Genomic DNA, 144,179 nt, shown 5'->3' on the forward strand with positions numbered 1-144,179 from the left:
TCAGGGTTTTACTCCGTCCTGCAGCAAGCAGAATAATCAACACTAAATCACAAACTACGGTGCTGTCCCAAAGCTGACTGACCTGAACAATCCCATCACACTACGCAGGACTCTACAACGCTAGGCGATAGCCCGAGCTGTGCCGATCAACTGTCTACTGCCAAGGGCAAAGTCTACTTTCTAATCCATGAAAATGGAGCTAGCAGAACCCATGACTTTGAAACCAGAAATATCCCTTACTAATACTAGAACAGACTTTAGTCTGTTTCTAAAACTACTCTATTGTGGCAAGAATCAGGCCCTAATAATATAACAGGCCAAAAAACTACCTTCAAGAAAATATACAGTATCTTACAAAAAAAAACTTAAGTTACCATTTACATTTCCTCCACCACCATTCCTATAGTGCAGTATCAATAAATGTTGCATATCCTCAACGCATAAAACCATCTCAGGCCAGCCTTGATAAATAGCAAGAAAACTGAACAGTATATTAAATATAAAAGTTGCATTGAGAAAGATTCATTTAAAAATAGGTAAATATTGTGAAACCTGTGTGCCAATACAAAGAGATAGACACACATAAAACAAGAGCTTAATGGAAATCTGGGATTTCAATTCCATTTCTATTGTTCAGAAGCACAAAAGAGCTGGATAATGACACAGATCTAAATTGAAACTTTTCAGGCTTTTGCCTTATCCATAAGGAATGGAAACTAATTTGTTTTCCATTGATTGCATCTGCTGTCCTTTAAATCAATCAATTAAATCAACTATTTAACTAATAGCAAACAAAATTAAAACAAAACCAAAACAATAAAAAGTGCCATATATTGTAAATCACTCTAATATACTGTTACCCATTTCAAGAAAAACTGGTAACTTACATTTTGTTTAAAAAGATAAAGTCAGTGCTGTATTATATCTTTGTTTTCTATAAATAATGATTCTAGCACAAAAAAGTCCACTTCCCCCAAATAAAAATAATTTTAAAAAGCTGTAAAAGACTCAAATTAAGCTTGGCTTGACAAAAGTATGCTAATCTAGTCAAATGCTCTCAACTTTCTGAAAGTATTGTAATTTCTTGCAAATGATAGGCAAAGACCCAGTTAATAAAACACAAAACAAGGATTAAAAAGTGCTGCATATAAACCCCTGATGCACCAAAAATTATTATCAAAGATCACAGATACATCTATCAAACCAACCTGGAAAAATTTCCAGTTGTGAATATAGTTTTAAAAAAAGGAAACATTAAAAAAAAAGTCAAGTTTGAAGGTAAAAGAATCCCGTGATACTTCCAACGCATGGGGCTATACATACAGATACCATGATACAGGATTTCACATAAAGGGATTACTAGAGAACCTCCTTGCTGAGAAGGAGATCACAAATGCTACTGTAGCAAACCTCCCTCAGCATCTGAGCTGAACAAACAATGACTGAACACCACGAAGATGCGTCATTGCTCAATAACCCAGCTGTGATTTCTCCACTAAAATAGCTGCAGCAAGTTGCTGAGCATCAGTCATGTGTGGGTTTCTTTTCATGACAACTCTCACAAGGTCAGATGGGAAAATGTTGCACAGGTTGATGTACACCTTTTCTCGGCTGTCCTGGTATCTCGGAGCATCTTGTGGCAGGCCACAGAAAGGTACCCGCCATGTCTGGTCCTGCTGCTCAGGTAAGCTTTGGAAAGTAAATGGCTCATAGCACGGCTGGGTGGCGTTATCAGGCAACGAGTATGTCTGCCGGTAGCCATATGCATCAATGCCATAATTCTGCCTCTCCCAGCTTCCCAGCCCCTCTTGGCGGGAATAAGGCTTTCTTTGTCTAGAAGGAGAATTTTCATAGAGCCGAGAATCTGAAATGCTGTCTATCCTTGTGGACACTAAAGATCTCCCCAGGTGTAGTGTCTTAGAGTGTGCTGAATTCTGAGGAGAGGGATAATCGCCAGGGCAACTGGACCGAGCCCCCACAGCTGGATGCTGCAAATGCACAGCCATGTATGGAATTGGAGGCTTAGGATGATGCTTTGGTTCTTCATGACTGTAACTTTGCACTCTACTTAAGGGATCATGGAAACTTTGTAGAAAGGGCTGGGAATTAAGGCGGCTGTGTGGGTGCATGTGTTGACACTTTAAGTTCTCGTCCAGTTGTGGGTCAGGAGAACTAACATATGATCTGTCATTGTACCCCACATAGGAATCACTGCTCCCACAACTCATGCTCCCTTCACTACTGCAGTCAGAGGCTACAGAACTGATTCTGTAATCGGTGTCTAAAGAGAAACGCCTTTCAGGACTCCTGGGGCCAGAGACACTAAGATTTGAGTATGCATTCAACATGGAATAATATCCAATGTCAACAGGTGAATCACATTTTGGATACTGTTCATAAGGCATTGGCGTTCCATGATTTTTGGTTGCCATCATCATTGGAGGATACTGACCCTGGGGTCTTTGATCCTGAGGTGGGAAATGAACTCCAGACGGAAGGCCATTGCTTAAAGGTGTAGTACTTTGGGGTTTTGCAGCAGAGGAAGATGGTATACTAACTAAAGAAGGAACAGACCTGGTTTCCAATTTGTTTTTGGTGGGAAGCTTTTCCTCTAAGTCTTGGTAGACTTGAGTTCTTATGCTAGGATCTGATTGCCTCTTTGGAGTAGCACGCTTGACATCAGAAGTGCTATCAGTTTTAGTGCTACAAGGAACACTGTTGCTTTTCACTAATCCTCCTTCATTTGCAGTTTTAGCTGCTGTATTTCTAGACATGGCACGAAGTTCATCAGCTACTGATCTCTGTGGCTGACTTCCCCTTTCAGGATGGTAGTATTTGCACTTGTGTCCATAGGTGCATTTCTTTCCTAGGAAAAGCAAAACAAAATGAACTAGGAAGCATAAAAAGGGCCTTTAAAATCCAAATGAACATTCAACTTTAATAAGAGAGACATAAAGAAAGGAAATTTGATACATATTAGCAAACATCCTCTTTCCTCTGGAGAGAAATCACCACTGAACTCACACATCATTCTTCTCGGTCAGGAAGGCTGGTTTGAGTAGATGGTTCAAACACTTCTACAGCGCTCAGCTATGATACTACAATCCTATCTCACAACACATTGTTTCTTTTCCCCTAAGGTTTTACATCAGGCAGAAACTACCACTCTGTAATGTGATAATCATGTTCACTTGAGTTGTACTTTGGCATAAATGCAAGTTTTTAGGAGGGGAAAAAAAAAGCTACTGGGTGAAAACTAATCCCATGTGGAACACATCTTTGACTTTTGGAACCACATGTTAATTCAGGCAAATTTCTTCATGACTAACCATGTTAATAAATAGGTAGTTGGCAAGTAAAAACCTTTTCTTCTTCCAGAGATCAACTCAATGGGAGGCTGAGCCAAGACACCAAAGTATTTTAAATTCTCATCGCAACAAAAAAGACTATGTACTATTCTAAGTTATACTTAATAAAAAATAATGATCAACAATTACATAGTCAATGAAATGCAAGTGTACATAATGCAAGTTACCATAGGGACATGGCTGTTTCTTATGTTCTGGAACAATAGGCTTTTTCCTTAGAAAGTTGTCCAAGCTTGGGCCATGCCGGCCAAGAGGATCATCAGGGGGCATGAACCTAGAACATACAGGATAAAGAATTTCAAATTAACAAAGAAGTGGATATACTAATTCCAATGCACCTGTTTTGTATAATAACTCAGTCACTGTATGGTATTTTAATTATAGATTTAATCTAAGGAATTTTGCTTAAAATTTTACAAAGCAAATATTTAGTAATTGAAGCCCAGTTTTCATTTGCAAACCAAACTTAGGTCCTCAAGATGTACATAAGTTTGGTTTGCTCCAAATAGTATTTGAGATATAAGATCTTCCAATTACTCACTGCTTCCTTCCTCTTAGTTCCTCTGATGTTTTGTAAACATACAACTGAAGAATATCTTGGCTCAGAATAATGTGTTTTGGCACAATGCTTAATTTCATAAGAATGTTCCTATATGAATGAATATAGTGAACTTACACTCCCATCTGTCTTTAGAAGAATGTGCATGTTTTTTAAAAAGATCTTTATAAATATTAACATTGTGAAATATATAACTGGCAAGTATAAACTCCCTTTTCCAGACAAAGAAAATGATGTAGAGACCAACTCAATGAGTTACTGATCCACAAAGAGACCTTAGGATTACTAAATTACAGTCAAGAGACTAGTACTAAAGAGTGGAAGGAAATTTATTTGAGTAAATTCCTGGAAATACTAAGCAGACTGTGGATAAAATCAAAAAAGTTTGAACACATTAAAATATTTTGTCTAAATTGATCAAGAAACAGTTAAAAATTGGGCCCCAAATTAGATTGTTTCTCTTGTCTTGCTCCTGTACCCCCTGCTATCCCAATTCAAGGACATGCTAAGATAGGGAAAAATGTTTTAATGTCTCCCTTGGCAAACCCTCAAAAAAGAGGGGCAGTGTGACTCTTTAACCTGCATAATCAAATGAAAATTAGGACTCAGTTCTAATTCTAGCTTTGTCACTGTTCGACCTAAGGACAAGGCAAATCATTTTACAATGCTTCAATTTCTTCAACCCTAAAATGGGAAAATCTGTTAAAAATAGACCTCACCACGGGGTGGGCAGGAGTGTTTATCTAATTTAATAAGTACAAAACTTAGTAAGTACAATGTTAATTGAAATGTTTTTTAAGAGGGCTTTGACATCCTTAAAGTTGGCCCTGATCTTGAGGCAATGAGGGACAAATTAGACACTGAATTTAACTGTTTTTTGTTTTCATTAGCTTAATTTTAAAACTTCAAAACAATTCAGATCTCTAATAAATTAGCAACGTTTCAGCACGGCTTTTTGTTTTTGTTCATAAAGTTCAAAATCCCATTACTTACTTGTCATTAACAAAGGAATACATCAGCAATCGCTCATCTATAAACTTCTTCCATTCTGGCTTTTCATTAGCCAGATCCCTGTAGTTATCATTGGACACAATGATACCATCACTCTCAAAAGCCAATTTTACAATGAATCTGTCATCATAACATACTACTCTTCTTCCCTGAACACGTCGGGATGGAGTGAACACCAGAATTTTCTCCTTCTCCAACTTGCGCAAAATTTCTTGATCTGGAAACAAAAGGCAAGCAAAATTTCAGTAACAGGGGGGCGACATACATACACACACACAAACATATATGCATATCATATATTACATATATGCACTTACATATGCATGCGTGTATAAACACACATATATGTATGTAAAAGATATTCGCCAGTGTACACATCAGCAGTAGGATCTTTTTAAACAATCCTTTCTGATTGACAAATCAGATTTATCAAGCCACACTTTAAAAAAATCTTTTCTGCAAGATTATATAATTTAAACTATGTAAAATGAAACAAATAAAAACACAACTTTGAATTTTAATTACTACTCTCCTAGGAACAAATAGGTGATCATTTGGAAGAGTGATCTGACAAAACTGTAAGTTGAGAGAGAAAAACATTATCATTATTTTGGAAGAACCACTGCCATCTTCTTTGAGAACCTAGAGTCAGGATTATTTTTCTTGCATGAATTTGCCTATTTTTTTAACTAATGGGGAATCAATGAAGGAAGAGAAGTGACAGGAAAGAAATGTCTCAAAAGACAATGGAAGATGGGCTTCCTCATATCTATCTTAGCAGTATGATAATCAAGGCTCAAGGAGAGAGGCAGAAGTAGAGCTGCAGGTATGCAGGTACATAGGCCTGCTTACCCTTAAAGAGTGGGCCTGGCAACGCAATTTTCCTTCACAATCTTCATCTTTGTTTGTGACTCAGTGAATGTAGGACAAGAGGAAATTATAACAAGTGAAACTGAGTGGGCAGGGGAGAAAAAATGAAAAGCCAGACCAAGAAGTGCTTACAGTGACACTTTTCTTCAGCATTACTTCTCTGCTACCGATAGCCAATTGTTCCCAAGATTATTAAATCTCTGGACTGCCCCGGATCAAACAGAAAATCTTCTTTTTGGCATTTAAGAGCCCTTCACAAATGTGGTCCCTTCCTACCTCTGCAGTATTCTTATACTGTATTCCCCTTCAATCACTCTATGATCACACTACACTGGCCGTCCCCCATGCCTGGAACGTTCTCTCTCCTCTTTTCTACCTCCTAGCTTCCCAGGTCAATTCTTTCTGCTACCAGTGCCTTCTGAGATCACGTTCTTCTTATATGGTCTAAATCTAATTACTTATATTACCACATCGTAGTGATTTGTGTCCTCTTTCCCCCATTAAAATGTGAGCTCCTTGAGGGCAGGAACTGTATTTTTCTTTTTTTGTATCTCAGCACTTACAATAGTGCTTAGTACTGAATAAATGCTCATTTACTGAACTGACTGTGCTCCATAGTGGTGTATAGGGTGTTATCGGTGTGTGTTCTGCTTATACAATGTATAGCAGCTGTGGCTCTCGAATAGACTCAACAAACCAGTCAGTGGCAAAAGAACCAGGTTTCCTAACTCTAAGGCTAGTTCTCAGGTGCTGTTACCTACTTCCCACATGTTAAAGGTTGAAGAGGAATCTTACAGAATTAGTCAAAAGGTTCTACAATGAAGTGATATTTACTTCTCTAGTTAACAGAGGAAAGAAGTCCTGAACCAAGGTCTTCCTGACTCCCAAGACTGACCCTCTAGAGCTTTCACTTAAATTCCAGTAGAGTAGGATGGACCTTTTCTTGTCATGTACTGGGTAAATTACTATCTGGCTGCTATGTTTTATTTGATGAAAAAAAATCAGTCTGCACTTGGCGGGTGTGTGATTGTGTTTGCTTGACCAATGGCAAGTTACTTAACCTCTCAGTGGCCCAAGCAACACTGTTCATGGCAGATCGGCATCAATGAAGGGAGTTTCCAAACCATGAGTTCATTACCCAGATGAAATCACAGGGCCAGACCAATCTATCCTACTCCAGAGCTTACCTGTGATGAGAGCATCAGGTCTTGACTGCTCTTTTCTCCAGGCAGGAACAAACACTGTAATATCTTTGTGGCCTCTTTCCAAAAACCAATCAACAGCCAATTTTATTCCACGGCAGGAAAATACTTCTTTGTTCCCATGGCTGAAAGATATTATTTCAGAATACTTGAAACATTAAAGTCAACAAAATTTAAAGTTCTTACTAAATTTAAGTCACTTTGCCAGGCTGTGAGGGCTAAGTAAAATAGCCTGTGCCCTCAAGGATCACACAGTCTAACAGAAGAGAATAATAAATGCACAAATAAAAAGTACATTAAAGGCACAAGTAAACTACAACACAAGTCCACCGCAGGGAGGGAATACTTCTAGGTGAAGGACACAGGGAAGGCTTACTTAGAAGAGGTAGCATTTGACAGGTCTTCAAGGAAGAACAAGATTTTCAGTAGAATGTAAGCTCTTCGAGGACAGAAAAGTGTTTTTCTTTTTTCCCCTTCGTTTCTCTAGAACCTAATACGATAGTGCTTGATAAATGCTTGCTGAACCGAATTTCAATTGGTGGCAATGGGGATGGGAATTGGCATTAAAGGACACAAGAGTATAAATGAAGAGGGAGGAAAGTGTGTTAGAATGGTGAATAACCAGATTTAGCTGGAATATAGGGCTCAGGAAGGAAAGTCACTTCTTGCCTGGCTCTACCCCCAACTCTCTACTCTTCTGTCCAACTCCTGGTTTAACTCTGCTCCAGCAGGCTTCACATCCTGGAGATGCCTCTGCCCCTTTGTCTTCCTCCTTGGATTGTTGAATTTTTGCCAGGTCTGCCATTTGAAGAAGTGCCCAGACCAGTCATGTTCACTTCTCTCCCAGCTCTGCTCCAGAATCCCCAAACTTTGCTCCTGTAGAGGGTACCCCACCCCTCCACCTCCTCTATAGCCCTGCTCTCTTTTCCATGTTGTTCTCTGGCATTGGAGGGCAGGGACTGGCTTTCTTTTTTCTTGTATTGTATTCCCAATGCTTAGCACACTGTTCTTGGCATAATAAATGCTTCATCCAGCTACAATAAGGCTTTAAACAAAATAAAGTATTTTTATATAGTCCATCTCTCTGCCTCCAGAAGTCCTTTCCTTATTTGAAGGCTCTATTCTGGTGCCATATCCTCCATGACCTCTACTCCTTTCCCCCCACCCAGCTAGAGCAAAATCCTTCCTTCTTCTTGCTTTTTGTTTGACCCCTCATATGTACTTAAAAGTTGGCAAACAGGACAAGCTGGGAAAGACCAAAAAAGGGGGAACTTTTTACAAGAAGGGAAAGAGATAATTTAATTATAGCTTTCAACCTCAGAAAGGGCATTCTCCAGAGAAAGACAAACTTTTCTCCATTGTCATTCAAGACACAACCACAGAAAATGGGGTTAAATTGCAACATAAAGAATTTAGGTTTGCTCTAAGTAAGATAATCTTCCCTTGGTAAAAAAAAAAATGCCAAATAATGGAATGGAATACCAAGAAAAGCCGTGGAATATTTCATTTGTGGGAATTTTCATTTTCATCTTAAGGTACCCTGGAGTCCATGATAAGGCACCCTATGAGTCCATGATTAATGTCAACAAGTGTGGAAATGCACCACACAGAATTACTAAGAGACAGGTTCTTTCTCTTGTGGAGTTAAATTACTTAAAAGAAACATACTTTCAGCTGTCCCTTAATGAACACACTTGGTTTCTGTTCGGTGATGTAATTTTAGATGAAGATCACTAACAACAAAAGAATATCCTGTATTGTACTGACACTCCAGGTAGCAAAAAAGAAAATGCTTTGATCAAAGAATGATCAGCACAAATTACAGACTTTCAGAGCTGGAAGGGCCCCCAAAAAGATCACATAGTCCAACCTGTACCTGAATGAGAATCCCCTCTATAATATACCTACTTAATGGTTATTCAGGGAAAAGCTACCACTCGAAGCTGCCCGTATTCCTTTTGGAAACAGTGCTAATTATTAGGAAGTTTCTCCTTGCATCAAGTCTAAATTACTTCTTTCCAGCTTCTAATCGTTGTTCTTAGTCCTCCCTGTCCAGGGCCAACTAGCAGATGTGATACACATATGCATTTCGAAAAGCATTTCTTTAGCACTATAAGCTACGAATTACTAAGATTAAGAAAAAGCCTTTTCCTCTGATCAAAAGTTGGAAAGATAAAAGGGTGTAATACTTTTCAAATCAAAGACTCTTGTTTGGTGTGTAATGATTCAGTCACTATCTTAAGAGTTTAATGTACCATTAGAGACCATTCTGGTAATGTTCTAACTGTAATGCACTCTATGGGAGAACACCTGAACTTTCTAGTGAAAAGCCAACCAAATCTATAAGAGGCTAGCCAGCTAACAGGCTACATGGGGTCACTGAGCACTGAGTGACTATAGGTATAAACACAGAGCTGAAAGGTCCCCTGAACCATTCTAAAGATCCAGGGCAAGGTCAGCTGTTATTGCCAAGGTTTCACAGTCACTCTGGGAGGAGCGTGTGCTGAGGGCAGTGAATGGAGAGCTCACAGTGCCTCCATCTAACGTCCAAGGGTACAGTTAGTATTTACAGAATCCTCTGGAAAACAGAGTAGAACCAGGCTGCTGCTGCTGGAAGAGAGCTGGGAGCTACTGCAGCGGAAGGGGCTCTATCCAGAGGGAGGGCCTGGGTCTGCCGCTGACTACTTGTGGCTTTGGATAAATTATGCCATATCCCCGCACCTCAGTTCTTCCATCTGTAAAACAGGGGGAGGGATTTCGATCACAGGACTTCTAAAGTCCATTACCGCTCCACAATATATGACCATTTTACAGAGAAGGACACTAAAGAACAGGTGAAATAATCTGTCTGAGGTCACAAGGTCATTCAGTGGCAAAGTGGAAGCTAATGCAAGGTCTCCTGACTCCCTGGAGTTCAGGGCTCTTTACACCGCGTCTGCTAATCTGTTACTGTTCTTTTGCCAGAATGTCGAAGCAAGAATGATCAAGCGTTTTAACGAGAAGAGACCACTCACAGGTGAGCCAGATATCCCCCTACACAACACACGAACTCTCTGAATGTTGGTAAGGGAGAGCACCTACTGTCCAGTACTCAGTAGCTGTGTGCAATGATGACTTCTGGGAATCTGTTTCCTCATCTGCAAAGTGGGCACATAAAATCTGCAGCACTCTTCATAAACATGAAAGCCTATGCTTTTTAATGTGCTATGTAAAATAAAGCACTGTACTTAATGAGCAGTTAAGTGCCTTTCCACCCCATAAAAAGTAGGGAGTCAAGGAGACACTAATTTAATACTCATCATTTATATTCATATACACAAACTCCTTGAATAATAAATGTAGATTTACTTTAATTCCCAGCGATTTTGATGGGGTCTGATGCATATATTTAAACATCAGGATATATTTACACGTGGAGGCACATCTTCCCTGCCTTTAGTAGTGTGCCTCTCATCCTAAGATTACTAACATATAATACGATCTTCTGGAGAGAAAAATTAACTTGCCAAAAACTCCCAACATGCAGATCAAGAGTAGGACACCGAAATCCAGTTTGGTGTGTAGGGGTTTGGGAAGGAGGCAGTCAATTATTTAACTGGGATTTCTGTGGGGAGAAGGGGAGAAAACAGAGGCTTGGTTGTGCGGTTTCATTCCTGTGGGGAACTCCCCATGCTGAAATTTTGACAGACAGGTAGCACAGTAGATACAGCACTGCACCCGGAGTCAAGAAGACCCGAGTTCAAATCTAGCCTCAGACACTTAACTGGCTGTGTGACCTGGGCAAGTCACTTAACCTCTGTTTGCCTCAGTTTCCTCAAGTGTAAAATAGTGAGTGATAAATGAGATATTTGTCTAAAAAAAGGCTTATCACAGTTGCTTGTGCATTACCGTCTACCAATGTGCAACAATCCGGTAATGTGAACACTGTAACTTACAGACAAGGTTGCCTGGGGCATTAGGTAACTTGACATGCTCACACAGAGGAAGCCTTGAATGTAAGTTTTTCTGATTCATACCACAGAAGGGATCTGAAAAAATTTATGTGGGCGGTGACTCTGGGAGTCCCACTCTCCATGTTTGTTGGCCAGGGAATAAATGAATGAATGGGTTTTACTGCTGTATACAAGACTGTTACTCTCTCCCTCTACTCTGCTGTCAACAGGACACAGTAACAAAAGTCATCATTTGGTGATCATGAAGTTATTAGGCACCGTAAACTGCAAATAACTGAAATGGGAGGGGAGGGGTGGTAGTGATTGTCAGACCCGGCTTAAGTCGGAAAGGATCTGAAATAATTTATGTAAGCAGTGACTAATGACCTAAGGCTCTTGACCAAAATCTAGGCTAACTGATGCCACGAATGGTACGTTAAGATTGAACCCCAGGTCAAATTCTATTTGGAGTCAGAGGAAGTGGGGTGACCAGGGTCATTATCACACAGACGGTTAGCCTATCTGTCTGGGCCACATTTTAATCATCTATAAAATGAAGGGCTGATGATTTTGAATACTCTTTTTTCCTTATTTGGCTCATTAGGGGCTGGGGGAAGGGAGGAGAGAATGAGAGGTAGAAGAAGAGAAAGAAAGGAGAAGAGATTGGCCTCATATAATGACTTCAAGTCAGCAAAGGTGAGAATCCAAATCCCACCTCTGCTCCTCTTTAGGAGTTTTATCAGATTTGGTCTCTTTGCCTGTGAAATAGGGATGATAAAACCTGCAGTATTTACCTCTAAGTATTAATGTCCAATGAACTTTATAAAGCAAGCACTTAATAATAACAGCTGACATTCACACACAGCTCCTTAAGGTTTATAACAAATTATTATCGTTATAGACTGTTTTGATCTACGGATGACTATGAATTTGGAGCTAGCTTAGCTTTAGGCCTCAAAATGACAGTGTCAGGAATGGTAAACACGTACTCCTATCAAGCCTAATGAATACATTTCTACGGTCTTTCAACAATCTTAAATCATCCTAAAAATTCACTCTGACTCAAGTGAAGTGGACAAAATTAACTCAAACCACTACAGCTGCAGTTACCAGCCTATCTTATTTTGTAGTTAGAAATGTTAGATGTATATGAGATCTTGATTTCTGTTTTATTAGTAGCTACTGACAGCCAAATTTTGAAAACAGTTCTGATAATTACATGAGTAATTATGCTATATATTAGGATGCTATCTATATGCTCTAACATGCATCAGGAGAATGAAAGTTAATTTTATAATAAAAACTGTTTAGTTTGTTAATTTACTATGAGATTAAGAGCCCTATGAAGGGCACAAGACAGGGCTCATATTTTGGTACCATTTTCAAAAGAGATAGTTGGATCATTTGCATCTCATGTTGAAATGGCCATATTTTTCAATACAACTACTTCCAAGAAAAAAAAAAACACCATGCAATATTACAGGCGAGCCTTTCTTTCAGTTATACACTGTCCTTGTCCTATAATGGGAAGTACTATTTCAAAATTATCACCTATTCACTTCCCTGTGGTAGTTAAAGATTACTGATTGAAAAACAATTTGAGAAACCCAGGCAAAAAATTCAGTAAAAGCATCCTTAATCAGACTATTATAGAGAATGAAGGAATCTGTTAATGAGAGGATTATCAAGGTCTCTAATATTCCTCTTTGATTTTTTTTTACAATTTGATTTTGCCACAGATACTGGAATATCTGCTCCAAATTTAATATGTTGCTTGTGGTATTCTAAGAGAGTTTAGCTGAAACCCAATCACAAATATCATATACAATGACTTTTGAAACCAACACAATCCAATAAGCATTTACTTGACTGCCTACTACATGCCTCAAAGAACTGTGCTAAGAATTACGGAGCAAAGGAAAAATGAAAAATGATTCCTGACCTCAATGAGCTTACATTCTATTAGAGGAATACAACATGTAAGGAGAGAAGTCTATACATGATAATTTGAGACAGAAAACAACATTGAGGGATAAAGAGCAGGCAGAGGTGAAGGAGTGCATTTCAGGCACTGGCAACAGCCTATGCAAAAATGGAACATCAAGTTCTGGTAATAGCGCTTGTCAGTTTGGTTGAAATGTAGATGATGTAAAGGGAATGGACATGAAATAAGTCTGGAAATATAAGACAGATCATTTAGGGCTTTAAATGCCAAGCTGAGGAATTGTTATTTTATCCTAGAAGGAATGGAGAAGCGCTGACAATTCTTGAGCAAGTAAATATGATTCTGGGGGCTGCTGCAATTGTCCAAGCGAATGGAAACAAGTGCCTGAACTACTGGGGTAGCTGCATAAGTGCAAACAGAATGGAAAGGTTAGACAACTTGAATAGCTATTGGTAGGTGACGGTGAGGAAAGATGCCAGCATGACTTTTTCAACATGGGTAAGTAGTCCCCTGCTAGGTCTATATCCCAAAAAGATAAAAAATAAAAAAGGAAAAGGACCTATATATAAAAATATTTATAGTAGCTCTTTCTATGGTGGCAAAAAATTGGAGATTGAGGGGATGCCCAACAATTTGTATATGATTTTGATGTAATACTAATGTGCCATAAGAAATGACAAGGAGGATGCTTTCAGAAAAACTTCACTTACACGAACTGATGCAAAGTGAAGCGAGTAGAACCAGGAGAACATTGTAAACAATAACAGCAATAGTGTACAATGATCAACTGTGAATGACTTAGCTATTCTCAGAAATGCAATGTTCTAAGACAATTCCAAAAGATATATGATGAAAAATGCTATTTACCCCCATGGAAAGAACTGAATGAGTCTGAATGCAGACTGATGCACTTTTTCCCTTATTTTTTCCTATGGGAGGGGTTTAGAGGGGTCTGTGTTTTCTTTCACAACGTGACTAATATGGAATTATGTTTCCCATGACTGCCTATGTATAGCCTATATTAAATTGTTTGCCTTCCCAATGATGAGGGAAGGAAGGGAGCAAGAGAATTTGAGAATCAAAATTTTAAAAAACTGAATGTACAAAATTGTTTCTACGTGTAATTGGAAAAAAAATGCAAAAAAAGCTCCAAGAGTTCATAAACTTATAGACTACTCAGAAGCCATATGCCTACATATCATGAATATTTTCTTCAAAGAAGAGAACTTGAGGTTGCTGGATATAGCAAACACTATAAAATATCACAAGACCGAAAGAAAGGAAATGACTAATTATTAATGTGGGAGTTTATTAAAATAAGGCCATTAATTAATTAGAATGAAGGCCAAAATCAACATTAAATAAAAATTATAAGAAGACTAGGCAAATGTTTGCAACATTTTAACATGACTTATTTAAATAAGTTGCTGACCCTATAATGGGAAATGGGAAAAGAAAAAATATGACTGCAGTCATCGTCATTTTCTATACAAGCTTAACCCATGAAAAGCAGTCACCATAATAAGAGACAACTACAAACATTCCATCTTTCTGCAAAGCAGAGATACATGGCAGCCAAGGGGAATAATACTGGTTCAAAATACAAACTCATTTGCAAAACTCCATGTAGAAGGTTGGTGAAAGATTGTAAGCAGTTTTGCCACATAAGCAACAAAAATCAGAAGTAACAGAAACAAATCTACACAAATTTGGTGTAAGACCCAACTGGGCTACAACATCCCAAGAACATTCACAAAAGATATGGAAATAGGACAACACATTTATCCATGTTTACATAATGGTATCTTTTTTTTAATCCAAAGGGACAGGTGAACTACCATATTTAGACTCTAATACTTTAGCCCCAGGGTGAAAGGCGAAGTCAAGGAAGAACTGCTGATGCCAGATCAAGCACACCCCAAGGTGCTAAAGGCAACATAATCACTTGGGAGCTATTTTACAAAATATCTCAGGGAGAAGTAAAATACCAAAAGCCTCAGATAACCTCTGCACAAAAAAGACAATGGAAAGAAATTCAGTAAATATGGATACATGTCTACTTCCTCAGCTTTTATGAACAGTATCTGCACATCTATGAGTATGCCCTTAATGAATATACAGGAAGAGAACAGGCAGACTCACCTATGATTCTTTAGAGTTAAGTACACAATTGACTGAAAGGTGCAGGGGACTACCATTGTTTTTATTGCTATCAGAAAAAAAAGATGGATTCTGTGGAACACAGTTTTAAAGGAATCTCTCATGAATTTGTTAAACATCTTTAAGATTCCTTGAGATATACATTTTTTTGCTAAAGGTATTTTCGTCAGTGATGTCAAATACCAGATAAAAATGGAAGATGGATTCCTTATGTAAGGTGAGGTCCTCCAGATGCGTGTTAGTGGGTTATGCTGTGCTGATTATATCAAGACTCAGACCATGATTGGGCTTTATTTTATAAGATAAATGATTAACCAAAAGATCATCAGAAGAATCCACAGGAGAAAAAGTAAATGGATGACAAATGACACTTGTTCAGACATGCATGTCCAACACATGGTTGACTGGCTGGTCAGCTGAGTTAATACATCTGGAACAAGTATGGCAGATGAACAAATGAGTTGGGCCCAGAACTGAATGGGAAGAAGAGAGGGGTTAGACTGCATTAGGTAAATTGTGCAGTGTTTTGAACAATCTCAAGCTGCTTCCCAGCACAAAAACTTGCTTTTTAAATGCAAATATTCTTCTGGCAATGATACACGGTTATGAATTCTGGAATACTATTTTTCCAATGAATCAAAGGCAACTGACCCAAAAGGCAAAGCAGTGACTGACATATAGCAAATGAAGGTAAGCTTCGGCACATTTTCAATGAGGACCTACAGGAAAGAGGTAGTATAAAGGACATCTCTGAAAAAAATGTATGAGTGGATGTAGAGGTGTGCCCTGTCATGTGGCAAAAAGGTGTGAAAACAGATGGACTTCTCTGTTAAAAAAAATGTAAAGCAAACAACATGCTGATTGAGGCCTCAATAGATGAGAGAAGACCCTGGACAGAACTGTGTAGGATGAGAATGTATTGATGGATTGTGATCTGTTGCAGTGACACACTGTGCACCTACATTGCTACAATACCCAGAGTTACGTTGAAGTACTGAAGCTTTGACAAAACACATTTTCTGCTGGTAGAGGGGAACAAAAAGCCCATACTTTCTACCTTCTTTGCGTGTTAAAAATTAGGCTGGCTTCCTCTATTAGCTGGTGGAGGAGAAACCTTTTTCTTTGTTCATAGTTATCTGAGAAAATGCTACTGGATGCAATGCCTATTATTGTGCATCTATTTTTTTAAACTAAAACTATCCAAATCCATTGCTACATCAAAAGATTGCTGTGGATAGTATATAAAATGGTTCTGGATCAAGAGGTATGGGCAAAGATTATGGTTTGATATGAATTTTCAATAATCCTAGTAACAGCTACGTTAATTTAAAATTGGGGTGGCCAGTGGCATCTGAATGACAGCTACCCCTGAAAATGCATTTCCATGGACTAATTTAGAGTTCCCCACATTGCTACTTGGTAGTTCACTGGCCACTAAACTTTTGTCCACCAGTAATCTCAGGCCAAGAAATTTCTTAATTTTTCCTGACCATCTAAATTAAAAAATATACACCAGAGAACAAAATATTCTCACATCTGCATAACACCTCTCAATTAACTAAGAACATTTGAATAACTTCACTGTGGGAAGCAAACTCATCTAAAATTAACAATTCAAAGAATAATTCACAAAATTAAGCCATCAAAATACTAATGCCTTTTCACTGGTGGCTTACCCAGTTAGTGTTCCTAGCACTTATTCAGCTTTTCCAGTTCCCAAAGATGCTATTCCTTAACTGTAGTTCTTAAGATGGATTAGGAAACCAAAAATAGTTGCAACTTCTCCTCATATAAAGGAAAGTATCTAATTTATCTTCCAAGAATTGGGGTTTCCCCAGTAGTTATTAGTTCTCATACAGAAATAGGTAGCTGATTCCATATGTTGTTACATAGTCTCACAAAATTTTCACTTCTAGCATATCAGTGATTAAAACTGATATCCTTAAAGTATGTGTACCAATAAAGGAAAATAAGTAAAAACTGGTGGCAAATCTGAGAATGTATTTGATGTTAGGAGCAAAGTAAGGAAAAAGAGTTTAAATAAGTAGTAAGTGAGCTTGTTCTGGATCAAGAGGAATGGAGAGAGAACTTAAATCATCTTGCTATGATTATGTAAAGGGTCACAAAACAAGAAATCACTTTGGCAACAGTGAGTGAAGAAAGATTTCCTACGTACCTCATTGCCACATTGCTGCCATCAATAACTACCGGTCTCAGATTCTCACCGTCGTCTGGCACCATCTCCTGAAGTGGGGAGTCCGATCTCTGGGATTCTAGGGAAGATGTTTCTCTAATTGTGCTACTGTTAACTGTACTAACAGTTGGATCAGTTTCACTTTTGTTTCCGAGTTTGACCAGTTCTCCTAAGATATCATTGATTAAAGCATCAGTACCAAGTTTGTTTAGCACGAGCTGAACCTGCTCTTCAGAATAACCTAACTTAAGTGCAAACTCCAGTTTGGCTTGGTATTCTTTCACCACATCAGGGGGCTTCTTCGCTTCCTTAGGCATTGTCTGTGTCTCCTCTGCTTTTAGTTCTTGTAAGATTTCATTGCATTTGAAGATGTGAGGCTCTAAACAGGGAGACCTACATAGCTGTCTATGAGTCTTGGTTAACAAGCACGGCTCTACTGCAATGCTACCCAACTGTTCTGAATCATTATCAGAATTTGTGTTTTCTTCTGAGTCACAACTGGAGCTTCCGGTATCTTCAGACACCACCTTTTCTGCATCTTCCTTCCTAGAGTTAACTTTATCCATTGTTGGTTTCTCCACCATGGACCAAGGTACAACAGCACTTATGTGTGTGTCAGTGCTCTCCACGTAAAGGTGGCCTAGGTCATGCCCCAAGTGATCTTTCAAGCCCATGAAGCTGCTGCATGTACTTGACTCCACTTTGCTGTTTTTTCTGTGTTCTTGGAGATAACCTGCCCTGTATTCCTAGAAAAAAAAAACCAAACCAAATTGAGATATTAGGCAACTACCTTCACATACCTAAAATTTCACATAAAAATGCAGTTTAACTTCAATCGAGATAACTGAAAGGCAGATGGTCATTCACATACGTAAAAATTTTGTCTAGAGTTGACATGCAGAATATTCAAAACAAAAAAAAATCTTAGGCACCATATTAATTGTGTTTTGATATTAAACTAGTGAAAACTATCTCCCATTTTCTCCAATATAGTTTATAAAAGCTTTAACTACAGAAAGACTATTTTTATTGTTTAATCAATTGAAGACACATTTCTTAAGAGTTTACTATGTACCAGGTGCTGGGAAGCCACAGGCAAAATGAAGCAGTCCCTGCTCTCAAGGAGATTACATTCCATCAGAGAATGAAACATATATACATACGAGTAAAACCAAAGTAAATTTTTTAGTTGAGGAAGAAGAGGCACTAGTAGTTGGGTGGATTAGGAAAGGTCTAATAAAGGAAGGAGAATTTCAGCTGAGCCTTGAAGGAATCTTCAAGTTCTGAGACGAAGAGGTAAAGGAGTTTATTCTGGGTATGTGACAATTTATACAAAGCCACTAAGGTGGGAATACTGAGTCAGGAATAATAAGAAGGCCCATTCAGCTGAACCATTCAGTGAATGAAGAAGAGTAATATACAGTAAGGTTGGAAAGTAAGCTGTAGCCACTCTATGAAAGGTTTGAAAAGCCAAAAGTTTGTATTTTATCCTAGAAGTAATAAATTTCTTTGACTTTTTTTTGTGAATGCTCTTCTTTTTATTTAATATTTTTAGTTTTCAGCACTGATTTTCACAAGAGTTTGAAACACAAATTTTCTCCCCACTTCTACCCTCCCCCACTCCAAGATGGCATATATTCTGATTACCCCATTCCCCAGTCAGCCCTCCCTTCTGTCACCCCACTCCCCCCATCACTTTTTCCCTTACTTTCTTGCAGGGCAAGATAGATTTCTAAGCCCCACTGCCTGTATATCTTATTTCCTAGTTGCATGCAAAAACAGCTTTTTTTGAACATCTGCTTTTAAAACTTTGAGTTCCAAATTCCCCTCTTCCCTCCCTACCCACCCTCCCTAAAAAGGCAAGCAATTCAACATAGGCCACACGCGTATCATTATGTAAAACTCATGTCGTGAAAGACTAACTATATTTTGCTCCTTCCTATCCTATCTCCCTTTGTTCAATTTTCTACCTTGACCCTGTCCCTTTTCAAAAGTATTTGCTTTTGATTACCTCCTCCCACTATCTGCCCTCCCTTCTATTACCCCTCCTTTTTATCCCCTTCCTCCTTCTTTCCTGTGGGGGAAGATACTCAATTGAGCGTGTATGTTATTTCCTCCTCAAGTGAAATCCGATGAGAGCAAGATTCACTCATTTCCCCTCACCTGCCCCCTCTTCCCTTCTACAGAACTGCTTTTTCTTGCCACTTTTATGTGAGATAATTTACCTCACTCTCCCTCCCTTTCTCCCTCTCTCAATATATTCCTCTCTCATCCCTTAATGTGATTTTCTTTTGATATCATCCCTTCATATTCAACTCACCCTGTGCCCTCTGTATACACACACACACACACACACACACACATATATATACACACACAAATATATATATACAAATACACACACACAAACACATATGTATGTGTACATTCCCTGCAGCTACCCTAATACTGAGGTCTCATGAATTACACACATCATCTTTCCATGTAGGAATGTAAACAAAACAGTTCAACTATAGTAAGTCTCTTATGATTTCTCTTTCTTGTTTACCTTTTCATGCTTCTCTTGATTCTTGTGTTTGAAAGTCAAATTTTCTATTCAGCTCTGGTCTTTTCACTGAGAAAGCTTGAAAGTCCTCTATTTTATTGAAAGTTTTGCCTTGGAGCATGATACTCACTTTTGCTTGTTAGGTGATTCTTGGTTTTAATCCTAGCTCCACTGACCTCTGGAATATCATATTCCAAGCCCTTCCATCCCTTAATGTAGAAGCTGCTAGATCTTGGGTTATCCTGATTGTGTTTCTACAATACTCAAATTGTTTCTTTCTGGCTGCTTGGAGTATTTTCTCCTTGATCTGGGAGATCTGGAATTTGGCAACAATGTTCCTAGGAGTTTTCTTTTTGGGATCTTTTTCAGGAGGCGATGGGTGGATTCTTTCAATTTCTTTTTTACCCTCTGGCTGTAGAATATCAGGGCAGTTCTCCTTGATAATTTCTTGAAAGATGATATCTAGGCTCTTTTTTTGATCATGGCTTTCAAGTAGTCCAATAATTTTTAAATTCTCTCTCCTGGATCTATTTTCCAGGTCAGTGGTTTTTCCAATGAGATATTTCACATTGTCTTCTACTTTTTCATTCTTTTGGTTCTGTTTTATAATATCCTGATTTCTCATCAAGTCACTGGCTTCCATTTGCTCCAGTCTAATTTTTAAGGTAGTATTTTCTTCAGTGGTCTTTTGGAACTCCTTCTCCATTTGGCTAATTCTGCCTTTCAAGGCATTCTTCTCATTGGTTTTTGGAATTCTTTTGCCATTTGAGTTAATCTATTTTTTAAGGTGCTATTTTCTTCAGTATTTTTTTGGGTCTCCTTTAGCAAGTCATTGACTTGTTTTCCATGGTTTTCCCGCATCACTCTCATTTCTCTTCCCAATTTTTCCTCTGCTTCTCTAACTTGCTTTTCCAAATCCTTTTTGAGCTCTTCTATGGCCTGAGACCAGTTCATGTTTTTCTTGGAGGCTTTTATTGTAGGCTCTTTGACTTTGTTGACTTTTTCTGGCTGTATGTTTTGGTCTTCTTTGTTACCAAAGAAAGATTCCAAAGTCTGAGTCTGAATCTGAGACCATTTTCACTGCCTGGCCATGTTCCCAGCCAACTACTTGACCCTTGAGTTTTTCGTGGGGGTATGACTGCTTATAGAGTAGAGAGTACTTTGTCCCAAGCTTGAGGGGCTGTGCTGGTGTTTTCAGAGCTTTTTCTACACAGCAAGCTCTGCCACACCAGCGCTCCCCCCCCCCCCCCAAGAACTGCCTACCCAGGCTGCAACTCAGATCTGAGCAGGCTCTGCACTCCAGCTCGGATCCATCACTTAATTCCTCCCACAGGGCGGGCCTGGGGCCGGAAGCAACCTCAGCTGTAGTTCTGTAGCTGCACCACCTCTGCTGCCCCTGGGGCGGTAGCTGAATGGCGAACTCCTTTCACTCTGTCCCCGCAGTTTTTCCCAGTAACCTTCTCTGTTGTCTTTGGTGTATGTTGGTTGAGAAGTCTGGTTAACTGCCACAGGTCACTGATTCAGGGCTCTAGGGCCTGTTCTGCCCAGCTCCCGGTCTGGTCGGTCCAGGTGCAGCCCATGCTGGGCTCTGCTCCACTCCACTCCCAGCTCTGTGCGATAGACCTTACCCCGCGACCATCCAGGCTGTCCTGGGCTGGAGCCCTGCTTCCCTCTGCTATTTCATAGGTTCTGCAGTTCTAGAATTTGTTCAGAGCCATTTTTATAGGTGTTTGGAGGGTCCTGGGGGAGAGATTTAGGCCAGTCCTTGCTTTCCAGCCGCCATCTTGGCTCTGCCCCAGTTTCTTTGACTTTAAGAATGAATCACCTGGTGTCCAACACCCTCCAAATCTAGCTTGGAAGACACATGAAATCTTTAAGTGTCTTTCCATCTTGCTAGGACTCAAAGCACATCCTTCACTAGCACGTACTTCAAGAAGTAGAGCTACTACTTATAAATGCTGAAACCCATGCACAGCAAGACGAGTTAACAAAATAGGACTTAGTGAAGAGGCTATGACTGCCACTGGCAGAGGGAGTGCACACATGACTAGATTCTTAAATAATTAAAGTGTAAGGAATAATAACTCACTTTAAGATTTACAAAATAGATTGTGCACAATAACCCAAAACCTTGTTTAAAAAGGAAAGTTAAATATTAATCAACAAAGATAAAATGACAAAAGGTCCACACTGTTTGCACTACTTTTTAACTGCATGAGTATTCCTGATCATTAGCTGACATGAAACTTTAAAGTTTACATTTTACCGATGAGGAAACTAAGGCTCATGGAGGTGAAATAATTTGTCCACATTCCAACAAATACAAAGGGTCAGAGGCAGGGTAGAAGCTCACACCTTTCCAAATGCTAAATCCAGCATTTTCCCAATATATGACAGTGCTTACTGTACTACACAAAGAACTTGGGTATTCCTACGAAAAACTACAGGTTAAAAATAAATTACCAGAAATTAATTTCAAGACAAATTATATTATACTTGAAGATCACCACCCCCACAAATGAGAATTTCATGAACAATGTAACACAGAAACAAGATAGGATTTAAAAAAGCTTCACAACACAAAACTTTAAAAAATTTTCACTTACGTCAGTCATATGAACAAAACAATATGTATAATAAACATTAATTAGTCTGGGGGGTGGTGAGGACATGGAAAGGAGGACGCAGAAATGCTCTATTGGTAAGGGGAGAGTTCATGACCAACCAAGTGACAGAAGGGATCACAGAAAATAAAAGGGACAATTTGATTACACAAAATTCACAAGTTTCTGCACAAACAAATATGGCTAAGAGTTAAATGAGAAAAATTCATCCAGCAAATTTATCTGATAAAGGTCTCATTCCCAAGATTCACAGAGAACAAATTAATAAAAATAAGAGCCATTCCCTAACGGATAAATGGTTTAAAGATATAAACAGGTAGTCTCAAGGGAAGAAACTCAAGCTAGCTACAGTCATATGAAAAAACGCTCCAAATCACAGATAACTGAAGAAATGCAAATTAAAGCAATTCTGAGATCCTACCTCACACTCATCAGATTGGCAAAGCTGACTAAAAAAAATGATAAATGGAGGGGCTCTGGGAAAACAGGCATATCTGTGTGCTTCTAATGGCGCTGTGATTGGCCCAATCATTCTGAAAATAATTTGTAATTATGCACAAAAAGTTAGTAAATAGTGCATGTCTGTTATTAGGCCAACACCCCAAAGATATGAAAAAAGAAAGGAAAAGGAATGGTCTTATGTGTACAAAAATACTCATAGTAGCTGTTTTCATAGTGGCAAAAGACAGACAAACCCAGAAGCTAAAGGGGGTACCCATCAACTGGGGAATAGTTGAACAAATTGTGGCATATAAAGGAACACTACTGTGCTATCAAACATGAGGGAAACATGGTTTTAAGGAGCCATGAAAAGGCTTGTATGAATTAATGTAGAGCGAAGTGAATTCAATCAGAAGAATAATTTATATAATAACACCAGTATTATAAAAAGAAAAAATTTAGAAATACTTAAAAACTCTTTTCAATTAAATGATCAACTGTGATTCCAGAAGACTAAGAATATTGCCTAAGTCATAAAAGAAAAGAAGATGGACTAATAGGCAGAAAAAATGCATTTCTGGACATGACTAATATTGGAATTTGTTTTACTTGATTGTGCTTATTGATACATTGGTTATGTGGGAAAAAATGAATGCTTGATAAGTGAATTTTTCTTTAAAGAAGGAAGAGTCTTCAAGGTATGGAGGTGGGGGTTGGAAGGCTGGAGCAGGGGAAGAGGTCAATGCAAAGACATTTGAGTTTCCTGTGTGAGAAAGAACAAGTAGGCCTGTGCAGCTGGATTGTAGACTACATGAAAAGAACTCTAAAGACTGGAAAGGTGGGAAGGGGCCAGGTTGTGAAGAGCTTTAAATGCTAATGAAAGGATTTTACATTTGATCCTAGAGGTAACAAGAAACCACTGATGTTTATTGAGTAGGGGGATGACATGGTCAGAGCTACACTTTAGGAAAATCACTGGTATACCTAAAAGAGTAGTGGATTTGGAGTTCAAGGGCCTGGGTTCAAACCCAGCTTAACACCTGTGAGACCTTGGGAAAATCTTACCTCTTCTGGGCTTCAGTTTTCTTGACTATGAAACAAGAGTGCTAAGAGTAGATGTTCTTTGAGGTCCCTTCTCGTTCAAAAACTTATGATCTGAGATTGAGCCTATGAGAAAGATAAATACCATGCATTCTATACTTAGTTGAATTTTGTAGCAGAAAGAGATTGATCCTATATGGAGAAAATTAATCCCTGTAATATTCACAGGAGTTCATAATTTCTTCTATTCTTTCCCCAATGTAATTTTTTTTGCTTTAAAACATTTAAAAGTCATGTGTTTTGTTCATTTTTTCCACTTCCAGCCTCTTGGAAATTTTATTTCTTCTCAAAATCTGTTTTTGAAGTGAAATTACTTTCTCATGCATCTCATTGTAACAAGGTGTTCTAGCTCTGCTATTAAGGTAATTACTGTGTTGTACATCAGAACGAAATGAGTGAGGCAGTGGGTTTAGGTGAAAAATGTCAGCCAAGTATGTGTAGGATGTTAGAAGACTGCAGCTTCATTTGAGATAGTCACAGGACAGTGACTCAAATATTCTTTCAAAGAAAAGCACAGTGTCAAAATTTTAATATCTCTTATTTAAAGAAGTTATGTATCATCTTTGTAATTGGTTACAATAAATTGCTGCACCTTATTTTTTGAAAAATCAGTCATCTATATCTTTGTGAACCTTCTGTTTACCGAATATGGTTAAGAGTTTCTTCATACATGTAATGGTTCATGCTAACTCACACAGATGCAGATAAAAAATGCAATTGTTAGTTTAATTTTAAAAATACTTAAAATTCTTTAAGCACAAATTTTTTCTGTGCTTTTATATAGTTTTATATAGAATCTTGTTTTACTTGGTAACTTGCCATTCTTTAGTTCAAAGGGAATAGCAAATTGTTCCTGACACTTGTTCTGTGTCTAAAATAAATAATAAGGTGGAGGTGTGTGTGTATTCATACATCCACATATATACATATGCAGTTGACCATAAACACATCCATTTAATTTTCTTAATTTAATATGGGAACATAAGTGTAATAATTTAGATTTAATGCAAAGAAATTTAAAAAGCAAATCTTTATACTCAGTGATTTATTAACTACTGTAATATACTGACAGCATAGTGCCAGTAACAATTCACAACAGCATCCTAATAAAGGGTTACAGTTAAAAAGGAAAACCTGCCCTGTGGCCTTCACAGAGCTCCCACCAAAAGTATCTTAAACAAGAAAAACCTATTGGAAGCTAGGCTGCCTAGCAACCAGTCTCTTGTTGCTAGGATGCACTCCTTTAACATGCCATCATGAATGCTAGCACAGTGAAAGTATAATTTGGTATGAACAAAAGCCTATGAAAGAGACTGGGACTTAAGTGCGTCTGGTTTACCCTCTGAGAACAATGCAGCTGCCAAACCAATCTGGAAGCTCCGACATCATTGTTCTGTAAACCCCACAATCTGCTCTGACTGGAGGAAGTATATTTAATAGGCAATATTTTCGATCTCCCCAGAAAAGTTTGGGTTGATACACGCACTACTATAGCAGGATACTTCAAAATAATCATTGCCCCAATCCATGTATTATACTGTGAAATGCCATTCTTATACTAAACTACAGTGTTTTTCTTTGAAGCTATATCAGAGCATGAAAAAAGTACTAAAAAGGTAGTTGCTGAGAAAGCACTGTTAGCAAGATATCAAATTATATTAAATTTGTGCATTTAATTGAAATGTCCCTAAAAATTGCTAAAATACAGAAAATACCATATTTACTAGTAACCTTTGAAATGATATTCATCAGGAGAATATATCAATAGTGAAATTAACAAAATCTGATATTACAACAAATTAATTTCTCCATCTTAAAGACAAAATATGAAGAAATTTGGAATTTACAATACAATTAAACTACAGTAATGTATCATTTGTAATAATGTGTAATACTGCCCCATGACTTGGGATTTTGATGCTACCAATATTTATTTACCAAAGTCTGTTAATAAATTACATTTTTGTATGAACATCTCTTTTCTAATGTATAATTCCTGGCTTTTCATAGCTTATTTTATCGTATGTACAGGACTTTGCAATCAATAAAATTAAATTTTCTAAAATAAACTATAATTTGTATTATTCACTAATTTTATATGTTTTCTTTCCTTTCTGTAGTCTAAATTATTTAAGCTTTATGGTGTAACTCTCAGAGATCTGTGCAAAGACGAGCATCATAATTTATTAAACCTGACCTTGTAATTCTCATGAGTTTTAGAACTAGGAAAAGGATAAGCCATTACAACAAACAGGCCACACACGGGAAACCAGGTCAAATTATCAGGAAAATGCATTACATATATGTTTTACATCAAGTTAAAGAAATTTTAATCTAGTTTTTCAGGAGGCAGTACTTAAGATAAATGGCAAGGGACTTTCTTTTTCAGTGTCTTAAAACTTTAGTTTTTTAGCATGCCATAAAGCTTAATGATGTAACAGATGTAAACGTAATGTATTTTAAAACCAGGACAGCCTCCTCCAAAAAACACATGCTTCTGAGAATACATTTCTTGAAAACATTCAGTAAAAAAGGAAATTGGCAGTCATTTAAAGTTTACTACGAAAGTATATTTTTATAATAATGAAAAGAACCTGTTGCTAATAAAGACATTAGCAAAGTAGTTCTAAAAATAACTAATCAGGGACTTTGAGAAGTTTGTATGACCACAATTCATGTTTAAACAATTGAAAATGAGTAATCAATTTAGAAGGGAAAAAAAGCTGACTAGAAAAAAGGCTGATTAGAAAAAATAACTAGATTCTTGGTTCTTACAGTGGGGAGGAGATAAACTTTTTAAAATCCTGAAGCTGAATACATTTCTATGAATACTTTTAGACAACTACAAAACTATTTTATGCAATATTAGTTACCTTTAAAATAACGGCTTAACAATCAGTCCTATTTGTTTGGCAATGTAGAAATATCACCTCCACCACTATTTCTTTAAGAAGTGTTCATTTTTCAATTCTCAAACATAAAACAGGTCCATGCTTAAACACTCTAATGTGTGGAACACACAATACATGTGTACATATGCACACACTCATCTCAAAAGACATACAGATTTTTAACCTTAATTTCTAGGGTTCATTTTGGCTTTGATAGATTATTCTCTAAGAAACAAATTCCTTAGCAACAGAATTTAGAGATATAAGGGACCTTAGATTAAATATAAGTATTAGTATATATATTGCTTCTCTATTACATCATGTTTCCTCAGATATAGTACTTCATATTAAAAATTTTTAATGAGCTTTTCAAAGTAGTTAAATGAGTATTAGAAATCACCCTTCTTTGTAGAGTTCCAATCCTGCCTCTGACATTTACTAGCTGTATAATTCTAGGTAAGCCATTTAACTGCTGTCTGCCTCAGTTTCCTTGTCTGCTAAATAGGGTTAATAATAGTATCCTTCTCCCAGGGTTATTGGGAGGATAACACATGTAAAGTGATATATAAATGCTAGCTATTATTATTGCTGTTGCTGTTATGAATAGCTAAATGGTTAAGTTAAAGGGGAAAAATCTATCTTTATAAACTGACCTTTATTAAGAAACTTTTGAAATGTTAACTGAGTGGTTCTGACATATTCAATAACTGGAGGAAAATTTCTTGTATGGTTCTAAAATTTCTCATCAATGAATAAACCACACTTTCTAAAAACTGCTTATTAAACTATAACCTGTATAATGTCAAATCAAACTACAGTCAAATGATTTTTAAATAGTATTCACATTATAAACAAAATATGAATCAATGCTATATAGTCTTATTAAAACAATACATTTGTTTTAACATAAAACTATGCCATAAAAGTAGGTACTGGCTAGTGACCCAAACGGTAATGGTAAGAGGACAATACAGAAAAATAATGAATATGTAATAAATACCTACTGCTGTAGTTTCTATGTATTTAATTACCTTTGTGTTTCAGTGAGTGCTGTTGTCTGCATCCCCCTAGCTAACAAAGGGAGGATGTCCCATTGAACAGATTGGTTAATGCTCTGGGGCAACAGATGTCTACTGGAACTGCAGGAGACCAGCAACTGGTGGCCTGCCCATCTTCGGAAAACTTTCAATAGACTTATGCATATGTTCACACAATAGGGCATGTGGTAGAAATGAAAACCCCCTTTTAACCCTTTATGTCCTCTCCCTCCCGAATGATATATTAAAGTCTTTGAGTTTTTCCCCCCATCCTTGAGAAGGTTCTTGAAGACACTGGTTCATGGAGAATTACTTTGGAAATTCTTCAACCTAATAGTTGAACTAACGAAAGGAGAAAAAAACCCTACATATGATTTCACACTAGAATGACTATTACAAAGCAGTTTCTGAAGTCGCCAGAAGTGCTAGAAGATAGTTTGTTACCACCTGACACTATTTAAAGTCAATTAATTGAGCCACAACAACAACAAATTGCCAGTTTTGCCTAAATCAATCCAGGTCCTAGCCTGGACTCTTCTAAACTATGAGGGGGGAAAATATTCCAAGAAATCTTATCAGAATTTGTGTGGCACCCAGAGGTGATATAGACACTCAAAAGGGTTATCGAAGTCTGTGCAAGATGGTCTTATTTAAAAATTCATAGCTTGTCATTGAAATATAAAAAGATCTTTTAAAAAGTTTTCTAATTTTGATCACCTGCCACTTCTAAAGCACTGCAGAATATCACATCATAAAGTGTAATATCACTCTAGAAAACATAATCCAAAAGACAGATGCTTGATATTTTAGAGGCATGCAATTTGGGGCATTTTGGAGATGTGTGTATATTTCTGTATATATGATATATATTTATGTGTATATGCATATTTGTATACACACATAACAGTCTAAGAATGTAAACACTGATATGAAAAATCTTTAGACTTTTCATTAGTAGTGCTTACCATTCTCTCCAGACTTCAAAATGATATTCTGAAGAGTTAGCAAAGTTTAATTTAAAAGATAGTCGGTAATCCAAATACTCACGTTAGCAGGAAAACACAAAGACATTGGTTTCTGTATCAGCTTCAACAGTAACTCCTTAACCCAATTTTAGCTGCAGACTTCCAGGCAGGCAAGAAGAACAATGAATGGCTGAACAGATGGAATGGCAATGTCTTTGCTTAACCTATTACTGAGTGGAAGAGCAGCCAATCGTAGGCCAGAAAGCTCACAATTAGTTGGCTAGGCAGATGCAAGGCAACCTCAGCACCCTGCGTCAGGTTTGTAGGTTTCTAAGATAAGCAAGTTGATGTCATTCTCAGGGTCTGCCCGGGGCAGCATGTGTATTAACGAGGGGTGTGTAGCAACAATAGGCCATACAAAGAGGACTAGCAGGCAGCTGCTGTATGAGAGCCAGAGTCATTAGGGAGCAGGCTGCCAACAAGAAACACCTGGCTTGGGCAGACTTCAGCTTTCTCTCATTGTTTCTAATTCATGAAACAAAGAAAAGGAATTATTTTTTATAATAGTAAAAGTTGCTCGTTTCAAAAAAAGTTTAGGCTATACTGTTATTAAAAACTTCACATCTATTGCAAGAAATAAAGGAAAATGTGTATCACAAAAGCAATTAGCTGCACTCCCTCTGCTTTAAAGATATATAAATAAATCACTGATACAATAAGACAGGATGCTACCATTAAAAAAAGGAGCCTATCACAATAAAAATGTTTACTTTATAAAAATGCTAAGAAATCTAAAATGTCTTTTCTTGCCTCATATCTAACACCACATTAAATAAACCTGATGCACAAAATATGATTCAATAAAATTAAGAATAAAAGAACCATCAGAAAAAACCAATTAGCCCACTAGAAACCCAACAAATGTAGCCCTTAATATGTGAAAACTATTTAAACTTAGCATTAAAATTTGGGATATCCCTCTTCAGAAATGACAAAACTATTTAAAAGTTTAATTAAAATCAGCATTAACCTTTTCTTCTATTTTAAATGGCAATGTAAAATTATGTTATTAAGTTTTATAAACTTTTAAAAGGGGGTTAAAAAGAATATCTTCAAGACATGTTATGGTACAATTTTATGAGAGTGTTAAGTCTGCAAAAGCTTTCACATTTCCTTAATCATATGCCAGATTCAATAGGAGTTCACACAGGAAATACAAGATGTCTTTATTAAAGGTAAAAAAAACCCATAATAATAATGATTATTCTTTAAGTGCTGGAAGGTGCAAAAATAAGATGCCTCTTGTGTAGAGACTATTTTTCATTTAAAAAAGTTTTAAAGTTCCCAAATGAATAACATTTCTGATCTCTACTAATTCTGACAAGAATTAGTTCCTTCAGGAATTTTTTCTTAATCATCAACAATAGTACTAGAAAAAAATGCAGTAAGAATTCAAACATTAAAACAAAATTTTCCAAAATAGGCTTTCTCTAAAGAAAAAAAAATCCTCATTTCCTTTTCCTTCTGTTCCAGTAGAATGAATGTTCCTTGAAGGCAAGTGTTATTTTTTGCTTTTGTCTTTGTATGCCCAGTGGACAGCTCACTGCTTTGCACATAACAGGTGCTTAATAAAATGCTCCTTAGAATGAACTGAACCAACACCAAAATAAAAAAAAAACAGAAAATTAAAGAAATAAAAAACCAAACAATCCCTATTAATTCTAATGTGAATTAAATAGAGGAAGGCTCAGAAGTCCTAAAACACAATTTCCTGACAAGGGCTGGTTTATAGTCCAAGCCTTTACACATTTTTATTTTAAAAATTGTGTTTTATGCACTACAAATTGGAGAAACAATTTTAAAAAAAGATTAGTTCATTTGTACTAGTACCAAAAAAAAGCAGGCTAGTTCGGGACCCATCATGATATTTTTGTTGTAGCAGGGAAATAAATGCAATGAATTTTCCTTTTTTTATAAAAAGAATTTCTGTACTATTTCAAAGTTTTCAGTTACCTGATCCTTTAAATAAAGTATTCATGATTTCTCATTTTCTAAACAATTCTAGACACCAATCAGTATTTCCAAAGAGAAGAGAAAAGTAAAATAGAATTTTTGAGTTAGATTTAAGTATTATAATAGCTTAATTATTTTATGGAGCTGAGCCCCTCTACTCCAAGAGTATAACACATTGCTCTAAAATAGTTTAAATAACTAAAAATCAGTCAAAAAGTTTTCTAAAATGCTTTATTGCCCTAAATAGTTGTAAAGACCCCCTCAAGATAAAGTCAACTAATTTATATAAACAATAAAACTTTCAATGAATTAAAAAAGCATTAACTGCAAAGCACTGTGCCAAGGGTCAACTAGATGAAGTAGATAGAGTGGCAGGTTTCCTGGAGTCAGGAAGATTCATCTTCTTGAGTTCAAGTGTGACCTCAGGCACTTACTAGCTGTGTGATCCTAGGCAAGTCATCTGACTCTGTTTGCCTCAGTTCCTCATCTGCAGAATGAGCTGGAGAAGGAAATGGGAAAAACTCTCCAGCACCTTTGCCAAGAAAATTCCAAATGGGGTCATAAAGAATTGGACACAACTGAACACTGTGCTAAGATCTACATATTATAAAAATAGAAAAGTCGGACAATCCCTGCTCTCAGTGAATTCACATCCTCATGAAGGAGACAATATAGATGAGATTTCTGCTGCGAGTCAGATGGATAATCTGCCTAGTCCTTACAGGTACGTAGCAGCGGAGTTGATGAAAACAAGTGGAAATAAGTGACACAGACACAGAACTATCAAGTTAATGCCAAATCTACTTTCACAGAAATTTAAGATTCATAAAGTTTACATGAGATGTGACTTCTTAAATTTTATTTAATTTTCAAGTTAGCTAACAGGTTTTTCAATTTCATGTCTTGCAAATAGGCCTATGAAGAAAAGAGGAGTTATAGAAGAAGACCTTAGTCTTTTTTTGATGGTCAAGAAAACATGGTTAGCATTTCCAACCAAAAGATCGAACAATGAAGGGACCATTTTTAGGGATGGCAAATTTAATTATACTAAAATTTAAGCTCCATGAGGAGAGAGAGATTATGTCTGATTTAAACCTTTTATCACCTCAGAAGCTTGGCACAGTAGCACACTTCACACAGTAAGTAGACGTTCAATCAAGGTTTGCTGAATTAATCAATGTTACATATAAATTAGAATTTAAAGAGTTAAAAATGGCGAACACACCGTAAATCTTTTTACGGTAGTTGGGTTTAATGGCATCTGTTCTTAACACAAAACATAAATTATAAGTGAGGTTAATATTTTTAATTGATTACATATGTACATTTTTGATGATTTAAAAACATTTTGTGGTATATATGTGTCATTTAAAACAGACAAAAAGGAAACTTCTCAGAAGGAGTTGTCTCTACTTTCTCATTCAGCTTTCTTTTCACTTTCATGTGCAGCTACTATAGTTACTACTTTAAAACTTTTAATTCAGAAGGAGGAGGAATCTTCTCACTAATTCCTGCCACTGTGAACACAATGAATGAGAGAAAGCGACCCAAGAGCCCAGCAGGAAGCCTGATCTTCAGCAGTGGATTAAGCTTCTTTGCAAAGAGCAAATAAAGGCAGTGATCTGAAAAAGCTAATCAGATCCTGCTGTGGTATTTAGACTACCTCAGTTGCTAGTATTGGATAATGTTAAGCACATTAAAGCATCTGGAGGAGAAACAGGGCAGCAGTCTGGTATACTGAGTCACACAGCCCTTGACCTATTCTCACTGCAACATGAACGATAACTCTAAGCAGCAGCATCTTGTTACTATTATTGTAATAAAAGTTATAACAGGTTCAATCTCTTTTAATGAAATAATGAAGGTTTATTTTAGAATATAATGATAATATGCAGTCATAATGAGGTCCAATTTTAGCAGTATTCCAAGGAAGGAACTGCAAATGTAATACAGGCTTATTTTACTTTTTAAAGATTCAAAGCATTAAAATTTTCATTATTTTTACAAGTAGAAAATTTCCCAAAGTTTATTCACTTGGAATGTGTATAGTTGTTGAACGGAAGGAGAAGAGTAGAGAAAAATCAATGGAACTAGTTCTTAATAATAATTTTTATTGTGCATACACATAAGGAACCATATACAATATGCAAAAGGTGATACCCCTAACCACGAAGTCTCTATATTAATAAGGCAAGACTATTTGAAGTGGCTGCTGCTCCTTGATACAAATTACTCGAAAAATTTATCAGACTAACTTTTAAACTACCTTCAAGTGATGCTAAGGATACAAGGTTCAACAGATTCCACTTAGAATGAAAAGATCACATAAATGGGGTGGGATCTAAGAAAAATAAGTGCGTCCCTGATCCTTCCTCCAACTAAGCAGAACCTGACAAACACCATAAGGAAGGTACTGGCCCCTTCAGTTCATACATTGCTTATTTTGCTCCTTCTCCATTCAAAGTACTTTCAACCTCCAGTTACCTAGTTATACAGTTATACAGGCCCCTCCAGGGCCTGAGAGCATACTGAAAATTTGATAGCACAGTAGCCTACATGTAGACCCCATCCTAAACAGAGACTACCTTCAGAAAAAAAGCACACTAGAAAAAACAACTTACATTAAAAATGAAACTTGCATCATATTCATTGTAATTATGTATAACCACTATGTTAATAACTTTGCTTACATCTTCCTTAAGAACTTGAGTTATTCTTTAAATGAGTCATCAACATTTTATTAAATCATGTTCATGCGGAGAGAAAAGTATTCGTGTTAAAGTTTTAACAAGTACTCTAGATTTCCTACTGGGAACAAGAGGGGCAACAAAAACCTTAGTCAGAAACAATGTGGATCCCTTGTCACATTTGTGAAAGGCTTTAAGAGCATGAACAGACTATGCAGTGCACAGGAACAAAGCTCTAGACACTTCTGATAGTAAACCTTCATCCAACAAGATGGCTAGCATAGCTATCTCTATCACTCACAATACTGAAATACAAATCAGGAAAAGCCAACACAATAGCTATAATAAAGAAATGGCTTCTAAATGATATAGAAGAGAAATCATGCCATTTTGATACAGAAATGATATAGAAGAGAAATGATACAGAAGAGGAATAAAGTTATTTCTTGCTCTCCCTAAGATTTTGAAATTTTGCCTTAGATCATATCACTGAATATTAAATTTCCTGTATCACTTTGGCTTTCAAATGGACTGGGCATAGAGCTAAGACATTACAAGACTAAGTCAAGGCAAAAAGAGGATTTTCAATAGAACACAACGATGAGAACTAGAATACATTTGAATGAGTATAGAATTAGTACAAATAAATAAGAATAGCTTAGAAAGCAAAAAAATTCGAAATAGTCAAGCAAAGAATGAATAAAAAGGCTGGGCAAATGTCAAGGGCGTCAAGGACGATGATCATCACAATATGAAAATACTGACTAGAGTTAATCTTCCATATTTATGAAAAAAGTTTCAATGTCATCTACTTTCCTCCTAAACAAAGGTAAGATTGAATCCTATATTACCCTCTATTCTAATCACCCTTTCTATTTTTATAAAAATTATCTTCTTTCCTCCTAAACAGCCATTAGTTCCAGAAAGGCCTTCACTCTTCTATTTCACAGCCATCACAAATAATCATCAGGCAGGTCCTTATCCTCCAAACATTTTCTCTAGTATCCTTCTTAGCCTTCTGCAAGATTGACTATTTGTGATCTGTAGATCCTATGCATGTGCTAAATAAATATGTACACAGATAGCTATGTGGAACGTGTAGGGTTCCTTGGTCAATCAAGCACTTTAATATACTGTATCTCAAATGAATAAAATAGGAACTAAAGAGAACATTCATTTTTGAACAAAAGGTATGGAATTCCCCAGAGTCAATATCCCAAGACTTTAAGACACCCTGGTTTTGGCAATGTTTGTGGTATGATGCCATTATAGAAATAGCAGTTACTCACTTTTAGGATCCCAAGGCAAAAAAAAAAAAGTGGCTGCAAAAACCGGAAGGTTAAATTCTATCACAAGTCAAAATGTCTCATTACCATGCGGTACAACTATTGATCAACATCAGTCATATTCAGAGAAGTGGGGCACTACCACGGAGAAACATTTTTTGGTCTGTTTAGTTACATATTTTAAAAAAACGTATTAAATGAAAGTCAGTCTAAGACAGATGATAGCCTTATATTCTTATAAAAATGTTCATTCATTTGAGAATAAGTAATATTAGATAAGCTAAAAGAACTATTACCATTTCACATTTCTTAAAAAATGAGAGAACACTTCTGGGAAAACAGATGATTTATATATATATATATATATATGTATATATGTGCATACACACATATATAGGTATGTGTGTATATATATGTATTTATGTACATGTATGTATGTGTATAGGCACTTAGGAGCACCGATGTTCAAACAGTAAAATCATAGCAAGTCAGGGCTGAGAGGGAATTTGGAAATTATTTAATTGCACTCCTATTTTTTATAGATGGGGTAACTGAGCCCAAAGTGACTTGCCTAAGATCACTTGGCTAATGACAGAACTAGGGCTAGAACACTGTGATCCTGGCTCCTCCTTATCCAGGGCTGTTTCTAAGCTGGCAACTACTCTAAGTATAACTTAAATGATAAAACTTGTACAAAAATTTCACAATTATACAAAACAACCTATCTGAAATTTTCCCCCTGGATCATAAAATAAATTTACAATAAATTATGATACCATGGAGGTATTACCACACTGAGTAATGTTGCCTATTACTAGACCTGTTTTACAAACATCTTTATCAGTGACCTAGGGGAGAGTAAAAACAGAATGTTAAAGACATATAGATAATATATATTTTAATATATGTATGTGTGTGTGCGCATCACACATACACAAATATAATTAGTACAGATGCAAAAATGGTAACACAAAGATCCTCACAGAGTTTTTAACCTAAAGAAAGAGGTAATAATAGAAGATTCCCTGTAGGAAAAATCAATGTACATAATACCTGGTATATGTGTGTGTGTGTGTGTATAAAAGAACCCAGAAAGTACAGAAAGAAATCCTTTAAGTTCCATCTCCCTTCCCCTCAAACCTGACAATTTCTGAATGGAAAGAAATTAAGTAGAGCACATATAATTATATTAAATTCTTGTAAGAAAGAATAATGTAATATTTGGGTTACCAACCTCACTATCACTCATTTTAGATAACCTAAGAAAGTGTTGTTATTTATTTTAAAACCTTAGCTGGAATTTCATCATTCCTAATTCAACTCAACAAACGTATTATGTGTAAAACACTATAAACATAAGAAATAACCTAGTCCCAAGAAGTTTACAATGTAATAATGAGGACATGACAGACACAAATAGTATGATTTAAAGTACAATGTGACAGAGGCAAAGAAAAGAGTATGACAAATTACTGTTAAGAAAATTGAAAGAGATCACTTTTAGGTAAGGGGAATCCAGAAACACTTGATGAAGCTGCTGCCTGGGCTGGGCCTTTAAGAGAAAGGATTTAATAGCTGAGGCAGAGAGTGCTTTCTAGATAATAGTAGATGGCAGAGAGCAAAGCAAGACTGAGAAATGGCTGGAATGTGGGCAGATTTGTAGGAGAGTATAAAATATGGCTAGAAAGGAAGGAGTCAGATTATGAAGGGCCTTAAATACCAGGCTAAATAGTTTGTAATTTTCCTTTGGACAATGGTGAACCATCTGGTTGTTGTGAAGGGAGTGGCTTGGCCAGCCAAAGTTCACCACAATGTTTTTCATACAATCATAGTTGTCATAGCTGAAAGGGAGCTCAGATAACATTATTTCAGAGCTTTCCAAAAGGCCTTAAGAAGCCATCTAGTATATCCCCAAACTAAGCATTAATCCTCTCTACCATACAAGTGGTTATCCAGCTTTTGTTTGAAGACTTTCACTAGAAGGGAACCTTTTAGCTAACTCTAATTGTTAAAGGTTTTAATTTAAATCCAGCCTAATTTTCCCCCTTTTTGCAACTCCCAAACATTGCTTCTAGATCTGCCCACTAAAGCCAAGTAGAACAAGTCTACTTCTTCCTCCATGTTAATACAACTCTTCAAGTATCTAAAGGCAACTATAATGTTATAATATTCCCCTCCTCCCCAATGTCTGCCTCTCCCCGCCCCCAAATATCCTCTCCTTCAGACTCTCTCCTTCTTGCTAGAGATATTTTAATTTTATGAATGCAATTTAAGTTAGAACTAGCTATCCTAGGAAATCACATCACACTCATATTAATCCCTAGGGCAGGGGTGGGGAACCTACAGCCTTGAGGCCACATGTGGCCCTCTAGGTCCTCAAGTGCAGCCCTTTGACTGAATCCAAATTTCACAGAACGAATCCTTTTACTAAGGGGTCTTCTCACATCAACTGCTTTCTAGTTATGCCTCCTCTATCCTATACTTACAAAGTTGATCTTGTAAACTCCAGTGTGAGATTTAAGCCTATTAAATTTCATACTTTTAGGAGGTTCACCTCCCTTGGTCTCCTTGTTTCCAATCTTTGTCCAATCCAATGCACCCAGTACACCACTACTAGTACACATAATTCCTGTACTCAAGTACTTTCAGTGGCTTCCCACTGCACACAGGACAAAATCCAGACTCTGCATTCCCTCCATAATCTGGTCCTTAACATTCTGACTTGGTCTCACTATTTGGCTCTGGAGTTAGAAGCCCTAAGTTCAGATTTTGTCTCTAACATTTACTGCCTGTGTGACATGGGTCAAGTCCTTGGTATTTAGGTTCTTCATCTGCAAAATGAGAAGTGTGGACTACAAAGTCAACGAGGTCCCTTTCAGATCTAAAACTATGATACTACGGGCCTATGGATTTTTCACTCCAGCCAAACTAGTTTGCTCACTCTACCTTACAGATGTCTGAACTTTTCCCCTCTCAACTCAATGACCTAGGTTCATGATTGCCTTTTCAGATAACCCCAACCTGAAGTGATCCTCCTCTGAAGTCTTATAAGAGCAGCTGTACCATTTGTTAGGCGATGTAGCACATGTATTCCCTTTTCACATCATTTCAATTATCATTCCAGACTGTCATTTAAATATCTTTTGGAGGAACCAAACCATATTATATTGCTATTCCTATTGTAAACAAAACCAGAAGCTATAAAGAAGAGGCAGTTAAATGGAAGGATGGCCTACAGGTTATACTTATAAAGGAAAATAAAATGGGCTTAGCAAATAGAGTTAGTTTCACAACATAACCAAAGGCACTAGGAAATATCACTTCATGAGACACCTGATCACCTTGCTTTGTAGTCCCCCAAAATAAAAGAGGAATAATAAAAATGCAGTATGATCTTCTACTTCAAACTTGGTGATTTAAGTGCAAAAGTAGGATTAGGGAAGGAAAGTGAAAAATATGTTGGAAAATATGGTTTAGGATTAAGAAATTAAAGAAGTCGAAGGCATGGAGAAGATTACACAGAAGCCTCATGCTGGAACGGCATGAATACTTTTTTCAAAGAAGAAAAGTGTAAGATGTAATAAGACATGACAACCGCTGAACAATGTCACAAAAAATGAAACTGACTATATCTTAACAGACAGGAAAAGGAAGTGATTATTATTTACTAATGTGGGAGTCATTTCACAATATTTTGGGTGTAGTTAGAACATCAATTTGTTAGTATAAAGATCAAAATCAATACTTAATTAGAAGGATAAAGATGAAAACTATGGCGTGCAATTGTAACAGTTCCAATAGTCTCATTCAAATAAGCAACTGATGTTGAAAATGATAGGAAGAGGAAAAGACATCAAACATCAACATTTCCTGTAGAAATATAACCTAAATAAAGCAACTGCCACCATGAAGATACCGAGAGAGTCTAGAAATAGAGCAAGAAAATAGAGGATCATCCCATTGTGCTTATTTTTTGTGCCTTAATCAGCAAATACTTGATCTTGCCAAACATACAGATAGACATGGCAGCCAAGGACAATACAGATTTAGGATGCAAATTATTTTCCCAAACCCTATATACCTAGTTGATAGTAAAGGTCTCCAGATGTCTGCAAATGACTGTGTTGACTGCATCAAGCCAGAGAATAGTATATTCAAACATTCAAATGAATCATAAGGCACCATTTGATCACCATCAGAAAATTTAGAATGCATGTCCTTGGGTAATTAGTATTGTCCTCACATACAAATTATCATACAATAGCTTTAAAGTAATAGATTAATCTTTAATGTTAACATAAACAGTACTTCAAAGAGATTAATTCTAGACAGTAATATGAACTCTGTATATGTTTTTCTTTTAATAATTTTCCCCAATTAAATGTAAAAACAATTTTAACACATTTTTTAAAATTTTGAGTTCCAAATTCTCTCCCTCTTTCTCCTACCCTCTCCTTGAGAAGCCAAGCAATTTGCTATAGGTTATTTTATGTGTTTTTAAACTGAATTGTTGATACTTTTTTTACCTCCTTTATCTTAATGATACTATTTTATCTATCTTATTTTGCTCTTACTGGAAGAAATAATAACCTATATCAATTCCTAACCAAGCAATAATAACAATTTTTATTGGGTACCTACTGCATGTAAAGTAGGCACTACCTAAGCTTTTTCAACTAATATCAAAACGGATGTAATAGTGACTATATAAGGTATACACAGTCAAGTATCAGCTTTTTAGTCTAGAAATCTTTTCATAACTACCAGCAAGTCATACCACAACTCTCCCCATTTCTTAATATTTCTAATGCAGGGGGATATAGCAGTAAGGCCAAACACTTCACCATAACATGAAATGCACACTTCCTGAATGTAAAAGATAGAGTCTCTGGTGGGTGAACAAAAGGGGAAATCCAATATCAAGATATCATTAAAATAGCTCTTCAGAGACAAATGGTAAACCATTGATGTCATCAATGAGTCTGAGTAGTTAATGAAAATGGTTGAAAAATCATGAGAATATCCTTAAAATAATTTTTCATTTAAAATTAATCAAAAGGTTAAGAAATAAGGTTTCCCCCCTATAAATAGCATATATTTCATTTCCCCACAAATTATCATTTAATCACAATCTTTAAAAAAAAACCAACTGGCATTTAAAAAATACATACCTAATTATTTGAAGAAAAACAAAATTTGTCACAAGCCTGACAGGGAAGGCTGATATAGAGGAGATAAAATGAGGATCTCAAAGATCACAGGAACAGAGACTAAAGCTGAGAATTCACTGACAGAAGTAATTCTCCAAAGAGGAAACTCCCTCTAGTAATGCAGGCTAGAACCTTTTCAACAGCTTGGCCTTAGAAAGTTACATAGAGTACATAGAGAGGTTAAAAGACTTGCCCCCTGGGTCTTTCTTGTTTCTATCATGTTGCCTTAAGACAAGATGATAATAGGCTAGAAAAGGGCTAAATTTATTTATAGGGGAAAATGTAAAGAACCATGGTTGTTAAAAAAAATAAATTTAATGAGTACAGGATAGAAGAGATAGAGCTGGACAAAAAGATCTGTGTAATGGCCTTCAAGTTTTAGGAGACTGTGAATGCAGTCAATTAGGGAGCCAAAAAACTTAATGTGATAATAAATGTATAGTGACCAGAATAAGGAAAACAATAGTCTCATTGTAATCTTCTCTGGTCACAAAACATGTGTGTACTGTTTAACTTTAGTGACACTTAGGGCCAGGCATTGCTGAATCACAGAGAAAGACAACCAGGAGGTAAGAGGACCTGAAATAATACCATATGAAGAACTAGCTTAATGAACTAAGGTTGAATGGCTCAAAGAGAAGACTTAGGGGAGATATGAACACCCTCTTAAAGTATCTGGAAGGTCTTCATATGGATAAGAGATTTTACTCGAAAGAAGACTGAGAGGGCAGGTGCTAAGACTAGAGGTGTTACTTAGCAGTCTCTAATTATTATTTTTAAATTATGGTGTTAAATCTCTGTAACTATTTCAACACTTTTTTTAAAAAATGAAAAACATTTATTTTTCCATTATTTAATGTACAAAAATCTCACATTTTATTGTTGAAGGGTTTAAAGTTACCAAAAATATCCCATAAGGAGCAAGGAAAGGGAATATTCCCTTCTGTATATCCTTGCAATTTTCTCCTATTCTTGGCATTTGGCATTTTAAAGGGTCTATCCATTCTCTACTTAACCAGATTTGAGAGGACCTTAGTGGGAAGTCATTCCAGTGCTTTTGCTAACTCTGGACTCTGGAGTAAAGTGGGGGCTGAGGAAGGAATTATTCTTTTCCTCATTTTTTTTGCCCAAGAATTTCAGGTCCAAAGCTCCATTTGACAAGGGACTCAGCAACTTGGCAACCTTTATTTTGACATCCAGTTAATTCAGAAATACAGAAGCAGGAAGATAGGGATTTGAATCCTGCCTGTTGATGCTTATTAGTTATGTGACCGTGGACAAGCAATTTAGTTTCCCTGGACCTCAGTTTTTCTACCTATAAAATAAACATAATAGCACCTACCTTATTGTGATGAGTTTAAAGTGCATTGTAAACTTAATGAGTTTTTATGAATGTCAGCTATTATTATCTGCAACAGATTAGACTTCTTGTCAGGCAACAGTGGGTAGAACTAGAATAGAAGGAGGGAAGCAGATTTTAGCTAAACATAAAGGAAGAACTTCATAATAATTATAACTATCCAACAATGGAATGTGGTATTTCTGGGGATTCCACAAAAATAACAATATTCATTAAGCCTCTATTATAAGCAAAAGCAGTGTGTAAGAGCCTGAGCATATTTGATATTTCCATGGATCTATAAATGAATAAATGAAAAATGCATTAATAAGCATTATGTACAAAGCACTATGCTAAGTGCTGGAGATACAAATAAAAAAGCAAAGGAGTCCTTTCTCTCAAGAAATTCACATTCTAAACAAGAGGAAACAGCATACTGAGAATCGTCACAGGTGTTGCTTTCCTGGTCTGGGGGCAGGTAGCAGGGGGTTGAGGGAGTAGCGTTGTTTCATGGCTCTTAGATGAAGGGTCCTAGGGTGCATGTACCTAGATCTGAGGAGAAGTGGTGGCTATCCTTTGGTCTGTCTGGCAAATGCAGCCTGGCCTTGCCTGAATTGGCATATAATATGGTCAATATGGCAGGTCTATCTCCAATAAGGTTACTCCCAGGAATAATGGCTGCAGGGCCTGGGCTAGAAGGAAGGACCAGTGACCTGGAACGAGCAGTGCTTTTCCCAGGGCTCTTGGGAACTAGGTCATAAGCTGCCTCTCCTGGGTCTGAAGGGTCTGTGGTTTCAGTATGAATGTTCACTCCAATGATACAGATTGTAACCCACTGACACGCTCTCATCCTGGGTGACTCTTGCCTCAGCAGAGAATCCACCCAATGTGATGAGGGGCCTTCCTTAAGGCATCTTGAAATTCCATGAATCCTACTGAACATTGGTATAGCTCCAGCTATACCCATCTCCTTCTTCCATTACATCTCTGTGATTTCTTACATAATATATTTGTAATAGGATACAACCTCTTTATGTCTATTGTGCCTTTCACCATTGCCCTTCGTGTGGGCACAGCTTTAATCCCTTATAGACTGTTGTGTTACATTACGCAGTCATGCAGCATCCCTGGATATATATGTCAAAAAAAAGCCTTTGCTTTGGCAAGAAGCTTGGAGTCATTAAAAGTAATGCGCAATTCCCAAAGGCAAACAAACTCATTCTGTTTCTCCTGTCCAATACTGGATCCAACTATACAAGATATTTGGTCCATATTAACGGACCACTTCTATGACCTGTCCGTATAACTATATACATCACAGTCTGGAGAATAAGAATTCTTCATCCACTTGTTTTTTCTCCTTTGTAGATAGTTAAGCTAAACTCTAAGTGATTATGGAATTCATTCAGAAGCCTTAGTAATATTCTAGGGCAAGACCAAATCAGAGCAATTCTTCAAATTCATCACCCCTTACTGCACAGAAATATTCCATTTACATTCATACATAATAATTTGTTCAGCCATTCCCCAATCATTGAGGATATTTTCCTCTATATCTTTTTGTTATAATAAATAATACTATGAATAATTTTATGTGTATAGGTCTTTTCTTACTATCAATAACATCCCTGGGCTATAGTAACAGAAGTAGAAATTTCCAAGTCAAAAGATATGAAAAATTTAATAACTTGTTTGCATAATTCCAAATTGTTTTCCAAACAGTAAATTAAAATACTTATTACATGGTTATCTTTCTCCTACAAATGAAGATATATGTGTGTATATATACATATATATGTATCATGTGCACAATTCATATAAAAATATATATATATACATACAACACACACATAAGTATGTTTACTGAACAGTGAGAAGGAAAACATAAATTAGGTAAATTGTTTCCCAAAATAACCTTCTTTTAGTTCAGAGATTTTATGAGTTTCATTTTTTTTCCCTTAGGACACTTTGAATCACCTTTCTATTAAGCTATCAGATTATTTAAATGATCAAATGTTGTTTAAAAACTTGGAAGGACACAAGGGTAAACCCTCTACTTGTTCAAGTGATCCCATTCCAGACCGCACCCCCCCCCCCCCACCCTGGCATCTCCAATCTTTCACTTATTTTCAATCTCTTCCTGTCTAGTGGTTCCTTTCCTACTGCCTATAAACATGTCTGTCTTCCCTAGCCTGAAAAATACTCACTTGATCCTTCCTCTTCCACCCTTTCTAGCTAAACTCATCAAAAAGGCCATCTCCAATAGGTGCCTCCATTTTCTCTTCTCACTACAAACCAGCTTGCTCCCTTATTCTACAAGAACATCTTCTATCCAAAGTTATCATCTCTTAGCTGCCAAATCCAGGGGCCTTTTCTCAGTCCTATTCTCCTTGATCTCTCTGCAGCCTTTGACACTGTTATTACTTTCTCCCCTTTGATACTCCCTTCTCATTAGGTCTTTAGGACGCCACTCTTTTCTGGTTCTCCTCCTATTTTTGACTGCTCCTTCTCTGTCTCCTTTGCTGGATCCTCCTCCAGATCATACCCTCTAAAACCATAGGTGTCCCCCAGGGTTCTGTCCTAGGTGTGCTTCTCTCTTCCCTCTATACTATTGTTCCCATGGATTTAATTACCATCTCTATGCTGATGATTTTTAAATTTACCTATCCTGCCCAAACTCTCTGTTGACTTCCAATCGCATATCTCCAACTGCCTTCCAGATATATCAAACTGGATGTCCAGTAGACATCTTAAACTCAGTATGTTCAACATGGAACTCATCAACTTTCTCCTAAGCTCTCCCCTCCTACTACCTTCCCTATTACTGTAAAGGGAACACCATCCTCCCAGTCTCTGAAGCTCATAACCTAGGAACCATCCTGGATTCCTCACTGTCTCTCAACCTGCCCCCCCACCCCATCCTCATCTCACAATATCCAATCTGTTGCCCAGATCTGTAGATTTCACCTTTGTAACATCTCTTATATATATGCCCCCTTCTCTCCTGACACTGCCACCATGCTGGTGCAGGCCTTTATCATCTCACACCTGCACTACTGCAACAGCATGCTGGTGGGTCTGCCTGTCTCAAGTCTTTGCCCACTCCGACTTCAATCCAGCCTCTGTTCAGTCACTAAAGTGATTTTCCTAAAGCACAGGTGTGATCCTGTCACCCCCTTACTCAATAAATTCCAGTGTCTTCCTGTCAGGAGCCTCCAGGATCAAATACAAAATGTTCTGTCTGGCATATTCAAAACCCTTCGTAACCTAGCACCCTGCTACCTTTCCAGTCTTCTCATATCCTACTCCCCCACACATATTCTTCAATACAATGACATTGGCTTCTTGGCTGCTTCACAAACAAGATACTCCCTTTCTCAGCTACAGGCATTTTTTTTTTCTGGCTGCCCTCCATGCCCAGAACGCTCTCCCTCCTCTGCTCCAACTACTGACCTCCCTAGTTTTCCTTTAAGTCCTAACTAAAAATCGTATCTTCTACAGGAAGCTTTCCCCAACCCTTCTTAATTCCAGTGCCTTCCATCTGTTAATGATTTCCCACTCATCCTGCATATAGCTTGCTTTGAATATATTTGTTTGTATGTTGTCTCCCCATGAGCCATAGGGCAGGGACTGTCTTTTACCTCTTTTTATATCTCCAGTGAGCACAGAGGGGCACAGAGTAATAATAATAATTTAATAATAATTCATACAAATTATTTGGTAATAATTTATTATTACTTAATAAATGTTTAGTGATTAACTGATTGAAATCTTCAAAGCCATCTGTGAAAAGGCAGGGAGATCAGTTTTGTGAACTGTCATGGATAATAGGATTATAGATTTGGGGCTGGAAGGAACCTTGGCTGCCACTTCATTTTACAGAAGAGGAAACTGAGGACAAGAGAAGTTAAGTGACCTGCCCAAGATCATACTACTTAAGTATCAGAGCCAAAATTTGAACCCTGGTCCTCTGACTCCAAACCTGTGGTGAGAAAAGGGAGATGATCCAAATATATTAAATCAAATCAAATCAACATGAGGCACTGAACTTAGTATATAATTAAACTACTTAAATACTAATTCTCCAAAGAAATGGGTTTTTTGACCTAATAAAATTAATTGGTTTTCTACACTGCATTAATTTATAGGGTGACTACTTTTTGCTTCATTCTTTACTAAATAAACATTTGTTAAGGACCTAATACGTGAAACAAACCGCTAGGTACTAAGAAAATAAGTCAGAATCCCTGTTGTAAAACATTTTATAATTCAGTAAACATGGCCAAAGAGAGGTAGAATCAAATGCTAGCAGCAGAGGTGTATCTTCTACCTCAGGTCCTTTAGACCAATGAATTCCAATTTTATGTCTACATAATTGGTATATAATTAAACTTTATATATATGTTTTTCCATTCATAAATTTTTTAACATTGGATTGGGAGTCAGGCAGTCCCTGGCTCTGCCACTAACTAGCTCTGTGACCTTGGAAAAATTACTTAAAAACTTATGGTTATTAGTGTCTTCATTTATTAAAAGATGCAGACTAACCTAGATGATTTCTAAGATCTCTTCCAGCTCAAAATCAGATTATCATCTTTTATATAGAGCAATTTTTTACTCATTATACATGCTCAATAAATCTATTATTCCTACTATGCAAATATGTCCGGGTCCAATTCCATCTGTCTAGTATAAATCTTACTAATGTGCTCTCTCTACCCTTCAAAAAAATGCAGATTTTCCTGCAATCTCCATAGCGCCATCTTTTGGCCATGAGAATTATCACATAAGCAACCCATATTTGGTATGTTTTATGTCCTTTGAAAAACTGAAGTGTAAAGCATTTCACAGAATCACTTATTAAAAAATAAGTTTAACACCAGTCAGCACTTCTTTATAGGCCCAGCATAGTACTATATATTGTAATGATGGAAAGAGGAGAGTCTCCAGGTCAAATTTAGTTAAAAACTGGGCTATCACTCCACGCCTCCCCACCCCCATCACATTTTGTCCTGATTATCATCTCAGTCTCTCACTATCCCCCATCTCCTTCAGCCTTCCATTGTCTGGATCCCCAGGAATTTAGAAAAGCAAGAAAGGAAGAAAATTTTTTCAAATGGCAGAGATTTTCAGTGGCATACTAGTTACCACCAGGAACATGAGAAAATCTGCTAAGCAGGAAGTCTTTGTTCTTCATCTCCCTTTTGAGATTCCTCCTCCAGCTCATACTGTGGCAGAAGAACGACGACTGACTCGACAATCAAATGACCTGTTCTCAGCCAGACGCCTATGACAAGTGCACACAAATGAGGACAAGGTCACTTATTCTCCCTGGACCTCAGTTTTCCTATCTGTAAAATGGAAAGGAAGGACTAGCTAGCCTCTGAGGTTCTGCAGGTCTTGATCATGACCCTATGTTACCTTCTTAGTCTCTAGAAATTCAGTGCTCTTCTACAGCCCTCTAGTTGTCTATTATCACACTCTGTACAACTTGGCAAATTTAAAACTTTTCCTCTATCACCTCAATCCAAATCAAAACACTTATTCTAGTCACTTAGGCAATGATTTGATTAATTTTACACTAAGACATATTCTACGTGGTGCAGTGGATAGAGTGTGGGCCCTGGGGACAGGACGACCCGAGTTCAAATCCAGTCTCGGACACTTACTAGCTGTGTGATCCTGGGCAAGTCGCTTAACTCTACTTCAGTTCCTCATCTGTAAAAAATGAGCTAGAGAAGGAAATAGCAAACCACTCCAGTATCTTTGAAGAGAAAACCCTAAATGGGGTCACAAAGAGTCAGACACGACTGAAATGACTCAAAGAAATTTCAGAAGAAACTGTGGACCCAAATCAATGTCTTATTTAAGGAATTATAGACTTTAGAACTGAAAGAAATTTTAAAAATTATCTAGCCCAATTTCCTTACTTTATAGATGAGAAAACTGAAGCCCTGATTGGTGAAGTGGGATTTTTGGACAGGGGGCTTTAAACGTTCTTTGCCACCTTTAACATGAGTCTGGCTGTGAAGAGAGTCTGTGGAATCAACAATGTAGATGTATGCCATCCACTGGATTCCATCACACCAACCTCCTAATCTTTGACACCACTAAACTATACAAAAATATTTATATAGCAGCTCTTTTTGTTGTAGCAAAGAACTCAATCTGGGAAGGACTGAACAAATGATGGTGCATGAATTGAGCTGTAAAGAAATTATGAAATTGGTGGTTTTAGAGAAACCTAGGAAGATTTGTTCGAACTGATGAGGTGAACAGAACCAGAACACTGTAAAATTTAAAAAAATCCTAGAAAGACTTAAAAATCATCATCAATGCAATAACCAACCATGATTACTGAGGATTATGAAGGATGTTACCCACATCCTAACAGAGGGTTGAAGAATTCAAGGTATAGAACGAAGCATGCATTTTTGATTGTCAACTGTATGGGTTTCTCTTGTTAGAATATGCTTATTGTTACAAGCATTGTGGTTTTCTTTTGGGGAGGGCTTAGGGCTAATGAGAGTGCTGCCAAAACAAAGAAGAAAAGAAGAGGACTTAAGCATTTAAAAAAAAGCATAGAAGAGGGGGGAGGTGGAGCCAAGATGGAACCCCTCCAAATATCTTTAAAAAATGACTAAACAAATTCTAGACCAGCAGAACCCACAAAAAGATGGAGTAAGACAAATTTACAATCCAAGCAACTTGGAAAGGTCTGTGTCTAGGGTGAGAGAGGAGCGCAGTCCAGTACAGGCTGTGCCAGTGCAGAATGGGCCCCAGCAAGCCTGGGACAGGTCTCAGGGCGACTGAATCAGTGGCAGCACCGGCAGTTTCCAGACCTCTCAGCCCACGGACACTAAGAAGGGCAGCAGGAAAGGTTTATCGCATCTGGGTAAGAGTGGAACAAAGTTCGGTGCAAGCTGTGTCAGCACAGACCCAAACACAGCAAACCAAGAACAAGCCTCGGGAGTGACTGAATCAGCAGTGGTAGAAGCTGCTTCTGGAGCTCTTGGCCCACAGATGGTAAAGAAGGAGATTACGGGGGACTCTTTGCTGACACTGAGGCAGGACTCTGTTGCTTTGCATGCCATACTTAGATCTGATGGCAGTCTCAGGGTGAGGAAGAGCACTAACACACTAGAGCTTGTGGCAGCAGTGGAGGGGGGACCCTCTTCACAATTCCAGGGCGAAAGAGTGCTTGTGGTCACTCACAGACCAGAGCACAGGTCAGGAGAGGAGTAAACACCTCTCCTTGGATCATACCACTTCGGAAGAACTGAAAACTTACGGGTTCTTAGAATATCTCTGAAAACAGCTGCATAAAACCCCTAAAGCTTGGGACAATGGGCCCTCCACCCTGGAAGCAGAGCCCTACTTTAACAAAGAGTTAAAAGTCAACTAACAGGCTGGGAAAATGAGCAAATAACAGAAAAAAAAACCCAAAACTCTGACTATTAAAAGTTACTATGGTGACAAGGAAGATCATAACACACTCAGAAGAAGACAACAAAGTCAAAGCTCCTACATCCAAAGCCTCCAAGAAAAATATGAATTTGTCTCAGCCATGGAAGAACTCAAAAAGGATTGTGAAAATCAAGTAAGAGAAGTAGAAGAAAAACTGGGAAAAGAAACGAGAGTGATGCAAGAAAATCATGAAAAATGAGTCAACAGCTTGCTGAAGGAGACAGACAGACAGACAGACACAAACACACACACACACACACACACACAATCCTGAAGAAAATAACACCTTAAAAAACAGACCAGGCCAAATAGTAAAAGAAGTCCAAAAAGCAAATGAGGAAAAGAATGCCTTAAAAAGCAGAACTGGAGGGAGAAGCTGAAATTACATTGATTTGAAATACTGGAAATGGATAGAAAAAGGCTTCTGCAATGCAGACTAAGTAGTGTGTTGTTGTGGATGATGTGCCATTGGTAAGACATGTCTTCTGATTTCATATACAACAAATAAATTTCCATCTGAATATGTACCAATGGTAATTGACAGCTATGTAGTCATGGTTATGACTGGTGGAGAGCCATATACTCTTGGACTGTTTGATATTGTAGGACAGGAAGATTATGATAGATTACTACCCCTCAATTATCCACAGACAGATGTGTTTCTTGTCTGTTTTCAAATGGTATCCCCAACCTCACCTAAAAATGTGAAAGTGGGGCAGCTAAGTGGCACAGTGAGCAGAACACCGGCCCTGGAGTCAGGAGTACCTGAGTTCAAATCTGGCCTCAGACACTTGACACACTTACTAGCTGTGTGACCTTGGGCAAGTCACTTAACTCCAATTGCCCTGCCTTCCCCCCCTCCAAAAAAATGTGAAAGAAAAGTGGGTACCAGAGATTATTCACCACTGTCCAAAGACTCCTTTTTTGCTTGTTGTGACCCAAGTTAATCTCAGAGATGACCCTTCTACTATTGAGAAACTTGCCAAGAACAAACAGAAGCCCATCACTATAGAGACTGCTGAAAAGCTGGCCCAAGACCTGAAGGCCATCAGATACATGGAGTGTTCTGCGCTCACACAGAAAGACTTAAAGAATGTATTTGATGAGGTAATACTGGCTGGCCTGGAGCCTCCAGAACTGAAGAAGAACTGCAGGTGTGTGCTACTATGAACATCTTTCCAAAACCCTCTCTGCAAAGCTGGTGTTGGCATCATACTAAAAGCAATGTTAAATCAAACTAAAGAGAAATTAAAATTTGTTTTTGCAATAATGAAAAAAAAAGCAGAATTGGCCAAATGGAAAAGGAAGTCCAAAAGCTCATTGAAGAAAATAATTTCTTAAAACTCAGAATGGCACAAATGGAAGTTAATGACTTTATGAGAAATCAAGAAACAATAAAACAAACCCAAAAGAAAGAACAACTAGAAGATAATGTGAAATATCTCAATGGAAAAACAACTGATCTGGAAAACAGATCCAGGAGTGATCATTTAAAAATTACTGGACTAACTGAAAGCCATGATAAAAAAAGAGCCTAGATACCATCTTTCAAGAAATTATCAAAGAAAACTGCCCTGATACTCTAGAACCATAGGGGAAAAGATTTAGCTTTCATTGGATTCGGCTTAAGGAGGGAATAACATACACACTCAATTGGGTATGGAAATCTATCTTACCCTACAGGAAAGTAGGAGAAAGAGGATAAGGAGGGGAGGATGATAGAACGGAAGGCAAATGGGAGGAGGGGGTAATCAGAAGCAAACACTTTTGAGGAGGGACAGGGTTAAAGGAGAGAATTGAATAAACGGGAGGGTAGGATAGGATGGAAGGAAATAGTTAGCCTTTCACAACATAACTGTTATGGAAGTGTTTTGCATGACTATACATGCATAGCCTATATAGAATTGTTTGCTTTCTTGGTGGGTGACTCAATGAGGCATTGTTTTTTTACTTTATTTTTCTTGAGTTTTTTTCTTGTCCACATTTTCCTTCACAACATGACTATTATGGCTATGTTTTTTTTTGCATGACTACATAAGTATAACCTATATCTATCTAATTACTTGCCTTTTCAATGAAGGGGATTGGGGAGAGGAGGAAGGGAGAGAAGGTGGAACTCAAAGTTTTAAATGCAAATGTTAAAGTTGTTTTTACATGTAATTGAGAAATAAGATATGCAGGCAATGGGGTAGAGAAATCTATCTTGCCCTACGGGAAAATAGAAGGGAAGGGGATAAGGGGTGTGTATTAGAAGGGAGGGCAGACTGGGGGAAGGGGTAATCAGAATACACATTGTCTTAGGGTGGGGGAGGGGAGACATGGAGAGAAAATTTGGAACTCAAAATCTTATGGAAGTGACTGTTGTAAACTAAAAATAAATTAATAAAAAAAAGGAAAAAAAGGAATTACTAAGGAAAATTGCCCTGATATTCTAGAATCAGAGGATAAAACAGAAATTGAAAGAATCCATTGATCACTTCCTGAAAGAGATACCCAAATGAAAACTGCCAGGAATATTATAGCCAAATTCCAGAATTCCTAGGTCAATGAGAAAATATTGCAAGCAGCCAGAAAGAAAAATTCAAGTATCCTGGAGCCACAGTCAGGCTAACATAAGATTTAGCAGCTTCTATATTAAAGGATTGGAGGGCTTGGGATATGACATTCCAGAGGGCAAAGGAGCTAGAATTATAACCAAGAATCATCCAGCAAAACTGAGTATAATCCTTCAGGGACAAAAAGGACATTCAATGAGACACCTTTCAAGCATTCTTGATGAAAAAACCAGAGCTGAATAAAAAGTTGACTTGCAAACACAAGACTCAAGAGATGCATAAAAAGGTAAACAGGAAAGGGAAATCATAAGGAAGGTAATAAGTTTAAACTGTTTACATTCCTATGTAGGAAGATGATATTTGTAACTCATAAGACCTTTCTCACTATTAGGGTAGTTAGAAGGAGCATACATAGACAAAGGGCACAGTTATGAGTTGAATATGAAGGGATGATATCTAAAAAGTAAAATTAAGAGGTAAGAGAGGAATGTATTGGGAGAAAGAGAGAGGGGTAGAATGGGATAAATTATTTTACATAAAAGAGGCAAGAAAAAGCTTTTACAGTGGAGAGGAAGAGGGGGAAGTAAGGGGAAGTGAGTGAACCTTGCTTTCATCAGAATGGCTCAAAGAGGGAATAACACGACACTCAAATGGGTACAGAAATCTATCTTACTCTATAGGAAAGTAGGAGGAGAAGGGTATAAGAGAAGGGAGGGGGTAATAGAAGGGAGGACCGAATGGAAGAGGAAGTAGTCAGAAGTAAAACATATTTGAGGGGGAAAAGAGTGAAAGGAGAGACAGAACAGAATAAATGATGGGGGAGAGGATGGAGGGAAATACTGTTAGCAATAGTAATTGTGAAAAAAAAATTTTGAAGCAAGTTTCTCTGATAAAGGCCTCATTTCTCAAACATAAAGAGAACTGAGTCAAACTTATAAAAATAAGAGCCATTCCCCAATTGATAAATGATCAAAATATATGACCACTTTTCAGACAAAGTAATCAAAGCTATCTATAGCTATATGAAAAAATACTCAACTCACTATTGATTGGAGAAATGCAAATTAAAACAATTCTGGGGTACTACCTCACACCTATTAGATTGGCTAATAGGAAAGAAAAGGTAAACAAATGTTGGAGGGGATGTGGGAAAAGTGGGGCATTAATGCACTGTTGGTGGAGTTGTGAACTGATTCAACCACTCTGCAGAGCAATTTGGAACTACGTCCAAAGGGCTATAAAAAACATACATACCCTTTGACCTAGCAAAGCCACTACTAGGTCTACATCCTAAAAGAGATTAAAAAAAGGAAAAGACCTATATGTACAAAAATATTTATAGCAGCTCTTTTCTGGGGGTAAAGAATTAGAAGTCGAGGGGATGTCCATCAATTGGGGAATGGCTGAACAAGCTGTGGTAAGTGATTATGATGGAATACTATTGTACTATAAGAAATGATGAACAAGATGCTCTCAGAAAAACCTGGAAAGACTTGCATGGGCTGATGTAAAGTGAAATGTACTGTGTACAAAGTAACAGCAATATTGTAAGATGATCAGCTATGAATGACTTAGCCATTGTCAGCAATACCATGACCCAAGACAACTCTGAAGAACCTATGATAAAAGTGCTATCCATCCCCAGGGAAAGAACTGATGGTGTCTGAATACATACTGAAGCATTTTTTTACTTTATTTTTCTTGAGTTTTTTTTTTCTTGTCTACGCTTTCTTTCACAACATGACTATTACGGTGATTTTTTTTTGCATGACTATACAAGTATAACCTATATCTATCTAATTGCTTGCCTTTTCAAGGAAGGGGAGTGGGGAGAGGAGGAAGGGAGAGAATTTGGAACTCAATGTTTTAAAAACAAATGTTAAAATTCTTTTTACATATAATTGGGGGAAAATAAAATAGTGAATAAAATTTTTTTAAAGCATAGAAGAGGACAAATGGAGTTCAGGGGGAAATAGACAAGAAGGAAAGCTTTTAAAGTAACATGTTAAATTTATTACATACTCAAAAAAGCAGGTTTCATATAACAGAAAATCAAGATTTCACATATAATCTTTTTTCCATTGTTATTTCTTGGTGTTTGCTAAATTAAGAATAAAAAATACGTATTTTTTTAAAAGGTGAAGGTTTAATTCTCTTCACACCCATCAATGCTTTTTTAGTGATAAACTAACAAAAATAAACATTGCACTGGGAGGCAGCCTTGTTTGGCAGAATCAACCACTATAAATGACATGAAAGAATACAATTAGAAACTGAAATCCTATATTAATCATTGTTAAAAAACTAAAATGTTTCTTGGGGAGAAATACAGGACCCTCCTGTTTATGTAATTATATCTTCTGAGAAAAGAAATCAAAAAAACTAAGTCATAGAGTAATGATATAAGTTATGCAGTATATGTGAAAAGATTGTACATATCAGAATTATGAGATAAAACTAGTATATAATTCTTTTTATGTAAATCCACTTAAATATACTTTTGCATATTTGTCCTATCATGTTTAGAAGGTCCTTTCTACTTCTAATTAGTACAGTATATCAAATAGATAATTTACAAAAACATACTTAACAAAGATGTTTAACACATGTTAACAAGGCAGCAGACATATAATTAAGGCTTCAGAATCATTATAATTACATAAATCTTTGCTACGCTTGACATGAGGGACCACCTTCTCCTGTTAATTTTTTTTTTTTTACTAGACCGGGTCTCCCAATCTTGGCTAGGTTGGAAATGCAGGAGCTACTCATGGCCTACTCTGATCAGCAAGAGAGCTTTGACTTGTTCCATTTTCAACATGGGAAGGTTTACCTCTTCTCAGCCAAACCAGTGCCCCCCTGCTCCTCCCTGCCCCATAATGCTGAGCTCAGTACAGATACCCAGTAGCCTTAGTCCTGTGCTGATCAGAGCTGCCAAGCTCCAGAGATCCAGTAGCCTCTCCCTCCCAAGTAGCAGGGTTTCAAGGTGAGCACTCTAACCCAGCTATCCCCTCCTTTCTGAAGTACTCTTTCCTGTTTTATCTTCTTTACTAGTTCTTACTTCCTCCTCCTACCCCATTAATCTCTTCTCAGAATTCTAACCTCAGGATTGTTCTCTTCTTTCTATACTCTCTCCCTTAATAACATCAATCGATTCCTATGGCTTCAAGCATAACTTCTATACACGTGATTAACAAATCTTTATCTTTAGCCCCAAATTGAACTTCAGTCTCACATTTCCCACTGAATACTAGGCAAAAAGCATATTAGACAATAAATAAGCATTTATTAAGGACCTACAATAGGCCAGGCACTATGCTAATGGTGATATAAATACAAAAACAAATCAGCTTATGTTCTGTAGGGAGGGACAACACGGACACACATAGGGATATATAAAATACATACAAAATAAATACGTGGCAATGGGGAGGGGGCACTGTCACCTGGGGAATCAGGAAAGTCTTCATGTAGGAAGTGCTATGTGAGCTGAATCTTGAAGGCAACTAGGGATTCTTAGAGGTGAGCAGAGAGGGCATTCTAGGTATGGGGGACAAAGGCATGGAGACAGGAAGTGGAATGTCCTGTGTGAGGAACAAGCAAGAAAGCTGGCTTGGTAAAACTGAAGAGTCAAATAACTGATTTCTGGAACCTCAAAAAATCAGTATGTCCTAAATTCATCAGCTTTCCCTCCAAACCTAGTCTCTCCTGATTTTTTCCTATCTATTAATGCTACTAGCAGATTCCCTACCACTGAGGTTCTAAACCTTGGCATACTCTTTGATTCCTCCCTCTCACTAATCAGCCTTCTTCACATCCATTCTACCATTAACTATGGCTAGAGCCATCTTTGTTTCTCTTGTATCCATTCCTGCCACAACTCTAAATGCTATCCTTGTGTCTAATCTTGCTCTGCTCCAATCCATTCCTCAGCATTGCAGCCAGATTAATCTTTACAGAATCACAAAATATTAGTATTTTAAGGGACCTCAGAAGTCATCTGGTCCATTCCCTATCTAAATTCCCCAAGGTCACAAACAAGTGTCTCCCCCATGAGATTTATCTCCATTTTACCCTATCCATATTTTTTGTACAGTTTGTTTGCAGGTAGTGTCCCCCAACAGACCATGAGCTTCTTAATATATCCATGTCAAACTGACTCAGTCACTTACCATCCACTTGAAGACCTCCAGTGATCGGGAGCTTATTACCCCTGCAACAGCCACTCCACTTTTGAACAGCAATTAGTGTTCATTTTCCTTATACTGAACTCAAATTTACTTCTACTTCTGCAAGTAGAAGTACAGCTTTCTAAAGCACAGCTCCAATCATATTATCACTACTGAAAAACCTCAAAGATACCCTATTTCCTACCAAACAGTCTGAACTACTTACCCTGGAGTTTATTTAAGATCCTTTATGACTTGGTCTCAGCTCTTCTTTCCTTCTTTGTCTTTCAGGAATCTGGACCATCCCTGTTTTCCTCCCCTTTTATACACACTAGATGTCTAAGCACCTTTCATTCACTCAACTCTCTTTAGTTATTTTTGTTTAATTTACTTTAAGGTAATATTGTTTCTATCTTCTCTCATCTCCTCACCTTCAGCCCCTTTTTCCTCCCTCATTTGTGATCTTTTTCTCTTGTTTTGGAGTTTTGCTTCATTTATTAGTTACTTTTTATTCTTTCCTTCTATCTAGTTTTCTAATTCTTCCCGTATTTTTTTCCTAGGTAAGTAGTCAAGCAAAATCCCCATTCCCCTCTTCCTCATCAGCCTGTTCATTTAATTTTCTGTGTCTTTTTCTAAAAATGATTTCTTGGTCTTGTTTTCTTTATTATTTCTCTTTCCTTTATGTCTACTCTAGACTTTATCCTTTGACTCAAGGCCTTATACTTCTTCCTTCTTCAGTCTCTATTCCTCATAGAGTTAAAGCTTCTAATATACCTATTTTGAGTTCCCTTGTAGCTCTTCTCTCCCCTGTACCTTTTTCTGTTATCTTACTCTTAGAAATACCAGTTTCTGCAGGAGACAGAAAAGGCAGAATTATTGCCTCATGGTAGGATTTTCCTATGTCTGTAATGGGGCAGTTCATAACTATTCCTTATGATCATTCTCCCCCACCCCCAGTTTGCCATGGCATCTCTTTGGGTCCATGCCCTTCCACTTGGCTGGGTGTTACCTGCCCCCAGGAGCTCTGAATCCTCTTCTGATGAAGGATGCTATGTCCATAGAGGCACAACACTTGGAGGTGTAGTGATCTCCTAACTACTAAATCCTTGATGATTTTATCCATCCTATGATGTCTGTCTCCCTTTACAGAATTTCTTTCTTTCCTTTTTTAGGAGCATTCTCTAATGGGAGCCCCTCCTACCAGTGAATCAAGATTTTCCCTTGTCTTTCTCCTTGTTTAAATCCCTTCCTTTGGCACCACATGTGTTCCTGGAAGACTTAAGTTATTAAACTCTTGTCATTAACTTCATCACATATTTCCCATATTCCTTTTTTATCTTCTTTCTTCCAACTTTCCTTTTATAGACCTCCTATTCTGAAGGTTAGTCCCACAAAAAAATTGATTTACCTGTAGTTGAGTTATTGTTAATGTTTGATCCCAGATGTTTCAGGTCCATTCCTCCACTATCATTTTTGTTTGATTTCTACTTTCATCTTAGTCTCCTTTTTTCTGCTTTTAATAATAGTTAACATTTATATAGCGCCATACCATGTGCCAGGCACTTTATAAATAATAATTCATTTCAATCTCACGTTCTCACTACTTGGGAGGTAGATACTACTATTATCTGCATTTTACAGATAATGAAGCTGAGGCAAACACAAGTGAATTGACTTGCTCAGGATCACACAGCTTTTAAATGTCTGAGGCTGGATTTGAACTCAGGTTTTCCTGACTCAAGGCCCAGTGCTTTTTCCATTGAGCCATACATAATAACCTTGTGTTATTTCAGTCTCCTTTTTTCCTTTTCAATTGAAAGTCTTTCTCCTGGTCACTTGCAGAATTTGTCATTTAAATTGCTGAAATCAAATACTGTCTTAGAGTTTGCAGCACTAGGTTTTGTTTTGTTTTTTGCTTTATCCCTAGAAGCAATTTGTGAATTTTTTCCACTGGCACACTGTTTTCTGTGGTCAGAAGTTCTGAGCAGTTTTGTGCTATTTGTTGCATTATAGAGTTCAGATTTTTGACTTGTCATGTTCTGGGAAATTGGGTGTTTTTTGAGTTTTTGATTAACGGGGCCATCCCTTGATTAACTTCTATTCACTGAAAGGGCATTACCTCACTCAATATGAGAACCTGAAAAGACCTTGGCCTGAAAGGGCCAGGGTCTCCCAATGTATCCTGGGCCATCTCCAGTCATTCTGGTGAATATCAGGCCACTGGACCCAGATGGCTCTGGAGGAGAAACTGAGGCTGGTGACCTTACACATCCCTCCCTCACTCAAATCAAAGTCAACTGCAAGTCACGTCATTTCCCTGATGTCATGGTCCTCTTTGAGAATGAAGGGCAAACACAACACTTAAAGTACCTGAGACTTGATCAACCCTATTCCTCTTCTGTACAGGATTCACTTCCTTCCATATGCTTTGGTCCAGTTAACTCCTACTTCTCTCCAAGCCAGAGGACAAAGGCCACCTACTTGATGAAGACTTTTCCTGACGGTCAGGAAGCATTTCTCTTCTTTCTGGGAACTCTCAGGGCAATTTCTCTATTATTATTAGTGAACTAGTCTATTATTGTACTTTCATATCCATAACTTTAGGGCATGTGATAGGAACTAAGCTCTGGAAGAGCAAGAACTGTTTCGTATTCATCTCTGTGATTTGCTAAGCACAATGCTGGTACGCAGTAGGTGGTCAGCAAATCTGAACGAATATATGGAATTAAAGTGAACATTCCCAGCCTAGGTGATTGCTTTATTCTGACTTTTCATTTTTTCTTGGATAAACTGTACTTCTCTAAGAAAAGAAAAGGATGATGGGATGAAAAATATCAGAAAGCTAGATGAGAACTAAGGAAACCATAGAATGCAGCGCAGGAAGAAGGGGGAAACCTCCTTGGGACAGACCACGCTAATAGTCAGGCAAAATCACGTCAGCACAGGGTAAGGAAAAATCAGTTATAACAGAATCTTAGAGCCGAAAGACCATCTTGATCACTTAGTACACCCCCCTCATTTTACACAAGATGAAACATGCCCCAAGGGGTGAAACTGACTGGACCAAAGTTACAGAGCAAATTTGAGGCAGAGCCAAGAGTCAAACCTCCATTCCCTAAATCCCTTTACACAAGTGGTGTCAAATTCAAATAGAAATGTGGGCCACATGTTGACTTAGAGAACCATAAATTGACATTATCTATATTCTACTGTATTTGTATTTAGTTAAGCATTTCCCAATTACATTTCAATTGGATCCAGCTACATGCAGAAGTTTTGTGGTTGCCCACCTGCAGCAAGTTTGACAGCTCTGCTTTACACCAAGCTATCTTCTTCAAGTAAGTCCTCTGAAGCTTAAGCTAACAAATAGAGAAGCACAAGAAGAGAAAGGTCAAGTGATGGAAGGGTAATGATCAGTGTGTAAGCAATCAATCCTATACGAATGGAATAGTACATAATGGTATATATATATGTGTAGTATATACATAGACACAGATATGCGCATATATACATATACACACACACAGATAGGTTGTCTTTATTTGCTCACTCCCATAACCAGAAACAGCGAGATATTTTGCATCTAATTTTAAAGGTGTTACAACCTACAATATTCTTGGGTCTCTTGACCTAAGTGACATAAATCTGAGGCAAGCCCCAAGAATCAGTACCTGTTTAGGTAAGTCCACGCTAAAATACATTTTCATATTGAACAGAACAACCACTTCATAATAATGAAATTATTACAGTACAATGTATATATGTATAATGTACATATATGATATATAATGTAAATGTAATATAATATATAATAATATAGCATATATTATTTATAATTATATATTATATACTATATATCATCTGTAACATATATAACATAGTACATAGTATAATAATGAAATAATATAGGAGATAGGAAGAAGACAAGCTATTCAGATAAAGTAAGAAAGCCTGAAGCAACCTAATTCAGAAAGAAGGTCCTCAGCAACCAGGTAAATTACAGTAGAATTAGTCCAAACTCTTGATCACCACGATTAATATATAATTTAAACTTATCCTCATCCAAACTCACCCTAAAGGTTAGGCAAATGGGGACTACAAAGACCATACGACAATAATAAGACAATGAAGCTAACTGCCCTAGGAAATCGTCTCCTAACTTAGACCCCTTCAGTGCCCCTGGCCTCTGGAGCCCCTCACTGCCTCAGATGGGACAGGACAGAATGTGGACACTGGGGAGCTCCTCCCAGATTCTCTCTTTAAATAGGGTAGCCAGCTCATGATTTCCCACCTGGCTACAGGTACCTCTCCATCTCCACCTTTTTCAGCTTCTTTTTATGTGTTGTGTACCCCTTTTAGACTGGGAGCTCCTTGAAGGCAGGGATTGTTCTTTTGCCTTTCTTTGTAACCACAGTGCCTGGCACACAGTAGACTTTTAACTGACATTAGCACCTTTCAACCTCCCACACATACTTTTCACCACTCTTCATTGGTATGATTCGATTAATATAATTCAATTAAAACAGAATTTGGTGTGACTTTTTAATGTTCTAGACCAAGATAATTTACAAAAAGAATTTCTGTGATGGTTACATTAACTACCCAGCACTCTCAAAATTCATACAATTTATCTTTCTTTAAAAACATTGGTCAGAGTTTACAGAATTGCATTATGCTTCATTTAATCTAAATATTTAGAAAGAACTCATTGATTTTATGTGTTTCCTTAACACAGAGCACAGACTTTTTTTTAAGCCAGGTTTCCCCCAAAAAGTACATTAAAGAATTCTCACTCGTGTTTATTTAGGTAGTCATCCTCAAACATACTTCTTACTAATTCAACTCTATTCAGAGATCAATACAGGCAAAAACAACTTAGTTAACACCTAACTTCTCAGAAGGAGCGCTGCAAACGGCTGAAGAACCATGTCCGCTCAGGGCAGTATGTTCTAGTTGGAATAGAACCTTAAATGGGAGTTAGAAAAGTTGCAAAGTCCTAGGTTCAGGTAACATTATGTAACTGAGGACAAATCACTACACCTTTCTGTTCCCATCCTTAACTGGAGTCAAAGACTGTTGAAAAGAGAATGAGATCTGTTTTGGACATGCTGAATTTGAGATGTCCAAGTGGCAGTTGATGGTGTGGGGCTGGCTGGAGCTCTGAAGAAAGACTACAACTGAATTAAATAAATATGAGAAGCATCTATGTCGAGATGGATGATAATTGAACCCTTGGGAGCTGAAAGAATATAGATCCAAACAAGAAAACATCTAGGAAGAGAAGGTGGCAACAGTGCTAAATGCTGCAGAGGTCAAGAAGATGAGAAATGAAAAGGCCATTTTAATAGTATTTAAAGATCACTGGTAACTTTGGAGACTGTAGTTTCAGCTGAGTGCCAGATGGCAGAGGATTTAGAAGGGAAGAGGAGAGGAAATGGAGACGTCTAGTCTGTATGCAGCTTTGTCAAGAGTATTTAGAAGGGGAGGAGAGATTTGAGACATCTGGGGAGAGATATGGGCCATCTCATCTTCAGAGACTGAAGTGAAGCAGGAGAAGGGGGAGACCATATCAGAGGGATGTGAGGAGAGCTCTTGAAAGATGGCTTCCCCTTGGTCAGTAAAGTATGAGGTAAGACCATCAGCTAAGAGGAGAGTGAAAGGTTGGTGTGAGAGGTTTGAGAAGAGGTTCGGAACAAGCAGTGTGGTGAGTGGGCTAAGAAGTCAATGAAACAGGGATAATATAAATTCCTTGTGGCTATGAGGGCCCAGATGAAATCAGTAAAATTGTTCAACTGACCCAATAAGCAGGGTTTTGTGATTTCCTCCAGCTCAGTTCCGTTCAACAGCACGAGTAGGCATGAAGGAGGCAATGGGGGGAAGTGTTTGTTATGGCACTGTGCTTCCTACAAATGACAAGAACCCCCGTGTAGTAGAGTGATGCCTAATGGTTACTTTGCAAAGAGTTTTCTAAAATCATTTGTCTGCAAAAATTCTGCTTAGACTGTATCAGTTGTACCTGTTCTCTTCCTACTGTCTCTTCTCCTCCCTCCACATTTCAATAAATAAATAAATCTGCCTAAATTCATTTAGGAACCTTTACTGACCACAAAAAGGAAGAGAGAAAGAAGGCAGTAAGGAACCCACCAAACTCAAGGATACTCCATCACACTCTACTACAGCAAGATGAGAAAGGCAAATCAAGAAGCTGGAACATCACTGTGGTTCAGTGGAAAGAACTCTAGCTCTGGAGTCATTGCACGTGGATTCAAAGCCCACTTGTGCCACTTACTACCTGTATCACCTCAGTTTGCTCATTTATGAAATGGGGAGGGGTAGATTTGATGGCATCTGAGATCCTTTCCAGTTCTAGGTGTTTGCTTCTATGAGATCATCACTTACATGTAACCATGCCAATACTTCCTGATTCTAAACTGTCAGGTAAAGGAAATTTTTCCTCAATTCTACTCTACTAGCTCCTCCGGCTTTAGCCTCACCTCATTTCCTATGTAACAGAGGTTAACTATACCTCTGGCTTAATACATTTCATTCCCTCACATCCACCACGGGAAGCCAATGGAGTATTTCTAATTTAAAAATATTTTGAATGAGTTATGAACTACCATGTTATAGTTAGGAACACTATCCTTTCAAATATGAACCTGATTACCACTTTTGTACTCTTCTTGAAATGTAAAAATCCAATTACACTCACATAATTTTATCAATGTGTATGTTAATAGAAGTAAAAAAGGTAGATCAGACTCAACATATAAGTACAGGAAAAACTTAGGTAACTTGAAACCCCAAAGTGGCAACATGCTATGGTCTAAAGAGCAAGGGAACGCCAGGGTCAGCAAACTACCGCCAATGGCCAAATCCGTCTCACTGTTTTGTTTTCAAACAGACCCAGAACCAAGAAAAATTTTAAATGTAAAAACCATTCTTAGTTTGCCCACCATAGAGAAACAAGTGGGCAAAGCCATAGTTTGCTGGCTCCAGGAATTTAGTGAAGAGACCTGCCCTAAAATCTGGGCTCTGACATTTATTATCTATGTAAGCACAGGCAAGTTACTTACGGACTCAGTTTCCTCATTTGTAAAATGGGGATAATACTTGCACGACCTACCTCACAAAAATTTGTGGTAAGGATTAAATGAGATAATGTATTTGTACCTTTGAAGTGCTATACAAACCAAAGCTATCACCATTATTATTAACTCTTTTTGTAAGGATGGAAATCACAAAACTAACTGACCCACAATCCTAAAATTCTCCATTCGAAAGTTATTCCTCTGAAATCTTCAAGCAAGAAAGTTTCAAAAATTACCATAAAAACCACACGGATGTTTATAACAGTCGTGTGGAGCCAGAAGGTCTGAAATTTCACATTTTGTTAGGAAACCTCTAATCATAAATCTAATTTCTATTCCAAGAGAAAGTGAAGCATCTAATCAAGACGGGAGAAAAAAATGACTCCCATCACTACACCCTTTGATTCCTAGCCAAAAAAAAAAAAAAAATTGGTGTACATGTCTATGTGTCCATCTCTCTTTGTTCCTATGGCTCTGTGAATGTGTGTGTATGTGTAATTTTAACATACCAATGAAGCCTTTTAACATACCAATGTAAACTATGCTGTATGACCAGTGGAAACAAAAAAAATCTCATTTCATCTTTAGCTGGGAAAAAGTAACCTCACTGGTGTCCTTCTCTATCTCCCCTTCCTCCCATAAATACCCAAGTTATGGATATCCTGATATATTTTGAAAATGTAACTTTTTCTGTTTTTAAAGGATAAAATATTCTATTTTATTATATTTAAGTACCAGGAGACCTATCTTAGTGTTACAAACACAGTTGTCACAGTTCTCTTTCCTCATTTTCAAGTAAAAAAAGTCTAAACTTTCTATTCTAGAAAGCATTTATGTAGGATTTCATTTAGTAGCTTGTCTGACAGGTCTAATTTCATGCAGAAAAAAATCTTGTGGACTTAAGATTTCATTACTAAAGATCAATTTTACCATACTGCACTTGATAAACTATAGGCATATTTTAAATGATTAGTTCCCATCAAATCAGTGGATTCATTTCCTGAATATGGTGACTGAATTGTACCATAGTAAACACATCTGGAAAAGTGTTAATCATGCTTAGAATATTATAGCTAAAAAGTTTTTGAAAACAAGAATGCTTTATATAAATTTTTATCAATTAAATTTTTACTTAATCCTAAGGATGGATAATTTCTCCCTTGGAGGTAGGGTATCTCGTGTGTGTGTGTGTGTGTGTGTGTGTGTGTGTGTGTGTGTGTGTGTGTGTGTAAGCTTACATATACAGCCTAAATATATATTTATATTAAATTTTTACCATCTAAAGATGGTAAAGCATATAAATATACTGGAATATTCTAGTAGCATATTTTAATTAATATTATTGATACACTTATAATACTCATCAACATACTCAAACTTTCAAAATCAGGCACTGTTGTGAACACATTACCTGTTATTTCACAATTTATGTACCCCTTATGGCAGCTAGGTGGTACTATATTCAAGTAAGCTTCTAAACAGCTATTAAACAGGTCTAAGAACTGTTTTGTTAAGCTGTATGAACCTTAAATTGAAACAACAGTAGAGGCTACCATTTCAATGAGCTTGTACAATGTTTTACCTCTGAACAGAGAAGCGGGCAACTGCTTAAATGCATAGCTAATATAACAACCACTAATAGAAATAAGTTAATGTTAGAAAAAAGGGGCTTCTCTTTGTATTCCACCAGAGAGGATTGCTTTTATAAAAAAAGGCTTTTTAGGGCTTAACTACAGGATATGCAAACTGGTATTCTGTTACTATATTCCTTGGAAAATGCCCAGTTCCCAATTTTCCTAAGCATAAATCTGGAAAACATTAAGAAAAAAAAAATACTCCAGCAGATTTCAGCTGCTATAAGAGGAAAAAAAAGAAATATGTTCTTTAGTTTAACTGAGATCAGGAGTAAGGCTCTAATATTAGGGTCAACCTACATATGAGAAGTGAATTAAAATCAGCACAGCTTGGTTTTACCAGAGTCCCATTCCTGTATGGGAAAAGAGAAGCACCAATTTCAACAGATCATAGGACCATAGTTTGTGAATGAGAAGAAATATTAGATCATTAGTTTATTTTATGGTTAAGGAAATGAAATGACTTGCCCAGAGTCACATGGCTAGTGACAGTCAGATTTGCCCTGGCTACCATGTCGGAAGTGAGATCTAAATCAAAGTCTTTTCTGCAATACTCTTTTCATGACATTTCACTGCCCAAAACTTACAATCTAGCATTTTGTTTCAAGAAGGCAGACTAAATTACCAATTGATCCCAAAGTACATCTTATTATCCCTTTGTAACGGATCAAACGTTGTCAAAATGAGTTATTCTTTTAAAGTGATGATTTAAAAAACTGCAATAAATCTAAAATATTGCTACTAAAACTTACATACTCAAAATATTAAACTGGATATAAAGTCCCTTCTAGCCTTGAGATTTATTAACACTTTGGGCAGCTAGGTGGCACACTGAATAGAGCACCAGCCCTGGAGTCAGGAGGACCTGAGTTCAAATCCAGCTTCAGACACTTGACACATTTACTAGCTGTGTGACCTTGGGCTAGTCACTTAACCCCAATTACCCTCCCTTCCCCCCCTCAAAAAACAAAACAAAAAAAGATTTATTAACACTCTACTATTTATCTGGGGAATAAAAAGCAAAATTATTTGAGATGAAGAGAACATAAGCACCTTGAGGGTAGGGCCTGCTTTGTTTTTTTATCTTTAATCCCTAGCACAGTACATTGTACAGGAAGTGCATAATATTTGCTGACTTGAAATCAGTTTTATTATTTGAGTGTTTTGGTGAGAGTAATAGATCTTTATGTTAGAAAATATTTTCCCACTTAACACTACATATTTTTTCCTTTCCATGTCACAGCTAAATTAATTTCAACATATTCTATGCCTATGATCCTTATGTTATGTAAGCACTTTTTCATCTAAGTAAAAACAGGGGCAGTAAACCTAGTTTTTTTTTTAATATAAAAATGGAACAAATTAATTATGTGTTTGAAGCCTTTTAAACCTGTACTAAACTTACAAAACTATTGAATTTTTTTTAATTAACTGGTAGTCACATAAGCCAATGGGGCAACGGTAATGCAGAAAGTGATGGCTAGTTTTAAAGTAAAGGAATGAATTCCTCATCTAGTGGGAGGCTCGGGGTATAGCACGAGTTAGGAATGGAAGCTCTCAGACAGATAACCACAATTACTCTCAGCTTTTGAGGCCCCAAGCCATAATTTAAAAAACTATGGTTTTTTTTCCAAAATAAAGATATACTAAAATGAAATGGAACATTAGAAGTAAGAACTTAATACTGTTCTTCATTTAACTGTACTCCTCACCTCTAAAAAAAATGTACTCATTACTAAGTAAAATCTAGTTTTTAGATTATGCCACAGTTGCTTTACAGCCATACCATTTTGGTGATAATTTTTTACTGCTAAATTTGAGGGTCCTTCGAGCTTGGAGACAAAATCTATCTCTTGATTCTGGGCATTTTCAATGGCTGTCCCCCAAACCTAGAAATGTTCTCTCTTTTCTCCAGGCTTCTGTGGATTCCTTCAAGTCCCAGCTAAAATCCCACTTTCTACAGGAAGCCTATCCCAATTCCTCTTAATTCTAGGGCCTTTCCTCTGTTGATTACTTCCTATTTATCTTCTAGCTTTTCTTTACATGGAATTTACATGTTGTCTCCCCTACTAGGCTGAGAGCTCCCTGACAGCAGGCATTATCTTTTACTTTTCCTTGTATCCCTATCACTTAGCACAATGCCAGGCACACAGTAGGTGTTTAATAAATGTTTACTGACTGACAAAATGACTTTTCTGTCCAACTCCTACCCTCATTAGAAGATCGGATATTTCTCACAATCAAGGCCAAAAGCACAGAGTAATTTAAGGAATAAAAATGAAAGCCAAGATATGACACAGATTGATAGTCACAGAATAAAGATAGAATCAGCCCACATTATTGTGAATAGGAAATTAGTGAGATTAACTGAGGACAGGGAACGCAAAGAATTTTATCATCTACCTCAGCAAACAGGACATAATGGAGATGAAAGCTCTCTGAAAATGAGAAAAGGGCTATGAAAACACAAGGTATTAGTGACAGGAAAGCAATAATATCTCACTTAACTGGAGGCCATACATCTAGAAATCTCCACATAATAAAACACTAGGAAAAAAGCCAAAAAAGGTCTCTCAGCTGTCAAAATAGATGTGACAGAATGCATCCCATAAAGGCTCAGGCATCATATTGTAGGAGTCCCACAGATTCTTCACACAGAGTCTATTCTTGTCTTAGACACCTAATATGTTAGGTTATCTATTTTCTGAACCTACATGAAACACAGCAGAAAGGAATCACACAAGGCACACACACACACATATATACACACACATGACAACAATGATGAGAAAGAAAAACTATAAAAAAAAAGAAAAAAAGCATGGTAGTATGGGACCATTTCATATAGGGACAAATACACCAACATGTCTCAGCAATTACTGGGCATATTGCTGTATCACAGCACAAAATAATAACTGATGCTGGGATGGACAGCCCAGTAAAGAAACTGAGGGGAAAGCTGAATGGGTTCACTGTCCATAAAATATCTGAGGTGTTATCAATTGGAAGATAGATTTAGATGTGTTCTGGCTTGAGCCCAGAGAAAAGAACTAGGACCAAGGTTGGGAGGGGGTGGTGGGGAGAAGAAGGGGTGAGAAGAGAGAGACTGAGATTGATTTGGTTCAATATAAACAAAGAATACGTGTGTATACATACATACATAAACATATGTGTACATATCTCTCTGCATAGAGAGATACAGACACTCCCTAAATGGAGTTGTCAAAAAATGGAATGGGATGCCTTGTAAGATGAGTTCTTCATTAAAGGAGGTATTCAAGCAAAGGCTGAACAGTCACTTATTGAAGAATACTGCAGAGGAAATTTATGCTTCACGCAGGCAGAGTTGAATCAAATGACCTTTAAGGCACATTAAAATGCTTTAAAAGTTGATTGTAATAATTCTGGAAAGGTTGAATTATAATGCAATATTACTTAAGGAGGGAAGTATATGCCCAATACATTTTAGAAAGAATTCAATTAAAAATGGTTTTTATAGAATTTTGTTAAACTTCTGTTACTTGTAAAAGTCAGATGTGTGGAATAATTCATTCCCTGATAATACTGAATAAGGTGTTATCACACTCTCATCACCAGAAAGACAGAGGTATGGTCCTTCAAAATCATTACTATAATCGCAATACATTCTAAGACAAATATGTAAAAGATTTTTTAAACATTTTACTCACTGGCTCAAGATGGTTATTACAACAGTCTTCTAAACCATCTTCCTCCTGTGAACCACTTTACACCGGAATAATTTTCCTAAAACATCATTATAGCCAGCATACTGGTACTAACCTATGGAACAATATAAAATACAAAATGGCATTCCATATTGGGAGATCACTTTGGCTTTTGCAGTGACAGTAGCGCCAAGTGGAAGAAAAGGAGGCAGAACGCATAAAGAATTATGTATTAGTGAAAGTATTAATTTAGATATTTGGTACTCTAAACATAAGATTACTATCCCAATGGCCAATAAGTAGATCAATGGAACCAAACAATATCAAGCCTGATGTTCTCATTATAAATGAAATGGGAAAACAAAGAGAAAATTCAATTAAACAGAAGAATGTTTGCTTCTCCAAGAAGAGAACCTGTGAACCAAAGGAACTCATGAATTTGGTGTTATCAGGCACCCAAAGGCAACAAGAAATGTTTTATGAGATACTTGGTTAATCAATCAACAATATTTTATTAAGCACCTGCTATTACCCACACACTGTTAGGTGCTGAGGATTCAAATACAAAAGTGAATTAGTTCCTGCTCTCACAGAGCTTACATCCTACCATCAGATACAATAATTAGAGATTAAATGCAAAATACATCCATAATGATGGGGAGGGGACACTAACAGCTGGGAGAAATCAGAAAAGGTCTCTTGAAGGAAGTGTTGCTTGAGTTAACCTCTGAAGGAAGCTAGGATCCTAAGAAGCAGAGGTGAGAGGGGAGCACAATCGAGACAGGAGACAGGTTGTGCAAAAGCAGTAAGTTTACCAATGGACTATAAGGTGGCAGAAAGAGCAGAAAGGCCAGTACAGTCGGACTTCACGGCGCATGAAGGAGAGTAATATGTAATAAGCTTGGAAATATAAGGTACGGCCAGATTATGAAGGTTTTAAAGTGCCAAATAGTTTATGTATAGGGCAACAGGGAGCCATTGGAGCTTATGGATCAAGGTAGTGATATGGTCAGGTCTGTGCTTCAGGAAAATCACTTTAGCAGCCATTTGGAGATGGAGAGACAAGGTAGAAAGGCAATTAGGAGGGTACAGCAATAGTCCATTTTAGAGATGCGCACAGTCTGAACTGAGGTGGCGGCTATTTGAGTTGAGGCAAGAAATCAACAGATATAATGAGTCTGATGACATCAGGCTGGAATGATACTCAATGTCACAAAAAACAAAATATGGGAGTCTATATACACTCAGACCATCAACTTGTTACAGAATACCTCAAAATCAATACCAGATTAGAACAAAAAAAGAAACATATGTTATTGAAGCATTTTATACTGAGGCAGCTCCAACTCAACCTCAACGAGCTACTCAAAACAAAACAGAATAGAAAAAAAGAACAGGCACTAGTGACAGCTATCACAATATCCGACAGAAATGTAATCCACATAAATTAATCCACAAAGAGAGAACGAGAAAACCTAGAAACTACCTCGGCCAGCAAACAATTTCCTTTCAAAGCACAGAGATACAGCAGCTGAGAGTAACACTAGTTTAAAATATAAATTTGTTTGCAAAACCTTATAGAGCAAGATGACGGAAGAACCTTTGGTGAGAAAGTGTAGCATGCAGTTCAAGTAAGATTATTCTGAGGGCATTTATGGATGGAAGTGGAAGGAGGATGACAAACAAAGAAAAGATCCCTGTGACTTGTTCTTTCATCAATGACCATACATCAACCACACTGGGATTCTAACAAAGTTTCCAATGTGCCACATCAAGACACTAAAATAGCACTTCACTATCTGTTTATTTTTTGGTTAAGAAAAGACTTGGTAGGGCAAAATGAAGACTTAGAGGCTCTCCTCAAATAAGCTATATACCTCATGTTAAGGCCATACAAAATCTCCAAACAGGTGAGACTAGAGATATAATTTTCTTTTTAAAAAATCTAACGAGTATCAACATCAAGCAACAAAAAATAGAGATATTTAAGTTCACCAAGTGCTCACTAGTGTTATGGAACATATCCTATTCGAAGTCCAAAGAGGGAGATTACCAACTGATGAAAAAGTTCTGCTGATGTTCATATTTGCAGGGATCATTATTCTACTGACCTCAGGCCCTCTGGATAAAGGGCCTTCTGAATAAAGGTCCGCTGTACTTAAGAGTTCAGTGTAACTTTCCACATATAAAAAACAAAGTAGCTAAAGAATACAGATTGCTCAGATTATGACATGCAGATAAATGTTAGTCTATTGAGTACATACATACATCTTCGACAGGCACTACAAGTGGCTGGGCCCAGAAGTAAAGGGCAGATCAAGCTATACTTCAAATGGAAAGATGTAGAGCATTTTAATAATCTCTATGTGTTCCCTGAAACACAAGTCTTATCTTTTTAACACCAATGTTTTTCCACTGATACAGAGTAATGGAAAGATACACAGCTGATTTAAGCAGGTTGCTCAAGGCCATAAGAAAAGAAGGTGGGACAGTCATTTAGTAAGAATTTGGTATAAAAAACAAAACAGGCAGCCCAAGTGTTGCACTGGAATTCACAAAATATTAACAGAACCAGAAAGGAAGGCCTCCAGCAGAGTGAGCAGCTCCTCTAAGATGAAATTATACAAAAATATGGATGAGGACCACATAGCATAAAAAGTCACTGATGAGTTACAAACTGCACCAATCATGGGTACCTGCAATGAGATTACAGATCTTCTGAAGCACTGAACATAGTACTTATATTATTATGTGTGTGTATGTCTATATATGCAAATACACATACATCTACATACATACACACATATGTATATAGTTTATCTTCCAAACTATAAACTCCTTGAAGTCAAGTTTCAGAAGGGGCTGCTTCCCTTCACTTTCCTCAGCCCATCACAATTCCTCTCTAGGCACTGCTCCCAATTTCCTATACAGTTACATGCAAAGCTGAAGGGAAGGACCTCTCAGTAGGAATCATTAAAAGTTCTGGCATTAGGCAGAGAGGTAAATCAACTATCAGAGTCTTGGTAGATGGGCCATAAACCTGTTCAATCTGAGTTTGTGATTGTCTATCTTAACTCCTGAGTCTAAAATTCACTTAATATCAAGTTTATTTGTTTAGAATACGATCTCTGGCGTTGGAGTTTCTGGTCCATTCTGTTTCCTTAAAGTTTAAACCTATTTTGTCACCTGACCTTACCATCAGAGTCTTTTTACCTTGTCTATTTAGTCTTCAGATCCACTGGCGATTGATACCCATACAAACACTCCACTCTTGGCTACTAATCTGATACCCAGCTGTCGCACTTTCACCTTTACCACCAGTTTTCAGGTCTGTTCTTGGGTCTAATCCACTTCTGCATCTATTCCGCAATGCTACACTGTTAGTCTAGGTGCAGGGATTGGGAACCGGTGGCCTCGAGGCCACATGTGGCCCACTAGGTCCTCAGGTGTGGCCCTTTGACCGAGTTTACACTTCCCCAGAACAAAACCCCTTAATAAAAAGATTTGCTCTGTAAAACTTGAACTCAGTCAAAAGGCCACACCCAAGGATCTAGAAAGCCACATGTGGCCTCGTGGCCGCAGGTTCCCCACCCCATAGGGTCTACTCAACTCGTCCCAGTTCATCCTGTGTCCATGGCACTCATTTGACAACTTACTGATTATCAATATCCCTGCTCCCTTTCATTACAATTATAATGTAGAGGGGACTATAGGAAGAAAGGAAAGAATAAATGTTTACACAGCAACTTCTATGTGCCAGGTACTGTGCTAAGCACTTCTACAAATGTTATCTTATTTTATCTTCATAACAACCCGTTGAAGCAGGTGCATTACTATCCCCATTTACAACTGAGAAAACTGAGGCAAACAGAGGTTAAGGGCCAGATCTGACTCCAGGCCCAGGGCTTTGCACAATCAGCTGCTTCCAATGAGGCCTATATAACAAACCACAGAGATTGAAATCATCAAAGAACTTTTAAGAGGAAAGCCTACTATGTTGTTCTCGTTTCTATTGTTTAGTACTAACACAATATACAAAACAATAAAGAAGAAAGGAGGAAAACCATTTTTAAAAACCACACATTGGCAAAATTTCTCAGTTACACTTGAAACTTCCATTCAAATGAAACACAACTAGCATAAATGGCTTAGAAAACTGTGTTTCTAGATGATTCTTATGCAGTGTTCTTTCCTATGTGGGCCAGTTCCTGGAACAATTACATACTTTTAAAAATTCCTTCTCAAGCAGTTACGTATTTTAATTGTGATCTCAATTGAATATTCAGCAAGTTAGTACAGATCTTATTTTTTTAAGATTATGGTTTGATGTAAAAAAAGAGCAATTTCTAGTTTTAATATTAGTAATTAACAGATTTTAACAAAAATGAAATGTTTTAGCAATCTCAAAAGTCATTTCATCATGTACCACATGAAGCAAGGGAGTGAATTTTTTTGATTGCACTGTTATTACAAGAAAATATCCTCAACTCCTTTAAATTCTTCTCTATTTCAAATACTATAAAACTGTCTGGGTTTAAGAGGGTGAAAAGTAGGTCTCATTTAACGTTTGAGTTACATAACCTTTTTAAAAGAATATACTATTTCCACACTGTTAATGGAATAAAGGATTGAAGTTACTTTTTGAAAGTAGATGGGCTTTTAATAAATAAGAATCTTAAAATTTAAAGTAAACAACTCACTACTGCATAAGGTATGTAGCTCATTCTACTTCAAGACGGCTCAGCTCGTTCAAGCCCTTCCTCACATAAAATGTTTCTGTCTATGTCAAGTGTACTCCCTGGTCCTTGTCTGTTTCCTATTTTAGAATAAAGTAATAGCCTCTTAAAATGGTGCCTAGAACTAAACATAATATTCCAGATATGGTCTGACCTAACCAGAATAGTGATTATCACTTGCCTGGTTTAGGACCCTTTATTTCTACTGATATAATTTGACACGCCAAGGTCTTTTTCACACGTACTAGGGTCAAATCAGATTTGTCTCCATCCTATAATTGCACGTTGTAATTTTGAACCTAAAATACATTATGTTACATATACTCCCATTATGTTTTCTAAAAATATCTTTTAAAGACTTTTTTCCTTACACTATCATATCCTGGGGAGAATACTTTCCCCTTCTTTCATATTAAATCCTCCCTTGTGAGCAAAATAAAATAAAATAAAATCATCGAAAACATCCAAAACAGTGATCCCACTCAACGTTATATATGAGATTCTGTTCTCATAGTTCCCCACCTCTTTGTTGAGAGAAGGGATATGTTTCATTATTTGTTCTCCATGATCTTCAATGGTTTTTCTCTTACTCAAAGTTCAACTTCCTTTTAGTGAACACTCAAATCAACAAGCAAGTAATAAGTGTTTTTTTATGCACCACGCCTTATTGTGTGGTGCATGTTAATTCTTTTGGGGGGCATATTTCACTTTGCATCAGGTCATAAAAAAGTTGCCAGGACTCTCTGAATTGCTCATGTTCTACCATTTCTTACTGTACAATAATAATTTATTGGAATTTTTTCAGCCATTCCCCAGTTAATGGGCACCTAACTTTTTTCGGATCTTTGATACCATAAAGAATGCTGCTATGAATATGTTAGTATGCAGTAACTTTTCTTTCCATCTTTTTTTTAACTTCCCTTAGAGTGTATGATCAATAATGTGATCACTGGATCAATGGGTAAGAAGAGTTTCATTACTTTTCTAGCACAATATCAAGTTATTATCCAGAATGGTTGGGCCAATTAATAGTTTAACCAACAACTTCCAATAATCCTCCAACAGTGACTATTCCTATTTGCCAATTTGTAGGGTGTGAGATAAAACCTCAGGATTGGTTTAATTTTCATTTTCTCTTACCATCAGTGATTTGCAATATTTATAGTTTGGAACTCTTTTGAAAACTTCCTATTTTTTGAACGCTTGCTACTGGGAAATGGGTCATGGTACTGTATACTTGTATCAACCCACTATACATATACATACATACACACACACACACACACACACACACACACACACACAGAGCTTGGATATTAGATTTTTTTCAATGGCAATGGATACTGTCAACTACATTTCATTAGTTTCAGCCCACTGTTTGGTCTGTTGAGGCTCTTTTGAATTATACTTCTGGAATATTAACTAATCCTACCAGTTTAGTGTCATCAAAACATTTTAGTATATCTTGTATCTCTTCCTCTAAATATCCAATTAAAAAAAGATGATCAAAACGGTGCCAAAACACAGGGCTCTATTTCTAGAAATACTTCTCCCTTCGTAACTTCATTATTCTGTATATTTATGCTCATCCGTTAATCAAGATGTGAGATATTCATTCTACCAGCTACAAATCCGTCTAACTTTACAGTATCATTGTCCAACCTACATATTTCTCCATCTCACCCACAAAGATTTCATGAGGGATTTTACCAAATGCCTTTCTGAAATACAGATACAGCATTCTCCTAACATGTAAAAGTAGAAACCCCATCAAAAAGAGTTAGTGAAATTAGTTTAGCATTACTTATTCTTAGTGAACTTAGGTTAGCTCCTAGTACTCAGTGTTTCCCTAACTACTCACAAATAATTATCTGTAACAAACACATTCACTATTTAAATAAAAATTGCTATTAAAATAGTGCTTAACAGGGTTAGTCTTCACTTTTAAGTGAACTTTAGTATCTTCCTGATTTATAGTACGATAATGGAAATTTATTTAGCAAATGCCACCATCCAACTTTTTAAAAGGTCAAGTTCAGCAAAACATAACTAAGGTATTGCAGAACATCCAGAGAGCTGGTCTATCTGCACATACATCTTGGATTAAGTGTAGTGTGAATTAATCATTCCCTTGACCTCATCACCATTCAAGTCTTCCACAGCCAAACTTCAAGAATAAGCAGTCTACATTACATTTACTCACCTCCCACTCATTTCTCAACTACTTACAATCGAGTTTCTGGCCCCACCATTCAAGCTGCTCTCTCGTCCTGGATCCCTTTCATTCTCTATATCCTCTCTCAATCATTTCACTACATCCCACAGGTCCAATTCTCATATCTATGCAGATGACTGAAACCTGAATAGCTAGTCCTCTTCTTTTTCCTGAGAACCAGTATTGTGCTACCAACTCCTTGGTAGACATTTCCACCTGTATGCTTGTGGTGTTAATGTGATTAAAGATCTTCCCTACCCATTAATCCCATTAAAAGGTCTCAGGTGGAGCTAATTAAGGGAAGCTTGATTAGAGGAGGCTTATTTGTAGGAAGGCCCATATGCTTTAGCTAATTAGGTCATGAGGGTTGTGAAGCCTTTGGGCTCTAAAAAGGGTATATATACTCTGAGGGTAGCTGTTAAACTTTCTCTCAGAACTGCAGGAGGAGAGGAAGCAGACAAGCAGACAACTAGGATTTGTGAGGGAGTGTTTAGGGGAAGGCCCTAGCAGAGAGAAAGGTTATGGAATGGCTTGGCTTCCTGCTGTGATATAGTGTTTTAAGTTCTTTGCTGTTATGATAAAGTGGGTTTACTGGTTTTGGGAGCTGGTTGCTGCTTGGATGGGCTGGACTTATTGGTTATGGGATTTGGTCCTCTGGTATCTGAATAAATGTTTTACTTCTGCCTTCTATATTGAGAATCTTTTATATTCTGCGGTACAGAACTATACTGGCACATTCATGGTCACCATCGATATTGTGACACTTGCCTTACTGATCCAATGCCCCAAAGACCACTCAAACTCAATCTATCCAAAATGGAATTCATTACCTTTCCCCCAAACCTATCCCTCTTTCCAATGTCCTTATCTCTGCCTATAGCACCATATTCCCTTCAGTCAGCCAGGTTTGCAATTCTGACTTTGTCCCTGACTCCTCACTCTTTCCATCACACCCCTACCCACCCCCCCCATATTCAATCAGTTGCCAAGGTTTACTGAGAAGGTAGAACTGACATCTCACATTTCCCCCCTCTTAATTCCGTTAACCTAACCACCACTCTAGTTCCTCCCCTAGACTCTTATAATAGCCTCCTAATTGGCAACACATATTTCTCAGCACAGGGATGATTGTGTCACTCTCCTACTCAGGAATATTCTGTGGCTTCCCACCATCATTTAAAATCCTCCTTTAATCTGGCTCCAGCCTGTCCTTCTAGGAAGAGTTCACATTTTTTGTCTCCCTCTCAGGCCCATCCTCACACACTACATCTGAGCCAAACCAATGGACCCTATCTATAGCACTCCACCCTTATTCCTCGTAAAATCGGTGTCTTCCTAGAATGCTCTCCCTCCCTCCCTCCTTCAGCCTTTCAGAATGCCTGGCTCCCTTCAAGACTCAGATCAAAGTTGCACCTTCTACACTAGGCCCTTGTTGATCCTCCCAGATGTGAGTGCAGCCCTTTACATCTGTTACTTTCTACTTTGTGCTTACTTATCTGTGTACCTAGCATCCCCCCAGTAGAATATAAGCTTCTTGAGGGTAGACATTTTTGTTTTTGTCTTCATTTCTCCAGAGCCTAGCACAGAGTAAGCACTTAATTCACAAGCAATCAAATTAGTATCTTAAAAGAAAGAGGTCAATATTCTTTCATCGCCATCCTCCCACTTTTTCCCCCAATAACTTATTTACATCCTTCAAAAAAAAATCAGAATAATTTCCCAAAATGTACCTATATCATATACACACATATCCATATAACATGTTTCATGTGCACAGTGATGGATACTTTTTGGAGGGAGAGAGGATTCTTTAAAAAAAGTAAACAATGGGGGCAGCTAGGTGGCGAAGTGAGTACAGCACTGGCCCTGAAGTCAGGAGGACCTCAGTTCAAATCCAGCCTCAGATGCCTGACACACCTACTAGCGATGTGACCTTGGGCAAGTCACTTAACCCCAATTGCCCTGCCTTCCCCCCCCCCCCCCCGCAAAAAAAAATATTAAAAAAAAGGCAAACAATGACAGCATCGAGTAGTACATGAACACCAGAGTTCAAATTCCATATCTGACACTGAATAATTATAAGTCACTTAATGGCTCTGAAGGTCAGTTTCTTAATCTATAAAACTGGGAGTACAGTAAGACCTGCAGTACTTACCTCACTGGGCTACTGGAAAGTTCTGGTAAAATAATGCATGTAGAATCCTTTAGAAACTTTCAAGTGCTATGCCAGCTATTATTTTAAGAATCAGTGCTTTAGAATGTATGCATCTGATACTTGAAAGTCAGTTTGCCAAATAAACCAAATTTTTATAAATACTCCAGCTTAAGATATAGCACATCCACATCCCATTCTTGGCTGTCAGTGGGATTTACCCAAGGGCGTGGTTCCTGGAGACTATTCAAGACATTGTTTTACCTCTGCCTTAATAAGAAATTGTCTGATATGTATTATTCCCAGGTGTTAGGAGTGTTAGTTCCCCCTCCTACTTACTCTGCCAAACATTGTAAAGTGCTTTCTTAGGCCCAGAATCCACTCTGGAAATAGGAGGCTGGATACTTGGCACCATTATTACAAATTACTGAGAAAATATGTGTCATGGGATGCAATGGAATCTAAGAGAAAAAAATGCATTCCTAAATATACATAATTTTCCCTGTTTACAGTGACGAATTTTGAGATTGTTCAAATTCTGGTGCCACTAAAGCCTGAGACACAAGAAATGAAATACTATTGGAAACTCATTGGTCATTCCTCTCCCCCTCAAAGACACATCATAAAGGAAGTCTTTTTTAAAAGTCCAGACTCCTAGGGAATGGCTAGAAAAATTGTGGTATCTGAACGTAATGGAATACTATTGTGCTATAAGAAATGACGAGCAGGCAGACTTCAGAAAAACCTGGAAAGACTTGTATGAACTGATGCTGAGTGAAATGACCAGAACTAGGAGAACACTGTACACAATAACAGCCACACTGTTCGATGACTGACTTTGACAGACCTATTACCTCCTCAGCAGCGCAAGGATCTAAGACAACTCCAAAAGACTCATGATGGAAAATGCTATCCACATCCAGAGAAAGAACTTTGGAGTCTGAGTGCAGATGGAAACATACTACTTACTCTCCTTTTGTTTTGTTTCTTCTCTCTTGTGGTTCTTCCTATTAGTTCTAATTCTTCTTTTCATCACAACTAATGTGAAAATGTATTTAATACGAATGTATAAGTAGAGCCTATATGGGATTTCACACTGTCATGGGGATGGAGGAGGAGTGGAAGGGGGAGAAAACTTAAAACTAAGAATCTTATGGAAATGAATGTTGAAAACTAAAAATAAATAAATTAATTATTAAAAAAGTCCAGACTCCAAGAACTACCCCTGAGTTTTGGGGGTTTACAAACCTTGAGTTTATAAACTCTTGTTTCTTTTCTGAACATTAATGCTTTTAGGTATACTTCTGGCTCACCACGTAGTTTCTGAGTTTGATGGAACTTAAGAAAACTTCTAGTCCAACTTCTTTGTTTTTATAGATAAGGAAAAAGAGGCCCAGAAAGATGAATTCTTGTCCAAAGCGCTATGAACTCAGGTCTTGAGATGCCCAGCCCAAGACCAGCATGCTTTCTTTATGCTATTTGGTATAAACATACTCATCACCCAATTTATTACACAGTTCTCCAGGAATAATCTCCTAAGTAGAACAGCTGGCCAAAGTACTTCATAGTGAGATTTTGCTCTAAGGAATATTTATGACATTACTGCAAAATGACATTAGTTGGGGCGATGTCGCCTAGGCCCACTTGTATTTTTCCAATTATTAAAAACTTCATACCTGACCACTGATTTCCAGCTTTATGTTTTACTATTCCCACATATGCATCCTTCATTCCAGGTAACCCAAATAGCATGCCATTCCACGAACATGCTCCACACATATTCTTATTTCTCTCTCTTTCCATCAGGCCATTAATGATGAGGAACTACAACTCAGGGATGAAATGACAGCTGGAAATAGAGACCTGAATCATCTGTAAAGAACTGACCATGGGAATGAATGAGACTGAGGGAGAGAATATATCTAGAGAAAAAAGAGAAGCGGGTCCAAAAAAATGCTTTGAAAGATACCCATACTTTGGAAGCCAGAGAGGGAAGATGAAGAATAAGAAGGTATGCTGAGAGGGAGAAGGACAAGAAGCCAAAAGTCTTGGGAGACAGCAAAGAGAAGGTTACCAATATAAGCAAATGCTGCAGAAAAGCTAAAGAAGAAAAGACCCTGTGATCTGGCAATTGAGAGGTCAATTGGACTTCTGAGAAAAGTTCCAATAGTGTGGTGGGAATGAAAGCAAAAGTATAACAGGTTGATGGTCAGATGATGGAGGCAGAAAATGTGGACTATTCTTTCTAGAAGGTTGGTAGTGAAAGGTAAATGGGAAGGATTGTGGGAGATCTGAACATACATTTGGCTAGAGAGCTGGTAATGCAGGAAGATTTCAATATGAAAAAGAAAAGAAGGAACTTAAAAGGTCCTAGAGAGTATGGGAGGGGATCAAGTAGTGAGGCCAGTCTTCACTGGTGAGGAAAGCAAGGAAGGCCCTCACCCTCTGTTTGGTGGGGGAGGGGAAGATGGAGGAAGTTTTAAGAAGCAGGGCAAGAGTTCACTGACCCCTTATGCTGCTCTGCTTTATGGTTGTGTACTCACTCTGTATGTTCTTTCTTCCTATTAGGTTATGAGCTACTTGAGAAAAGAGCCTATATCCTATGAACTTTTGAGTCCCTTGCTATAAACATGTATAGTCCTTTAGAAATAATGGGTGGAGAGGAGGATTCTGGGAAGATGGCAGAGTAGGTCAGAAAATTCCAAGCTCTCAAGATTTCCCCCACAAAAGAGTTTAAAAATAGCACCTTAGGACGAACAAAGTGAGGTGGAGACAAAGAAGAATAGTGGCACAACCAGGATCTTCCAGGGACAGTCTCAGAAGATCTGAAGAACCCCAGGATTGGGTTTGGTCAGGGGGAGGAGTAAACACCTCCAGGCTAGGTTCCGTTTTAACAACAAGCCGCAAGCGTGGGGTTAGCTGGTTTGAGAGGCTGCCTCGGGCCCAGCCAATGGAACTTTTTACCCCAGGATAGTGAGGGGAGTCGTGCCTTTGAGCCCAGGAAGATTTTGGGAACCTCTCCTGATGAGGAACGCCAGACCCAGCTGCGTTGTGAAGAGCTGTGGGGGCGAGAGTGCAGAAGCAGTGGGGTAGAAAGCCCCTGGCTGTGGGTACTTTACAGGGGGGCTGGAGGTTTAGCTTTGGTTCCAGTCTAGAGGGAACTGAAGATCAGGGGCAAGAGGCACCCATTTCCCATACCCCAGGGCTAGAGGTGATTATAAAAAATCAATTTATTACCACAAAAAAAGTGCATAGGCAAAGGAGAAAGAATCCAACCATAGAAACCTATTACGTAAGGGAATAGAAATGACTGGGGTTCATCTTCAGAGGAGGACAATGAAGTAAAGAAATCCCCAAAGAGTAATGCCAAATGGTCACTTGCCCAAAAAGAATTTATAGAAGATCTTAAAAAAGACTTTAAAAATCAAATGACCAAGATGGAGGAAAAACTAAAAAAAATAAAAATAATCCAAGAAAAACAAGAAAGTTATGAAAGGAAAATCAACCAATTAGAAAAGGAGATCCAGAATCTCAAGGAGGAAAATGACACCTTGAAAATCTGAATTGGGCAAAGTGAAGCTGCTGAAATTATAAGAGATCAAGAAATAATTAAACAAAACATGAATAATGAAAAATAGAAGAGAAGGTGAAACATCTTACGAGAAAAACAACAGATTTGGAGAATAGATCAAGAAGAGAAAATATAAAAATAATTGGAGTAACTGAAAGTCATGATCAAAAAAAGAATCTTGATACAATGATACAAGAAATAATTAAAGAAAATTGTCCTGAAGCATTAGAACAAGGTGGGGAAGTAGAAATAGAAAAAATCCATCCAACACCACTTAAAAGAGGTCCTATGAGAAAAACTCATAGGAATAACATAGTCAAATTCTGAAATCCCCAGATCAAGGATAAAATAATAAAAGCAACAAGATTAAAACAATTCAAACATGATGGTTCCACAATTAGAATTACACAAGACCTAGCAGCAGAGACATTAAAGGACTGCAGGTCTTGGAACACAATACATCAAAGAGCAAAAGACCTGGGGCTCTGACCGAAAATATCACACCTTTCAAACTTCAGTATTATTTTGAATGAAAAAAAAATGGACATTTGACAAACCCCCAGACTTTTAAGACTTTGTTAAAAAAAATACTCAACTTAATAGAAGATTCAACATACAAGGACTAAGAGACACATAAGGTACATACCAAAGACTGACTATAAGGCATTGACAAGAACAGACTGCTTACTACCTACCCTTTACATAACATAAAATGTAAAACGTATGCCTAACATTCTTATTAATGACTGTTGAGCTTATAAGAAAGAGGGGGATAAACCTATCATATGAATTTAAAAAGTAAAACCATTTAGAAACAGCTAAAGAGAGTAACTATTTTATACAAAAGAGGTGCAAGAAGAAGAAAGGATGCAGAAGATTAAGATGGGGGAGGAGGCTGGTAGTTCTGGTAACCTACTTTCATCAGGAACGGGTTTAAGAGGGAACATTACATATATATTTAGAAGAGTATAAAAGTGTTCTAAATTTAGGAGAAATAAAATGGTAGGGGTTTAGTGAGGGGGTAGAGGACAAGGGAGGGATTTTTAGAGGGGAGAATGAGGGAATAGGTAAAGAGTGTTTAGATCAATGGGAATGGGGGGATAGGGGAGGGATCCTTAGAGGGGGGAAGGCAACTAATAGGAGGGCAGGGTGTTTGCTGGAGGCAAGTAATAGGAAGGCAATGCAGTGGGTAGAAGTAAAGTAGAGGAGGCAGGAAGGATAGGAAACGAAAGATATGCACAAACATAAAAAAACCAAAGATCAGGAGTAGATTATGTTTGGGAAAGTATATGTCTATATACATATGTATATATGTATAAGTGTATGTATATATCTGTATGTGTATATATACATCAAGAAATATCTAAATTATATTGTAGACTTATGGGCGGGTGGGGGGAGGGAAAAAACAAAGTTAAAAAGTGCACAGCAGAGAACAAAAGAAAATACAAGGAATCAAAGATGGACAATTCTCAACACAAGGTGTATTATTTATCATACAGGCTTTCTTGAAGTGAAAATTTATTGTTAAATATTTTGAATCCTCTCCTATGTTCTGCTATGCACATGCTTTTTTTCTTTTTTACTTTATACTTAAGTTTCAATATTTAAGTTTATGATATGTTTTTGTTTCTTTTCTCTATTTTGTATTTGTGCTCTGGTAAAATAAAATTCAATTAAAAAAAGTAATAGTGGGTGGAAACTGTATCATAAAGCAGCAGCCATCAAAACTACTTGGTACTGGCTAAGAAATAGTGGTGGATCAGTGGAATAGGTTAGGTACTCAAGATGCAGTAGTCAATGACTATATAGCAACCTACTCTTTGATAAATCTAAAGGTTCCAGCTTCTGGGATAAGAACTATTTCACAAAAACTGCTGGGAAAACTGGAAAACGGTGTGGCAGAAACTGGGCATAGACCAATATTGTACTCCGTATACCAAAATAAAGTCAAAATGTGTTCACGATTTAGGTATAAAGGCCGATACTATAAGCAATTTGGGAGAGCAAGGAATAGCTTACATGTCATATTTATGAAGAAGGGAAGAATTTATGACCAAATGAGATAGAGAGCGTTACAAAATGCAAAATGGATAATTCTGATTATGTTAAATTGAAAAGTTTTGCACAAAGCCAATGCAACCAAGATTGGGAGGAAAGCAGAAAATTGGGAAGGAATTTTTACAATAAGAATACAAGTCATTCCCCAGTTGACAAACGGTCAAAAGATATGAACAGGCAGTTTTCAGAGGAAGAAATTAAAGATATCTATAGTCATATGAAAAAAATGCTCTAAATCACTATTGATTAGAGAAATGCAAATCTTAAGTACCACATCTCTTCTGTCAGATTGGCTAACATGACAGAATAAGAAAATTATAAATGCTGGAGAGGATTTGGGAAAATTCGAACGCTACTGCATTGTTGGTGGAGTTGTGAACTGATTCAGCCATTTTGGAGAACAATTTGGAACTATGCCCAAAGGGCTGTAAAAATGTGCATATCCTTTGACCCAGCAATACCATTTCTAGGGCTGTATCCCAAAGAGATCATACAAGTGGGGAAATGACACGTGTGTACAAAAATATTTATAGCAGCTCTTTTTGTGGTGGCAAGGAATTAGAAATCAAGGGGATGCCCATCATTTGGGGAATGGCTATACAAGTTGTGGTATATGAATATAATAGAATACTACTGTGCTATAAGAAATGAGAAGCAGACAGACTTCAAAGTAACCTGGAAAGGCTTACATGAGCTGATGCTGAGTGAGGGGAGCAGAACCAGGAGAACATTATACACAATTACAGAACACAGTACCTGTGATGACTAACTTTGATAGACTTGGCTCCTCTCAGCAATGCAAGGTTCTAAGAGAGCTCCAAAAGCCTCATGATGGAAAAAGCTGTCCACATCCAGAGAAAGAATTATGAGTTTGAATGTAGATTGAAGCAAACTATTTGCTCTTTTTTCCTTTTTTTTTCCTTTTTCGGTTTTGTTTTTTTTTCTTTCTCATGGTTCATTCCATCGCTTATAATTCTTCTTTACAACTTGACTATTGTGAAAATAAGTTTAATGTGAAGGTATATGTAGAACCTACATTGGACTACATGCTATTTTGTGGTGGGAGGTGGAGGGAGAGGGAGGGGGGACAAATTTGGAGCTCCAAAACTTGTAGAACTGAGTGTTGTAAACTAAAAAGAAAAAGATAAAAAAGAAATAATAGATGTTCTAAAAACATATGGTAAATGAATAATTTAGAAACAGTAGTAGAATTTATTCAAATAATGATAGCAAACACAATACTCACTCTAATATTCTATGCCTTTGCAAAAGGATAAGGAATTTCCAAAGAGGGAAAAAAATCCTGAATAAATAATCCTTTATGCTCAATTAATTTGACCCTAGAGGAATATTCTCTCAAAAAAATATCGGGATAGTATAGTAGTCTCTTGAATCTATGAGTACAAAATCAATGAAGAATTAAAATAGACAAGAGTTTTAAAGGAACTATTTATTGAATCAACTAAAATGAGTATGAATATCATTGAAGTCCACTAAAGTGAAGATAAGGTAACCAAGTAGAGAAGAATACTTTAGACATCCATTTTCTATTAAACAACTGCTTTTGCATCCAATTTTGCATTTTTTCCCATGAATTATCTACCTCTAAAGAAGCCAACTACCTAATTAATCTGGACATTTTAAACTCTGGATATACCTCTAGTAAAAAGTTAATAAATAATAGAAATGCCACAAATTTTTCTCTTTTCCTAGTGTAAATGATTTTCATTAACACAGAATGTATAACTAAGCCCTAGATAACAAAAATATGAAAATAAGACTAGCAGCTTGGCATTATTTTATTAAAGGTATTTAAATACCTTTGTGGGTTACCAGATGCTAAAAGCACCTAGCTAGTCTAGTCTGATTTTAAAATTATTTTCAAAGAAAAAAATCCATCAAAGGAAGTTTCTTCAGTCTCATCTGAAAAATAATTTCACAATTATATGGTGCTGGTAACACCAAATTAATTTTCCCTATAAAAAGACAAGAGAAAAGACGACAAAACCCTAAAGCTAGTCCCCAGCATGCATTTTTCTAGGCATTACTATGTCTCTTGTAACACTACAGCTTTCCTAATCTTGGCTGAGATTTTCTCCCCATTTTAATTTCAGAAAACAACGTACAGTATTTACTTGCCAAGAAATGCAACCTCGAGTTATGAAAAAGGTGACTTATATACATGGCCCAAAGATGTAAACGGAACGCATTCCCTGAGCTCTAACATTTTAGATATTTTACTGCCTCGACATTTTCAAGCGTTGCTCCAAAACCCTATAAACGCTTCTTCCCTTTGCTGTACTATTTGCCACTAACAGAAGACACTGGATGAAAATGCACAAAACAGGTGAATGTCCCACAGCACTAGCTAGAGAAAGACAACCCACGGCAACTTTCACAGATTTCCAAACCCAAGGTCCTTGAGCCCCTGTCCTTTGCGTGGCCAGATGTGAATCTGTGACAAGGGACCCTTGAAGAGCTGGGGGGCTCCCCCCCAAAACCTCCAACGCTGCCCCGGGACCCCCGCCCCGGCATCCCAGGATGCTGGTCTGCCCATGAAGAAAAGCCAAATTAAAATCACCCCGGCGGGGAGGTGGGGAGAGGCTGCGGGCGGGACTTTTAAAGGGGCTAGCGGGCTGGTGTCCGGGGCCGCAGCCTTGACCTCTCCCGGGGGTTTGGGGCAGGGCGGCCACGCTGACCGTTTGGTGACAAGGAAGGATGGGGTCAGGACACGGCAGGATGGGCCGAGCCGGGGCCGGCGACCGTTTGGGGATTGAGAGTCCGGGCGGCGGGCTTGGGGTCAGCGGGTGTGGTCCCTTCGGCCCCTGCCCAGGAGAGGAGGCGGGGGCGGAGGGCAGGGGGAGAGATGCGGCGGTGTCCGCCCGCCGTCTGTCAGTTCTCAGCCCCTCGGACACCGGGCCGGCCCCGGTCGCCTCCATGTTGGCCGCCCCTCCCCGGGATGGAGCTTGCCGGCGTCTCACCTTCCTCGGGGTCTCCGCGGCTGGTGGGGGGAAGCGAGGACCCGGGCAGCCGGGCTTTCCGCTCCGCTCCGGGGCCGCGGCCTCCCGTCTCCAGCTCTCACCAACTCGACCTCCGGGGAGCCCTGACCCTCCGGGGCCTGGAAAGGGGCAGCAGCGGTGACCAGCGGGCCGGGCCGGCAGCCGCTTCCTTCTCCTGGGAACCCCCGGGCGCGCCCCCGCCGCCGCCGCTCCGGGCCCGGCCCCAGCTCCGGCGTACTCCCAGCACGCACGCCCGCCCCGGCCTCCCAGGGAGCGGCCCCGCCCAGCCCCGCCGCCGGCCCCTTCCCCGAGGGTAGGACTATCCCTGGCGGGAACGGCCGAGACCGGCGGCCGCAGCGCCTCCCCGCTCCGGCTTTTACAAACACACACCAACACACACACACATACACATACACACACATTCACATACATAAACACACAAACACAAGGATCTGAGTCTCAACCTACTTGCAGCCAACAGCACGTCCGGCCGGCCCGGCTGGTCCAGCTGCGGCCGCTCTCCCCGCGCCCTGCCTCCGCCGCTGCTCGGCCTTCGCGCCGCTGCGCTGGGCTCCGCTCGGCCGGCGCCTCTCCCTCACATCCTCCCCGGCCGCCGCCGCCGCCGCCCAGCTCTGCTCTCAGCAGGGTCCCCGGGTTTCCGCCCGCACCCCTCTCCGGCCCCCTGGCTCCCGGGCACGCCAAGCAGGGCGGGGGTTTCTTCCCCGCTGCTCTCTCTCCCTCCCCTTCTCTCTCTCTCTCTCTTTTTCTCTCTCTCTCTCTTCCTCCCCGCAGCGGCAGCCGCCGCTGTTTCCTCCTCCTCCTCTTCCCCTTCTCTCCTTTCCTCGTCCTCCTCCTCTTCCTCGAAGCGGGAGGCTTGGCAAACCAGCACCTGCTGCTGGAGATCACCAAGAACTGAAACAGGAAACCCTGAGCCAAGGGGGAAAACCTGGGAGGCGTGGAGAGCCGGAGAGGGGGAGCTGCTTTAACCTGTTCTGCTCGGCCCGGGCGCTACCCAAACGTCCCAGGTGTAGATAGCTGGGGAGGGCCCTTCGGGGCTGCATGCCCCGGCTTCTCTGCCCCCTCCTTTGGTCTCGCTGGGTCTATCCCAGGAAGATGCGGGGGCTGCTGGCTTGGACTGGGATGCCCCACTAAGGGCTGCTAACCCGGGGAAGCTTCCACTAGCTGAAGTCAAGCGTTCTTCCCCGAGGCAATAATCTGGCTCCTCCCTGAGCTAAGAGAAAAAGGAGAGACTCCTTCCAAGGCCGGTTTCACTAGATCATTTGCCTATTTCTCGGTAGTGTAGTGTAGTGTAGTGGTAGAGAGCCCCGAGACAGTCATGAGACCCGAATTCAAAAGCACAGCCCTGGTGTTTCCTGCCTGTGGAACTAGAGGCAAGCCTCGAATACCCTTGAGTCCATTTCAAGCTTCAGATTATTCTTCCAAGTCACCACATACCCAGAAATTGAAAATACTTCTTCCATACTGTATAGAATACTCTAAAATACCATGTGTGTTAATACTTCATGTGTTGTATATAACGTTGAAATACCACATATGTTAATGCTTCATCTATACTATATATAATCTAAAACGCCGTATATGTTAATACTTAATCCATATTATATATGATACTCTACAATACCATATATGCTAATACTTCATACTATATGGCTAATACTGTATGCTAAGACTTCATGTATGTATCTTAAGAATCATAAATATGGAATGGCACTCATTTAATAATAAGAAAAGACAATAATAAACAGCAAAATTATTAAGGGACCATAGCATAGGGAAAGAAATTCATTCAAGAAACTGGGCTTTACAGAGAGTAAGCAATAATATTAGAATTTAGGTCAAGTTCTAGGTGAATCCTGGTATCTTTCCTTGGTTAACTCCTAGTTAAAGTAACTGACAAGGTTTGGCACCTAAGGTTCTCACAGTGAAAGGCACTCAGAACAAGCCTTTCTATTTTTGTGTATTGTACAGCACCCAACACAATCTAGGTCAACCTTGCAGAAAGCTTCAAATCATCTTATCCATCTGACAAAGTCTTTGCCTGGCTGCAGATTTTCACCTGGTTTTCCTATCTTTTCTAAAGTCCTAGGCATGAGATATCTGTGATCAGGAATTCTTGGAGAATAAAGACATAGTTCACGACCAATGCTATGGGCCATGTTTTCCATTTTTATTAAAAATCATTGCTTGCCTTGAGCCAGATGCTTTTTCAATTGGGCCAAATTTAGTTCAGCTCTGGATCTGTTTGTCCCCTTTTAATTTACTTGGCTGCCCTAAGTATATTTTAATTATTGGTGATATTTATGAAAGCCATGAGAGTTCAGAATTTACGGTTTCTAGGTTTTTGGTAGCTACAACAATTTTGTCTTTGTGACTGATTGTTTGAACAATACAACCTTCTATGTATTCTGACAGATTTCCAGTCATCTTTGGCCAGTCCCTGTTGCCCATCAGCTATTACTGATAGACAAGGGGACCATGCTAAGAGCAGCAGACTGGTGCCCTTGGGCTTGCTAACTCTGCCTAGTAGGTGACAGGTGGAGAGTCCTATTGGGAATACAGCCTACTTGCTATTCCAGCATTGTTTCTGGGCCTCAACAATAATACACAGGACAGAAAAGCTCTTCTCTTGGTTCACAATTCTGGTAACATCTTCTAGGTATCCCTACAAAGAAGCAGCCAGTATTTGATATGCAGTACTGATGATCATTTAGTAAGGGGGGGAGGGAGAGAGGGGGAAAGGGGGAGCAGAGGAGGGTGGTGGTGAGTGGGGATCTGAAGAACAAGACCAGGAACATCAGCAGAGCAGAAACTCTTTGAGAGAGGGGTTCAAGAAAAGGGGCAAGAATTTGATAGTTGGCTGGTTCATTTGACAGTCTGTTTTACACACAGAAATATCCTTATGTGTACACAGATTGGGAAAGACACATATCTTAGCCTCCTGTGCCTCCAGTACTTTTTCCACTGGCTAGCTTATACCTGAAGTTTGAAAATACCTTCTGAGAAGTAGCACATTAAGTTCTAGCATTCAGTTACTCCTTGGTGTGAATTAGTTTATTAGATTTTTTTTTCATTGATAGGTTTTGATGGGGGAAGGGGAAAGAGAATATGAGGAAAATATATATCCAAGGGAAAAAAAGGGAAATGGAGCCTCTCAAAGACTGATTTCATCTAAGATCTTCAAAATTTGTGTAGGACAGGCCATGCTCTGGGGACTGTGATAATAATAATAAAATGGAATGTAAATTCCTTTGAAGGCAGGGACTGTCTTACTTTTGTGCTTGTATGCCCAGTACCTGGCACATAGTGCTTAATAAATGCTGTTGACTGATTGTTCGGAATAGATTGAAAATCATTCACACACTTTAAATATTAGTCAGTTGTATGTCCAATACTGAGACACAGTCTCTGTCCTCAAAAACCTTGCAATCTAGTTGGAGAAATGATGTATGGACTTGAAAAGAGAGTGATAATGCTTAAGTAATACATGATAACTACCAAATATGTGGTTATAGGCAGGAGAGGAAAGAAATTATTTGGGATTTGAACAGTCTGGGAAGGAAGAAGAGATTTAAGCTGGATCTTAAAATCATGTAACTAGGATTTTAATGGGGAAAAAGATAAGAGGAGGTCATTCAAGATTGGGAGATGGTGTAGACAAAAATAGGAACTAAGGTAGGAAAACACAATGCCTTATTCAGGTAATAGTGGTTCTTCCTAGTCTGAAGTAGAAGGTTCATGTAGATGAGTAGTAAGGGAAAGAAAGACTAGAATGGGGCCAGATTATAGAAGACCTTGAAGATCAGACTGATGTGGTACTTGATGTGGCAGGGTTTTGAGCCGAGAAGATGACATAGGGAAAGAGGTGCTTTAGGGAAAATCAGTCTAGCATTAGGGTCAGGCTCTAAGCAGATTTGCAATATCTCCAGAGATTAGAAGTAGAAGATACCAGAACTAGAGAGACCACTTAAAGACTGCACTTCTGTAGGCCAAATGTGAAATGATAACTGAAGTAAGGATCTGGCCTTGGGAAAGGGCAAGAAAGATTTGAGAAACATGGTAAAGGAAGAATGGACTTATAAGGGTTTGATTATAGAGGTTGGTTTGAGGGACGAGTCAAAGATTATTTTACGTGGTCATAGAATTTTGACATGGAAGGGAACTTAGAGATTATCTCATCCTATTCTCTCATTTTTTATAGATGATGAAACTGAGACTAAGAGGTAAAATGATTTACCCAAGGGGCATGCAGCTCACAAGTAACATAGATAGACCCTAAACCCAAATCTCCTGTCTTCTGGTCAAATATTCTTTCTAATCCATCAAGTTTTGAGTCTAGGTGATTGACTGAAATAGGGAAGATGGGAGTAGAAGAGGTCGGTTAGGAGTGGATGGGAGATGATTAGTTTGGTTTCAGATACATTAAGTTTGAAGGATAGCCAGATAGAAATGTTCAGCAGCGTTATCTAAAAGTAGTTTAAGTAAATGAGGTCCTTATTTGTTACAGAAAGAGTAAAAGAGTAGGAAAAAAGATGACAACAATGACATAGATTTGAAAGAAAATATCTAAAATTCATGACATATTTATGTGTTATATTTTATGCTGTAAATGAGTTGTAAGAAATGCTAATTACATTCTCTTTCCCTTTCCCCAAACACCATTTAACACAAAAGAAAAGAGACTACCCAGGGGAAGGATTTTCATAGCATCACAGTATTTTAGGGTTGGAAAGAACTAAACCCTTCATTGCACAGATATAGAAACTTAAGCCAAGATTTTGTCTATAACATAATTGAAGAGCTTTTAAGATAGCATTTAGAGAAGCATAGTAATGATGTTATTACCAATTCATAGTACATCAACTCATTTCTGATAAAAAAATTAGGCTTGACCTTGAACTGACCATAGTTGAACTAGCCCTCACTTGCCATTTCTAACCAGTTACCAAATCACAGGATCATAGCGTAATAGGATTTAGAAGTAGAATGGACCTTAGGATTAGTTGAACATGATTATTTTATTTTTTAATGATTTTTTTTATTTCCCTAAATATTTCTCAATTTTATGTAAAAATGTTTTAAACAATCATTTAAAAAATTTTGAGTTCCAAATTCTCTTCCTCCTTTCCATGCCACCCCCTTGAGAAGGCAAGTAATTTGATTTCAATTATACATGTGAAGTCATGCAAAATATACTTCCCTATTATCTATGTTGCAAAAGAAAACACAAACCAAACAATAAAAATAAAGTTAAAAAATTATGCTTCAGTATGCATTCAGAGTTCATCAGTTTTCTCTCTGAAAATGGAGAGCATTTTTCATCATGTATCCTTTGGAATTGTCTTACCTCATTGTCTTGATCAGAATAGCCATGTTTTTAAAAGTTGGTCATTCTTATAAAATTGCCATTACTGTTTAAGGTGTTCTTCTGGTTCTGCTCAATTTACTTTTCATCAGTTCATATAAGTCTTCCTAGGTTTTTCTGAAACCATCCTACTCATCATTTCTTATAGCACATATAGCTCACATTTCTTATAGTATTCTGTCACAATCACATACCACAACTTGTTCAACCATTTCCCAAATGGTAGGCATCCCCTCATTTTCTAATTCTTTGCCACCATAAAAAAGAGCTGCTGTAAAAATTTTTGTACAAATAGGTCCTTTTCCTTTTTCTTTGATCTCTTTGGGATACAGACCTGGTAGTGGTATTGTTAGATCAAAGGGTATATGCATAGTTTTATAGCCTTTTAGGTGTAATTCCAAAATTATTCTCCAGCATGGTTGAATCAGTTCACAACTCTACCAACAGTATATTAGTGTTCCAATTTTTTTTACATCCCCTCCAGCATTTATTTTCCTTTTCTTTTGTGTTTGTCAGTCTGATAAGTGTGATATCTCAGAGTTGTTTTGTGTTTTGTGTTACCTGCTGCTATTAAAATGTCAGAAATAGTTCATGGAAAAAAAAGTATGAGGATGAAATTAATAAAATCTCTATATCAAATGGTAATGTTTCCAAAAGAATTTCCGAAATTAGTAACAAACAATTCCAGCCACTTATTACCAGGCTTAAGGGCAGTCCAAAGTTTGTAATTCAGTTAGATAAAACCACTGATAATTCTAACACGGCACAATTGTTACTTTATGTAAAATATGTTTATGAAGGAAGCATACATGATGAATTATTGTTTTGTCACCCTTTGGAAGGGCCCAATGAGAGAGAAAGATATATACCTTAAAGTCTATGAATTTTTCACAAATGAAGGTTTATAGTGGAAAAATGGTGCTGGATCAAGGATGAACAAGAATGTTGGATTTGTAGCGAAAGTTAAAGCTGGTGGCAATGAACATATCACTTTTACTCACTCCATGATCCATCAGAAGGCACTTGTAGTGAAAAAAAAACATCACCAGAGTTAGATGTTGTGCTTTTCAATACTATCAAAATCATTAACTTCATTAAAAAGCCATGCCCTTAACAGCTGTTTGTTTTCAAACCTTTGGAAAGACATGGATTCCAAGTACAAAAGCTTATTACTACATGCAGAGGTAAGGTGGCTCTCAAGAGGGTGAAGTTTAGACAGATTATTGAAACTGAAAGATGAAGTTGTTATATTTTTGACTGAGCAGAAATCCAATTTCGTTAATTTTTTTCATAATGACTTATGGTTTTCAAAACTGTGTTATTTGTAGGGTATTTTCAAAAAAAACTCAATGATTTAAACATGTTGCTTCAAGGAGAAAAATTGTACCATATTTATGTTAAAAGATAAAATTGAAAGTTTTACTAAAAAAGTTAACATATGGAAGAATAGGGTGAAAAATGTTTCTTTAGAAATGTTTACAGCTACAGATGATTTTATAATTGAAAATAATCTTCCCAAAGATTTAATTGTAAGAGTTATAATTCATCATCCAAAATACTTGGAGACACAGTTTCAAAAATACTTCCCTTCAAATTTTGATTCTAAAATACTAAGTTAGGTTCATAAAACATACTCAATTGAAATAGAAAAAAATCAGTAATCTGCCATTAAAACTTCAAGAAGAATTTGCTGAGTTGTCGAGCAACACAGGTTTAAAATTTGAGTTTTCTTAAAAAAAATGTTAAATGAATTTTGGCTTGGGATTAGGACAGAGTTTCCAACAATTTCTGAAATGGCCTAAAAAATACTTCTGCCATTTTGTACTATGTGTTTATGTGAAGCATCCTGCAGTATCAAATATTCTGCCAAGATTTAATTCTTTATGTAAAAATAAACAAGAACATCCATCTCATTAGTAAGCAAATTTGCTTTCATCTTTAATAAATGGTAAAATTATATGTATACCAAAGAATTGTTTTAAAATAAATTTCTTTCTGATTTATTATCAGTAAATGTTTGATTTGTATACCTATTTTGTGTACCTATATACCCAGGGTTGTGAGTGGAAAAAGTTTAAGAAGCCCTGTGCTATCTCATGTACCAAAAATTCATATATCACCAGGCCCAGATGAGCTTTGTTGGAGAGTACTGAGAAGATTAGAAGTTGGGATTGCTATGCCACTGTAAGTAATTTTTGAAGGACATGGAGAATAGGAGCAGTACTGCAGTATTAGAAAAGGAAAAGTGTTGTTTCAATTTTCAAAAAAGGAAAGAGTAATGTAGTCTACAAGCTGTAGATCAATAAGCTTGCTTAAAATTTTTGCAAAATTTGGGGGGGCAGAGCCAAGATGGCGGCTGGAAAGAAGGGACTAGCGTGAGCTCCCTGCTGAGTCCTTCCAAAAACATATAAAAAATGGCTCTGAACCAATTCTAGAACTGCAGAACCCACAAAACAGCAGAGGGAAGCAGGGCTCCAGCCCAGGACAGCCTGAATGGTCTCTGGGTGAGGTCTATCCCACATGGAGCTGGGAGCTGGGAGCGGAGCAGAGCAGAGCCCAGTGTGAGCTGCTCAGACCAACCAGACCAGGAGCCGGGAGGAATGTGCCCTACCACCCTGAATCAGTGAGCTGCGGCAATTACCAGACTTCTCAACCCACAAACACCAAAGACAGCGGAGAAGGTTAGTGGGAAAAGCTGCGGGAGTGGAAGGAATTTGAGGTTCGGCCACCGCCCCTGGGGCAGCGGAGGTGGGGCAGCTACAGCTGCAATTGCTTCCGGCCCCAGGCCCACCAGGTGGGAGGAATTAAGTGGCGGATCAGAGCAGGAGTGCACAGCCTGCTGAAGATCTAAGCCCAGTCCGGGCTGGGGGTTCTTGGGGAAGGAGGAGTGCTGGCTGGTGCATCCCCCCCAAACGTGGAACATAGAACTCTTTAGTCTATGAGCAGTCATACCCCGCTGAAAAACTCAAGGGTCAAGTTAGTTGGTTGTGAATATGGCCAGATAGCGAAAACTCACCCAGATTCAGTCTCAGACTTTGGATTCTTTCTTTGGTGACAAAGAAGACCAAAACATACAGCCTAAAGAAGTCAATAAAGTGCAAGAGCCTACCAAAAGCCTCCAAGAAAAACAAGAACTGGTCCCAGGCCATGGAAGAGCTCAAAAAGGATTTGGAAAAGCAAGTTAGAGAAGTAGAGGAAAAATTGGGAAGAGAAATGAGAAGGATGCGAGAAAACCATGAAAAACAAGTCAATGACTTGCTAAAGGAGACCCCAAAAAATACTGAAAAATACACTGAAGAAAACAACACCTTAAAAAATAGACTAACTCAAATGGCAAAAGAGCTCCAAAAAGCTGATAGGGAGAAGAATGCCTTGAAAGGCAGAATTAGCCAGATGGAAAAGGAGGTCCAACGGACCACTGAAGAAAATACTACCTTAAAAATCAGACTGGAGCAAGTGGAAGCTAGTGACTTGATGAGAAATCAAGATATTATAAAACAGAACCAAAGGAATGAAAAAATGGAAGACAATGTGAAATATCTCATTGGAAAAACCACTGACCTGGAAAATAGATCCAGGAGAGAGAATTTAAAAATTATTGGACTACCTGAAAGCCATGAACAAAAAAAGAGCCTAGATATCATCTTTCAAGAAATTATCAAGGAGAACCGCCCTGATATTCTAGAGCCACAGGGCAAAATAGAAATTGAAAGAATTCATCGATCGACTCCTCAAATAGATCCCAAAAAGAAATCTCCTAGGAATATTGTCACCAAATTCCAGAGCTCCCAGATCAAGGAGAAAATATTGCAAGCAGCCAGAAAGAAACAATTTGAGTAGTGTGGAAACATAATTAGAATAACCCAAGATCTGGCAGCTTCTACGTTAAGAGATCCAATGGTTTGGAATATGATATTCCGGAGGTTAATGGAGCTAGGATTAAAACCTAGAATCACCTACCCAGCAAAACTGAGTATCATGCTCCAAGGCAAAATATGGATTTTCAATAAAATAGAGGACTTTCAAGCTTTCTCAGTGAAAAGACCAGAGCTGAATAGAAAATTTGACTTTCAAACACAAGAATCAAGAGAAGCATGAAAAGGTAATCAAGAAAAAGAACAAGAAAAAGAAATTGCAAGGGACTTACTAAAGTTGAACTATTTTGTTTACATTCCTACATGGAAAGATGACATGTATGATTCATGAGACCTCAGTATTAGGGTAGCTGAAGGGAATATGCATATATATATATGTTTATGTATATATATATATATATACACATATATATATATATAAAAGTGAATGTGTATGTATGAATATATGTATGTATATACATATATATACACATATATATACATATTTATATATATATATATATATATATATATAAAGAGAGAGAGAGAGAGAGGGGACACAGGGTGAGTTGAAGATGAAGGGAAGATATCTAAAAGAAATAAAATCAAATTAAGGGATGAGAGAGGGAGATAGGGAGAGATAGAATGGGGTGGATTATCTTGCATAAAGGTGGCAAGACGAAGCAATTCTGTGGGAGGAGGGGAGAGGGCAGGTGAGGGGGGAATGAGTGAGTCTTGCTCTCATCAAATCTGGCCTGAGGAGTGAATACCATACGTACTCAATTGGGTATCTTTCCCCGCAGGAAGGAAGAGGGAAGAAGATAAAAAAGGGGGGGATGATGGAGGGGAGGGCAGATGGGGGTGGAGGTAATCAAAAACAAACACTTTGGAAAAGGGACAGAGTCAAGGGAGAAAATTCAATAAAGGGGGATGGGTTGAGAAGGAGCAAAATATAGTTAGTCTTTCACAACATGAGTATTGTGGAAGGGTTATACATAATGATACACATGTGGCCTATGTTGAATTGCTTGACTTCTTAGCAGGGTGGGTGGGAAGGGAAAAGGGGAGAGAATTTGGAACTCAAAGTTTTAGAAACAGATGTTCGAAAACCAAAAAAAAATTTTTTTGCATGCAACTAGAAAATAAGATACACAGGCAATGGGGCGTAGAAATTTATCTTGCCCTATAAGAAATGAAGGGAAAAGGGGATGGGAGGGGAGTGGGCTGACAGAAGGGAGGGCTGACTGGGGAACAGGGCAACCAGAATATATGCCATCTTGGAGTGGGGGGGAGGGTAGAAATGGGGAGAAAATTTGTAATTCAAACTATTGTGAAAATCAATGCTGAAAACTAAATATGTTAAATAAATTTAAAAGGAGAAAATGAAAAAAAAAGAAAAAAGAGAATAAGGCTATTTTCATAGAAAATGCTATGTTAACATGTAATCGGTGTATTATTGACATTTTAAGTGAATTAAATATTTGAAGATTTTATTGATTTAAAAAATTTTTTTTGCAAAATTCTAAAATTTATTTTTAAAGGGATGGTTACTAAACATTCAGAAAATGAAACAGTAATCACAAAGAATTAGCATGGCTTCATAAAGAAGAGGTCATATCAAACTATTAACCTCATTTTCTTTTTTCTCCTTTTTTTTGGACAGACTCAGAGGAATTTTTTCCTAAACTTAAGGAATTATTCTTGGATTCACAGAGGCTGGAATGCTGTGCCCACATCCTTGTGTGGTTGTGGTTGTGGCTGTGATTTGTGTTTTATTCTAGAAGAGGACCATGACATCAGGGAGATGATCACATGACTTGGCGTTTGACTTTGATTTGAGTGAGGGAAGGCTGTGCAAAGCACCAGCCTCACTTTTTCCTCCAGAGCCATCTGAGTCCAGTGGCCTGATATCAATCAAGACGACTGGAGATGGCCCAGGATGCAGTGGGAGACCTTGGCCCTTTTAAGGTAAGGATGAGCTGAATTGCCCAACTGGAACTGGCCAGCTAGGACCCCATTCAGACCTAGGCATACAATTTGGTCCTGTTCATTCCTGGGAAGTCTAGTCTTTCATGAATGAACAGGCCCTTCATTCTCATACTTGTCAGTAGTTAAACCCAGATCCTGGCACCCCTGAGAATGAGTGTTCTTAAAACTTAGGTTATGGCTCATATCTAGGTCTTCCCCAACAACTGGAAGTTAAAAGCTACTCAGTGTATAATATGAATCAGGTAATTTATTGCTATACACAAATACAAAACACAAAATCACAGAATACATTAACAAAATGGTTTAAAGCAGGATTCAGATATTTAACTTATAAGTACCATTACAGTTGGGAGACTGACACTTAAACTTAATCAGTACATTAATTAGTTTTCAAAACTGCTAATTAGTCATATTACTTTTCATCTTGACTCTGCACTATCCAAATAACTCCTGGCTTGTGTTTCCTTGTAAAATGGCCAGTCTTGGGTCACCCATCTTGTCAGAAGCTATCTGTTTCAAGAGCACTAGAGTATTCCTTCCTGGAGTCTCCTCACCTGCCTTCATTCAACTCTGACCTGATGGGAATCAAGACTATCATGTTTCTAAAACTAATAAGGTTGCCTCCATGTCTAGACACATCCATCTTCAGATGTCTGTCTTGTTCACTGGAGATCAAGAAAGAATAAACACAAAATTGTCATCCCAAATTCATGTTCAGACTTGCCTCGGCAGCACATGTGCTTTAGATGCCATGTCATTACAAACAAATGGAAGCCAAGGCATGAATAGAACAAGCTGCCTCTCACTCTTTTCTTAAGTCTTTACAATCTGGTTTCCAAACTTATCATTCCACTGAAACTGCTTTCTGCAAAGTTGCCAAATCCAAAGACCTTTTCTCAATCCCTAATTCTCCTGTTGAGTTCTCTGCAGTCTTTGACACTCTGATACTTTCTTCTTTCTAGGTTTTCAAGATACCACTCTCTCCTGGTTCTCCTCCTAGCTCTCTGACCAGTCTTTCTTTGTCTCTTTTCCTGAATCCTCCTCCAGATCATATACTTCAACTGTAGGTGTCCCTCAGGGTTCTGTCCTGGGTCCCCCTCTCCTTCTATACTACTTCATTTGTTGATTTTATCAGCTCCCATAGATTTAATTACCATCTCTATGCTAATGATTCTCAAATCTACTTATCTTGTTGCAATATCTCTGTTGACCCACAATCTTTCATCTCCAAATGCCTTTCAGACATATTAAATCAGACATCCAAAAGACATCTTAAACTCTATATGTCCAAAATGGAACTCATTATCTTTCCCCAAAATCCCCTCCCCTCTTGTATCTTCCCTATTACTACTACTACGTTAACACCATCTTCCCAGTCTCTCAGGCTCACAGCCTAGCAGTCATCCTGGACTCCTCACCATCTCACTCTCTATATCTAATCTATTGCTAAAGCCTGCTGATTTCACCTTTGTAGCATCTCTCAAGTAAGTCCCCTTCTCTCCTCTGACACTAATCATCTTATAACTGAACTACTGCAATAACCTGATGAGGGATCTGCCTGCCTCAGGTCTCTCCCCATTCCAACTCCAGTCTATTTTCCATTCGGTCACTAAATTGATTTTCCTTAAGCACAGGTCTGACCATGTCACACACACATCTTTCCCCCCTGCCCCACCACCACCACACACACACACACACACACACACACACTCACTCCACTCTATAAACTACAGTGGCTTCCTATTGCCAAATACAAAATGCTAAAGCCCTTCATAACCTATCCTCCTCCTACCTTTCCAGTCTTCTTATACCTTCTTACCTCAACATGTACTCTGATCCAGTGACACTGGCCTCCTGGCTATTTCTCAAACAAGACACTATCTCTTGGCTCTCCCCCATGCCTGGAACAATCTTCTTCTTCTGCTCCAACTATTGACTTCTCTTGGCTTCCTTTAAGTCCCAACTAAAATCCCACCTTCTACAGAAAGTCTCCCCCAACCCTTTGATTCTAGTGCCTATGCTCTGTGAATCATTTCCTATTTATCTTGCATATACTTACTCCATATATGTTTGTTTATATGTTGTCTCCTCCATTAGATTGTAAGAACCTTAGGGCAGGGACAATCTTTTGTCTCTTTTTTGTTTCCCCAGTGCCTGGCGCTTAGTAGGCACTTCACAAATGTTTATTGATTGATTCTCAAGATAATTATTAACGCCAGTCTTGTTCAAGCCACCTGCCCTAAGATAGCTATTGCATCCCAAGGTTACTGGAAGTGTGTCATTCTTCAGCTACTTAGGAAAAACTGCATATTATAGGCCTATACTCCAGGTAAGAGCCACCTATTTATGAGGCCACTGAGGATGTTGAATGTAAGCCAGTACAAATCAAGAGTTAAGAAAAGCCTTTAATCATGAATAATCTGGCCAACTAGTGCTCTCTCAAGCCTTCTAGGGAAGATCATGACAGGAGACCTTACTGATAAGCGACACCAAAATTACCTTTTTCTCTATATAGGGATAAGGATGGGACCTGTGATTATACTGGAATAGACAGGGGTGTACCGATAAATCTTTAACAACAGCTTTCTGGGGGAAAAATCTATCCATGACACATTTTAAAGTTTAATCTTCATTGTTTACATTTTTCCATCACTTTCTTAAGTCTACAGTCAACAAAACAATAAACGGAGCTCTGATTTATAGCACTTGCCAATTTCTGAAGTGTAAATGCTCACAAGAAAACTCTAACAATCTGCATCTCCCCAGCCAGTTCAAGCTGGCTCCAGCACACCCCTGGATAGAGAGAACTCCAATGGCAACTTCTGCTAATTAAGGTTGGGCAGCTTCTCTGCAACTTAGAGTCTTAAAGACTTTCCTAGAAACCTGAGAAATTAAGCCACTTGCCTGGGTTACTCTTGAACTTACGTCTTTCTGACTACTATGCACTGATTATAAAATCTCTTTCAAGCTTCAAATTGTATTGCTGTCAAAGATTTATCTTGTGATCCTCACATAATTGTTGGTATAAGTAATATGTAACAGCTGGTAGAAGAGCAGAAACTCTACAGGCCTGGATTTCTCATCCTTTTGTTGGAAGTATTTGAGGGGGCTTGGTCCCACTGACATTCCTTGTACTTGATGTCCAGTCGAGACTTGGCTGGCTATAACAGGATAAACACCATTGGAATATATTCAAGTTGTGCATTGGATTTTTCTTTCTTATCAATTTAGAGATAATTTCCTGTTAAATGTTTTGAGAATGGACAGGAGAAGCTGAACATGACTCTCAACCTCATAATTAGGCCCTTAAACCTAACATAAAGTGATAACTCCACTGGGCTTTGCCCTAGCAAAACCACAGCTGGAGTATTATGTGCATTTCTGGTCACCTCACTTTGGGAAAGATGAATGATATTCAGAGGAAGACGACTATATGGGGAAAGCCCTTGAATTTATGCCATATGAAGATTAAGTATAAGAAACTAGGGATGTTTAGTCTTGTGTTCAAGTATTTGAAGGGCTAAAATTTGGAACTAGACTTGTTCTATTTCCCTATCACTAGAATGGGGGAAGAAAGACCTTGAATTTATGCCATATGAAGATCAGGTTTAAGGAAATGGGGATGTTTAGTCTGAGGAAGAAGATTTTTTTATGGGGGACATGATGTCTTTCTTCAAATATTTGAAGGGCTAAAATTTGGAGGAAGGATTAGATTTGTTCCATTTAGTCCCAGAGGGCAAAACTAGGAGCAATAGGTGGAAGTCCATAAGAGGCAAATTTAGGTTTGAGGTGAAGAAAAACTCTTATATAATTAGAAATTATCTAACAATGTAATGGGTTCCTTCTGAAACTTGTAGGCTCCCCTTCAATGGAGGTCCTCAGTTAAAGAGTGGGTTATGCAGCAGAAGAAATTATTATTATTATTAGAGGGTAGTTAGTATCTAATATGCTCAAGTTCCCTGAGGAGTTGGAAGTAGTTTCTAGTGCTCTTGTTCATGAGCTTCCATGTAGTGTGCCTTCCCAACTGATTATCAATTGGTCAGCCAGAGTTAATTATCTTTTACTAATTTTGTAAGAAAAATTGGCACAGAAACATCCCCCTAGAAGTCGGGGTCATACACAAAGTCCCTGAGGAGAGTGGGATTAAGCTTAGAGAATATGTGTAACCAAGGTACAACTTATGGCTCCTGTTTCCTAGAAATCTTTCTCTCTTTGTGGAGACCTCATGAAGCTCCACCTTGGTATCTATAGCTCTCTGCTGGGCTCCAAGAATCAGCATTGTTATCTGTCCTAAGACTGCCTTTCAGTTCTGGGTCTGGTTTGTCCTGAGCTCTGGGTATAGATGCTACATTTAGCCTTCTATTCCCAGGGACACCACTGCTAACTCCTATGGGAAGCATCCTACCTTTTGAAATTCACAAGATCACCTTTGGGTCAAGGGGTAAGGTAGGAGATGGAGACTCTATCTTTTTCCTTCTCACTGCCAAGTCATTCTATCTCAAGGGCTTGGCTAGAGTTGTTCTACCATTAGACCAGCCTGCTGTTGAAATGCAGGATTCCTATCTGGCTTGCTATTTAAAGGGCTGGCCGACTCTCTTCAACCAAACATATGAAATTTCCCAGTGTGGCCAATTATCAGTACTGACTTTCCAATTTTGGTGGATTCAATAGAGATGTTTTTGAATTGTTCACACCTGGTTTGCAACTTAGATTGCTCTTTCTCCAACCCAAATAGACTTTCTCACCGGATAAAGGTATCAGGGAAAAGAGTATCTTGTTAATTACAATAATTGCAGTTAAAGGGTATGTTTTGTCCCTCTTAATTCTATGCTGCACTATAGTTATTTTTAGTTATTGTATATTATATAGTATTGCATATCCGCATATGGTATCTCCTCTGCCAAAACTATAGCTTCCGTGAAGGTTGGGAGTATGTCTCAATTATCCTTATATCTCTCCCAGCACCTTGTGCAATCTTTTATACATAATAGTTGTTTAATGAATCAGTTTTGAAGAATGAATGAAGTTATTATTATTAAGCAGCAGATGAAGATGTAGGAGAGTATCACTACATCATAATGTAAGTGCTCTGAGAAGGACAGGCCTAGGAGGCCTGCAGATTTTGAAGGACAATTCTTTTTTCAGTGCTAAGCTTGTCCCACTTCTAGATTTTCACACACAGGGTTTCTCCAAAAGCCATTCAATTCATTTAACAAACATTTATTGAGCACAGACTATGTATATATCAGTGGGGCTGGATAGGAGTGAGATATAAATTAAATTGTAAATTCTTTGAGGTGAAGGACTGTCTTGTGCCTCTCTTTCTATCTGTAGTGCTTAGCACAGTGCCTGACACATTACAGAGGCTTAATAAATGTTTATTGATTGATTGATACAAAGTTAAAAAAGTTAAGATCCTTGATCTCATGGAGTTTACAATTTGGTAGGCCAATACTTTTCATGCCTTCCCCCCAAATGCTGTAATGGCTACCAGTGATATTTGCTTCTAGTTTGTACTAAGCAGCAACTTTGGGTTCCATTGAGAGAAACCTTCCAATGGTGCCTTCATTGGCAGACCTCATCTAGGATTTCTTTAGGTACAACTCAAATTCAGCTGCCACTGTCAGCTCCTGTGTCTTCTTTTGAGAGATTTCTGTTTTTCTCTCAGAGTCCTCGAAGGAACATGTTTTAAAGGAATTTATCATTATAGTTATATTAATGCCTTTTATTTTTGCATCAGTCATTTCTAGATATCTTTCCTACTCCCAGTCCCTGTCTAGAAGTCTTATTTCAAATAAAGACAGTTATGCAAAACAATGAATAAGGTGACTCAATTTGACATTATGTGTAGCCTTTGCAACTTTTCTCTCCCATGCTGACCCCCTCCTACCTCCATCTCTCTGTTGAGGGAAGGGAGATAGGTTTATTACTTTTTTTTCTTTGGGAACAAAATTGGTCAACTTTCTAAGATATCATTTTCCTCTTAATGTTCTTTTTATTTACATTATGGTAGCATTGTATATACTGTTCTTAATGTTCTGATTATTTTACTCTGTATCAGTTCACCTATGTTTTCCCATGCATTTTTCTGAATTCTTCATTTCTTACCAAACAACACAATCACATTCTGTTTCATTCATATACCTCAATTTGCTTAGTCATTTCCCATGCTTTATTTTTAGTTCTTTGCCACCACAAAGAGTTCTGCCATGTATATTTGAGGATATTTGGGTCTTAAAAGATAAATCTTAAAGGCAAAGCAGAGTTATTATGGTTTGAGGAGCAAGAGAACCATCTTTTGTATGTACTATGCCTGTCAGCGCACAAAACTGAAGCCAGCAGACTCTCAATTGCTACTTCACTTCTAACTCTTCAGCTATTAAATGATTTCCTCTGGTTGTGGGATTTTGCACCCATGGCTCTCTGGAGTTATAACAATATTTCCTAGAATGACTTTACATCTACTGTCTACCTTAGATTATTTAAAGAATAATATTGAATGATTCTGATATTCTAAGAAATGTGAGGGATTTGAGATTATTTCCCTCTATGACAAGTATTTGCTAGTCATTTGACATCATGGATGGGACACTGGGTTATGAGCCATAGCTATAAACCCAGTAAGTATAAGTGACTAGAAAGAATGAACATATTACTCAATTAAAAATAAACCAGAAGGACCGGTGGGAAAGGGAAATCACCCTGATGTTGTGACTATGGCAATAACTCTCATTTATTTTTTGTGCACCCTTCACCACTAATGTTTTTGTGAGATTTAGACAATTCTGAATTCTTAGGTTCCTCATGAAATCTTGGCAGATCAAAGTGTCCCTTTTCTTCATTTGTTTAAAAAGAGATATTTAATATGAAACTTTCAAATTGCTGAAATGGAAAGGAATTCATTTCACGTGGCCTGAAGCTTCAAAATTATGAAATTTCCAGAGTACATCATCATGTGCCAGAGGACCCTTTAGCTCTATTGGTGGAATGTAGATATTGCATCCTCTCACTAGACACATAAAACCACCAGACATTGTAAACACGTAGGCAAAAGGAAGTTGAGAGAAAGTTTCAGGAAGTATGTATGTCAGGGAATTCCAAAGCATAAGAGAAATATCTGTGGTTTTGTTGAGGGAGATAGAACCCAGAAAGGGAGAGCATTTAGCATATGACATGTTTTTTCTTAGTAGGGATGTTTTATTCTTAGTATGGTTAGTGAAACAGCGGTGATAGGGAAAGGCCAGGCCCTGGAGTCTGGCTTGGCAGGAACCATGGATTGAGGCGGGAAGGTAACCATACATTCAGGCAGATAATTAGTCAAATTCAGAGAAATAAAAAGAGGTAAAAGGGTTAGGTAGAGATCACAAGTTAGGCAGATACAGTGACTATTATGAGTATATTCCCTCTCCCATCTCCAGATTTTTGTACAGGTCATCCCCCATACCTAAAATGTATTTCTTTATTACCTCTATCTCTTATAATCCAGTTTATTTCCAAACTCATATCAACTGCTACCCACTACATGAGGCTTTTCTTGATTATGTGTGTCTCTCTGATAGTGCCTTCCCTCACTCTCACATCATGCACGTTTATTTTGTACATATTCCAAGCAAAGTGGAAAATTAATATTATCTATAATCCATATAAAAACAAAAGCAATAAAACCTACCTACTTTTAACCCAATTAATTATATATATTGAGGGACATTGTTTTGCTTTTTATCAATAATCTATATAATAACTTCAATTCTCATTTCATTTTCTATAAGTAGATACAACCTGTGGGGAGCCTTGTGACATAGGGGAGGTTATTCCTATAAGGGGGGAAAAGACTCTTCCAATTATGTGGCTAGGACTTTAACATTGATTGTCCTCCAAATATTATGTTTCCAGATCATGCAATTCTTTTTTTTCCCTTGAGTCCCAGAAGTTAAGAGAAAAGCCTGTATTCTACCTGACTCCTGTTACTCAAAAGGCAATATGATTTATTGGTAGCCATATTCTTAGAGTTAGGTTCATTTGGGGTGGAGGTAGGGTGGGGAAGGAACTATAGAGAGGGAAATAAAAAGTGTAAATGGATGTTGCCCTTATTTTATGTTTACTTATATTTTTCACATGTTTTCTATTCTAATAGAATATAAGCTACTTGAGCTCATCTTTGCCTTTATTCCTGGAGCCTTGCCAAGCAAAGTGCTTGGTACAAAATAGCCACCTAATGAATGCTCCTGCCATCTTCATTGCCTCTGCACCCACCATATGGGACCTCCAGAAACCATGCTCTAGACTCTAGAAGTGTTAGTCTACTCAGTTTTGGTGTTGGGCTGTCCTGATTGGTGAATGAGTAAATGCAAACTTAAATTGATCATTATATATAACCTTAAAATAAATCATGCTTTACATCTCGTCTAGTCATGTGCCTATCTTTTTTTGCTATCCAACCTGTCAGTGAGTTTCTACCTTCCTGATCCCCAGTTCTCACCTTACTATTTTCTCCCTCTTGCTCTGGGAATAGTAATCAAATCGATATGATCATTGCTTCTATAAAGGGCATGTGAATCGTTGGCCCTTTGATTCCACTCAACCTCCTTGTGACTTCCCAGGAAAAAGGAAAAAAAACCTTCTCTAGCCTTCCTTTCCTTACATATGGTCTCCCCAGTTAGAATGCAATCTTGAGGTTGGGAATATCTCACTTTTGTCTATATATCCCCAGTACTTAGCATAGTGCCTGGCACATAAGGAACCCTTAATAAATAATATTCATTCATTCATGCATGCATGCAGAAAAGAAGTCAAGTTCACAAACCTGTGGCCGTATAACTCTCAGAGGGAAGAGGGTAGGGGTCTAATCAGGGTCCAAAGTCCAAGAAGCCAGTGAGTCAGTGAAATCGATACTTTTCTGGTACTAGGCCTGTGAATTCATTGGTCTTGGGAACTCACAGTGAAGAAATTCTCTCTGTCAATGCAGGTCAGCACATTCTCTGCAAATTAAAGTCTTAGAAAATTACCTGAGGCATTGAAAGACTGAGCTATTTTCCCAGGGTCTCTTAGCCAGCATTTGTCAGAGATGGGACTTGAATTTGCCTGTTGAATGCTGGGAATTGAATACTGCCTAGCATAAGGAAATACAGAAGTGTACCTTGATCCTAGGGTAGAGGCTCTATCCTTTGTAGTCTATTTTATTTTTCCCCTATGTGTGGGTAGGTTTGTTTGCAGCCAGAAGGAAGGTCAGAGCTTTTAGGATACAACTTGCTTGATGTAATCTGATTAAGGCAGAGAGGTTGGTATCAACTGCATCTCTTTCATAAAGAACATAATATTTGTTGTTGGCAATCCCCACTGTCTCATGGAACCCTCAATGGAAAATCTGTGCATTGTCACTTCAACTCTGGATTGCTTAGGAAGCATAGTAAAATGACTTACAAGTTCTGGCAAGGACAGCCTCTTTAGAAAAAGATACTTTCCCAATGGAACATATTACTGCTGTTCTCTTTGGTTTGTGAGTACATTTTAGGGTGTGGGTTAGTTTTGGTCCATAAAATTGCCTTTATTGTCGTCCAAGCTTGTTCTCTGTGTACCACTGTACACTGGCCAGGAACCTTCCACTAAACTACTTGTAGGTTCATGAACTATGGAACTGAAGTACATATACTTTAGCTGAATGGGCTTTTGACCAGGGATTGGGTCATTCGTTCCTTCATTCATTGATTCCACAAGCATCTACTAAGAACCTATGGCAGACAGTTCACAAAGCTAGGCTCTGAGGTAAGTAGGTGGTGAAGTGGATAGAGCTCTGGGCCTGGAATCAGGAAGACCTAAATTCAAATCCAGCCTCAGATACTTATTACTTGTATGACTCTGGGCAAGTCACTTAACTTCTGCTGGCTGGAGTTTCCCCAACTGTAAACTGGGGATAATTGTAGCATCTACCTCACAGCTTGTTGTGAGGATCAGATGAGATAGTTGTAAAGCACTTAGTACAGTGCCAGGCATATTGTGGCCACTATGTAGGGGCTAGTTATTATTATTATTATTATTATTATTATCATCATTAGGTAATAGACACAGTCTCTAATGTGAAAGAGCTACCAATTCAATAGAGAGAGTAAGAAATGTGTATGAATAACTACAACTCAAGTTAGAATATGGTACTTTCACTAATGTCCCTCTTTAATGCCTTGTCATAATCCTCATCTTAAAAAATATGAATTATTTTGTTTACTTAGCTTCAGTTTCCTAATAGTTGCCTAGAAAGACAATGACAATTTTACCTGGAATAACAATTTTATCCTGAAGACATGTATGATGGGCAAGTAATCAGAGAACCTTGATTCATCACTTCTTACTTGCCATTCTTACTATCACATATTGATAACACTGTTTCCCACAAAATACAAACAGATGTTCTTGCATTCTTTTTCACTCAACTGCTCACAAAATCATAGATTAAAAATTGGAAGGGGCCTCAAAGGATATCCAGTATACATTCATTTAATTTTTTAAATTAAAAAATTACACTGAACTTAACACAAAACATTCTCAGAACAGGAAGAGAGGATTACACATAAGACTGTGGATCTCTGTTATGTAGTGCTTGTTTTTCAAATATATAATAAGTCAACATATAACTTTTTAAGGTATCCTATTTATTATTTTCATCACCCTCTTTTTTCCTCTCTGTCCTAAAAGACCCCCCATCTCCTCACATCCAAAGGAAAAGAAAAAAAAATGAAACCCTTATAACAAAGATTCATAATCAAGCAAAACAAATTCTCATAATGGTGACCTAGCATTCACAAAACCTATGCAAGCAGTTCTCAAACTCAGGTTCTGATGGGTGCTACTAAGCTGAAAAGGTTTCACTAGTGGACCTGGCAAAGGACAGTGTTGTGCCTGCCATCTGAGTCACAGCCTAGCTAAGTTCAAAACCTTATCACCAAAAGGTTGAATATAAGGTGATGATTTGTTTTTGTTTTTTTGGTCATAGCAACTCATGGAAGCCACTTACTAGGACATAGAAGGGTCATGATCTGTTTCAATGGAGCAATGAAATCATAGACTTTTGAAACAATGAAGGAGAATCAGATGAATATATGAAAGGTACAATGAAGTTTCAAAGGAGTTCAGAACAAAAGGAAATCACTTTCATCGTAGGGGGAATTAGGGAAGGCTTCTTGGAGAAGGAGGCACTTTAGCTATACCTTGAATGATAGGATGTCAGCAGGGTAGGAAGGGAGTTGCAGTAGGGAAGGATATTCTAAGTGGGGAAAGTGGTATGAGCAAAAGCATCAACATGTTGGAGATACCATGGATAGCTGTTTTGATTTGGGTATAAGAAAGATAAAGAGGAGTAGTATGAAATGATGTGATGAAAAGTAAATTTAAGACAGATTGTGGAAGACTTTGAAAGATAGGATAATGAGTTCAGATTTATTTATTTGACGGATGGGAGCTATTACATATTGGTGAGCCAAGGTGTGACACAATCAGACTTGGCATTAGGATAGTTAATCTGGCAATAGTGTGAAGTATAGATCAAAACAGGAAGAAACCAGAGGGAGGAAGGCCAGTTAGGAGGCTAATGTAAATAGTGACAATGGGAATAGAGATGAAAGGATAGATACGGCATATTTTGAGATAGCATTGAAGACTGGGAAATTGATTAAATGTGGGAGAAAAAGAGAAGGAAGAGGACTTTGAAGTTTTAAAGTTATGTGACAAGGGGAAAGCTGGTCCCATTAACATGAACAGGGAATTCTAGAAAAGAAGCAGGGTTTGTGGAAAAGATAACAAATTTGGTTTTGGAAATGATGAGCTTAAAGTGATCGAAGGGCATCTGTATGTGTTATAACAGACAGAATCACAAAATCGAAGTTGGAAGGGACCATTCCAAATGGCACTTGAACAAGAATCTTCTCTGTAGCAAATTATTCAATCAACCAGAAAACATTTATGAATTGTTTACTAACTATGGTGATACCAAGCAATGTTAAAAAAGTTTCTTTCCTCAAGGAACTCACATTCTAATGGGGGATACACTATGTAAATAACTATATAAGATATATAGGCAGTAGAAGAAAAATAATCTCAGAGAGAAGGAACTAGTGGCTGGGGGCACCTAGAAAGAGGGAGGTTGAAGTGAGACTTGGAAGAAACCAGGGAAATTAAGAGGCAGGGGTGAGGAAGGAGTGCATTCCAGGCATAGAGGACAGCCAGTGCAAAGGTATGGAGGTGGGAGATGGCAAAGATACTGGAGTGGTTCACCATTTCCTTCTCCAACCTATTTTACAGAAGAGGAAACTGAGATGAAAAGAGTTAAGTGACTTGCTCAGGATCATACAGCAAGTAAATGTTTAAGGCCAGATTAGAACTCAGGAATATGACTCCAGATCCGTCACTCCATCCACTTAATAGAGATGATAAATGAACCCATGATATCTGATGAGATCACCAAGTGAAACAGTGCAGAGGGAGAACAGAATTCCCAGGACAGAGCCTTAGGGGACACTTATGGTTAGCAGATGCTAAGGCAGTTGAGGCAACTGGGTAGTGCAGTGGATAGAGTACTGGGCTTGGAGACAGTAAGATTTAAATTGGAAGCCTGCATGTGACTCTGAGCAAGTCACTTAACCTCTTAGTTTCCTGTTCTGTAAAGTGAGGATAATAATAGCATTTACTTCCCAGAGTGGCTGTGAAAGTAAAAGGAGATATAGTATTTTTAAAGCACTTTGTTATTATTAATGGGTGTGAGTGACAAAGATGAAGAACCAGTGAAGCAGACAGAATAGAAGTGGACAGACAGGAGAGAACAATGTTGCAAACACCTAGAGACAGAAGATTATGCTGGAGGAGAGGGTGATCAACAGTTTCAAATGCTGCAGAGAGTTTGAGAAGGATAAGGATTGAGAAAATACTATTATATTTGAAAACTAAAAGATCACTGCTACCTTCAGAGAGAGCAGTTGCAGTTGAATGATGAGGTTGGAAGGCAGATTGCTGAGAGTTTGGAATCAAGTGAGAAGAGGGGAATTGGAGACACCAGATGACCTTGTTAAGGAGTTTGCTCAAAAAAGGGGAGAAGAGATATGGCCATGAAATCTAGTAGGGATGGTAGCATCAAGTGAGAGTTTTTAAAGAATTGGGAAGGCATAGGGAGGAAGCAGAGAAGGAGGCAGTAGATAGGGAAAGAATAAAGATAAGAGAGAGACAGAGAGAGGGAGAGAGAGACAGAGAGACAGAGACAGAGAGAGACAGACAGAGAGAGAGAGACAGAGACAGAGACAGAGAGAATGATGGTGGGGGAATCTGCCACAAAAGATAGGAGGGGATGGGTTCATGTAGGGAATGGGGGGCACCTTGGCAGACAGATTTTTGATTTGATTTGAGAGAAGTAAAATGATTGCCCGATGGCCATGAGGGTCCAGTTCAGATTAGATAATATAAACTTGTGGTAGATCCAGTTTGCTCTTTAAACTCCAGCTCACTATCTCCCAGATTCTGTATGTACTTTTCAGACAGTATGTGATAGACTTTTAGAGACATGTTTTATACCAACTGTTCTTAAGGCTGGCTAACTAAATTGATTCTCAACTGATAATCTTTAGGGAGAAGCACATGGGTGGGACTCATGAGCTGTAGTACTTGTAACCAGAATGGCCTTTGTTTTCTTTGAATGACTCAGCTTACCTCATTGAGCCTCTGGACACTGTGGCTTGCTCTTCCGGGGCAGGAGGCCCGGGGAGCATGCCGGGAAGCAGACAACTTCCTGTGTGATGAGTCATGGGGCTGGCTGAGGGGAGGTGTTAACCTCTACCCTAGGGGGAGGGGCCAACTCAAGAACCAATCAGCCCTGGTCATTTGGGCGGAGCTTGATGATGTCAAAAACCCTATAAGAGGGGAGAGGACAGCTTGAAGATTCTTCCTCTCTTCCTTTTCCGGTTGGAGCCAGCGACAGTTACAACGACAGTTACAGAGGCAGTTACGACAGTTACGTCAGTTACAGCCACAGCTGAAGCAGGAGCTGCCAGTAGCAGAGCTAACCTACGGGAGAAAGCTGAACAAAGACTTCAGGCCATTACAGCGACAGTTACAGCGACAGTTGGAACCAGAGGCAGTTACAGAGGCAGTTACGACAGTTACGTCAGTTACAGACACAGACACAGCTGAGGCAGGAGCTGCCAGTAGCAGAGCTGACCTACGGGAGGAAGCTGAACAAAGACTTCAGGCCAGTGGGTAATCTTATTACCATCGAGGGGGAAGCATGATTTTGCTTTACGCAATCATGCTTCTCTGTAGCCTCCTGGTTACTCTTGCAAGGCGTACTTATTGGGCCTGGAAGATTTGGATCAACATATCAAAATGGGGCTTCTGGTTCATGGGTTGGTTACTGTGGAGCCTAAATAAATGTTTTGATTCTTCTGCCTTCTACTTTGAGAGTTTCTTATATCCGGCGGTTCCGAACCTTTCAGACATGTTTATGATCCTCTTTGAGATTATAAACTCTGCCCTCCTGATACAGTACTAAAAAGACAACCTCCTCAGACCCTTAAGACTACCCTTAGAACTCTAAGGGGATGTTATAGTCAAGCTCTAGGATACCCAACTTATCACAGTGAATGGGACCTGGGATTAACATCTCAAAGAATGTGCTTCAAATGGTTTCTAAAATGTGGTACTCAGAACTGAACATAATATTCCAGTTGTTATCTCATCTGGGCAGAGTACAATGGGACTTCTTATGATCTGGGTGTCATGCTTTTCTTTCTTAGTGAAGACTAGGATAGTCCTAGGTTTATTTGGCTTCCAAGTCATATTGTTTTCTCATAAAACCTCCCAGATCTTTTTCATATGTCTAGTCTCCCTCACCTTATATACTTTTGAAGTTGATTTTTTGAAACTAAGTATAAAATTTTGCATTTCCCAATATTAAATTTGATCTCATCAGATTTGGCTCATCAAGTCTTATAAAATTTCTAACTTTCTCTACTTCAGTCAATAATCACTCATTAAGTGTTTACTATATTGTGGGCACTGTACTAAGTTTTGGGTATACAACGGAAGGCATAAAACAGTTCTTGCCCTCAAGGAACATACATTCTACTATGGGAGATATTTAAATAAATAGGTACACAGAAGTGTAATCTCACCTAAGGGTAGGAGAGGAGCATCTCAATGCCATGTGCTATGTCTGAAGGAGATGTGACTCCTGATTGTCAGAGGGAATGCTGAGCTGGCTATGAATCTGTGTTAGGCACTTACCAAACTGGTGCCAGACTCTTTTGGGGACACACAAATTAAGACAAGACACTCCAGAGAGGGAGAGAGAAAAAAGACTTGCGTGGGAAGTTGGCTCCATTTTGTCTTTGGTCTTGCTTGAAATTCTAGTGACTGATAGAATGGACTTCCTTTGAGTGAGAAAGTTTTTTATCTTCTGATTTGAGCTGAGATCTAATTTCACTCTCAGCTGAAGAATCAATTCATTTTTGTATATTCTTTGATACATTCTAATCTGTGTAACTTCCCTAATTTCTGTTTGTTATTTACTTGTATACATGGGCTTACTTGCTATTTGCTATTTGTGACTGTCTTTTCTGTAATCAGCATTTGGTTGGAAAAAGCTAAGATGGCAAGTATAAACTAATGGCCATCCTCCCCCTTAGGAGGGAACCAGGGAAAGTACCTCTTTTCTGCTTCTCTTCATGCTCTTAGGCTACATAGATACCTGAAGTGTAGCAAATAGATATAAATCTAGTCCTACTGGAGAAAAGAGCAAAGAAATCTCATTTCCTCATCTCTTTGCCACCCCCTTTTCTACTTCCCCTCACCCCACCCCTGCTACTGTATCCATGTAGATATTTTATCGCCCTTAGGGTATATCTATCCATGTGACCCACAAACTGGGCGAGGGGGGTGGTGTCTGCAGGATTTATATACAGAATATATGAAGAATGGAGGTAATCTGAAAGGGGAAGTTGGAATGGGGGAAGGGTGGGGGAGAATTGACCCAGAATGGCCTTCTGTACCAGGTGATGTTTTTGCTGAGTCATGAGAGAAGTCAGAGAAACTAAGAAGCTTTAGAATTGAGGGGGCAGAACATGAGACTGGATCTCAGGAGAGAGCATAGAGCTTAACGTGTGGAGTTTCCACTGGCTTTGAGGTTCTTTATCTTTTTTACTTCAATTAAAAAAATCTTTATGGAATACCTATTATTTGCCCAGTACAGAGAAATAGGAAAAAAAACCAACAACACAAGCTATATGTATGGTGTAATGGGGGAAAAGGACTTGATCTGGGAGTAGGAATAGTGTAATCCTAGCTGTGTGACTTTGGACACAGTATTTAATCTCTCTGGGCTTCATTTTCCTCATCTGCTAAAGGAGAGGGCTAGCCTAGAGACCTATCAGGAGCGGGGAATCTGTGTCAAAGGGCCTCATGTGAGGACCTCGAGGACCACATGTGGCCTCAAGTCTTCAGATTCCCCACCCTTGACCTTGATGCTCTCCAATCCAAAGCCCCTGGAAACTGAACATTCTTTAATTCTAATCATCACCCTCTAGGACCTTAAACTGTTATTTGTGAAACAAGGTTTAAGCATGTAAAACAAAAGACCATACATTTTTAAAATACTCAAGTTAATTCAGTTAAGTAGCAGGAGGAGAGAGTTCTTTAGGTATCCATAGATTAGAGAGGTAAGTATGGGAGAGTATGGGAGGGTCCAGGAAAGCGTTACTATAGAGGTCAGATTTAAGCGGCACTTTGAAGGATCAAAAAGATTTTAAAAGAAACAGGAAGGACCTTTCAGACTGGGATAAAACACGAGCAAAGGTGCTAAGATAGGAGTGACAGTGGAGGAGACTGGCCTTTCTAGAGAAGTGGGTACATATTGGGAAACAGTGAGAAAAAAGTTATGTTTGATAGGTAAAGTTTGAGGAGTATACCATAGAACAGGGGTTTTTAACCTTTTTTGAGATTTAAACAGATTCCTTGGCCGTCTGTTCTATAATCTTATTATCAGAAAAAATGTTTTATATTCATAATTGAAGGAAATACTAAATTTCAACAAGAGGTTAGTGAAAATAAAGATATACTTTTCTCCTATTCAGTTAACAGATCCACATACTTCTTGAGGGTCTGTGGACTCCAAGTTAAGAACCTCTGCTATAGAGGACAATTTAATGTTCCAATTAAGAGGTTGGGTCTGGTTCAATAGGCAATTTGGAGTTGCTATAAATTCTTGAGCAGAGGAATGGTATAATGAGAAGTGTATTTCAGGAAGATTAGTGGATATGGGAGGGGCATGGGAAAAGAATAGAAAGAGAAAGATCTTTTAGGATTCTAGTGTAATAATCTAGCTCTGAAGTGTTGATTGCTCAGATTTGGGAGGCAGCAGTGATGGTGGAGGGGAAAAAGAAACCCAAGGTGACACTGTGAAGAAAGAAATGCTTGTAGATATGTAACAGATATGCCTAGGCATGCTTAAAGAGGTCAGTTCTTTTCTCTCTGGTATTTCCTTGATTAGGTATGAAATCTGTTGACAAGGTGTGAAATCTCTAGATGAGGTATAAATTTTCCTCCATAATTTCCTCCTGAGGCTTTGGCTCTAGCAAAGATTCAAGTTCATATACCTCTTGGCTTTGACCTTTAAAAGAGAGGTACTACAGAGGAGGAGAGGATGCAGACAGATAGGACTCTATTCTTTGGAGATTTGGAGAGAGGCCTAGGCAACCATTCTGTCCCTCTAGGGAATCATGTGCATCATGGAGCTGATGTCAGAGGGAGAACAGATCGAAAGGAAGTAGGAGATAGACAAACACATTAAGATCTGAAATGCAACCATGTCAATCTCCAGAAGAAGAAAAAGTGCCCCAGGTGGAGATGCAGACCAATAGCCTGGCCCACAGACAGACTAGGGAATAGAGATGTGAAAAGAAAGGAGTTGTCATTAGATGGAGAGATGAAGGCGAAGAAGGATCAGGATAACAGGAAGACATGACATAATGGTGAAACCCAGATCTGTCTGTTCACTGACACTGTGAATCAGGTGAGTAGGAAAGGCCCCCACTAAAAGCAGAACCTGTCACTGGGAGAGTTACTTCACTCTAAACTTTGAGCTCTTTCTCCTCTGAGGTCGGAGGGGGATATACCTAGGAATATATAAATATATAAATAACATACCAAAATATATACACACTATGTGAATGTATATATTTTTACATTTATTTTTTATTTAACATATTTTATATTTACATATTATACCTTTTTATATATTATATATTTATACACAGACACATACACATACACTAGGAAGGTAATGCTCACCAGAGGTGAGGGTTGCTGGACTTTCTAGCAATTCTAATTTTTTTTCTCTGTGTGTATATATATGTGTATATATCTGAATGTGCATGCGTTTGTATATATGTGAAACCAAGGTAGAATTACAAGTCAGGGAAATTGTATAGGTTCTTGGGGAAACTAGAAACTCATTGGAAAGGGAAAGAGAGCTGTCATTGGCTATTTATAGGTTTGTCTATGAGTCCTTTGTGTTTTCTATAGTTTAAATAAAACTCTATCCTATATTTGAAGTTTTATTCACCTAAGTATTTGCATAGGAGCTAATGGCTCTTGGAGCAACAAAAGCCAATACATATACATATACATATGCATATGCATATACATATACATATACATATACATATACATATACATATACATATACATATACACATTTTGTTTCAACAATCTGACTAGCAGCTTCTGTGGGGGTGTAAGATCCACCCACAGCCAGCACCCAGAAAGCTGCCAGCACATTGGGAAAGTACAGGTTCTTTTGATCTGCTTAACCAAGGAAAGCAAGGTGAAGGGGTTGACAAGTTTACTTTAATCCAGCATACAGACATCATTCAGTTAGTTCAGGGGAAAAAGCCAGCATGCTGAACTTCAGAACAAATACAAACAAATTACAAGCATCAACAGACAGACCAAATACAGATTCATTCACTTACTTCAGGGGAAGAGACCAACACCCTGAACTTCAGAACATTCATCTAGTTCAGGGGAAAAAGCTGGCACCCTGAACTTCAGAACAAAATACAATCAAATTACAAATGTCAACAGACAGACCCAATACAATTCATAGTTACCAACATCTAGGTTCAGCCCGGGAGCTCAGAACAAGGGCTGGCCCGGAGTCACGCGTCACCACTGCTGCCACAAAGAGCTCCAACAGAAAAAAAAGGGATCTTCAAGCTGTCTTCTCTCCTCTTATAGAGCTTTTGACATCATCAAGCATCATCTGAATGACCAGAGCCCAGGCTCTGATGATTGGTTCTTGAGTTGGCCCTTCCCCCCAGGACCCTGGGAGGCTCACATCCACATAGATTAAGTCAACACCCAATAGGGCATGGCTCTGGAGTCAACACCTCCCCCTAGCCAGCCCCATCCTGGGCCCACCCCAGTCACCAATCCGCACCCACATAGGTTCCACACCTAATAGGGCTCTGGGCCTGGGGCTCAGCACCCAGCAAGGCTCAATGAAATACACCGAGTCACTCAAAGAAAACAAAGGCCATTTTGCTTACCAATACACTCCACCCCTCACAATGTTCTAGGATACACAATCCAATCATAATTTAAATTAAATTATGTATCCTAGGACATTGTGATCCAATTATGCAGGAAACTAAAACATATCATTCAGTGACATTCCCAAATATTTGTTTACAACACAAACATGACCCACCCCTAGGTCCCAGCAAGATAATCTTGTCAATCATTCCCAAAATACTTGTTTTACAATTCAGATGTCCACCCCTAGATCTTTGTATCCGTTACATAGGGTCAATAATATCATATCAATAAAACAGTACAGCAAGGATAATACAAAATAAGTACACAGAACAGTATCATCATTCACCCCCACTCAAACGATTGGGGCTCAAAATCTTGGGGTAAGGGGTGAAGGTCTCATTTTCTATAGCTTCTTCTATTGGATTGTGTATCCTAGAACATTGTGAGGGGTGGAGTATGTTGGTAAGCAAAATGGCCTTTGTTTTCTTTGAGTGACTCGGTGTATTTCATTGAGCCTTGCTGGGTGCTGGGCCCCAGGCTCAGAGCCCTATTAGATGTGGAACCTATGTGGGTGCGGATTGGTGACTGGGGTGGGCCCAGGATGGGACTGGCTAGGGGGAGGTGTTGACTCCAGAGCCATGCCCTATTGGGTGTTGACCTAATCTATGTGGATGTGAGCCTCCCAGGGTCCTGGGGGGAAGGGCCAACTCAAGAACCAATCATCAGAGCCTGGGCTCTGGTCATTCAGATGATGCTTGATGATGTCAAAAGCTCTATAAGCTTGAAGATCCCTTTTCTGTTGGAGCTCTTTGTGGCAGCAGTGGTGACACTTGACTCCGGGCCAGCCCTTGTTCTGAGCTCCCGGGCTGAACCTAGATGTTGGTAACTATGAATTGTATTGGGTCTGTCTGTTGACATTTGTAATTTGGTTGTATTTTGTTCTGAAGTTCAGGGTGCTGGCTTTTTCCCCTGAACTAAATGAATGTTCTGAAGTTTAGGTGCTGGTCCCTTCCCCTGAAGTAAGTGAATGAATCTGTATTTGGTCTGTCTGTTGATGCTTGTAATTTGTTTGTATTTTGTTTTGAAGTTCAGCATGCTGGCTTTTTCCCCTGAACTAACTGAATGATGTCTGTATGCTGAATTAAAGTGAGCTTGTCAACCCCTTTAACCTTGCTTTCCTTGGTTAAGCAGATCAAAAGAACCTGTGCTTTGCCAGCATGCCGGCAGCTTTCTGGGTGCTGGCTGTGGGTGGGTCTTACACCCTCACAGAAGCTGCTAGCTGGATTGTGGAAACACATACACACATACATATATATATATATACATATATATACATATATATATATATATATATATATATATATATATATATATATATATATACGTATGTTCTAAGGGAAACTCTGGATGGGGACTAAATATCAGTATCAAAAGATCAGGCAGGCAGATGCCATATATTCAGTCACATATCTGGAGGCAGATATATAATTATTGTGAAGCCTTTAAGACTGAACCCAGTCCATGTGAATTCATAGGTTTGTTAGTGAGCCACAAAGATACAGGTGGACATTGAAGGTGAAGGGGAGGGAGGAGTCAAAGAGAGCTCTTGGGTTTTGATCTGGAGTAAGTATAAGAACGGTGGTTCCATTTACAGAATTGGGGAAACTGGGAATAGAGTTAGCTCTAGGAGCAACAAAGTTAAACAACATGGGATATATTTAATTTGAGGTGATGGCAATTATAATTGGGGAGAGCATAGAATAACTGAAAGATCATTGGACTTGGAGTCACAGGATCATAGAATCTTCAGAGATGGAAAGGAGTACAGAGGACATCTAGTCTAACCCTCACCTGAACAACAACCCCCCTTTCCAGTATCCTCAGTAAGTGGTCTTATGATTCTTCAAAGACTTTCCCTTGAAAACTCATCACTGTCCTTTTCTACTTTTGTTTAGCTCTAATTTTTAGGAAATTATTCCTCATATCAAGCCTACATTTCTCTCTTTGCAGCTTCCCTTCATTGCTTATACTTCTCTGGGGCCAAGCAGAATAAGTCTTTATACTTTCTGTGTGATGAATTCCTGAAATACTTGAAGAAAGGTACTCCATATGCTTGTATCTTCTCTTTTCTAGGCTAAACATCCTCAGTTCCTTCATCTGATTCTCATGTATCTTGATTTCAAGGCTTTTTTTTAATCATTCTGGTGCTTTTCTTCTGGTTATGGGGTCTCCAGCTTGTCATTCTTCTTTCAAAGAAGTGGTGAAGACATAGATTTGAGTTTTGCCTTTTACTAGTTATGTAACTTGAGGCCAGTTACATTTACTCTTCTGGGTTTTGGTTTTCTCATATGTAAAATGCGGAGTAAAGGGTACTTCATAATCTCTAAGGGTCCTTATAATGTAAAACTTCTCTCATTTCCAAAGGGAGTTGAATATGCGGGATTAGATTTTAGGTGAAATGAGATAAAGAGGCATATAGGTTGAAATCATAAGAGTGGATTAGTTTTTAAACAGTGAGAGTACAGGCAATAAAGGAGAGGGCTGATAATTGAGTCCTGGAAGGTTGTCCATTATTAGGAGGAAGAGAAGGGGACATTCATAGAGATAGCTAGGATCTAAATTAGAAAATTAGTCTAACATAATCCAAGGGAAGGAGGTTTTACAATGGAGTAGAATGGTTGAGGTTCAAACATAAAGGGACTAAGGAGATTGAGAACTATCAAACATGCTGCTCTACTGCTTAGGAAATGTCAACACAAGAATGGTGAAATGAAGAGGTGAGCAACTATCCAATGACTGCCTTTATTGTAGATAAATTAAATGAATCACTCAGGTCACAAGCAATATATTTCTTCATCAAATGAATCTCATGTATAATTGCCTCAACACTTTGTTTTGATATGCTTCAATCAGTAGGTATCAACACTTCTCACTCTCTTATAAGGAGATGAGGAAATGATTCTCCCCTGGGATTTATTTTCTTCCCGAAGCACAGAAAGGACCAATTCTCTAATGTTACTGATTATAGAATCACATGTTAGGGGGCCAACCAACCTATAGCTGAACAAGAATCTCTTCTATATACTTGACAAGAGGTTATCTGACCTTCGTTTGAAGACTTTCTGCAAGGAAACGTTCTGAGGCAATCCATTGAACTTTTGGATAATTATTAGCACATTTTTCTTATACCTGGCCTAAATAAACCTCTTTGTATCTTCCACCCATTGCACCTACTCAGTCCTTCTGGGGCCCAAACATAGCCAGAGTAATTCCAAGTGACATCCTTTCAACTACTTGAAGACTCCTATTGTGCTGACCTTAAGTAAAGAGCAATGAATTTGGGTTTAGAAGACCTGAGTTCAAATTCCATTTCTGCCACTTACTGCTTATGTGACTTTGGACAAGTGATTTAACTAATCAAAACCTCAGTTTCCTCATTTATAAAAATGAGTAGGGTGGTAGACTAGATGATCTTCAAAGTTCCCTCCCAGTCCAAATATATGATAACTGTGATCCAGGTTAAATACTGGTAGATCATTCAACTCAATCTCTTAGGATATTTGAGTTCAATGTTCTTCAGCATTCTGACTGCTGTCCTCTGAACACTGTCTAGCTTATAAAGTCGAATACTCCTGGATAACTTTTTGGCCAGAATTTTGCCTCCTCAAGAGAAGGATGTAATGGTCTGGGAGCAACTAACCATGCATCTTTTTTCACAAGGCAGAGTGTTCTGCCAGGAAATTTGGAAGAGGGATATAAAGATAATGGGTGGGATACAGAGAATGTTGGTCCTGTGTAAAGTTGGAGGTGCTCCCACAGTGGTATCATAGGACAAAGCCAGTATGGGCTAAGAAGTGGCCAAAACCAACAGTGTGGCCTCCAGAGGACTTTGGAACCAGGAAGCAAGTGCTCTCCTGTATTGGCACATGACACACTGGTACTTTGTACCAGTACATAAGCATGAGCTTCTGCAAAGTAGGTCCTGGGATTCAAACGAGGAACAACCTTGGGCTAGTTATCAGTGTTGCCACTGTGACCAATTCCTATGTGGTCATTAGTGTCTCAGGTCCCCTTGATCTTCTGGGGATAACCTTCATTCTCTAACTCGGAGGTAGAACTCTTAGATAATATGATTATTTTTATTTTTGTAAGGAGGCCAGGTCTCTTCAAGCTTTAAGAATTAATGATTCTAGCTGGTACAATGAGTATGCATTGTCAAGATCCAAATCTCCTACTGCTGTGTGCATTTCCTTCTCAGAGTGCACTGTTCTTTGTCAAATTGTTGAGAGATCCATGTTCAAAGGGAAGCAAGGTCATTAGGTCCCTTTACTCAAGTAGAATGTCGCATTAGGAAGGTTCTTACTCAATCTTAAATTATTTTTAGTATTGAATTTATACATGACACATCATTGAAATATAAAATGGGCTTGTTTGTGGCACCAAAGACAGGGAATAACCTTTTATGCATAAAAAGTGTTGATAGAAAAAGCTTATGTATCGTAAAATACCTTGACCTCAAAAACTCGGCTATACTACAGCTATGTTAGGAGTATAGCACTGAAAGGTAGATAATATTAATAACCCAAAGAATCACAATAAAATATTTAATAAGGAAAGAACAGCACACTAAATATTTTATTTATTCTTAGATTTCTCAAGGTACTCTCAATGCTTAGTCCTTTGAACACACATATATGTATCTAAGTATCCTGATTCTATTTTTGTCATTGTGGGAATGTTTGTGGTTCACTAGCTAGAATGTTTTAAAATGAGTGCTCCTAGCAAAGCAATCTAATTGCCATTTCACAATGGATCAGCAATACTGTACATGGTGACGTAGTGTGGCCAATCTAGACATTTTCAATATCAGCAGTCTCAGTGTCTCCCCCAGAATATCGCTAAAATTGGAATCAGAAGGTTTATCAGTGAGCTGGAAAGCAAAAAAATATATATATTCTTAAGAGGTCCAGTGATTTCTGATGGTACATTTTCTGTGGTTGCATAGTGACATCGTATTTCCCATGCAATGCTTATTGACAAAATGGGTGACCTTCATTGATGCTTACACAGCCTCTCTATCTTCCTGTGAGTCATTAGTAATTGCTTGGCAGTTAGCTGCTGTGGCTAACCTAGCTATGAATGTGTCATTTTCATTCATTTGGAAACTAAGGAGGTGTGCTGTGCTCTACGTATTGAATGTTTATAAAGTTCAAGCTATTTTGCACCAAAATGAGGAGATATTTCCAGTTGTTGCAAAATGCAACAGCCTCTCTAACTTGGGTGTAAGCCACTTGGGGCATGTGAAAGCGGCTTTTCAGATGGACTTGTATGCAGGATGGCTTTGGCCAGCAGGGAATTATGGTAGGCAAACAATAAACAATGATGTGACTTCATTTTTGTGTCTAGGAAATACTGGCTTTGCCACCTGGAGGAAATATAGGCTACCAAATATCTATGTGAAATGATGAACGCTCTTCAGAGGTGAGATGGCATTAAATGGGTCTGCCTTTTCAATGGATGATCTTGTTCGTAGGGCCATAAAATTAAAAATCACACTGAAGTGAATAGGTGAAAAGTGCTTTGGTCCATATGGGAAGAAAAAAATGTGCCTGTACTATGACTCAAAAAAAGTAAAAGCCAAAAAGAGAGTGACAGTGTGTCTTACTGTTCTGAAGTTCAAGATTGGTGAGCTCCAACTAATAACAGCCAATTCGTAGCTTGATAATGGTTTCTGGTGACTAGAGTCGTAACTAGGTTGGAGCCATTGGAGTTTTGCTTAAAGGCAGTAATATTTCAAGTGTGCTAATTATGCTTACACTCTTTATAGCCTAAAACAACCATACTTTGTACCTAGTTGGCAAAAATAATTGTCACATAATTAGTTAAAAAGGGAAGCTTCTAGATATAGTTCATTTCCTTCCCTCACTGCAGCCACACTCCAGTTAATTTCCTGTACAGACATCCACTGCTGTCCCACTACTACCATCAGTGGTTTCCCTGTGTCCCCTCTTCCTTTCTCCTCCCCAGATGAATTGCTTTCTAAAGTCATAATTGCTATATAAAGCTCTGATGGTAACTGTCCTTGTCTTCACTCAAAGTGCCCTTACAATAATGTTGGTATTGCACAAATTATTCTTTTGGTTCTGCTTACTTCACTCTACATCAGTTCATACAAGTCTTGCCATGTTTTTCTTAAGCTATGCCCTTCATCATTTCTTATAGCATAACAGTTTTCCATCATATCCATACCAGTTCAGTCATTCCCCAATTGATGGGCATCCCCCCAGTTTCCAATTCTTTGTCACCATCATAAAGAGCTGCTATAAATATTTTTCCTCTTTCTTAGATCACTTTTAAAGACCTAATATAGTGGTATTGCTGGATTAAAAGGTATCATCGGTTTAACAATGTTTTGGGTATAGTTAACAAATTGCTTTCCAGGATGGCTGGGTCAGTGTCTTCTTAAGGAAAGTAATTCTAGACATGAGCTCAGCCCTTTGGATATCGGGTGCTTGGCAATAAAGTTTGCAGTGAGGACAAAAGCTAATAGGGAAGACTTTAAAGAGGAGAGAGAAACATGACAGCCTTTATGGAATCAGTCACTGTACTGCATTTAGCACCAATTTACATCTTTGAAATAATTTCCAATTGCTCGCATTTGTATAGTGATTTATGCTTTTAAAAGTTATTTCATTTACATTATCTCATTTCTCTATTTCACAGCTTTGTAAACACCCATTGCTCACACTTAGAAGGAGGTTTCTTAATCCATGTTCAAAACATGGTGCTCTTGAAACACATAAAATTGGTGTGCAGACAATTTGACGGGGTTATAGGTGACCTTCATGCAAAAACGATTTCCTGTGCAGTCCATTACCATGTGGCATATTTCATACACTGATTACAACCTTCAGGAACATCCCAGCAGAGCCACTGTTTCAGAGAAGTATTTATTCATTCTACTCTGTGCATTAGAGTATAGCATATTTCCAGTCACTGCAGAAGCTTTCCAATGGTTTTCAAGGGTATTCCTGTCTATTGTAGAGAACAGGGAAAACATTCACTTGCTCTAACAATGGCAATTTCCTTTTGAAGTGTCTGACATGAAGTTGCTTAGGAATGTCTGGCCATTAATTCTTAGTTACATTGCCATCTTCTATTTAATTAAAGTCTATAGGTCCAGGCTCTAGGCATATCAGTCAGTCAGTCTGTCTGTCTGTCTGTCTGTCAGTCAGCAGGGCATTCATTAAGTACTTTCTATGTACCAGGTCCTATGCTTAGCACTGGGGAGACAAAGAAAAGCTAAAGATAGTCCCTGCTGAGCTTACTTTCTAATGAAGGAGACAGTATGCAACTGGTCACTTATAAACAAGATGCTGTCAGAAGGAAGGTACCAAAATGATGGACCAGGAAAGTTTTCTTTTTTTTTCTTTTCTTTTTTTTAGAGGGGGGAAAGCAGGGCAATTGGGATTAAGTGACTTGCCCAAGGTTACACAGCTTGAAAGCGTGTCAAGTGTCTGAGCTGGATTTGAACTCAGGTCTTCCTGACTCCAGAGCCGGTGCTCTACTCACTGTGCCACCTAGCTGCCCTGGAAAAGTTTTCTTGTAGGAGCAGAGAATTTAGCTGAGACTTGAAGGAAATCAGGGAAGCCAGGAGGCAGAGATGAGGAGAGAGAGAGAGTTTCAGGCATGGTGGACAGCCAATGAAAATGCCTGGAGTCAAGAGATGGAGTATGGAGAGTCTATGTGGCTTTCTACCCAGTTGACAATCAGTGGTTAATACCTGTAGGATGGCTTTGTTTACAAGATCAGCTACTATAAATTTATTGTCAAGCAAAAAGTCTTGCCAGGTGAGTAGTCCTTTGAACAATGATTCTAAAAATCTCTGAATTAGGCTGGCTAGGCTAAAGACCAGATACTACATGTCCCATCGCTGAGTTGCAGCAATTTAGGGGTTAATGGGAAGCTGCAGAGGTGAGCCCTCGTAGTAGGGGAGTAGTTGACAGGTAGGACCTGGAGGAGGGTGAGAGGTAAGATGCCTTGATAGGAACAGGATGTTTCCATCAGTTAGAATGCTGGTGCTGAAGATTATTAACAGGAGCACAGGCTGAGAACATCATGCTAAGGGAGCAACCAAGGATGGATGTCAAAAAATGCCAAAGCCAGTTCAAAGATTCCAGGAAAACAGAGTCAAGGGCAGAATAAGCCTGAGGGGACAATAGGTTGCTGTTGACTCTGCACAACTTCCTTCTACTGGCAAGCTGAGTTATGTTAATGATGTTCCCTTTTGTTTCTGAAAGGAATGCACAGGCTAACTATGGCAATAGGGAAGCAGGAACTGGACAACCCTATCTGCTATGCAAATGAACAGACCAAGATGGAGACCAAAGGGTTATTGGTTAGTATTTCCTTTCAGAAATTATTTGCAACATTTCCTTTTGTTTTAAGTGAGGTCATGATAAAAAGTATCATGTGAACTTAGGATTTCAAGCTGGAAAGGATCTTAGACATTAGAGCATCCTAAATGTACAACTGAAAGAGCATCAGAGGTCATCTAATCCAAACTCCTGATTTTTGACACAAAGGAAAACTGAGGTAAAGAGAGGTTAAGTGACTCATCTAAATTCAGACAGGTAATACATGTCAGAGTTGGGATTTGAACCCAGGACTTCTGAATCCTCGTCTAGTCCTCTTTATACTATATAGCTCTGCATTTGGTATAACTCATCCATTTTGCAGATGAGAAAAATGTTCTTCCCACTAAAGTGAGATGACTTGCCTAAAGCCACACAGGTAGTAAGTACCAGAGGGTAACAGTCACAAATAACAAGACATGGAATAGAACAGAATTCCAGGACTAAAAGGGACCTCAAAGGTCATCAAGTTCTAATTATATTAACTTGAATTTCCTCTACAACATTTCTGTCAAGTATATTGTCAGCCTTTGCTTGAGCATATCCAGTGATATGAGTAATCACTACCTCATGTGGCAGCCCATTCTTTTTGGGAGGGAGTTGAGAAAATATTGTTCATAGAAGCACAATTTTAGGAGGAACCACTTACAAGCTCAATCATTCATTCATTTCCCTATTTATTTACCCTCTCTACCCTCCCATAGCCATCACTGACCTCAACCTACTCATCACTATTGCACAGTTTATCTCTGCTCCACTATCATCCTTTTAGTTACCAGGTATAGTCCTGATAGAGTGGTAATTACTCCTATCTATAATCACTCATTCTTTCTTCTACTCTCTGCCTTAGCATCACTGAAGGCAACATTTGGAATAATCAAGTTTGATCCTGTGTCAAAAAGTACTCTGTTCCCCCCAAATCCTTAAAAAATAGGGGTATTTAGCCTATGGGCTGAATAGTAGGTCTATTTAGCATTCAACACGAATTGTGGTGATTCATGCTCTTGGGGATGAGACCTCCTGGCTGGCTTGAGTGGGCTAAGTATGATACAGTGCAGAGATATAAAATGCATGGAGCCCTTAGTAGGACAATTTTCCAGGAGATGCATAGTAAATAAAATGCTAGATTTGGAGTCAGGAAAATCTGAGTTTGAATCTTTCCTCAAACATTTTCTAGTTATATGACCCTGAGCAAATAATTTAACTTTTCAAAATTTTATCATCTGTGAAATAAAGTTACTAACATCTGCCTCACATGATTGTCGTGATGATCAAACAAGGCTCTGACTTGTGAACTTTCCCCCTATTTATTCCTGGTCTCAGGTCCAACACCACTTTCCAGACATCTCCAGTCATTATTCCTCTCACTCTTTCCAACTCTATATGCATTGTCTTTCCTTATTAAGGTCAAGAGACTACCATACTTGCTTATACTTGTATTCTGAGCACTCTGTACAATTCCTGGCACATAGTAAGTGAATTCGTTTATTCATTCATATCTATAGTTCTCTCTCTCTTAGTCTGTCTCTCAGTCTGTCTCTCAGTCTCTCAGTCTCTCTCTCTGTCTCTCTCTGTCTCTGTCTCTGTTTCTCTCTCTCTCCCTCTCTCTCTCTCTCTCTCTCTCTTTCTCTCTCTCTCTCTGTCTCTCTCTCACACACACACACACACAGACACAGACACACAGACAGACAGACAGACAGACAGACACACACACACACACACACACACGGAGCAGAGAACTGACATCTCCTAACCAGAAAGAAGAAAGGTTACCTTAAGTTTTGTATGGAAAAAGTCCAGGGACTACTGGGAAATTCATCACATCAGGTGACTAAAAAGTACGGTTTCTGTTCAGAGCTAAAGGGAAGTGGGTGTGTACCTGGGATTTAGGCAGGAGAAGAATACTTCAAAGACCTAGGTGGCAAGAAGAGTGAGCTCCACCTTGGATTGACGATACAACTAGAGGGCATGATCTAGGGAGCACAAGGAAGAAAGGGGTGACCCTTAGGGCTGAGGTTAGAGAAAAGGCCTGTAGATTGAAAAGGGAGTGACAACAGGAAATGCTTAATTAACAGAGAACACTTAATGTCAGAGATTAATGTGAGATTATGGGTTTAAGATTTGCTTCAATTATGTGTAATTTGTATCTGAAAATTCCCTCCCACTGTGCTATATATTATGTATAGCAGAAGAGACTCTGAACATACTGGACTATAGTGGATACAGTTGAGCTGGGATACTGTTATAGAAGAGGAAACAGAAAAAGGCCATGAACCAGACAGAAAGTCTTCAGAGGATATAGATAATGGAGGGAAGTTTTTTTTAAAAAAGGCAGCCAGAAGTAGGAGTCTGCTTGGAGAAGTCTTTAGTTGGGGACCAACCTTTGGGGCACAGGTGTGAACAGTTTCATCACAGCCTCCTCTACGGCATGGCGAACTCTAGAGTGGCCATACTCTAACTCTATCACTGGACACAGACCCTTTACGCCCTTTGTAGGCTAACAGAATACTAAGGGATTGATCATTTTATCAATGTGGGGAACTAATAATAATGATAGTCAGCATTTCTGTGACACTTTAGGGTTTGCAAAGCATTTTACAAATGATCTCATTTTATTCTCACAGCCATGTTGGGAAGTTACAGATGAGGAGATTGAAGCAAGTTTAAATGACTTGACAAGGATCATACAACTAGCAAGTGTCTGAGGCTGGATCTGAGCTCAGAGTTATTAGTATGGATCCTCCCACCAGGCTGAGACTTGGTCCTAGGAAGGTGTTGGAGGCATGTAGATGTTGTAACTACACAAAGGTCACAGTGCAGAACAGGATTTGAACCCACTTCTTCCCAACTCAATTCCAACATTATGTTTACTACATCATGCGACCACTGATGAATGAATGGAGTGAGTGAATTGATGAAAAATAATTTACCAAGTGCTTACTGTGTGCCAAGCACTGAGGATACAAATACAAGTGAGTGGCCTCAAGGAGCTTACATTCTAAAAGGAAGAGATAATACATATAAGGTAGAAGTGGTCAAGGAGAATGTTTTGGTTTGAAAGTCACAGAGATAATAAATAGATCCATTTCAGAACTGATTGATATGCCCTTTGAAAGAGTGATGGCAGCATTGATTTGATCACTGTTTCAGAGCTGGAAGTGGAAGTTGGAGGGTTAGGGCATAACGTGGGTGACAACATGGGGATGGCATGAAGATGGATGGCTGGGGTAGAATGTGTTCCATGGTTTGAGCTAGTGAGCCATGTGACACTTACAAGTACATTGTTCAAGAGCGGGGGTTAAGTCCCAAATGGCAAGGTCTCTACTGAAGGTTCAGTAGCAGGCTGGGCCAATGGCAAGATGTGCTCTTTATATCTTAAAGTAGCATGCTGCATTTTTTATTTCTTTATTGGCATTAGTTATAAAGGTATGAAGACCTCATTCAGACTTTAATAATATAACCTGTGGTCTAGGGCCTTCCCAAGGTCTCTAAGGTGTCAGAGATCTTGTGTGCTCCTGAGGGGGAGCATGACCGCAAAGGGTCAGTTTATTTATTTTTTTACTTCTTGCTTCTACCTGCAGTTAATCTAAATAAAATGATGCTTAACTTAGGTCTACATTTCCTTAAATATAATAGCATCCTCAACTGTATAGACATTAAATGTACAATATGGGTGCATCTGATGTAGAACAGTCTTTATTTCACCCATTACAGAAAATTCATATAATACACAAAGAACTCATAGGAGCCCATGAATAAATATAAAATATATAGCACCTAGTAGCCCTTAGACTCCCCAGAAAGTAGAGATCCTTTGGGGACTGCTAACAAGAACTCAACATTCACCTGAGAATTGATAGAAATAACAAAAGAAATAGAAATAACATGGCAAATTAGCAAAGACCAGATCTGCTTCCCTACTTCCCTTCCCATCCCTCCTCCCCACCTTCACCCTCCATGCCATAGCTTTAGTCCATCAGCTGCTGGGTAGTGCATTGGCAATCCTCTTTCTTAGCATCCATGATCTTCTTCTAGGCTCATGTTATTGAGGAATGAACAGAGGATGAAAATGCATTTGTTAAATGCCTACTATATGGAAAGCACTGTGCCCCAGAGGTGACAATAGAAAAGTAAAGACAGTCCCTGCTTTCAGAGATCTCACAATCTAATCAGGGAGATGGTGTATATAGAAAATCTTTTCCCTTTATGAGTTCTGGCACCAAAATCTTTTTTTTAACTCAGAAACTCTAGAACTTGGGAACTCTTGAATTTGAGATTAATCATGAAGTAATCCTCTTAGTCTGGCAGAATTCGTTCTCAGGAACTCTCATTTCTGACTCATGCTGAGAAAAGGTAGTAGAAAGGAGGAAGAAAGTGGCCAACAGTAACTCCTTAGACTTCATCATGTGCTTTCCTGGAAGCTTCTGTTTTCTGCTTCTGTAAGGTGATGTGGGAAGGGAGAAATCCTTTCCCCTTCCTCAGAGCTATCTAGATATAGAGTCTTGAGGGAAAGAAAGATGGTGAAAAAGGATTGAGCCTTTTGAATTTTCTAGATCAAGGAGAAAGAATGATTTGCAAGACTCTATCTCCCCTACCTCACCCTTCTTCCTCCCCCCCCACCTTTACTCTCAGTAGTCAGTTATCTTGGAGGAAACTCCAGTCTCTCTCAGCAAGAGGCTAGAGCACAAGTTTACCTCCATGAGAGGTCTAGTCAAGATCCACACCCTGGAATTTAATCCAAATGATTTCAAGGACTTATCAAATTGTCAGGAGCTTCCCTGGTGAATCCTCTTTACAGTAAAATACAGGGTATTGCCTTAAAACTCCCTCACTGCTTTCTAGAAACTTGCCAAATTAAGTCACTCCGTTTGCACACATTGTTACCATCAGCTGGTTGTACATATGCTGTACATAAAAATATGTTCTGTTTCCCTTTTTTTTCCCTGGAAGCAGTGCTATAGACAGGAATGAAATTTGAGCCTATGCTTTTGGGATATGTTAATGGGCATCAGAGAATAAAGAGTTAGAATAAAGAGAATAAAGAGCTAACAAGGTCAGAAGGTGGCCTTGTTTGCTTTTAAAACTTCAGTTCCCTGCAATGACTCATCTGCCTCCTGAAGCCACATAGTATTCAGTGTCCTCTTAAGTCAATTTGTAGTTGGGCATGTATTAGAATTAATTAGTGAGTTTGGACAACTTTTTTTTTTCATTAGGAGCATATAACTGAAGAACTCAGAGACCACAAAAGTTATTTCGTCCAATTGCTTCATTTTATGGATGTAGAAACTGTGGTGCAAAGGAGATGACAAGACTTGGTTACAAAGGGGGCAGAGTGCAGCTAAAACCAAGGGATCTGATTCTCAGATTACACATTACGTTTCCATAGTGTTTTATTTCATATCACTTTGCTGTACTTAGTGTGTGTCCATATATATTATGTAACTTAAACCAAAATGACAATGCAATATTATTAATTCCTTTTGAGAGACAGTATGGAGTATGAGACTGGCATTGGAGTCAAGAAGTCTTGTGTTCTAATCCTTCCTTTAACACACACTATGTATGTGATCATGGGCAAGTCTCAGTGTTCAGTAGGACAAATAGCCAATCTTCAACCTTGAAAGGAATTTCCACACCAAGAGTGCCCATCACAAGTGAAGTCAATCCAAAGCTATCCCACCCCTGTCCCCTTAGTTATCTATATATGTGATTTATACCCTTCATGGACTGTAAGATCCATGTAGGCAGGGACAACATCTTAGTTAAATTTGGTGTCTCATTAGTGCCAAAACAGTATTTTGCATATAAAGGAAACTAAAGGAATGCTTATTAAATTCAATGTTGCTTTATGCCATCCTGCCTTCCCAAACTCTATTTTCCTGATGATGTAATTCTGAAAAAAAAGCTGTACAGAGATTATCTTACCATAGCAAGGCCCCTTCTTGATCACAATCATAGCTGCTTTTGGACTTGTCACCAGACTGTATAGAAGCCATGAAGTGCTTAAGGAGGATTTAGAAAATGAATTGCTTCAGCCTTTGAGAGCTCCCCACCTCTTCATCCACCAGCTCATTACTATGTCTCACACCCTCCCTAGATGGTGCCCTGTGTTCCAAAATTGCCTCTCTCTCTTTCTCCGTACACACACACACACACACACACACACACACACACACACACACACACACACAACTCTCCTTTACTCAGGATGTTGATCTTAGATTGATGCTGGGGAAAAAAGGATCTGATTAAATTTATCTGCACTAAGATTTGATGGTAAATTCTTATATAACTCCCAGGGGTATTTGTAACATAAGAGGATGCTTCTTAGCTAGAAGAAATAACCCTCTAATACTGGAATTCCAGGAAGTGTGATAGGTTGGTAAGAAAACTATTTTAGGGCAGGGAGACCTTCTTGTGCCCTTCAAATTATAACATAAAGGCAACTGCCTGCTCTGCCTTTGCTTCTGGCTGGACCTGATTGTTTTCATCTGCATTACCACTATTTAAACAGCATTTTTCTAAAAACTGCTATACAAAGAATGTTAAACAGACATATCCTCTACTCTCAAGCAGCTTTCAGCCTAATAGGGACAGCAATAACTTGAAGAAACAAGCATATAGAAAAGACACTGAATGATGGTAGGAGGCTATATCATCATAGAATCACAGTATCATAGAATCTTAGAGTGGAAAAGAACTTCAGAGGTCATAGAGTCAAACCTCTGATCTAGTATAGTGCAACCTACACCCTTTTGCTTCTATGCTATGCCTAAGTGGTCAGTCAGACCTTTGTTTTTTAATACTGGTGGTATGATAATATAGTGGAAAGAGAACTGGCTTTGGAATCAGAACATTTCGGTTCAAATCTTGCCTCTGCTACTTGTTACCTGTGTAATCGTGGGCAGGCAATTTAATCCAAGCTTTAATTCCTCATTTGATGGCCTCTACAGCCCCTTTTGGCTTCATATCTGTGTTCTATAACTTCAAGTGCCAGGGAACCTGGAAACTCACAAGGCAACTTGTTGCATTTATGGGTAATTTTAATCATTAGAGAGCTCTTCCTTTTACTGAACAGAATTCTGCCCCATATGTTCCACCCATTGTTCCTAACTTTGTCCTTTGGGACTGCAGAGAATCATTGAATATCTTCTCCCTCGTGAGAGTTCTTCAAAAAGTGGAAGACAGAATAATTTTGAATACTCTTACCGTCCTGTCACCCTCTTGTGCATGTATTTGTTCTTATCAATATCATTTAAAACATTTTGCTCGGTACTGTACATAATGCTGCCAGGGTTATATGACAGAGTCTATCACCTAACTCCTTCTGCCCTTTAGATTTTTATTACTACAGCCCAAGATTTCATTAGGTTTTTTGGTTGCCATGTAACACTGTTGACACCTATCGAACTTTCAGTAAATCAAAGTACCTAAATATTTTTCACACAAATTACTATCTCTCAGTATGACACCATCTTGTAATTTTTAAAATTTATTTTATTTTCAATTCATGGAACAAAACAATCATTACCATAACACACTACAATAAAAAAGGTGATTGCACATGAAACTGTAAATCTACCATGTACAACTTGCTATTCCCTCTAAATATATATCAAAGTCGTCATGTAAATTCTTTTTTCCCCTTTTTTCTTCATCTTGTAATTGTGCAGTTGATATTTTGAATTTAAATGTAAGATTTTACATTTATCCATAGTAACTTTTAATTTGTTATATTCAGTTTATTATTCCAGACCGTGGAGGGCTTTTAAAATCCTGAATCTGTCCTACAACATGATACCCAGCCACCCCAGCTTTATGTCATTTGCAGATTAGATAATAAGCATGTGATACTGATTTTTATAAATTATTTTGTAAAGAGGTTAAACCAGCTGAGACAGAGAGCAGAGCCTTTAGCAAGTCAACCTTTGAGTGAGACCTGAGCTATTTCCTACCTTTCCTCAAACTCCCCTTGAACTCAGGCAGCCACACAGACAAAAATACACCCAATTCCATGGACCCCTCCATGGGGGGGGGTTGGAACAACCTGACGCAGCTTTTCTGACCCCAGATGACTCCGTGTAGATGCCCCACTTCTTCCACACCCCACACCTTCAATCACAGGGAAGCCCCACTCACCTCCATCATACCCTCTCCTCCCCACTTTGTCATTTGATCTTGGCCTTTAATTGTCTTGTCCCCATCCTGGATCCCCTGGTGCTTTGGGCTTGGAGTCTGGGGAGATGCTGTTCTAGTTGCTTCGGGGGTCCCCACCACCTCGACCATCTTCCCTTGGTCCTCAGGTCCCTTCCAGCGAGGGTCTGTAGGTGGGTGGGAAGCTGCCCTAACTTCTGCCCTACCGCTTATGGCTTGATGGGAGAAGGGATTCCTTTCTAGAAAAGGATCTGGCAGGATTTAGAAATGCCTCCACTTGCTTGGTCATGTCTATATAATGTGAACATCATCTGCTGATCACCCCCAACTCAAGCACTCATCACTTGCTGATCACTTATATCTCTTCTGACCCTTACTTACCTCCTTCCCCTTCTCCTTCTCACTGCCAGTTGCACTGCTTTGGAGTCACCCCATCCTCTGATCGGCACAGAAGGACTTCTTTGGAGGCACTGAAAGCCAAGTCCGTTTGGGCTAAACAGATCAGGCTCCTCTTTACAGCATCTTCCATCGGCTGCATAGAACCGCTACAGGGCAGGGGAAATCCTAACACTTTCCACACTGCTGAGACGTTGTGGGGGTGAGGTTTGCTTAGGAAGTCTCACAGAGCATTGCCCTTGGCTGGTGCAGACTCTCTTTCACCCCCACCCCCACCCCCCACTCTCTAAAAGTATCCAAGGCCCTTTCCATCTAGGCAGCCACTGGGGGTACTGCCCACCAGATCTCCAGGTTCCAGCATCTGGCCTAAGCCCTTGGATCTCTCCCTCTCCACAATGTGGCTGATATCTTGAATATTAGTCATGTATATATCACCTCCTGCTACCTATTTCGTTACCCCTACCCTGAAACTATTTGGTATTTATTGTGTACATATTTTGTATTTAATTGCATAGGCTTCCTCTCCCATAGAATCACTTTTCTGGGCCTCACTTTTTTCTCATCTGTCAAAAGAAGGGCCTGGACTAGGAAGGCAATCTAGAAGGCAATGAATTGCAGTATAGGAATGGTTATTAACCTGAGGTTCATGGATTTCCAAGGAGTCCATAAATAGATTTCATAGTATTCATGAACTTGGACAGGGAAAAAATTTATAAGCAAATTCTGCCAAACATTTAAAGAACAATTAATTCCAATACTATATAAACTGTTAAAAAGGCTAAAGATGTCCTACAAAATCTCTTGACTCAGGAGAGTCAAAACAGAAAAAGAAAACTATAGACCAATTTCCCTAATGAATATTGATGGAAAATTTTAAATAATATGCAAGCAATCAGGAATATATATGTATATATATAGGCATATATAGATATATATTATAAAGGTCTTATGCTAAAACAATCTGGCCTTATACCAAGAATGCAGGAATGCAGTATTAGGAAAACCATAAGCATAACTGACCAGATTAATAACAAAACCAACAAAAATCAAGTTATAATAGATTAAAAAACACTTTTGACAAAATACAACATCAATTCCTATTAAAAAAAGAATAACAGCAGCAAATAGAAAACAGGAATAAATACAGCTTTCCTTAAAATAAACAGTATCTCTCTAAAATCAAGAGAGAACATTTTATGTAATGAGGACAAACTAGAAGCCTCTCTAGAATGATAAGGATTGGAGCAAGAATGTTTATTATCATCATTGGTATTCAATATTGTGCTAGGAATGCTAGCTATAGCAATAAAACAAGAAAAGGAAATAAAAGGAATTAGCACAGGCAAAAGGAAACAAAACTATTGCTCTTTGTAGGTGATATTATGGCTTACTAAGAAATTAATTGAAACAGTGAGCAACTTCAGAAAAGTTTCAGGATATGAAATAAACCCATACAACTTATCCACATTTCTGTATATTACCAAACAAATTCAGCAGAGAGAGAAATTCCACTTTAACTACAGACAGTACAAAATACTTGGAAGTCTACCTGTTAAATTACACACAGGAACTTTATAAACACAATAATGCAACACTCTTTACACAAATAAGGGGAGATCTAAATAAATGGGGAAATATTAATTGCTCATGGGTAGGCTGAGCCAAAAGAATAAAAAAATGACAATACTACCTAAATTAATTTATTATTCAATGCCATACCAATCAAACTACCAAAGGACTACTTTATTGAGCTAGAAAAAATAGCAAAATTAATCTGGAAGACCAAAAGGTCAAGAATATTAATATATAACTTAGGATTTAGGGGAAAAAGTCTGATTTTGTTGCTTTTCTCAAAGTGAAGTTTACTACTTCATTAAAACTTAAAATTTTTATATATAATTTAAACTTAAAATTTTTACATCTTTATAACATCATATCTTTGAAATTATTTCCCTCTTGAGTATACACGCACATATATACATGAACATATAAAATAAATATGTAAGTTTATGTATATATCCATAGAAATATACATATATATTCTCACATCATCTAGAAAAGAGATGGCACTGTGCAGAACTGATTCTACACATAAATGCATAATCATTAGTAACTGGATGGGTAGCAAGCCTAAGGATTTATTCACCTAGTTGTTTAAGTTAGAAAGTTGAAGCAATCAGTGACCACAAATTCAGAATAGTAAAATAAAAAACATTAAAGTCTTTCATACTTGTAACCTATTAGAGTAACTCAGAGAGTTACTTTGAGTATTGCAACAAGATCCATCATTTAAAAATAAAACCAAAACAAAACTTTTATAGTTCATTTGCCCTAGTAATAGTAGTTTGCTATGAAAAGAAGGAGGGATATGGTTATAGCAACATTCTAGGGCACAGACCAACCTGACATAAGGTAATGGGATGAAGCTTCACTAGCTCTTTTTGATTGTAGGGAAATATCAAAGTTAATATTTTTTTTTGAATTGCCAATCATGTAGTAAAATTCCACATTATTCACAGGGTATCATAGTCAGGCTTAGGATTAATTAGGTGGGAAGATTTCCTGTTCCAAAAGGAAATAGCACAATGGGGAAACCGAATCAAGAGAATCCTATCGTTACATTTGTAAAGCTCGTCCACTCAACTTTCCCAGGCATGGATACCCACTTGTTGCAGTTCTCATATTACATTGCCTTTGAACAGCACATGGCATTTCCCTTGAAAGGTGGATTATTTACTTAATAACAAGTGAGGCAATCATACCTAAAATCAAAACTCAAAGCAATATCAAAATGTATTTCCAAGAGTACATACCTAAAATTAGCAAGCTTCGCTAAGCATAGTTTAGGGCTAGTCATTATTTTTTTTCTCATGTTATTGTAGCAGTTGGTTAGCAATAAGTACACAGAAGGCCTTGTATTTATTTATCCTTTCTGGTTTAAATCCATTCTGGAGCAGGAACCAGTCATTAGAAATTAAGAAAATAATCACTTTCTTTAAATACACAATACAATGAACACAAGATAGTTCACTCAAAACCTAGAACACTGGTTGCTATAAGCTTCTATGCTGACATATATCCATATCTTAAGGAACTGCATATTAACTTGTAAGGCAAAAATAAAATCTTTAAATCTGGAGTCTGTTGAGACTCGGTTGGCTCAAAGGTATAACTTCTATACATACTCCAGATACAATTTTATAATGGTCATAAGCAATGGCCAAATAATTTATTAGTTCAAAATCCCCTCTCATAAACCAAACTTGTATGCTCTCTTATTCAGCTGTGAGAGATCCTAGTTTCTAACCAGACCACTTCAGTATTTTAGAACTTTACAATTCTTTCTGAAACTTCTCTCACAGAGATCTTAAGATCATAAGATCTTAAGATCTTATGACTTCACTAAAGCTGAAGATCCAGGAGTCTGAGAATGTGGCAAGCCTCCAAAAAACTTTACAGAAAAACTCTTATATTTTTCCCGAGCACTAAGTAATTATTATCATCCATTTAAAGAATATACCTAACTAAATACTTTTTTTAGTTTTATTTAGTTTTTAAACACTATGACCACATTCTCTAACAGTTCAATTGATAATTGACAGCATCCAGATTAAAAAGAGATGTTAATTTTCTAAGGAAACAATTACATTACCCTTTCGGTGATTCAAACACAGAATTCTTTACATAATGATCTCCCCCCAAATTGCAAAATAAGAAAAATTAAAACATTGTAATAACAAACAATAGTATGGATTTTTAAAACACAAAATATAATTTATTGCCTGTCAAATAACATCAATTCATTTGAATGCATTTCCCAATCATCTAACGTAGAAAATCACTTCATCCAGCTATCAATTTAGCATTTTATATTAATCACATTCAAAGACCACTATAGTTTAATTACACTTTTAATTCTTATCTATAGAGTTTCTAAAGCACATCACCTTAATGTCAAATATTAAGTGTATTTTGCATTAATGTGTGATCTATCTATACAGTATCAAATATTAAAAATATCCAAATGGTAGAACATGTCTCACTTTAAATGAGATCACATTATAATTTAGTTTTAGAACAAAATCAATCAAATCAAATCTGGAATTGCAGTTACAAATTTTGTCATTTAATCTCAATTTTTCCAAGAACCACTAGCGGTAGTACCCTAAATTAAAGGGTCCATTTGTTTCAGTTAGCTCAGTTCCAAAGATTTATGGTGGCACTTTCACATTTTCATCTTCCTCTTTTTGAGGTCCAAGGAGGGCTCCTAAAATATGGAAATTATAAACATAATGATATTATAATTGTATATTTCCCACATAAAAATTGGAACACATCCTTCTAATGGTCCTTCAAAGAGAGAATTTTAATTTTCTAAACTCAAATAATTACATGCAACCAATTTATTACTATAGTTTCCATTTGGTAAATGTAATTTGGTAGAATATTGTCAGTCTCAAATTGCTAACAGGCATTTCTCCAAAACGTTTTTATATCCTTTTTATCTCAATGAGATTAAAAAAAGAAAAAAAAATCTCTCCCAAATTCCAATTTCTCTACTTTCAAGACCTTCAAGCAGTGTTAGTGCCATCAGAACCAGAATTCAAAAAACCCAAAAGAACAATGATTTTGTAATCACTTTTTTCTACCAAATCAGAATCAGCAAAACCACTTCACTGAAACCACTTTACTAAAATCAATTTACTGAACCCCTCAAAATAAATTTTTTTGTATTCATCCCAGCTTTGTTGTTTGTTATTGGTGACTACTCTGAAAAATAGGCAACTGAGACAGAAAGTGGAAAAATGAGATACCTAGATCATTTCTGACAGCCCTCAATATACACTGAGTTATATGCCAAATGGGCATTCCTATCAGGATCACATAAACAGTGTTAAACAGAACCAGACCAGAAAGGGGATCCCTGAATACCTCACTGCAGTATTTCCTAGCAGACCAGAACTACTGAACCAGGACCATGGCTAGAAACGCTATGCCAAATTCTAATCCAGGTCAAACCAGAGACAATGGCTAAAACATATGGAGGAGTCTTTTGCTTATGTACCTGCAAAAATAAGTTTAAAAAAGGCATAAGGTTTTGGGGGAAAATACCTTGTCCTACCTATTGAAACCCAGAGTTTCTCAGTTTAGTCCTTGCTTTAGTCCCCTGAATCACAGTGTGCTCATGAGAATATCTGTGTAGCTACTAGACTAAGTACCCCTGAAATTTCAACAGACTGATTATTCAAATGCAAGAGAAAGAAAATAAAAGCAAACTATGAAACAATATATAGAAGTACACAGGACACACATAGAGGACAAACTTACCTTCCTTTATGCTATTTTTTCCTCTTTGGCTAGCACTCTTTAAGGCTTGGCTGAATTTTCCCCTTCAAAATTCTCCAAGATAAATTCACCTTTGCGCATACTTAAATCTTTCTGAAGTGGAAGCCCCAGTCTTTCCCACTTCGCTGCCTGTACCTTCATGGTTCACCAAATTTGTTATGGGAGAAATAGCTCCTCTCTAAGTTCTATGGTAGATAACTGCTGCCAAATACATATTTATCACAACACAGACATTATGAAAGTTAAAACTTCCAGGCTTCAGAGAAAAGCTGAACTCTCATGAAGAGTCTGACAAGTATTCTTATATGAAAAAATATGCCAGAGCAACAGAGAAATAATTCATTTATGTATTGTAATATAGTACATTCCTTTTACGTAATAAAAATGAAAGAGAAGATAGATACATAATTCTATACTTCAATGTCGTAAAGCTAAACAAACTTAGTTAAACAAAGCCATAATCTCATACATTCTCTAAGAAAGCAAACTTTGTCAAATGAACTATAGGTAAATTAAGTCAGATTATAGATCAAACTGTATTTAAAGGAATCACAAATAGACTAATTGAGGAGGAAGTTAACATGTCCCCAAGGAATCAGGGACAATTGAGATTCTTCCTTGTTTTATCTTATGATGCCTCCCATCATCCTTTCTAAAGATCTAATTTTAAGTGTAGTAGTAGCAAGAAGCAAATCTTTTCTAAATCTTGCATAATTACTATTCCCTTGTTCTGTACACAGTAGTTACTTAATAAATGCTCTTTGAGTTTTGAATTTAAAAATAAATTGAATATATTTCATCTTATGAATTTTGCAGCACTCTTTGAGTTGTCATAAAAATAAGTTGGAAACCACTGGCTTAGAGCTTCATATTCATTATGATTATTAATGTGATTTTTTTTACCATTAATATTATGGTCGACTGAACAACATACATTTTTCGGAGGAAATGGGCATTGAAATAGCTTTCTCTGTGAAATTCGACTCTATATAATAGATTCCTTTTTATTTTTGTGACCCCAAAGGACAGATTCTAGCCTCTGTTTTTCTCAAGAACTTTGAAAAATTCTGTTACTATCCTTTTATTCCTCTCTCAATCCTCCCACTGCCCAATGCTCAGAATAGTATTAATGAAGAAGTAAAGTGAATTTTTAGGGCAACAAACAGGGTATTTAGCTGAACCCTAGAATCGTAGAATCTCAGAAAATCCAAGATTATCTAGCTTAATATGTACCCGAAGCATGGTATGGAGAAAACTGACTCTATAGTCAAAGGACGTGAGTCCACATTCCAGCTCTCCTACTTATTTCCTGTATAACCTAAAATTTTGAGATCTCTCATTCTGATCACCCTTTCTCAGCCCGGAAAACAAAAGTGTAGAATCTGGGACTCTAGCCTCCTGTCTCTTCCTATACATTGTATCCTTAGAGCCTGAGCCTTAGTTTCTTTATCTATAAAACGATAGCATCAAACTGGATGACCTCTGAGATTCCTGTTAACTCTGAATCTATGAATAAGAATTATATCCACAACATAACCTAATGTGTTCTTCTAAGCTTTGCTTGAATACACTTGCTCCCTACAGTGAGGGGAAGCACACTATCTCTCAAGACAGCTTAGATAGTTCTAATCGTTAGAAATTTTCCCTTATATATAACCTAAATCTGACTCTGTTACTTTCACCTGTCATTCCTAATTTTGCCCTCTGGGGCTAAAAACAAAACAAATAAAATCCTCTTCCACAAGATAGCCCTTCAAACAATAGGAAACAGCTATTTGTGCTAGTGCCCTTTAGCTCAAGGTTACTTTGTATCTCTTTCGCATGTATTTTGTGTATGTCTCTACATGTGTAGGTTGTCTTCCTCTGATAGATGTCAGCATCTTGAGGCCAGTGACTGTTTCACTTTTGTTTTGTATCCCCAGAACCAGCCTGGGGTGCTAATCTGTGCCTAATAAACGCTTGTTGATTGATCAAACTTGTCCTCTCCACCTCTCATTTCTTCCAGGCTAAATATACCAACCCAACTTATTTCAACTGATCCCTGTAAGACAAGATTTTTAGACCCTTTATTATCTTGTTCATGCTTCTTCAACAGAGAAAAGTGAAGTACCTGGGGCACTCTTCCTATCACTTTCCTGTACATTGGACCTCCAGAAAATGTAACTAAGGTTCAAGGTCCTCTCTGTCTGTGTCCACTCAAAAATATAACTTTTGAACTCCCACTAATGTGGTTTCTTTTATTAGTTAGCAGAAGGCTACAATTAACAAAAGTGCTTCCATTTCCCTGAAAAGGAGAAATGGATTGAATTTAGAATCAGAGGTCTTGGGTCTGAGTCTCAGTTTTGCCACTTACTACCAAGGTGACTGGACAGGTCATATCACCTATTTAGATTTAAATTTCCTTGTCTATACAATAAAGGAGCTGGATATGATGTTCTCTAAGGTTTCATCCAACTGTAAATCTCTGCTTCTAATATTCTACTGCTCCTAGATTTTAATTTGAAACTAAGATTTTAATTTGAAACTAAACTAAGATTTAATTTGAAACTAAGATATCATAGTAAGAAAAGTAGGAGTAGAACATTTTCCTCATGAACTTGGGCCACACAGTTTCAGACATACATAGACTATTAGTGGGAAGAGTTTGAAGGAAAGGGAACATAGAGGGAATGTATATTGGTAAAGGGACATGCATGAAAGAACAAAACGAGTTCCTTCAAGGATATAAGGCTTCCAGTGTCTCTGGGTGGTATCATTATGTCTCTTCTGCCGATCTTGTGTGACTCATAGGCTCTGATAGCCATGTGGTCTCTGTCATGTGTGGTCTCCACTTGGCAGTGATCTGATGGTGTCTGAAAGCTGTTTGGTATTGTTTGGTTTTATGGTTACTGCCTGTCTACATTGTTACAGAGCTTCTCTTTGCTACCAGTTTTTAGTAGCTGGAATTCTCAGCTGAGGAGCTACCATTTCTCCAGAAAAGGAGGAGTGAGCACTGCCATCTTCTTTTTAGCTTAGAGACTGGAGATTGATTAATCTCTTTTAATGAGGAAAGTAGAGCTTTCTATACTCAGTCATTAGACTAAGGAAACTCAGTAGCTTTTCTCAATAAGGAGAGGAATTTGCAGGTTTCCAGGTAGGTGGGATCTGACCTGATGTGTGAAATCCTCTCTGGAAAGAGAATCTTTGCTTCTAAGAGTCTAGCTCTTTTGGATAACAGAGTAGATAACTAGCTAAGTAGAACTAGAACGAATTTAATATGTCTTTGAGCTAGTTTCCATCTGCTCCTCAGGAGCAATAGCTCTCTCCTAAGTCACTATATGACTTAGACTTAGAAAGTCTCCTTTAATTTCAATCAGTTTCCGTTGTCAACTACCTCCCTCAAAATCATGTTTAGGAACTTTTAACACTTCTCAACAATTTGCCAACGGCTATCTGGGTCTGAGGCTGAAGTTTTTCTCTACCTTCCAGATCCTTTGTGAGGTAAGAACAAAAAATTCTCAGTGGAGTACCCATTGAGGTACCAGTATCCACAGCAATCCTTTGTACTAAAGTCCTGTCTTTATAGTCTCTCAAGATTTTAGCTTTCCTAAAGAAGCAACATAAGAACTCTACAATTCTGCTTCTTATCATCTGTTATCATTGTCTACGCTAACCTCAGCAGGGTTCTGTCTCTTTGGTTCATCCCTTTCTTCCAATAGCAAAAGAAGCCCCACCAACCTTTTTGTAGACTTTAGTACTCCTCTCCACTCTCAATTCCTTCTGAGGTTTAGTGTTACTGATTCCAATCTTACGACACATTTCATGGTTTTTTCCTTATCTCTCTTTAGCAGCCTCTAATCTAATCTTTTGGATATATCTTTTAAAAATCTGAATCAGTCAGTGAGTTGCCTATGTATCCACAATGGTCTCTTTAGACAATTTCTTATTTTCTTCCTCCTTGCAATTACCTCATATATTGCTGTTGTTTCACTTTACATCATGCTCTGGAATCCTAGCTAGCTTTTGGAGAAAATCTTTAAAAATGTTTTTGTTAATCTGCCAATTTTCTGCCTTTTTCCTTGATTCTGCTGAATAAGCTGGCACAGGAGGCTTTTTTGACTAAGAGTGTATCTTCTTGGTGAATTGGGTTTTAAGGGTTAGATGAAAACACATTTTCTTTTTTTCCACACAAAGCTTAAAAGTTGCACCCTAAATTAGGAAGAAAATCTGATTGATCACAGAGGGTTATTTGCCAATGGTTACAGGAAGAGTCTTGGTCTATTCAAATGAAATTGCTAATGGGGTTTTCAGTAATATAAAAATGTAATGTGGGTCATTGCTTTTTTACAGTAATTTGTTCTTCACCTCAGGATTATTATAGAAAGTTGTCAATAAATTTAAGAATGATGAATATTATTCTGCTCAGTTCCCCCTTTGAGAAAAGGAATTCCTTTTGCCTTTTTGCAGAAACAAACATAAAGATACATATAAAAAAAACCAAAAGTGGGAAGAGGAGAATGTCGTTATACATAGTAGCTAAAATTCTAGGGATGTAAGATGGGAAGTGAGTTTATCTTCCCCAAGTTTGGAGTGTTGGAATATTGATTTTATTCCTTTCTAAAAGTCTAAGGAGGAAAACATGAGAAATGTGAAAACATTTTATAATTTGAAAAAATTATTGCTATGTTTTGTTTTACATCACTTTCACCTCCAAGTATATCTTTTCCTCCTCCCCTACCCAGAGAATCATTTAACTTACCAAAGAACAAAAAAAGAGAGAGAGTAAAAAAGCAATTTAGCAAAATCCACTGAGACTGGCAATACACACAATTTTCTAGGCCTAATGGTATAGTCATACTTTTCTACAAAAAAGGGAGAGAGGCAGATGTTTTTCCTCCCTTCTTCAGGACCCACCTTGTTCATTAAAATTGCATAGAGTTCAGTTTCATTTTTGTAGGTGGTGCTCTTTCCATTTACATTATTTTAGTTGTGTATATTGTTTTCCTAGTCCTGTTCACTTCAATTTGCATCAGTTTGAACACACACATATGTATACCTTTCCATGATTTTCTTCATTCTTCACATTCATTGTTTCTTGTGGCACAATAATAAGGATAAGGATATGGAATGGACCTGTGATTTTATTAAATAGGGAATTCCCTGATGAGGAAATTCATTTTACTGTTGCAGGTCCACACTTTGTCCTACATCTCATGGTCTTGTCTAGAGGACTAAGAAGTTAGGTATCTTATGTGGGGGCACACAGACAGTTTATGTCACAGTCAAGACTTGAATTAAAATCTTCCTGGTTTGGGGGCTAGCTCTCTATCCACTCTGTCATGCTGGACAATAATATTCCATTATGTTCATGTACCGCAATTTGTT

The 144,179-nt window shown here is 38.2% G+C and overlaps 2 protein-coding genes across 2 annotated transcripts; one reads left to right on the forward strand and one right to left on the reverse strand.

Moving 5' to 3' along the window:
- Positions 1-1,255: 1,255 nt before the first annotated feature.
- Positions 1,256-86,274, reverse strand: ZC3H12C (zinc finger CCCH-type containing 12C). The gene is made up of 6 exons (XM_036746662.1): positions 86,185-86,274; positions 17,224-17,987; positions 6,996-7,135; positions 4,921-5,155; positions 3,536-3,642; positions 1,256-2,866 (listed from the first exon to the last, which is right to left on the reverse strand). Exons 2-6 carry the CDS (start codon positions 17,913-17,915, stop codon positions 1,470-1,472), a joined length of 2,571 nt encoding a protein of 856 aa, XP_036602557.1. The 5' UTR covers positions 17,916-17,987; positions 86,185-86,274; the 3' UTR covers positions 1,256-1,469.
- LOC118839211 (cell division control protein 42 homolog) lies at positions 49,277-50,017 on the forward strand. Its single transcript, XM_036746663.1, is given in 3 exon segments — positions 49,277-49,307; positions 49,310-49,570; positions 49,725-50,017. Coding segments are annotated over 3 exon segments (585 nt in total).
- Positions 86,275-144,179: the final 57,905 nt, after the last annotated feature.

Source organism: Trichosurus vulpecula, chromosome 2 (assembly GCF_011100635.1).
Source record: "Trichosurus vulpecula isolate mTriVul1 chromosome 2, mTriVul1.pri, whole genome shotgun sequence".
Lineage (NCBI taxonomy): Eukaryota > Metazoa > Chordata > Mammalia > Diprotodontia > Phalangeridae > Trichosurus > Trichosurus vulpecula.

Excerpts from the sequence above, each read along its gene's own strand:
- ZC3H12C (XM_036746662.1), bottom strand. The coding sequence starts at position 17,915 with ATGGGCTTGAAAGATCACTTGGGGCATGACCTAGGCCACCTTTACGTG. Across the intron at positions 5,156-6,995 it reads ACCTGATGCTCTCATCACAG|ATCAAGAAATTTTGCGCAAG; the intron begins GTAAGCTCTGGA and ends TTTTGTTTCCAG. Across the intron at positions 2,867-3,535 it reads GAAACAGCCATGTCCCTATG|GAAAGAAATGCACCTATGGA; the intron begins GTAACTTGCATT and ends TGCTTTTCCTAG.